This window comes from Hyla sarda, chromosome 5, assembly GCF_029499605.1.
Source record: "Hyla sarda isolate aHylSar1 chromosome 5, aHylSar1.hap1, whole genome shotgun sequence".
NCBI classification, from domain to species: Eukaryota; Metazoa; Chordata; class Amphibia; order Anura; family Hylidae; genus Hyla; species Hyla sarda.
In genome coordinates this window covers 120,232,724-120,376,902 of record NC_079193.1, presented here as the reverse complement: position 1 = coordinate 120,376,902, position 144,179 = coordinate 120,232,724, and the positions used below count along the sequence as shown (strand labels likewise).

General features: G+C 45.0%; 1 long non-coding RNA gene across 1 annotated transcript; it reads left to right on the top strand.

The window, feature by feature from the left end:
- Positions 1-26,811: 26,811 nt before the first annotated feature.
- LOC130273423 (uncharacterized) lies at positions 26,812-110,385 on the top strand. The gene is made up of 3 exons (XR_008843989.1): positions 26,812-26,907; positions 26,989-27,028; positions 109,891-110,385. It is a non-coding gene; the product is annotated as an uncharacterized LOC130273423 (long non-coding RNA).
- Positions 110,386-144,179: the final 33,794 nt, after the last annotated feature.

The following is a 144,179-nucleotide window of genomic DNA, read 5'->3' as shown; positions in this document are numbered from 1 at the left end:
TTTCTTAGGCTGGGTTCACACTACGTTTTTCAACTACGGTTCCCGCATACGTTTTCTATCAAAAACCGTATGGGGGAAAAAACGGATTGAACAGTATGGGAAAAAGTAAACCTTATGGGTTTTTAAACAGTATACTGTTTTTAAAAGTGCATACAGTTCCGTCAGTTTTCGTAGAAAAAAAACCCATACGTTTTTGAAAATTTTGTCCATTTTTAATGGGAGGGGTCTTGGGTGGGGACTTCAGGATTCAAAAGCGCATGTGCAAAGTAAAAACGTATACGTTTTTCCCGTATGGAACCGTATACATGTGCGTTTCCCATTGACGTCCATGTTTAAAAAAAACGTATGCAGTTGCAGTACGGTTTTTAAACCGGAGACAAAATCGTGGTCAACCACGGTTTTGATTCCGGTTTAACAACCGTACTGCAACCGCATACGTTTTTTTTAACATGGACGTCAATGGGAAATGCACATGTATACGGTTCCATACAGGAAAAACGTATACGTTTTTACTTTGCACATGCGCATTTGAATCCTAAAGTCCCCACCCAAGACCCCTCCCATTAAAAATGGACAAAATTTTCAAAAACGTATGGGTTTTTTTTTTCTACAAAAACGGACGGAACAGTATGCACTTTTAAAAACAGTATACTGTTTAAAAACCCATAAGGTTTACTTTTTCCCATACTGTTCAATCCGTTTTTTCCCCCATACGGTTTTTGATAGAAAACGTATGCGGGAACCGTAGTTGAAAAACGTAGTGTGAACCCAGCCTTATTCGAGCATTGTCTTATAGATGACTATGACTAATAAACCTTTTCTCCTCTTCTTTCTCTGCAGTAAATCTGTTTTTTATACATAAATGTTGAATATTACTTGGGAACAATCGAATTCAGAAGAAAAAAAAATCTAGATTGTGTTTTTGTTGAAAAAAAAAACTATAGTAAAAAATGGATGAAAAAATATGTGAAGTAAATGATGAATTTAAGGGGTTAAATGCTGACCAAGGCATAAAAATAAAGAGTAGGGTCCCCTCCATAATACCCAACTGTATCCAGACTGGCCCAAACAGTGGATTAAAGGGAGAGAAAAAATAGGACAGCGCCTCCTGTATTACCCAAGGTAACAAGGTAAACAGGGACAGGGAAGATCGGCTCTTCAAGATGGCCGCTCACCTGGTGGAAGACAATTAGGCGCAAATCACCCCAAAGGGGTACTGTAGATCATCTGGAGACGAACTGCTGAGCCCAAGGTGGATTGGAAAAGGGAAACTTCTCCCATACAGGATCTGGAGAGTGTGGCAGAAAAAAAGGAACTTTTGGGGGCGCTGTTCTTGTTTCCAGTAAATTCAGGAAAATGCTTAAATATACTTCAAGTGCTGCAAAGCACTATGTTTATTAATAAATAATAATAAAACCAATGACATGTTTCGGAGGGACAGACCTCCTTCCTCAGATTGGCATACACAAACATCTATATAAAGTGGCTCTTTATATACAGTGTAAAATGTATAGTGTATAGTGGGCGGAGTTACAATCAGGTTACATAACTGACATGACAATCCTTATAAAATAGTAAAAACAATAAAAAGAGACATTCATTAATACAGTTGGTTAAACTGGACATCGTGTGATACAATGTAGTTATGAAATTAAATGCAGTATAAAAATTCCCATGTACGTGACTATAGGTCACAGCAAGCCCCGTTCACATGTACTGGTAGTAGTGCATGAGAACGAGACCCGCCGCGTGTGTATAGGAAATAAACAACATTCAGGGATCATGCAGTGGCATATCGGTGTTCTGTAAATAGAGAACAGGTTGCCTGGGACGCGTCGTCATGGCCATAGGTTACACGACGTCTCCCAGCTAATCACTGAAGAGGAACGCTTGTAATGTGGAGAGATTCCGGAGGCCCGATGTTTACCAGCTGCACGTTGCTAGGAGTCGAAGTCACGTGACCCATAGAAGGCACTACGACGTTCCTATGAGGAAATTGTGAATGGAGACAAACGTAAGTATATTTATTACGTTTACGTTTGTCTCCATTCACAACTTCCTCATAGGAATGTCATCAGTGGCTGCTACGGGTCACGTGACTCCGCCTCCTATCAACATGCGGCTGGTAAACATCGGGCCGACGGAATCTCTCCACATTACGAGCGTTCCTCTTTTGTGATTAGCTGGGAGACGTCGCGTGACCTACGGTCATGACGATGCGTCCCCAGCAACCTGTTCTCTATTGACAGAACACCGAACAGCATGATCCCTGACTGTTGTTTATTTTCTATACGGGCCTCGTTCTCATGCATTACTACCAGTGCATGTGAACCGGGCTTGCTGTGACCTATAGTCACATACATGGGAATTTTTATACTGCATTTAATTTCATAAATACATTGTATCACATGATGTCCAGTTTAACCAACTGTATTAATGAATGTCTCTTTTTATTGTTTTTACTATTTTATAAGGATTGTCATGAATTTACTGGAAACAAGAACAGTGCCCGCAAAAGGTCCTTTTTTCCGCCACACTCTCCAAACAGTGAATTGACATTAAAACAGGTGCCAACTTTATACATTTTCTGCATTTTGAATAAGTAACTGGTGATTTGAAAGGGTTAAACACCGTTGGGCCACTGACCTAAGGGTTGAAAAATAAAGAGTAAGGACTCTCCATAATTCCCAATTGTATCCAGCCTGGCCCAAACAGTAGATTGGCATTAAAATATGTGCCAACCTTGCCAACTATGTATATTTTCAGTATTTTGAATAAGTGATGAATTTAAGGGGTTAAACCTCATTGGGCCACTGAATTAAGGATGGAAATATAAAGAGTAAGGGCCCCTCCATAATACCCAACTGTAACCAGCCTGGCCCAAACAGTGGATTGGGAAGAAATCAGGTGTTAAACCTGCCAACTATATATATTTTCTGCATTTTGAGTAAGTAACTGATGAATTTAAGGGGTTAAATGCGGTTTGGCCACTGACCTAAGGGTTCAAAAATAATGAGTAAGGCCCTACATAATCCCAGCAGTATCCAGTCACTGAATTAGGGTGGAAATGTAAAGAGTAAGGGCCCCTCCATAATACCCAGCCGTATCCAGCCTGGCCCAAACAGTGGATTGGCATTAAAACAGGTGCCAACCTTGCAAACTATATACATTTTCTACATTTTGAATAAGTAACGGAGGAATTTAAGGGATTAAACGCCGTTGGGCCACTAAATTAAGGATGGAAATATAAAGAGTAAGGGCCCCTCCATAATACCCAATTGTATCCAGCCTGGCCCAAACAGTGGATTTGGGAAGAAATCAGGTGTTAACCTTGCTAACTATATACATTTTCTGCATTTTGAATAAGTAACTGGTGATTTCAAGGAGTGGAACAGTGTTGGGCCACTGACCTAAGTGTTGAAAGATAAAGAGTAAGGGCCCCTCCATAATACCCAACCATATCCAGCCTGGCCCAAACAGTGGATTGGCATTAAAATAGGTGCCAACCTTGCCAACTATGTACATTTTCAGTATTTTGAATATGAGGAATTTAAGGGGATAAACGCCATTGGGCCACTGAATTAATGATGGAAATATAAAGAGTAAGGGCCCCTCCATAATATTCAACTGTATCTAGCCTGGCCCAAACAGTGGATTGGCATTAAATCAGGTGCCAACCTTGCCAACTATATACATTTTCTGCATTTTGAATAAGTGATGAATTTAAGGGGTTAAACGCGGTTGGGCCACTGACCTAAGGGTTGAAAAACAAAGAGTAAGAGCCCCTCCATAAAACCCAACTGTATCCAGCCTGGTCCAAACAGTGGATTGGCAAGAAAACAGGTGTCAATCTTGCCAACTTTATACATTTTATGCATTTTGTGTAAGTAACTGGTGATTTCAAGGGGTTAAACGCCATTGGGCCACTGAATTAATGATGGAAATATAAAGAGTAAGGGCCCCTCCATAATATCCAACTGTATCTATCCTGGCCCAAATAGTGGATTGGCATTAAAACAGGTGCCAACCTTGCCAACTATATACATTTTCTACATTTTGAATAAGTAACTGAGGAATTTAAACGCCATTGGGCCACTAAATTAAGGATGGAAATATAAAGAGTAAGGGCCCCTCCATAATACCCAACTGTAACCAGCCTGGCCCAAACAGTGGATTGGGAATAAATCAGGTGTTAACATTGCCAACTATATATATTTTCTGCATTTTGAGTAAGTGATGAATTTAAAGGGGTATTCCAGGCAAAAAAACTATATATATATATATATATATATATATATATATATATATATATATCAACTGGCTCCGGAAAGTTAAACAGATTTGTAAATTAAAAGAAAAGGAAAAAAGTGCAAGTGCAGCTCACAATTGGTATATAAACACTAACCGAGGTCAACAGGGCATGCAACTATACCACAGTTGCAAAAGAATGCGAAATATGTATAGAAAAAATATTGCCCGTCCTTCCAAGGTAGTGTAATTAATTAAATTAAAAATATGGATGACTGGGTCGTACTCCAATAATAATTCAAAATAATTATTTATTTAAAATGTATTCTAATACAGTGCATTATTCCTCACAGGGCCCATGGGAGAAAAACACATATAGTAAATATACAAGGTTAGACAATCTTAAAATGTGAAAATATGCAAATATTAAAATATAGCACTGGCATATGGAATAGCTCTATATGGACATATTGATCTGATATCTTTACAGTATTAGAAAGATGCAATATAAATGTCCTTTTGTATGACAATTGTATATCAAATTGGATACTTTGTTACCGGTCCTGGATGGTGTGGCTTTGACAGCTCTCGCTGAGGCAATATAGTTGTTCCTGTGCCTAGATATCACAGTCAGCGGTCTAAGATGGTGCTGTGGCTTTAACTCTCAGGGTCCAGATGTTACGCGGTGGTGGTCGTCACAGGCTGGTGGCGCTGGCAGGCGCCGATGGTAAATTCGCCGGAAGACCGTGCGGTGGCAGGCGCCGATGGTATACTTGCCAGGAGACCAAGCGCTGACAGGCACTTATGATATAGATCTCTTCACCACTGGACTTGGAAGAAGCCGGAGACCACACGCTGGGTAGATGGAACTTGCCTCGTGTAGATGGCGTGTGACGTCAGCTGAGCCGGAGCTGGCCAGGTAAGATCAGGACCGGACACTAGTCTGGATCGACTAATGCGTAGGAAATCCACAGTATGATCAGCTTGCTCCATGGACAATAGATAGAGTTCATAAAGAGCATAAGTGCCAGTGAACAAGACTATTGAACAGGACTAGACGCGTTTCAGGGTTCTCAAATACGACCCTTTCCTCAGTAGTCATGATAGTTACTAACAATGTTTGTCTATTTATAGGAGCACAAATCCCATGAATCAACAAAATTCCAAGTGGTATCAAAAACACGAAATGGATAATCAAAAGAATTACCTAGAGAGCAAAAAATAGATGTATGTGTATGTGAATACCGTCTAAGACGGAAAATATGTGTTTTAGATTACCTATCACAATATTATGAATATAGGTGAAGCTGACTGAGCTACTTATGGTATTATAAAACATATATAATTAAATGTCTTTCACACAGTTACAATGTAAAAGTGAACATTATTACAAAAAGATTTTTAAGAGTGTAAGAGAAGTCTAATCGCATAAATAAAATTAAATGATGCAAAGAAATATAAAATAAAATGTATGAAAATGAAAATAAAAATAAAAATAATAAAAATAAAAATAAAGATAAAAAAATAACAAAAAATAAAATAAAAATAAGAATAAAAATTAAAATAAAATGAAAATAAAAATAAAAATGTAAAAAATAAATAATAAAAATAAAAACGAAAACGAAAAATTAAAAATAAAAAATAAAAATAAAATAGAAATTAAAAATGAAATGAATGTATATAAAAAATAATACTGAAAATAATGATAGGTATGCGGAAAAAATAAAATACATATGAAATATGAATAAAACTGAAAATAAAAATGAAATATAAATGTAAAAATGTAAAAATAAGATGTGAATATAGAGGATGGAGTCAGTCCATGGGGCACCCCCCAATCACTACAGGAGTGATCCCATGGGCCAAGTACATCCCCTACAGAAATCCAAATAATTCAAAACTGGAGTTGAGTCCCCCTGGTTCTAAAGTTGCAAATTCAAAGATCTTCTTACTTTCAGCCTTGGACATTTTGAGCAGATAACTGCCACCACGCCAATCTTGTTTAACTAATTGGAAACCAGTGAAGGAGAGAGAAGACATATCGCTGTTGTGAATGGTAGAAAAGTGAGCTGATAACGGATGTTTTAAGTTTTTGTTTTTAATGTTGTTGAGATGTTCTGCTATCCTCATTTTGAGGGCCTTCTTGGTAAGGCCCACATACTGTTTTTTACAGCCACATTCGATTATATATAGCACACCTTTTGAATTACAAGTGATTGGCTCTTCTATTTTACATTTGAACGAATTGGTTTTAGAACAGATCTCTAGAACTTTTTTAGAGCCCTTGATTTTCATGCAGTTGGCACATGTCCCACACCTCACAAATCCCTGTTTTTAACCAGGTGGCATTTTGTTTCCTTAAGGGGGCTTTTATGGATGGTGCAACAGTAAGGCCCAAATTTGGGGCCCGAGTATATACTATCGGGGGACGTGATGGTAAAAGTGCCCCCACCTCCACCTCCAAAGTCGGCTTCTCTTTTTTCTTTAGTGTTTTCAAAAAATGTGGTTCTATCTAATAATTTAATATTTTCAAGAGATTGTTCCAGAAGCTGATCAGGATAGTGTTTCTCCTTAAATTGATTTGTAAGAAGACTGGCCTCGACCAAAAATTGGTCATCTGAAGTGCAGTTTCTTTTTAACCTTCGGTATTGCCCCTTTTGGACATTCATTAGCCACCTAAGTAGGTGGCAGCTCGAGAACCCTATATAGCTATTTTTTGCCGTTGGTTTATAATAGGTTTTGCAAGTGAGACCATCCTGATCAGCACTAATAACAATATCCAAAAAATTCATGGATTGTGGATGTAAAGTGTAAATTATAATCGTGTGTGTTTAAACCTAGAATAAAGTGCTCTAAACTTGACGTGTCTCCCTCCCAAATTAAAATAATATCATCAATGTACCGCTTCCAGAGCACCAGGCCTGCGCCAAGATGGGGTATGATGTTACTTTCCTCCCAAGCCGCCATGAATAGATTGGCATATCTTGGCGCAAACCTGGTGCCCATAGCGATACCAATTAATTGTAAATAATAATCCCCTTCAAAATAAAAATAATTGTGTGTCGAAATAAATCGGATGGCTGAAGTGATGAAATTAATCTGTGATAATTTAATGTGCCCGTGTTTTAAAAAGTGTTCAACTGCTGCTATCCCGAAGTCATGTCGAATAATCGTATATAATGAAGAGATGTCCAAAGTGGTTAGTATGTATTTGTCGGACCACTCAAATTTTTCAATAATATCAACAATTTGAGTGGTGTCCTTTAGGTATGTATGAGTTTTTTGCACAAATGGCTGGAGGAATCTATCTACGTATTGGGACAGGTTCGAAGTGATTGAGCCTATCCCAGACACGATGGGACGCCCGGGGAGATTGATCAGACACTTGTGTGTCTTCGGGAGACAGTAAAATACCAGCAAACGATCTGGGGTCCCTATTATAAATTGATGTTCTTTCTCATTGAGGATTCCATCTTCCACTGCCTCCTTACAAAGTGACTGTAATTGTTGACTGTATTCCTGAGTAGGATCATATTTGAGTTTTTGGTATGTGCTAATGTCATTTAGCTGTTTTTTACATTCTCGTATATAATCTATGGTATTGAGAATGACAACTCCGCCCCCTTTATCAGCGGGGCGGATTGTAATTGTATCTAGTGATTGTAATTCTTTCAAAGCTAATCTTTCTTTTCTTTTGATTTTATATACCTAATTAGTGAACGTGCTCCAATTATAATTCTCAATATGAATGTATGGACACACCTAGAGAGCAAAAAAGAATCTATTGATAGATATAATTTCAGTAATTCACAATTTGATTCACCAAGTGAACAAAAGGATTTAGCATTAATCCAGATGTTCAAAAAATTGGAGTTGATTATGTCCAAATGTTTAAGGAATCAATGGGAGATTAAAAGTTTGTCTCATTTGTTAGAAATAGGCATTGTCCCCAAAGGACTTACTTTATCTAAAACCCCTGCAGGTGACCTTGAAGGAGAGACTTTTAATAATAAGTGTAATAAAACCTTAAAGGAATACTCTAGAGGTCTGGTCCAACTTGTCATAGAACGAAGACATGAACTTTTAAATAACTGTGACTTACAAATAAGCCAGTTAAAAATAAGGATCCTCTGCCATACAGGAGAGGCTGGGAGCGAGAGCTGATGACGGAATTCTCGGACGAGGAATGGAAGAGGGCCCTACACTACTGCCACAAAGTTTACACTTCCTGTAGGGCTCAGGAAACCAACTTCAAAATCCTAACCAGATGGTATCGGGTCCCGGCTCTATTATCCAAGCTCTTCCCGGGGAACCCCGACGTATGCTGGAGGTGTGGGGAATCAGGGGGCACCATGACCCACGTGTGGCTGAAGTGCCCTAAGCTTTACTCCTTTTGGACCCAAGTGTTGGATGTAATCCATAGATTAACATCCATAAGATTGGATATGGACCCGGGACCCTTATTACTATCCGTCCTTCCCCCCCTTCTCCCAAAGTGGCCCGCTCATCTAGCTATATTTATGTTGCTAGCAGCTAGGACGGTCATCCCCAGGCTGTGGAAATCCACTTCCCCACCCTCTTTCTCATCGTGGCTACAGGAACTCTCCCATCTCCATAGGATGGAGGAACTAATAGCGGATTCCAGACGATCAATGGACAAACACCACCTGATCTGGGGCCCCTGGATCTCTTTCATGTCCTCCCCTGAATATAGATCTATCAATCTGGAATCCCCAGATCCCCCATGTCCCATTCCGACTTGAGAGGTGTTCACGCCCTCCTCCCTTACACTATCTAACGACTGCCTGATGTCGACACGTCATGCTGGAGAGTCTTAGCCTGTGCACCCTGTTGAGAGGTAAGCCTTCTCTTTTCTATCCCCTTGTTCCTTGTTCTTTCTTTCTTGTCCTCTCCTCCTTCTCTGTGTCCATCCTTCTCCCCCTCCTTTTTCCTTTCCTTTTGCCCCCTCTTTATAGTGCTCCTTCAAACCTACTCAGTCACGAACCTGCAAGGGTAGCCCCGTACTACCCGTAATAAGGAGCTTCCATTGAGTATACTCAAAATTGTTCTTTCTGTTATTGATACACGTGATTCTTACCCTACCCTGTGTGTATGACACAGACACGTGCCTTCATGTGTGAGCATATTATTTGTACTTTTGTACCTTTTTCATTGGAAAACCTTCAATAAAATTCTACTGTTTAAAAAAAAAAAAAAAAAAAGAGGTTACGTAGAAGATATAGAGCTAGATCACGCCATTCTACCTCCACAAAAAATAGTCAAACCTCATCAGGGAATACACCCATTATAAATCTAAGTAATCATACATTAACTGTGGCACAAGAAACACTTTTGAACAAGGGATTGAAATATGCCCCATCCCATACATTGGATAAGTTCCAGACCTATATTGGTTTGGAAAAATACATTCGCAACATTTGTTTGAAAAAACATTTTTTTTTAAACTCCGCTACAACGATCAACAATTGAGACAGAATACATACACACCGAGTGCAGACCCAAATCATGGTTCTATCCCAAACACCTCATGGGCCCTGATGTTACCACTTTAAAAAAATTTGTAGGAAATGATTTGAGAAAAATACAAAAGACTAAATACCCGAAAGATAACATTTCCCAGAAAGAAAGATTAGCTTTGAAAGAATTACAATCACTGGATACAATTACAATCCCCCCCGCTGATAAAGGGGGCGGAGTTGTCATTCTCAATACCATAGATTATATACGAGAATGTAAAAAACAGCTAAATGACATTAGCACATACCAAAAACTCAAATATGATCCTACTCAGGAATACAGTCAACAATTACAGTCACTTTGTAAAGAGGCAGTGGAAGATGGAATCCTCAATGAGAAAGAACATCAATTTATAATAGGGACCCCAGATCGTTTGCCGGTATTTTACTGTCTCCCGAAGACACACAAGTGTCTGATCAATCTCCCCAGGCGTCCCATCGTGTCTGGGATAGGCTCAATCACTTCGAAGATAACTTGAAAGAAGAGATCGCAGACGGCACTCACGGAAACAGCAAGAAGTTTTATTCGGGATCGCTGGTCCACGCAACAAGAACGCCAGGTAAGTCGACCGGTTTCACACTACGCAGAGCGCTTACACGTGAGAGGTCACGTGTAAGCGCTCTGCGTAGCGCGAAACCGGTCGACTTACCTGGCGTTCTTGTTGCGTGGACCAGCGATCCCGAATAAAACTTCTTTCTGTTTCCGTGAGTGCCGTCTGCGATCTCTTCTTTCAAGTTATCTACGCTTATGCTTATGGCGGACTGAGTACCGGATTTGTGGCATCTGGACCTGACGGTGCAGTGATCCAGTATACTCCGGCAGTATTGTGAGTGCGGCAGTGCCGACATTTTTCCTTCTCCATGTGTTCAATCACTTCGAACCTGTCCCAATACGTAGATAGATTCCTCCAGCCATTTGTGCAAAAAACTCATACATACCTAAAGGACACCACTCAAATTGTTGATATTATTGAAAAATTTGAGTGGTCCGACAAATACATACTAGCCACTTTGGATGTCTCTTCATTATATACGATTATTCGACATGACTTAGGGATAGCAGCAGTTGAACACTTTTTAAAACACGGGCACATTAAATTATCACAGATTAATTTCATCACTTAAGCCATCCGATTTATTTTGACACACAATAATTTTTATTTTGAAGGGGATTATTATTTACAATTAATTGGTATCGCTATGGGCACCAGGTTTGCGCCAAGCTATGCCAATCTATTCATGGCGGCTTGGGAGGAAAGTAACATCATACCCCATCTTGGCGTAGGCCTGGTGCTCTGGAAGCGGTACATTGATGATATTATTTTAATTTGGGAGGGAGACACGTCAAGTTTAGAGCACTTTATTCTAGGTTTAAACACACACGATTATAATTTACACTTTACATCCACAATTAGTAGGGAATCCATAAATTTTTTGGATATTGTTATTAGTGCTGATCAGGATGGTCTCACTTGCAAGACCTATTATAAACCAACGGCAAAAAATAGCTATATAGGGTTCTCGAGCTGCCACCTACTTAGGTGACTAATGAATATCCCAAAGGACCAATTTTTGGTCAAGGCCAGTCTTCTTACAAATCAATTTAAGGAGAAACACTATCCTGATCAGCTTCTGGAACAATCTCTTGAAAATATAAAATTATTAGATAGGACCACATTTTTTGAAAACACTAAAGAAAAAAGAGAAGCCGACTTTGGAGGAAAATTAGTAATTCCCTTTAATAATTCATATAAAAAAGTAGAAAAAATAATACGAAAACACTGGCATTTGTTACAACAAGATCGTGAGGTGGGGGCACTTTTACCATCACGTCCCCCAATAGTATATACTCGGGCCCCAAATTTGGGCCTTACTGTTGCACCATCCATAAAAGCCCCCTTAAGGAAACAAAATGCCACCTGGTTAAATACAAAGGGATTTGTGAGGTGTGGGACATGTGCCAACTTCATTAAAATCAAGGGCCCTAAAAAAGTTCTAGAGATCTGTTCTAAAACCAATTCGTTCAAATGGAAAATAGAAGAGCTAATCACTTGTAATTCAAAAGGTGTGCTATACATAATCGAATGTGGCTGTAAAAAAACAGTATGTGGGCCGTACCAAGAGGGCCCTCAAAATGAGGATAGCAGAACATCTCAACAACATTAAAAACAAAAACTTAAAACATCCGTTATCAGCTCACTTTTCTACCATTCACAACAGCGACATGTCTTCTCCCTCCTTCACTGGTTTCCAATTAGTTAAACAAGATTGGCGTGGTGGCAGTTATCTGCTCAAAATGTCCAAGGCTAAAAGTAAGAAGATCTTTGAATTTGCAACTTTAGAACCAGGGGGACTCAACTCCAGTTTTGAATTATTTGGATTTCTGTAGGGGATGTACTTGGCCCATGGGATCACCCCTGTAGTGATTGGGGGGTGCCCCATGGACTGACTCCATCCTCTATATTCACATCTTATTTTTACATTTTTACATTTATATTTTATTTTTATTTTCGGTTTTATTCATATTTCATATGTATTTTATTTTTTCCGCATACCTATCATTATTTTCAGTATTATTTTTTATATACATTCATTTCATTTTTAATTTCTATTTTATTTTTATTTTTATTTTTTATTTTTCGTTTTTATTTTTATTATTTATTTTTTACATTTTTATTTATTTTTATTATTTTTATTTTCATACATTTTATTTTATATTTCTTTGCATCATTTAATTTTATTTATGCGATTGGACTTCTCTTACACTCTTATAAATCTTTTTGTAATAATGTTCACTTTTACATTGTAACTGTGTGAAAGACATTTAATTATATATGTTTTTAATACCATAAGTAGCTCAGTCAGCTTCACCTATATTCATAATATTGTGATAGGTAATCTAAAACACATATTTTCCGTCTTAGACGGTATTCACATACACATACATCTATTTTTTGCTCTCTAGGTAATTCTTTTGATTATCCATTTCGTGTTTTTGATACCACTTGGAATTTTGTTGATTCATGGGATTTGTGCTCCTATAAATAGACAAACATTGTTAGTAACTATCATGACTACTGAGGAAAGGGTCGTATTTGAGAACCCTGAAACGCGTCTAGTCCTGTTCAATAGTCTTGTTCATTGGCACTTATGCTCTTTATGAACTCTATCTATTGTCCACGGAGCAAGCTAATCATACTGTGGATTTCCTACGCATTAGTCGATCCAGACTAGTGTCCGGTCCTGATCTTACCTGGCCAGCTCCGGCTCAGCTGACGTCACACGCCATCTACACGAGGCAAGTTCCATCTACCCAGCGTGTGGTCTCCGGCTTCTTCCAAGTCCAGTGGTGAAGAGATCGATATCATAAGTGCCTGCCAGCGCTTGGTCTCCTGGCAAGTATACCATCGGCGCCTGCCACCGCACGGTCTCCCGGCGAATTTACCATCGGCGCCTGCCAGCGCCACCAGCCTGTGACGACCACCACCGTGTAACATCTGGACCCTGAGAGTTAAAGCCACAGCACCATCTAAGACCGCTGACTGTGATATCTAGGCACAGGAACAACTATATTGCCTCAGCGAGAGCTGTCAAAGCCACACCATCCAGGACCGGTAACAAAGTATCCAATTTGATATACAATTGTCATACAAAAGGACACTTATATCGCATCTTTCTAATACTGCGAAAATATCAGATCAACATGTCCATATAGAGCTATTCCATATGCCAGTGCTATATTTTAATATTTGCATATTTTCACATTTTAAGATTGTCTAACCTTGTATATTTACTATATGTGTTTTTCTCCCATTGGCCCTGTGAGGAGTAATGCACTGTATTAGAATACATTTTAAATAAATAATTATTTTGAATTATTATTGGAGTACGACCCAGTCATCCATATTTTTTTATTTAATTAATTACACTACCTTGGAAGGTCCGGGCAATATTTTTTCTATACAGATTTGTAAATTACTTCTATTAAAAAATCTTAATCCTTCCAATAGTTATTAGCTTCTGAAGTCTTCTGTCTAACTGCTCAATGATGATGTCACGTCCCGGGAGCTATGCATGATGGAAGAATATCCCCATAGGAACTGCACAGCTCCCGGGACGTGAGTCATCAGAGAGCAGTTAGACAGAAAATAACTCAACTTCAGAAGCTAATAACTATTGGAAGGATTAAGATTTTTTAATAGAAGTAATTTACAAATCTGTTTAACTTTCCAGAGCCAGTTGATATATATAAAAAAAGTTTGGGCCTGGAATACCCCTTTAACCCCTTCATGACCCAGCCCATTTTCACCTTCATGACCTGGGCATTTTTTAAAAATCTGACCACTGTCACTTTAAACATTAATAACTTTGGAATGCTTTTACTTATCATTCTGATTCCGAGATTGTTTTTTCGTGACATATTCTACTTTATGTTATTGGTAAAATTTCACTGATATTTGCATCCTTTCTTGGTAAAAAATCTAAAAATTTCATGAAAATTTAGAAAATTTAGCATTTTTCTAACTTTGAAAGTCTCTGCTTGAAAGGAAAATGGATATTCCAAATAAATTACATATTGATTCACATATACAATATGTCTACTTTGTGTTTGCATAAAAAAATTGACAAGTTTTTACTTTTGAAAAACACCAGAGGGCTTCAAAGTTCCGCAGCAATTTTCCAATTTTTCTCAAGATTTTCAAAATCGTAATTTTTCAGGGCCCAGTTCTGGTTGGAAGTGGATTTTAAGGGTCTTCATATTAGAAATACCCCATAATTGACCCCATTATAAAAACTGCACCCCCCAAAGTATTCAAAATGACATTCAGTAAGTGTTTTAACCCTTTAGGTGTTTCACAGGAATAGCAGCAAAGTGAAGGAGAAAATTCTAAATCTTCATTTTTTACACTCGCATTTTCTTGTAGACCCAATTTTTGAATTTTTACAAGGGGGTAAAAGGAGAGAAATCACCCTAAAATTTGTAACCCAATTTCTCTCGAGTAAGGAAATACCTCATATGCGAATGTAAAGTGTTCGGCGGGCGCAGTAGAGGGCTCAGAAGGGAAGGAGCGACAATGGGATTTTGGAGAGTGAGTTTTTCTGAAAGGGTTTTTGGGAGGCATGTCCCATTTAGGAAGCCCCTATGGTGCCAGAACAGTGGACCCCCCACATGTGACCCCATTTTGGAAACTATATCCCTCATGGAATTTAATAAGGGGTGCAGTGAGCATTCACACCCCACTGGCGTTTGACAGATATTTGAAACAGTGGACTGTGCAAATCAAAAATTTTATTTTTCATTTTCACAGACCACTGTTCCAAAAATCTGTCATACACCAGTGGGGTGTAAATGCTCACTGCACCCCTTATTACATTCCGTGAGGGGTGTAGTTTCCAAAATGGGGTCACATATGGATATTTATTGTTTTGCGTTTGTCAGAACTGCTGTAACAATCAGCCACCCCTGTGCAAATCGCCTCAAATGTACATGGTGCACTCTCCCTTCTGAGCCTTGTTGTGCGCCCCCAGAGCACTTTGCGCCCACATATGGGGTATCTCCGTACTCAGGAGAAATTGCGTTACAAATTTAGAGGGTCTTTTTTCCCTTTTACCTCTTGTGAAAATGAAAAGTATAGGGCAACACCAGCATGTCAGTGTAAAAAAATTATTTTTTTACACTAACATGCTGGTGTAGACCCCAACTTCACCTTTTCATAAGGGGTTAAAGAAGAAAAAGCCCCCCAAAGTTTGTAAGGCAATTTCTCCCGAGTACGGCGATACCCCATATGTGTCCCAAAACTGTTGCCCTGAAATACGACAGGGCTCCAAAGTGAGAGAGCGCCATGCGCATTTGAGGCCTGAATTAGGGACTTGCATAGGGGTGGACATAGGGGTATTCTATGCCAATGATTCCCAAACAGGGTGCCTCCAGCTGTTGCAAAACTCCCAGCATGCCTGGACAGTCAATGGCTGTCCGCAAATACTGGGAGTTATTATTTTGCAACAGCTGGAGGCTCCGTTTTGGAAACAGTAGCGTACCAGACGTTTTTCATTTTTTGGGGGGAGGGGGGCTGTGTAGGGGTATGTGTATATGTAGTGTTTTTTACTTTTTATTTTAGGTTAGTGTTAGTGTAGTGTAGTGTTTTTAGGGTACAGTCACATGGGCAGAGGTTCACAGCAAGTTTGCCGCTGGAAGTTTGAGCTGCAGCGCAAAATTTGCGCCATCTCAAACTTGCAGCACTCACTGTAAACCTCCGCCCATGTGAGTGTACCCTGTACATTCACATTGGGGGGAGGGGGCAAACATCCAGCTGTTACAAACTCCGAGCATGCCCTTTGGCTGTCCGTGCATGCTGGGAGTTGTAGTTTTGCAACAGCTGGAGGAACACTGGTTTGGAAACACTAAGTTAAGTAATAAACTTTCAAGTGTTTTGCAACCAAACTTAGTGTTTCCAAACCAGTGTGCCTCCAGCTGTTGCAAAACTACAACTCCCAGCATGCATGGTCTGTCAGTGCATGCTGGGAGTTATAGTTTTGCAACAATTGCAACAGCTGGAGGCACTGAGGTAGGAAACGGACAATGTTTCCCAACTAGTGTGCCTCCAGTTGTTGCAAAACTACAACTCCCAGCATGCCCAGACTGCCCAGGCATGCTGGAAGTTGTAGTTCGGCAATATCTGAAGGATCAGATGTTGCCGAACTACAACTTCCAGCATGCTTGGGCAGTCTGGGCATGCTGGGAGTTGTAGTTTTGCAACATCTGGAGGTCCACAGTTTGGAGACCACTGTATAATGGTCTCCAATCTGTGCTCTTCCAGATGTTAGAGAACTACAACTCCCAGCATGCCTGGACAGACGGAGCATGCTGAGATTTGTAGTTTTGCAACATCTGGAAGAGCACAGATTGGAGACCATTATACAGTGGTCTCCAAACTGTGGGCCTCCAGATGTTGCAAAACTACAACTCCCAGCATGCCCAGAAAGCCAAATGCTGTCTGGGCATGCTCTCAGAGGCTTTACGGCGATCTCACTGCTGCCAATGAAGATGCCGCACTGCTGCTGCAAACTCACCGCCGGGACGCAGCGCAGCCGGGACCGCATGGAGGACGCCGGGACACCGCTCGGGACACCGCTCGGACGTGTAAGTGACGCCGGGGGACGGATCAGGGACACTTAGCAGAGCGGTGTGTGTCCCGATCCCCGTGATCGGGACTCACACACCGCGCTGCTAAGTATTTTCATAGCGAAACGCTGCTATCAGCTAGTCAGATTTGACCAGCTGATAGCAGCGATCGCTGGGGGGTGGGGTGGGGGATGAAACCCCCCGTGGTCGCATGGTAAGATGGCTGGCTATCAGTGATAGCCACCATCTTTCCGGGCGCTGCGGGATGCCGAGAGTAGCGGCAGTAATGTTCATGACGTACCTGTATGTCATGGGTCGGGAACACCTTGCCACCCATGACGTACAGGTATGTCATAGGTCGGGAAGGGGTTAAGGGGTTAAACCCGGTTTGGCCACTGACCTAAGGGTTGAAAAATAATGAGTAAGGCCCCTACATAATCCCAGCCGTATCCAGTCTGGCCCAAATAGTGGATTGGCATTAAAACAGGTGCCAACCTTGCCAACTATATACATTTTCAGTATTTTGAATAAGTGATGAATTTAAGGGGTTAAACACCATTGGGTCACTGAATTAGGGTAGAAACATAAAGAGTAAGGGCCCCTCCACAATACCCAAGTGTATCCATCCTGGCCCAAACAGTAGATTGGCATTAAAATAGGTGCCAACCTTGCCAACTATATACATTTTCTATATTTTGAATAAATAACTGAGGAACTTAAGGGGTTAAATGCCGTTGGGCCACTGAATTAAAGGAGATATCCAATAGTGAAAAATCTGAAAATAAGTACCTGCCACAGGTTAGACCTTGACTCCATGATGCCACCGACATACTGCACTGCACGGGCTGGGGATGATTTCTATATGTGAGGAGACATACTGCACTGTACGGGCTGGGGATGATTTCTATATGTGAGGAGACATACTGCACTGCAGGGGCTGGGGATGATTTCTAAATGTGAGGAGACATAATACACCGCAAGAGCTGGGGATGATTTCTATATGTGAGGAGACATATTACACTGCAGGGGCTGGGGATGATTTCTATATGTGAGGAGACATATTACACTGCACAGGCTGCGGATGATTCCTATATGTGAGGACACATATTACACTGCACGGGCTGCGGATGATTCCTATATGTGAGGAGACATATTACACTGCAGGGGCTAGGGATGATTTCTATATGTGAGGAGACATATTGCACTGCAGGGGCTAGGGATGATTTCTATATGTGAGGAGACATATTACACTGCACGGGCTGGGGATGATTTCTATATGTGAGGAGACATATTACACTGCAGGGGCTGGGGATGATTTCTACATGTGAGGAGACATATTACACTGCAGGGGCTGGGGATGATTTCTATATGTGAGGAGACATATTACACTGCAGGGGCTGGGGATGATTTCTATATGTGAGGAGACATATTACACTGCAGGGGCTGCGGATGATTCCTATATGTGAGGAGACATATTACACTGCAGGGGCTAGGGATGATTTCTATATGTGAGGAGACATATTGTACTGCAGGGGCTGGGGATGATTTCTATATGTGAGGAGACATATTACACTGCACGGGCTGGGGATGATTTCTATATGTGAGGAGACATATTGCACTGCAGGGGCTGGGGATGATTTCTATATGTGAGGAGACATATTACACTGCACGGGCTGGGGTTGATTTCTATATGTGAGGAGACATATTACACTGCAGGGGCTGGGGATGATTTCTATATGTGAGGAGACATATTACACTGCAGGGGCTGGGGATGATTTCTATATGTGAGGAGACATATTGCACTGCACGGGCTGGGGATGATTTCTATATGGGGGGAGACATAATACACTGCACGGGCTGGGGATGATTTCTATATGTGAGGAGACATATTACACTGCAGGGGCTGGGGATGATTTCTATATGTGAGGAGACATACTACACTGCAAGGGCTGGGGATGATTTCTATATGTGAGGAGACATATTACACTTCAGGGGCTGGGGATGATTTCTATATGTGAGGAGACATACTACACTGCAGGGGCTGGGGATGATTTCTATATGTGAGGAGACATATTACACTGCAGGGGCTGCGGATGATTCCTATATGTGAGGAGACATATTGCACTGCACAGGCTGGGGATGATTTCTATATGTGAGGACACATATTACACTGCACGGGCTGGGGATGATTTCTATATGTGAGGAGACATACTACACTGCAGGGGCTGGGGATGATTTCTATATGTGAGGAGACATATTACACTGCAGGGGCTGGGGATGATTTCTATATGTGAGGAGACATATTACACTGCAGGGGCTGGGGATGATTTCTATATGTGAGGAGACATATTACACTGCAGGGGCTGGGGATGATTTCTATATTTGAGGAGACATATTGCACTGCAGGGGCTGGGGATGATTTCTATATGTGAGGAGACATATTACACTGCAGGGGCTGCGGATGATTCCTATATGTGAGGAGACATATTACACTGCAGGGGCTAGGGATGATTTCTATATGTGAGGAGACATATTGCACTGCACGGGCTGGGGTTGATTTCTATATGTGAGGAGACATATTACACTGCAGGGGCAGCGGATGATTCCTATATGTGAGGAGACATATAGAAATCATCCCTAGCCCCTGGAGTGTAATATGTCTCCTCACATATAGAAATCCTCCCTAGCCCCTGGAGTGTAATATGTGAGGAGACATATTACACTTCAGGGGCTGGGGATGATTTCTATATGTGAGGAGACATACTACACTGCAGGGGCTGGGGATGATTTCTATATGTGAGGAGACATATTACACTGCAGGGGCTGCGGATGATTCCTATATGTGAGGAGACATATTGCACTGCACAGGCTGGGGATGATTTCTATATGTGAGGACACATATTACACTGCACGGGCTGGGGATGATTTCTATATGTGAGGAGACATACTACACTGCAGGGGCTGGGGATGATTTCTATATGCGAGGAGACATATTACACTGCAGGGGCTGGGGATGATTTCTATATGTGAGGAGACATATTACACTGCAGGGGCTGGGGATGATTTCTATATGTGAGGAGACATATTGCACTGCAGGGGCTGGGGATGATTTCTATATGTGAGGAGACATATTACACTGCACGGGCTGGGGATGATTTCTATATGTGAGGAGACATATTACACTGCAGGGGCTGCGGATGATTCCTATATGTGAGGAGACATATTACACTGCAGGGGCTAGGGATGATTTCTATATGTGAGGAGACATATTGCACTGCACGGGCTGGGGTTGATTTCTATATGTGAGGAGACATATTACACTGCAGGGGCTGCGGATGATTCCTATATGTGAGGAGACATATTACACTGCAGGGGCTAGGGATGATTTCTATATGTGAGGAGACATATTGCACTGCAGGGGCTGGGGATGATTTCTATATGTGAGGAGACATATTACACTGCACGGGCTGGGGATGATTTCTATATGTGAGGAGACATATTACACTGCAGGGGCTGCGGATGATTCCTATATGTGAGGAGACATATTACACTGCAGGGGCTAGGGATGATTTCTATATGTGAGGAGACATATTGCACTGCACGGGCTGGGGTTGATTTCTATATGTGAGGAGACATATTACACTCCAGGGGCTAGGGATGATTTCTATATGTGAGGAGACATATTGCACTGCACGGGCTGGGGATGATTTCTATATGGGGGGAGACATAATACACTGCACGGGCTGGGGATGATTTCTATATGTGAGGAGACATATTACACTGCAGGGGCTGGGGATGATTTCTATATGTGAGGAGACATACTACACTGCAGGGGCTGGGGATGATTTCTATATGTGAGGAGACATATTACACTGCAGGGGCTGGGGATGATTTCTATATGTGAGGAGACATATTACACTGCAGGGGCTGGGGATGATTTCTATATGTGAGGAGACATATTACACTTCAGGGGCTGGGGATGATTTCTATATGTGAGGAGACATACTACACTGCAGGGGCTGGGGATGATTTCTATATGTGAGGAGACATATTACACTGCAGGGGCTGTGGATGATTCCTATATGTGAGGAGACATATTACACTGCAGGGGCTAGGGATGATTTCTATATGTGAGGAGACATATTGCACTGCACGGGCTGGGGTTGATTTCTATATGTGAGGAGACATATTACACTGCAGGGGCAGCGGATGATTCCTATATGTGAGGAGACATATTACACTCCAGGGGCTAGGGATGATTTCTATATGTGAGGAGACATATTACACTTCAGGGGCTGGGGATGATTTCTATATGTGAGGAGACATACTACACTGCAGGGGCTGGGGATGATTTCTATATGTGAGGAGACATATTACACTGCAGGGGCTGCGGATGATTCCTATATGTGAGGAGACATATTGCACTGCACAGGCTGGGGATGATTTCTATATGTGAGGACACATATTACACTGCACGGGCTGGGGATGATTTCTATATGTGAGGAGACATACTACACTGCAGGGGCTGGGGATGATTTCTATATGTGAGGAGACATATTACACTGCAGGGGCTGGGGATGATTTCTATATGTGAGGAAACATATTACACTGCAGGGGCTGGGGATGATTTCTATATGTGAGGAGACATATTGCACTGCAGGGGCTGGGGATGATTTCTATATGTGAGGAGACATATTACACTGCACGGGCTGGGGATGATTTCTATATGTGAGGAGACATATTACACTGCAGGGGCTGCGGATGATTCCTATATGTGAGGAGACATATTACACTGCAGGGGCTAGGGATGATTTCTATATGTGAGGAGACATATTGCACTGCACGGGCTGGGGTTGATTTCTATATGTGAGGAGACATATTACACTGCAGGGGCAGCGGATGATTCCTATATGTGAGGAGACATATTACACTCCAGGGGCTAGGGATGATTTCTATATGTGAGGAGACATATTACACTGCAGGGGCTGGGGATGATTTCTAGATGTGAGGAGACATATTACACTGCAGGGGCTGGGGATGATTTCTATATGTGAGGAGACATATTACACTTCAGGGGCTGGGGATGATTTCTATATGTGAGGAGACATACTACACTGCAGGGGCTGGGGATGATTTCTATATGTGAGGAGACATATTACACTGCAGGGGCTGCGGATGATTCCTATATGTGAGGAGACATATTGCACTGCACAGGCTGGGGATGATTTCTATATGTGAGGACACATATTACACTGCACGGGCTGGGGATGATTTCTATATGTGAGGAGACATACTACACTGCAGGGGCTGGGGATGATTTCTATATGTGAGGAGACATATTACACTGCAGGGGCTGGGGATGATTTCTATATGTGAGGAGACATATTACACTGCAGGGGCTGGGGATGATTTCTATATGTGAGGAAACATATTACACTGCAGGGGCTGGGGATGATTTCTATATGTGAGGAGACATATTGCACTGCAGGGGCTGGGGATGATTTCTATATGTGAGGAGACATATTACACTGCACGGGCTGGGGATGATTTCTATATGGGGGGAGACATAATACACTGCACGGGCTGGGGATGATTTCTATATGTGAGGAGACATATTACACTGCAGGGGCTGGGGATGATTTCTATATGTGAGGAGACATACTACACTGCAGGGGCTGGGGATGATTTCTATATGTGAGGAGACATATTACACTGCAGGGGCTGGGGATGATTTCTATATGTGAGGAGACATATTACACTGCAGGGGCTGGGGATGATTTCTATATGTGAGGAGACATATTACACTTCAGGGGCTGGGGATGATTTCTATATGTGAGGAGACATACTACACTGCAGGGGCTGGGGATGATTTCTATATGTGAGGAGACATATTACACTGCAGGGGCTGCGGATGATTCCTATATGTGAGGAGACATATTGCACTGCACAGGCTGGGGATGATTTCTATATGTGAGGACACATATTACACTGCACGGGCTGGGGATGATTTCTATATGTGAGGAGACATACTACACTGCAGGGGCTGGGGATGATTTCTATATGTGAGGAGACATATTACACTGCAGGGGCTGGGGATGATTTCTATATGTGAGGAGACATATTACACTGCAGGGGCTGGGGATGATTTCTATATGTGAGGAGACATATTACACTGCAGGGGCTGGGGATGATTTCTATATGTGAGGAGACATATTGCACTGCAGGGGCTGGGGATGATTTCTATATGTGAGGACACATATTACACTGCACGGGCTGGGGATGATTTCTATATGTGAGGAGACATACTACACTGCAGGGGCTGGGGATGATTTCTATATGTGAGGAGACATATTACACTGCAGGGGCTGGGGATGATTTCTATATGTGAGGAGACATATTACACTGCACGGGCTGGGGATGATTTCTATATGTGAGGAGACATATTACACTGCAGGGGCTGGGGATGATTTCTATATGTGAGGAGACATACTACACTGCAGGGGCTGAGGATGATTTCTATATGTGAGGAGACATATTACACTGCAGGGGCTGGGGATGATTTCTATATGTGAGGAGACATATTACACTGCATGGGCTGGGGATGATTTCTATATGTGAGGAGACATATTACACTGCAGGGGCTGGGGATGATTTCTATATGTGAGGAGACATATTGCACTGCAGGGGCTGGGGATGATTTCTATATGTGAGGAGACATATTACACTGCACGGGCTGGGGATGATTTCTATATGTGAGGAGACATATTACACTGCAGGGGCTGCGGATGATTCCTATATGTGAGGAGACATATTACACTGCAGGGGCTAGGGATGATTTCTATATGTGAGGAGACATATTACACTGCACAAGCTGGGGATGATTTCTATATGTGAGGAGACATATTACACTGCAGGGGCTGGGGATGATTTCTATATGTGAGGAGACATACTACACTGCAGGGGCTGGGGATGATTTCTATATGTGAGGAGACATATTACACTGCAGGGGCTGGGGATGATTTCTATATGTGAGGAGACATATTACACTGCAGGGGCTGGGGATGATTTCTGTATGTGAGGAGACATATTACACTGCAGGGGCTGCGGATGATTCCTATATGTGAGGAGACATATTACACTGCAGGGGCTAGGGATGATTTCTATATGTGAGGAGACATATTACACTGCAGGGGCTGCGGATGATTCCTATATGTGAGGAGACATATTGCACTGCACAGGCTGGGGATGATTTCTATATGTGAGGACACATATTACACTGCACGGGCTGGGGATGATTTCTATATGTGAGGAGACATACTACACTGCAGGGGCTGGGGATGATTTCTATATGTGAGGAGACATATTACACTGCAGGGGCTGGGGATGATTTCTATATGTGAGGAGACATATTACACTGCAGGGGCTGGGGATGATTTCTATATGTGAGGAGACATATTACACTGCAGGGGCTGGGGATGATTTCTATATGTGAGGAGACATATTGCACTGCAGGGGCTGGGGATGATTTCTAGATGTGAGGAGACATATTACACTGCACGGGCTGGGGATGATTTCTATATGTGAGGAGACATATTACACTGCAGGGGCTGCGGATGATTCCTATATGTGAGGAGACATATTACACTGCAGGGGCTAGGGATGATTTCTATATGTGAGGAGATATATTGCACTGCACGGGCTGGGGATGATTTCTATATGTGAGGAGACATATTACACTGCACGGGCTGGGGATGATTTCTATATGTGAGGAGACATATTACACTGCAGGGGCTGGGGATGATTTCTATATGTGAGGAGACATACTACACTGCAGGGGCTGAGGATGATTTCTATATGTGAGGAGACATATTACACTGCAGGGGCTGGGGATGATTTCTATATGTGAGGAGACATATTACACTGCATGGGCTGGGGATGATTTCTATATGTGAGGAGACATATTACACTGCAGGGGCTGGGGATGATTTCTATATGTGAGGAGACATATTGCACTGCAGGGGCTGGGGATGATTTCTATATGTGAGGAGACATATTACACTGCACGGGCTGGGGATGATTTCTATATGTGAGGAGACATATTACACTGCAGGGGCTGCGGATGATTCCTATATGTGAGGAGACATATTACACTGCAGGGGCTAGGGATGATTTCTATATGTGAGGAGACATATTGCACTGCACGGGCTGGGGATGATTTCTATATGTGAGGAGACATATTACACTGCACAAGCTGGGGATGATTTCTATATGTGAGGAGACATATTACACTGCAGGGGCTGGGGATGATTTCTATATGTGAGGAGACATACTACACTGCAGGGGCTGGGGATGATTTCTATATGTGAGGAGACATATTACACTGCAGGGGCTGGGGATGATTTCTATATGTGAGGAGACATATTACACTGCAGGGGCTGGGGATGATTTCTGTATGTGAGGAGACATATTACACTGCAGGGGCTGCGGATGATTCCTATATGTGAGGAGACATATTGCACTGCACGGGCTGGGGATGATTTCTATATGTGAGGAGAAATATTACACTGCACGGGCTGGGGATGATTTCTATATGTGAGGAGACATATTACACTGCAGGGGCTGGGGATGATTTCTATATGTGAGGAGACATATTGCACTGCAGGGGCTGGGGATGATTTCTATATGTGAGGAGACATATTACACTGCAGGGGCTTGGGATGATTTCTATATGTGAGGAGACATATTACACTGCAGGGGCTGGGGATGATTTCCATATGTGAGGAGACATATTACACTGCAGGGGCTGGGGATGATTTCTATATGTGAGGAGACATATTACACTGCACGGGCTGGGGATGATTTCTATATGTGAGGAGACATATTACACTGCAGGGGCTGGGGATGATTTCTATATTTGAGGATACATATTACACTGCAGGGGCTGGGGATGATTTCTATATGTGAGGAGACATATTACACTGCAGGGGATGGTGGTGTATAGACTTCAGGGAATAAATATCATACTGGGGTGATTTCTATGTGTGAGGGGGGACGGGACTCTTGAATGACACATGCTGGGAGTTGTAGTCCCTGTTATGTGTGTGTATGCTAATGTTTCCCCACCAGGGAATGCTGGTAGTAGTAGTTTTGCAACATCTGGAGGCACCCTGGTTGGGAAACACTGGTGTAACATGATGTGTATGCTGAATAGGATAGAACAGTGGGGAGATTTATCAAAACCTGTGCAGAGGAAAACTTGCCCAATTGCCCATAGCAACCAATCAGATTGCTTCTTTCATTTTTCACAGGCCTTCATAAAAATGAAAGAAGCAAGCTGATTGGTTGCTATGGGCAACTGGGCAAGTTTTCCTCTGCACAGGTTTTGATAAATCTCCCCCAGTGTTTCCCAACCAGTGTGCCTCCAGCTGTTGCAAATCTACAACTCCCAGCATGCCCAAAGTCTGTCAGGGCATGCTGGGAGTTGTAGTTTTGCAACAGCTGGAGGCACACTGGTTTGGAAACACTAGCATACACACACACATTAAAGGACTACAACTCCCAGCATGTCATTCAGGAGATCCCCCCCTCAGACATATAAATCATCCCCAGTATGAGATTTATTCCCCTGCAGTCTATACATCCCCAGCCCATTATTATGTCTCCTCACACACGTCCTCCCTCCCCTCCCCCCCATAAAAACTTGAAACCTCCCCATGATAAGTTAGGTCCTGTGTAAACAGAGCTGGGAGGGGAGGGGCTGTGTCAGTCCTCATTCTCCCCCTCACACTTCTCCTGGCTTACAGCACGGCACCCACGTGACCAGGCTCAAGCAGGAGTGCTGTGATTGGTTCAATGTGTGAGTGCTGTGATTGGTGAGCACTCACATATTGAGAACTATGAGGAAAGGAATGACAAGCTGACCACAGGCTGTAGAAGAAGTGTAGGTCGAGATGCTGGATTATGCAGCGCTTCCTGTCTAGAGAGAAATCACTGAAAAAGGTACTTTCCGTTCCAGATGGGTTATGTGAGTATATTACAAAGTCATATAACTTTTTTTTTTTTTTTTCAAATTCAAAAAAGGTTTTATTGAAAGTGGTAAAAGAGGCATCACAAGCAATAGGTGAGTAACAGGATAAACAAACTTGTAAGAGAGAAAGGAGTCCGGTGGTCAAAGTCATATAACTTTTTAAACTGTTGCTAACTGTATAGAATTTTTCACCATTGGACTACTCCTTTAACCCCTTAAGGACCAAGGACGTACCGGTACGTCCTTGGTCCTGCTCTTCTGATATAACGCGGGGTTACACAGTAACCCCGCGTCATATCACGGCGGGCCCGGCGTCATAGTGAAGCCGGGACCCGCTTCTAATAGCGCGCAGCGCAGATCGCGGCGCCGCGCGCTATTAACCCTTTAGCCGCGCGCTCAGAGCTGAGCCGCGCGGCTAAAAGTGAAAGTGAAAGTTCCCGACTAGCTCAGTCGAGCTGTTCGGGATAGCCGCGGCTAATCGCGGCATCCCGAACAGCTGACAGGACAGCGGGAGGGCCCCTTCCTGCCTCCTCGCTGTCCGATCGCCGAATGACTGCTCAGTGCCTGAGATCCAGGCATGAGCAGTCATGTGGCAGAATCGTTGATCACTGGTTTCTTATGAGAAACCAGTGATCAACATAGAAGATCAGTGTGTGCAGTGTTATAGGTCCCTATGGGACCTATAACACTGCAAAAAAAAAAGTGAAAAAAAAAAAGTGAATAAAGATCATTTAACTCCTCCCCTATTAAAAGTTTGAATCACCCCCCTTTTCCAATAAAAAAAAAAACACAGTGTAAATAAAAATAAAAATAAACATATGTGGTATCACCGCGTGCAGAAATGTCCGAATTATAAAAATATATCATTAATTAAACCGCTCGGTCAATGGCGTGCGCGCAAAAAAATTCCAAAGTCCAAAATAGTGCATTTTTGGTCACTTTTTATATCATTTAAAAATGAATAAAAAGTGATCAATAAGTCCTATCAATGCAAAAATGGTACCGTTAAAAACTTCAGATCACGGCGCAAAAAATTAGCCCTCATACCGCCCCATACACGGAAAAATAAAGTTATAGGGGTCAGAAGATGACAATTTTAAACGTATTCATTTTCCTGCATGTAGTTATGATTTTTTCCAGAAGTCCGACAAAATCAAACCTATATAAGTAGGGTATCATTTTAATCGTATGGACCTACAGAATACATATCAGGTGTCATTTTTACCGAAAAATGTACTACGTAGAAACGGAAGCCCCCAAAAGTTACAAAATAGCGTTTTTTTTTTCAATTTTGTCGCACAATGATTTTTTTTCCCGCTTTACCATAGATTTTTGGGCAAAATGAATGAGGTCATTACAAAGTAGAATTGGTGGCGCAAAAAATAAGCCATCATATGGATTTTTAGGTGTAAATTTGAAAGAGTTATGATTTTTTAAAGGCAAGGAGCAAAAAACGAAAATGCAAAAACGGAAAAACCCCCGGTCCTTAAGGGGTTAAGGGTGGAAATGTAAAGAGTAAGGGCCCCTCCATAATACCCAACTGTACCCAGCCTGGCCCAAACAGTGGATTTGGGAAGAAATCAGGTGTTAACCCTGCCAACTATATACATTTTCTGCATTTTTAATAAGTAACTGGTGATTTCAAGGGGTTGAATGCTGTTGGGCCACTGACCTAAGGGATAAAAAATAAAGAGTAAGTGCCCCTCCATAAAATCCAACTGTATCCAGCCTGGTCCAAACAGTAGATTGGCAAGAAAACAGGTGCCAATCTTGCCAACTTTATACATTTTCTGCATTTTGTATAAGTAACTGGTGATTTCAAGGGGTTAAACGCTGTTGGGCCACTTACCTAAGGGTTGAAAAACAAAGAGTAAGGGCCCCTCCATAATACCCAACTGTATCTATCCTAGGGGCGGATCCAGATTCGAGTCTCGGGAGGGGCACTATTAGAGTATTTTGTGTTGGCGGACAGAAAATAAGATTAAATGTATGATACAGTCCTAACCTTGTTTAAGACTTTTTGGCCATGCTCACATATCAGAATAATAATCAAATATACCAATTGCCACAGAATGGGAAAGTGCTAAAGAAGTTTTTACCATTTAAAACTACAGCTCCCAGTATGAGCTAAGCAGTGGTAAGGTTTTGCTGGGAGTTGTTGTTTCACCCATCATTACTGCAGAACTTACAAGTGACTACAGCTCTGATGGGACACACACAGGAGGATACAGAATGATATCAGTGATTACAGGTGACGTCTTCTCTATAGTCTTTCCTTATCTAATTCAGATGTACATACCACCGGGACTTGTTCCAGCTAAATCTTCTCTCTGCAGAACTTGACGCTCAGACGTCTCCTCACTATGTCAGCGGATTCTGATCCTCTATATGAAAACAATAATTATTATTAACCTGCCAGACACTGTATTCTTCGAATATAATACTGGCACATACCTTCTGAATATAATTCTGACACACTGTATCCCCTGAATAAACAACACACTGTACCCTCTGAATATAATACCACGACACACCGTACCCTCTGAATATAATACTATCATACACTGCACCCTCTGAATATAATACTACCACACACTGCACCCTCTGAATATAATACTACCACACTCTGTGCCCTCTGAATATAATACTACCACACTGTGCCCTCTTAATTTAATACTACCACACACTGCACTCTCTGAATATAATACTACCACACACTGCACTCTCTGAATATAATACTACCACACACTGTGCCCTCTAAATTTAACCCCTTCAGGACGGAGCCCATTTTGGCCTTAAGGACCGGAGCGTTTTTTGCACATCTGACCACTGTCACTTTAAACATTAATAACTCTTGAATGCTTTTAGTTATCATTCTGATTCCGAGATTGTTTTTTCGTGACATATTCTACTTTAACATAGTGGTACATTTTTGTCGATACTTGCATCCTTTCTTGGTGAAAAATCCGTAAATTTGATGAAAAATTAGAAAATTTTGCATTTTTCTAACTTTGAAGCTTTCTGCTTGTAAGGAAAATGGATATTACGAATACATTTTTTTTTTTGGTTCACATATACAATATGTCTTCTTTATGTTTGCATCATAAAATTGACGTGTTTTTACTTTTGGAAGACACCAGAGGGCTTCAACGGTCAGCAGCAATTTTCCGATTTTTCACAAAATTTTCAAACTCAGTATTTTTCAGGGACCAGTTCAGGTTTGAAGTGGATTTGAAGGGTCTTCATATTAGAAATACCCCATAAATGACCCCATTATAAAAACTACACCCCCCAAAGTATTCAAAATGACATTCAGTCAGCGTTTTAACCCTTTAGGTGTTTCACACGAATAGCAGCAAAGTGAAGGAGAAAATTCACAATCTTCATTTTTTACACTTACATGTTCTTGTAGACCCAATTTTAGAATTTTTACAAGGGGTAAAAGGACAACATTTTTACTTGTATTTGTAGCCCAATTTCTCTTGAGTAAGCACATACCTCATATGTCTATGTAAAGTGTTCGGCGGGCGCAGTAGAGGGCTCAGAAGGGAAGGAGCGACAAGGGGATTTTGGAGAGTACGTTTTTCTGAAATGGTTTTTGGGGGGGCATGTTACCTTTAGGAAGCCCTTATGGTGCCAGAACAGCAAAAAAAAAAACATGGCATACCATTTTGGAAACTAGACCCCTCGGGGAATGTAACATGGGATAAAGTGAACCTTAATACCCCACAAGTGTTTCACGACTTTTGCAAATGTAAAAAAAAAAAAAAAATTTTTTTTACCTAAAATGCTTGTTTTCCCAAAAAATTTTTATTTTTAAAAAGGGTATTAGCAGAAAATACCCCTAAAAATTTGAAGCCCAATTTCTCCCGATTCAGAAAACACCCCATATGGGGGTGAAAAGTGCTCTGCTGGCGCACTACAGGTCTTGGAAGAGAAGGAGTCACATTTGGCTTTTTGAAAGCAAATTTTGCTCTGGGGGCATGCCGCATTTAGGAAGCCCCTATGGTGCCAGGACAGCAAAAAAAACCCCACATGGCATACCATTTTGGACACTAGACCCCTCGGGGAACGTAACAAGGGGTTAAGTGAACCTTTATACCCCACACGTGTTTCACGACTTTTGCATATGTAAAAAAAATTTTTTTTTTTACCTAAAATGCTTGTTTTCCCAAAAATTTTACATTTTTAAAAAGGGTAAAAGCAGAAAATACCCCCCAAAATTTTTAACACAATTTCTCCCGAGTACGGCGATACCCCATATGTGACCCTAAACTGTTGCCTTGAAATACAACAGGGCTCCAAAGTGAGAGCGCCATGCGCATTTGAGGCCTAAATTAGGGACTTGCATAGGGGTGGACATAGGGGTATTCTACGCCAGTGATTCCCAAACAGGGTGCCTCCAGCTGTTGAAAAACTCCCAGCATGCCTGGACAGTCAACGGCTGTCCGACAATACTGGGAGTTGTTTTGCAACAGCTGGAGGCTCCGTTCTGGAAACAGTGGCGTACCAGACGTTTTTCATTTTTATTGGGGAGGGGGGCTGTATAGGGGTATGTGTATACATAGTGTTTTTTACTTTTTATTTTATTTTTTGTGTTAGTGTAGTGTAGTGTAGTGTAGTGTTTTTAGGGTACAGTCACACGGGCGGGGGTTCACAGTAGTTTCTCGCTGGCAATTTGAGCTGCAGCAGAAAGTTTGCGGCAGCTCAAATTTGCAGCCAGATACTAACTGTAATCCTCCGCCCATGTGAGTGTACCCTGTACGTTTACATTGGGGGGGACATCCAGCTGTTGCATAACTACAACTCCCAGCATGCCCGTTGGCTGTCGGTGACTGCTGAGAGTTGCAGTTTTGCAACAACTGTAGGCACACTGGTTATGTATCACTGAGTTTGTGACCTAACTCAGTGTTTCACAACCAGTGTGCCTCCAGCTGTTGCAAAACTACAACTCCCAGCATGTACGGTGCATGGTGTACGGTGACTGCTGAGAGTTGTAGTTTGCAACAGCTGGAGGCACACCGGTCGTGAAACACTGAGTTAGGTAAAAAAAAACTCTGAGTTTCACAACCAGTGTGCCTTCAGCTGTTGCAAAACTACAACTCTCAGCAGTCACCGACAGCCAACGGGCATGCTGGGAGTTGTAGTTATGCAACCAGCAGATGCACCACTACAACTCCCAGCATGCACTTTAGCTGTTTGTGCAAGCTGGGAGTTGTAGTTATACAACAGCTGAAGGTACACTTTTCCATAGAAAGAATGTGCCTCCAGCTGTTGCAAAACCATAAGTCCCAGCATGCCCATAAGGGAATGCTGGGAGTTGTGGTGGTCTGCCTCCTGCTGTTGCATAACTACAGCTCCCAGCATGCCCTTTTTGCATGCTGGGAGCTGTTGCTAAGCAACAGCAGGAGGCTGTCACTCACCTCCAACGATCCAGACGCTGCAGGTCAGTCCCGCCGCCGCCGCTGCTCCTGGGGCCCCGATCCCAACATTAACGCCGGGGATCGGGGTCCCCAGCACCCGGGGTGCACGTCCCGCACCCGCTCACGTCCTCCAGAAGAGGGGCGGAGCGGGTGCGGGAGTGACACCCGCAGCAGGCGCCCTGATTGGTCGGCCGGTAATCCGGCCTACGAATCAGGGCGATCGTGAGGTGGCACCAGTGCCACCTCACCCCTGCAGGCTCTGGAGGCACCACACACTGCACTCTCTGAATATAATACTACCACACACTGTGCCCTCTAAATTTAATACTACCACACACTGCACTCTCTGAATATAATACTACCACACACTGCACTCTCTGAATATAACTGGCTGTGCAGTGCACTCTCTGAATAAAATACCCAAATGTATTGATGCCCATAAAAAAACGTACCACCCCAGAAATTCCTCATTATCTACAATATACTTCTGAAATGCAGAACACTCTGTGCCTTCACATATAGTAATAATGCCCCATCTTGTGCCCCTACATATAATAATTATGACCCGTCCTGTTCCCCCCCACATAATAATGCCCTGTGCCCCTAACATATATTGCCCCCTGTGCTGTGCCCTTCACATATAATTCCCCCGTTCTTTGCCCCTCACATATAATGCCCCCATCATGCGTCCCTCACATATAATGCCCCCATCATGCGTCCCTCACATATAATGCCCCCTGTGCTGTGCCCCTCACATATAATGTCCCCTGTGCTGTTCCCCTCACATATAATGCCCCCCGTGCTGTGCCCTTCACACATAATGCTCCTGTTATATGCCCCACACATATAATGCCCCCTGTGCTGTGCCCTTGACATATAATGCCCCCGTTCTTTGCCCCTCACATATAATGCCTCGATCATGCGCCCCTCATATATAATGCCCCCATCATGCACCCCTCACATATAATGGCCCCATCATGCACCCGTCACATAAAATGCCCCGTGCTGTGCCCTTCACATATAATGCCCCTGTTCTTTTCCCCTCACATATAATGCCCCCATCATGCGCCCCTCACATATAATGCCCCCTGTCCTGTCCCCTCAGGGGGCATTATATGTGAGGGGCACAGCACAGGAGGCATTATATGTTTGGGGCACATGACAGGAGCATTATATGTGTGGGGCACAGCACAGGGGGCATTATATGTGAGGGGCGCATGATGGTGCATTATATATGAGGGGCACAGGATGGGAGCATTATATATGAGGGGCGCATGATGGGGGCATTATATATGAGGGGCGCATGATGGGGCATTATATGTGAGGGGCACAGCACAGTGGGGAATTATATGTGTGGGGCACAGCACAGGGGGAATTATATGTGAGGGGCGCATGATGGCACATTATATATGTGGGGCACAGGATGGGGGCATTATATATGAGGGGCGCATGATGGGGGCATTATATATGAGGGGCGCATGATGGGGGCATTATATGTGAGGGGCACAGCACAGGGGGCATTATATGTGTGGGGCACAGCACAGGGGGAATTATATGTAAGGGGCGCATGATGGCGCATTATATATGAGGGGCACAGGATGGGAGCACTATATATGAGGGGAACATGATGGGGGCATTATATGTGTGGGGCACAGCACAGGGGGCATTATATGTGTGGGGCACAGAACAGGGGGAATTATATCATATAATGCTCCCTGTGCTGTGCCCCATACATATAATGCCCCCTGTGCTGTGCCCCTCACATATAATGCCCCCTGTGCTGTGCCCCTCACATATAATGCCCCCTTTGCTGTGCCCCTCACATATAATACCCCCTGTGCTGTGCCCCACACATAAAATACCCCCTGTGCTGTGCCCCCCACACATATAATTTATATGTGTGGGCACAGCACAGGGGGCATTATATGTGAGGGGCACAGCACAGGGGGCCCCCCTGTCATTTGCTCTTCACATATAGTGCCCCCAGTGCTTTGCCCTGCAGCCCCTCACATAAAAAATTCCCCTTTCTCCCCCCCCCCCCCAGTTTTTAAATCCCCCTCCCCCTCCTCCTGTACGATATAGTGCCCTTAACAGTGGCACATATTCTGTCCCCCATATCCCCTGGGCCCTGAGCATACTCTTAGTACTTACTGTATGCTGGCAGCGGGGACGGGATTTCCGGCCGCCGGCGCGATGATGTGACGTCATTGCGCCGGCCTGCAGTGGATCGCGACCCCGCAGCTCACACGCTGTGTACTCACAGCGTGTGACAGCCAAGGTTAGTGAATGGTGGAGCAGAAGCTTACAGCTTCGGCTCCACCATTCTAGGGGGGGGGGGGGCAGCAATCTCGGGGGGGGGGGGGGGGGGGCAATTGCCCCGTTGCCCCCCCCCTGGATCCGCCACTGATCTATCCTGCCCCAAATAGTGGATTGGCATTAAAACAGGTGCCAACCTTGCCAACTATATATATTTTCTACATTTTGAATAAGTAACTGAGGAATTTAAGGGGTTAAACGTCATCGGGCCACTGAATTAAGGATGGAAATATAGTTGTGATATCTGTTGATATGTACCACCCATTAATATAAAAATAAGTGGACTATAACAGCAGCGAGTAAACTCAGTACGTCACTCTAAGGTATATAAAAAGAATAACAAAAATAACAGTATATATATATATATATATATATATATATATATATATCTTGGAATTGGCATTCAAGGACACCCACACAATAAAATTAATTAAAGTACCTAGGTCAAATGACTAAAAATGCATGATGTCGTATAAGAATCTGCACCTAATTTGCACCAAATGGAAGGAAAACTATATTTATATTAAATAACTATATTAAAAAATGTATTAAAAAATGTTAACGTGGTAGTGATATGGAATTGGCATCAAATGTAAGTGTGTATAATACTCTAAATAAATTAGAGCTTAGAAAAGTTTTTTTTTTTTAAATCATCTGGTGTCAGAAAGTTAAACAAATTTGTAAATCACTTCTATTAAAAAATCTTAATCCTTCCAGTACTTATTAGCTGCTGAATACTACAGCACAAATTATTTTATTTTTGAAACACAGAGCTGTCTGCTGACATCTCTGTCCATTTTAGGAACTGTTCAGAGCAGCAAATGTTTGCTATGGGGATTTTCTCCTACTCTGGACATTTCCTAAAATGGACAGAGATGTCAGCAGAGAGCACTGTGCTCATGATGTCAGCAGACAGCTCTGTGTTTCAAACGGAAAATAATTTCCACTGTAGTATTCAGCAGCTAATAAGTACTGGAAGGATTAAGATTTTTTAATAGAAGTAATTTACAAATCTGTTTAACCTTCTGGCACCAGTTGATTAAAAAAAAAAGTTTTTCGCTGGAGTACCCCTTTAACCCCTTAAGGACGCAGGACGTAAATGTACGTCCTGGTGCGGTGGTACTTAACGCACCAGGACGTACATTTACGTCCTGTGCATAACCGCTCGGCTGCCCGTGTCATGCGCGGCTGATCCCGGCTGCTGATCGCAGCCAGGGACCCGCCGGCAATGGCCGACGCCCGCGATCTCGCGGGCGTCCACCATTAACCCCTCAGGTGCCGGGATCAATACAGATCCCGGCATCTGCGGCAGTGCGCAATTTGAATGAATGATCGGATCGCCCGCAGCGCTGCTGCGGGGATCCGATCATTCAGGACGCCGCACGGAGGTCCCCTCTCCTTCCTCCTTCCGGCTCCCGGCGTCTCCTGCTCTGGTCTGTGATCGAGCAGACCAGAGCAGAAGATGACCGATAACACTGATCTGTTCTATGTCCTATACATAGAACAGATCAGTATTAGCAATCATGGTATTGCTATGAATAGTCCCCTATGGGGACTATTCAAGTTTAAAAAAAAATGTTAAAAAATGTAAAAGTAAAAAAAAAGTGAAAAATCCCCTCCCCCAATAAAAAGTAAAACGTCCGTTTTTTCCTATTTTACCCCCAAAAAGCGTATTTTTTTTTTTATAGACATATTTGGTATTGTCGCGTGCGTAAATGTCTGAACTATTAAAATAAAATGTTAATGATCCCGTACGGTGAACGGCGTGAACGAAAAAAAAAAAAAAAAGTCCAAAATTCCTACTTTTTTAATACATTTTATAAAAAAAAATTATAACAAATTTATTAAAAGTTTTTTATATAAAATGTGGTATATAAAAAAAGTACAGATCATGGGGCAAAAAATGAGCCCCCATACCGCCGCTTATACGGAAAAATTAAAAAGTTAGAGGTCATCAAAATAAAGGGATTACAAACGTACTAATTTGGTTAAAAAGTTTGTGATTTTTTTTAAGCGCAACAATAATAGAAAAGTAGGTAATAATGGGTATCATTTTAATCGTATTGACCCTCAGAATAAAGAACACACGTCATTTTTACCATAAATTGTACGGCATGAAAACGAAACCTTCCAAAATTAGCAAAATTGCGTTTTTCGTTTTAATTTCCCCACAAAAATAGTGTTTTTTGGTTGCGCCATACATTTTATGATATAATGAGTTATGTCATTACAAAGGACAACTGGTTGCGCAAAAAACAAGCCCTCATACTAGTCTGTGGATGAAAATATAAAAGAGTTATGATTTTTAGAAGGCGAGGAGGAAAAAATGAAAACGTAAAAATTAAATTGTCTGAGTCCTTAAGGCCAAAATGGGTCCTTAAGGGGTTAAAGTAGCGTATAATGCTCTAGATGAATTAGAGCTTAAAGTAATGTGTTAATTACTCTAGATGGATTGGGGCTCTGAAATGCATATATATATATATATATATATATATATATATATATATATATATTTATATATATTATGAAAAAGGGGAAAATTATGTGTCCATAATCAAAGTTAAGCAAGAATGGTCTCCAAAATTTTGTTAAGGCCAGAGGGCTGTAGCGAGCCACACATAACCCCTTAAGGACCGGGGGCTTTTCCGTTTTTGCATTTTCGTTTTTTGCTCCTTGCCTTTAAAAAATCATAACTCTTTCAATTTTGCACCTAAAAATCCATATGATGGCTTATTTTTGGCGCCACCAATTCTACTTTGTAATGATGTCAGTCATTTTGCCCAAAAAATTACGGTGAAACGGAAAAAAAAATCATTGTGCGACAAAATTGAAAAAAAAAAAACTGTAACTTTTGGGTAAAAATGACACCTTATCTTTATTCTGTAGGATTAAAATGATACCCTACTTATATAGGTTTGCTTTTGTCGTACTTCTGGAAAAAATCATAACTACATGCAGGAAAATTAATACGTTTAAAATTGTCATCTTCTGACCCCTATAACTTTTTTATTTTTCCGTGTATGGGTTACTTTTTCATTGTGCAGGCTGGAGGGGGCGTGTCAGTCTGTCTCCCTCACAGGAGCAAGCCTGTGCAGTCAGCCAATCAGTACTCTCTACTCTTTAACACTTTCCTCTCTGGTTTTATGTTGTGTCATGTGTCAGAGGAAGATACTTGGAGCTTGCCTGCAGTAATCAGAAGACATTATGGTGAATTCATAACAGGATAAAATGTATAAATATAAGAATAGATCTTTATAAAATTAGTGCAAGGATTTTTTAGATAAAAGTACAGCATTTTTATGAATTAATGTTCGGTTTTATCTTCTCCTAGTAAAGCTAGATGCTAATCAGCATAGCTCTCACTATGTGTGTCATTCATCTTTCACAGACTCCTGAATGTCTGATCAACTTCTTTGTCATTCAGGAGTCCGAGAAAGCTTTGACTATTTCAGCATGCTGGGAGTTGTAGTTTAGTAACAACTGAAGCTGCAATGTTTGTAAATAACTGTGTTAGAGCAGTGTTGCCTCCAGCTGTTTTAAAACTACAGCTCCCAGCATGTCCACACATCCTTTATCTGTAGTTTTGCATACACAATAGAAATCTCCTATACTGGATACCGGAATGCTTTACAGCCAGTATCCAGTATGCTGTAAAATCTAGACTAGTCTGTCTGGCTAAAAGACAGGCGACCCCTAGTGGTGACTATTTTGAGCTTGAATTTCAGGTGAAAATATCAGAAGATATCACAACTGTCTATAAATGTTTAATATAAACTGGCTGTTTAAGTATACTTTTTTACAGCACATAGGGGCAGCTCATTTTTGGTCTGATCCACATCTTATATGTACCACTCTTTTACATTTCTACATACAGTCTGGTAAATTAGAATATTACCCTCGTTCACCCTGTCCCATTATATAAACCCTGTTCACCCTGTCCTCAACACCTCAGGCATTGTCAATTAGTTGCTTTCTCTATGCCCCCACTCTGATCAGCCCGTACTATTAATATATGGGTGCAGCTAATCTATTGTCCCTAGCTAGCATTGTTTTTGCACTGCAGCATCTCCCCCCCATAAACCATGCGATGCCGCTCTGTCTGGAGCGCTGACTCGCATCAAAATTATATACTCGTACTTTAACATTAACCCAGTGATACCCTAGCCCGCATTGACGTGCTCATTACATACGCTCAGGGCCCGATTAAGAGCATAATGGGCCTGGTGCTGAAGATTTTGATTGGCCTTTTTATCGGAATATATAAAATGAAAATGCAACACAAAGTAATTTTTCTTAACACAAATAAAGCGCATCTGTCACATGTTTTATGCACATTAAATTACCAGGATAGCTGAATATATGTTAGTGTCCAGAGGAAAAATTGCTGAGTTAACCATAGCAACCAATCAGATCGCTTCTTTCATTTTCCAGAGGCTTTTTCAAAAATGAAAGAAGTGATCTGATTGGTTGCTATGGGCAACTCAGCAACTTTTATACTGGAAGAAAGGAGATTTTGTCTAAGGCAAAGGAAAGGGTTTTTTACACTAAGAACAATAAGGATGTGGAATCCTCTGCCTGCAGATATGATCTTATTAGAGTCTGTAAAGACGTTTAAACAGCAACTGGATGAATATTTGCAAAAACATAACATTAAAGGAGAAGTCCCATGTAGAAAAAGTATTGTGTTTTAAATGCAGAAGCAAAAGTTATATCACTTTGTAAATCACTGACTTCACCCATCTTGTAAGTAAAACCTGTTTTTTTAGCTTCTTTGTTCAGAGAGGAAGTTCAGCAGCTCCCTGTTCTGATGACTTGCGACCCCCCATTGAGCTGCATTATGCTGGGGGCCGTGATGTCACAATTTCCCATAGTTCTGCAGCTTAGCCAGCTCTGTGCACGGCAAGGGAACCTCCCATGTGCAGCTTCAGCCAATCATAGAAGCCCCAGTTAGCTGAGCACTTGTCTTCATCTCCTCGGCAGGGAAGCATCTGACAGCCAGCTCAGTGTTTATAACAGCAAGAACGATGTCCCAATGTCCCGAGAAGAAGCAGAGGGGGAGGGGGAGATCCCTGCTTTCCCCTGCACTGATTACAATCTGACAGCAGGTCAGTCTGAAAGAATGATGTCCTAAGAATAGAAGCAGGGGGAGGGGAAACACTGAGCCTGCTGTTAGGAAAGTGATCAGTGTCTAGGTCAGTGTAGCCCAACCAGGGTGCCTCCAGCTGTTGCAAAACTAAAACTCCCAGGCATGCTGGGAGTTGTAGTTTCACAACAGCTGGAGGCACCCTGGTTAGGAAGCACTAGTCTAGGCTGGGCTACTTCTATGATGAACTGAAAGGCATTATGGGAGACAGGAAGTCAGGGACCTCCATGGACCAGGAAGTACCGATCTTTCAGAGGGGATTGCAGGAGAAGGGAGAGGGTGAGATACATGAGGAGCAGATTGTCAGAATGGTGAGCTGATGCACTTTCACATGATAGAAAAAAAAATTTGTGACTTGGTCCATGATACTTCTTCTTTAAGGGATTTAAGCCCTGATTTTTTTTAGCATGTTGTGATGCCCGCGCTGTAGCATGTTGTGATGCCCGCGCTGTAGCATGTTGTGATGCCCGCACTGTAGCATGTTGCAGAAAATTATTTCCAGTATAATAATCAAATATACCAACTGCCACAGAATGGGAAAGTGCTAAAAAAGTTTTTACCATTTAAAATTACAGCTCCCAGTATGACCTTAAGTATGTGGTAAGGCTATGCTAGGAGTTGTTGTTTCACCCCTCATTACTGCAGAACTTACTAGTGACTCCAGCTCTGATAGGACATAGTGGAGAGAATACACAATGATATCAGTGACTACAGGTGACGTCTTCTCTATAGTGAGGAGAATACACAATGATATCAGTGACTACAGGTGACGTCTTCTCTATAGTGAAGAGAATGTACAATGATATCAGTGACTACAGGTGACGTCTTCTCTATAGTGAGGAGAATACACAATGATATCAGTGACTACAGGTGACGTCTTCTCTATAGTGAAGAGAATGTACAATGATATCAGTGACTACAGGTGACGTCTTCTCTATAGTGAGGAGAATACACAATGATATCAGTGACTACAGGTTACGTCTTCTCTATAGTGAAGAGAATACACAATGAAATAAGTGACTACAGGTGACGTCTTCTCTATAGTGAGGAGAATACACAATGATATCAGTGACTACAGGTGACGTCTTCTCTATAGTGAGGAGAATACACAATGATATCAGTGACTACAGGGGACGTCTTCTCTATAGTGAGGAGATATATTACTACTACACACAGAACCCTCTGAATATATTACTACAACACACTGAACCCTTTGAATATAATACTACCACATACTGTGCTCTCTGAATATAACCTTGCCATGCACCCTCTGAATACAATACCGTAATTATGTGGCCCATAAAAACCATACTACCCCAAAATTCCTTATAATATACACTATGGCCAACATGTATAATTGTCTTTAGACTGTTTTTTTGTGTCTAAAAATGGTGCAAAAAAGGCTCAAGCGGGCTTTATTCGTGCCTTTTTTGCGCTTGAGTTGTAATCCACTGATTTTGGCAATACACATGATATGGACGGGTTTTATGAACTGCACCTTTTTGTGAAAAGGCACAAAAAATGCGCAAAACCACTGAAAAGTCTCTAAAATTACACCAGCCCAGACTTAGCTTTTTGGTGTATGTGAAGAGTGAAATTTTAGAAAATGTGACCTGCACAAAATTTATCAAATGGTCTGCTACCTTTTAATAAATTTTGTGCTCCTACACATTACAGCATTAAAAATGCTTCTCTTACACCTACAATAATAAATGCCGGCCCATACCTCTGAAATACAAAACACTCTGTGCCCCTCATATATGGTAATAATGCCCCATCCTGTGCCCCCACATATAATAATGATAACCCGTCCTGTTCCCCCCACATAATAATCATGCCCTCTGTCCTTTGCCCCTCGCATATAATGCACCCTGTCATGTTCCCCTCACATATAATGCCCCCTGTCCTGCCTCCTCAGGGGGCATTATATGTGAGGGGCACAGGACATAGGGCATTATATGTGGGGGGCACAGGACAGCACATGGGGCATTATGTATAAGGGGCACATGTCAGGGGGCATTATATGTGAGGGGCACAGGACATGGGGCATTATATATGAGGGGCACATTTCAGGGGGCATTATATGTGGGGGGCACAGGACAGCCCATCCCCCCCCCCGTCATGTGCCCATATAATGCACATATAATGCCCCCTGACATATGTCCCTGACTTATAATGCCCCCTGTCCTGTGCCCCTAAAATATAATGCCCCCTGAGGGGGCAGGACAGGGGGCATTATATGTGAGGGGCACAGGACATGGGGCATTATGTATAAGGGGCACATGTCAGGGGGCATTATATGTGAGGGGCACAGGACATGGGGAATTATATATGAGGGGCACATTTCAGGGGGCATTATATGTGAGGGGCACAGGACATGGGGCATTATATATGAGGGGCACAGGACAGGGGGTATTATAAGTAAGCAGCAAATGTCAGGGGGGCATTATATGTGCATTATATTGGCACATGACAGGGGGGCCCCTGTCATGTGCCCCCACATATAATGCCCCCCTGTCATTTGCCCCCCACATATAATGCCCCCCTGTCATTTACCCCCCACATATAATGCCCCCTGACATGTGCCCCTCATTTATAATGCCCCCTGGACATGGGGTATTATATATGAGGGGCATTATATATGAGGGGCACAGGACATGGGGCATTATATATGAGGGGCACATGTCAGGGGGCATTATATGTGAGGAGCAAATGACAGGGGGGCATTATATGTGGGGGCACATGACAGGGGGGCATTATATGTGAGGGGCACAGGACAGGGGTATTATAAGTAAGTTGCAAATGTCAGGGGGGCATTATATGTGCATTATATTGGCACATGACAGGGGGGACCCTGTCATGTGCCCCCACATATAATGCCCCCATGTCATTTGCCCCCCACATATAATGCCCCCTGACATGTGTCCCTCACATATAATGCCGCCTGGACATGGGGTACTATATATGAGGGGCATTATATATGAGGGGCACAGGACATGGGGTATTATATATGAGGGGCATTATATATGAGGGGCACAGGACATGAGGTATTATATATGAGGGGCACATGACAGGGGGGCATTATATGGACACATGACAGGGGGGGGGGTCCTGTCATGTGCCCCCACATATAATGTCCCCCTGTCATGTGCCCCTCATATATAATACGCCATGTCCTGTGCCCCTCACATATAATGCCCCCCTGACATGTGCCCCTCACATATAATGCCCCCCTGACATGTGCCCCTCACATATAATGCCCCTGAGGGGGCAGGACAGCCAGGGGCATTATATGTGAGGGGCACATGTCAGGGGGGCATTATATGTGAGGGGCACGTGTCAGGGGGGCATTATATGTGAGGGGCACAGGACATGGGGTATTATATATGAGGGGCACATGACAGGGGGGCATTATTTGGGCACATGACAGGGGGGGTTCTGTCATGTGCCCCCACATATAATGTCCCCCTCATATATAATAAACCATGTCTTGCAACCTATAATGCGGTTGCTGCCCCCCTGACATGTTAAATTGTGCCCCTCACAGTGCATTACATTATAAATGGCCCCAAGGGCTGTCAACTTTCTCTCCGGGACCCGGTGACTCAGACTGACACGCTGCGGCGGCTGCTGCTCAGTCCTTGTGTCAGTGGGAGCCGCGGGGACATGACTTCCGGGCGCCGCCGTGAAGTGGATGACGTCACCGCAGCTCTCACTGACAGCTGCCGCAGCGCGTGTGGCTGGCGGAGGTGACGACGGCCCGGGTGTTGTAAGATAGTGAGGAGCGGGGGGGGTTAGGTGTCGGCGTTAGGTGTTGGCGGCAGAACGGGAGGCGGATCACCAGTCCGGGCGGCCTATGCGGGCCACCTGTGCAGGCCACTGGGCCTATTTTAATGTAAGGGCCTGGAGCGGCAGCTCCATCCGCCCCTACATTAATCCGGCCCTGCATACGCTACTGTATGAGTGCATCTAATAGGGCGCTTACATGTGTTTATGTATAATATACATAATTTTACTGTGCACTAACCCCGCCTATATTGAACTCAGTGACGGCTGCATTACCCCACTAACAGCCTCACCTGCCAATCCCTGTGCTAGCTACATTACTGGCGCAGCCTGCTGCTAGCTACGTTACTATCGCAGTCCACTATAAAAGAGTAAAGCTTTTATTTACAGTGATAGTAATGACACACATTAGCCAATATCACACCAACTTTATCCCCACAACATCCAAATCATCCAGCTTATCAATGTAATCCGGTGCTTTTAAAGTTTTGTAATTTTATATGTGTTATGTAACAAGAATTTGTACGCTTCTTTTTGTGAATTCCCTAATTGACATGCCCTTTGCAAGGACACCATAAGGGTATTTATTGTGTGCTTTGTTATCTTCCTATATGCACCTGTCTCACGAAGGGTCCATTCAGGACCGGAAACGCGTTACGTCTGTGCCAATAAATTATTGTCTTGGACAACAACCATGGGTCCTTATTTATCTACTGCACCTGATCAGCGCCGAGAACTTGAATTTTACTTTTCCATACATTTTGAATAAGTCACTGATGAATGAGGGGTTAAAACGCTGTTGGGTCACTGAAATAAAGGTTTAAATATAAAGAGTAAGGACCCCTCCATAATACCCAACTGTATCCAGCCTGGCCCAAACTGTGGATTGGCCGGAAAACAGGTGCCAACCTTGTCAACTATATAAATTTTCTACATTTTGAATAAGTAACTAGTGATTTTAAGGGGTTAAACGCCATTGGTCACTAAAGTGAGGAAAGAAATTAGAAGAATAATGGTCCCCATGTTATATCCGAAAAGGTAGTAGCCAATAAACAAGTGCTATCATTTTTTGGTGTGGAAGGGCATCTTTGTATTACACAAGGAGAAATTTTCATTGAGTGCTCAAATCTGCTTGCCCTGTACAGCCCCAACACCACCCACTCCACTCAGACATGAGCGCAGCTGTGGTATTGCCCGGCCCCTGAAGCCATTTTGTATCGTTATAAAATATCGCTTGTTGTCACCCTCTAAAAGCGACCTTGGTTACTCCTTTGGAAAGGAGAAAAATCTCTGTGTCAAGATCCATGAGGGACATTTATCAAGGGATTTTAAGGGTTTTTCTTTTTTGCTTACAAAAGTTGCTCGTGAGTCTAAGCAATTTGTTGTGTGACTTTTGTGTGTAAACATAAAGTACCAATCAGCCTTACCTAAGCAATTTTCAGTTATCACTTTGCTGTGGTCGGGAATTTATCAAGTGCGAAAGTCGCACTTAACCCCTTCAGGACGGAGCCCATTTTGGCCTTAAGGACCGGAGCGTTTTTTGCACATCTGACCACTGTCACTTTAAACATTAATAACTCTGGGATGCTTTTAGTTATCATTCTGATTCCGAGAATGTTTTTTCATGACATATTCTACTTTAACATAGTGGTAAATTTTTGTTGATACTTGCATCCTTTCTTGGTGAAAAATCCGTAAATTTGCTGAAAAATTTGAAAATTTTGCATTTTTCTAACTTTGAAGCTCTCTGCTTGTAAGGAAAATGGATATTACGAATACCTTTTTTTTTGGTTCACATATACAATATGTCTACTTTATGTTTGCATCATAAAATTGATGAGTTTTTACTTCTGGAAGACACCAGAGGGCTTCAACGGTCAGCAGCAATTTTCCGATTTTTCACAAAATTTTCAAACTCAGTATTTTTCAGGGACCAGTTCAGGTTTGAAGTGGATTTGAAGGGTCTTCATATTAGAAATACCCCATAAATTACCCCATTATAAAAACTACACCCCCCAAAGTATTCAAAATGACATTCAGTCAGCGTTTTAACCCTTTAGGTGTTTCACACGAATAGCAGCAAAGTGAAGGAGAAAATTCACAATCTTCATTTTTTACACTTACATGTTCTTGTAGACCCAATTTTCGAATTTTTACAAGGGGTAAAAGGAGAAAATTTTTACTTGAATTTGTAGCCCAATTTCTCTTGAGTAAGCACATACCTCATATGTCTATGTAAAGTGTTCGGCGGGCGCAGTAGAGGGCTCAGAAGGGAAGGAGCGACAAGGGGATTTTGGAGAGTACGTTTTTCTGAAATGGTTTTTGGGGGGCATGTCACCTTTAGGAAGCCCTTATGGTGCCAGAACAGCAAAAAAAAACCACATGGCATACCATTTTGGAAACTAGACCCCTCGGAGAATGTAACATGGGATAAAGTGAACCTTAATACCCCACAGGTGTTTCACGACTTTTGCAAATGTAAAAAAAATAAAAAAAATTACCTAAAATGCTTGTTTTCCCAAAAATTTTTAATTTTTAAAAAGGGTAATAGCAGAAAATACCCCTAAAAATTTGAAGCCCAATTTCTCCCGATTCAAAAAACACCCCATATGGGGGTGAAAAGTGCTCTGCTGGCGCACTACAGGTCTCGGAAGAGAAGGAGTCACATTTGGCTTTTTGAAAGCAAATTTTGCTCTGGGGGCATGCCGCATTTAGGAAGCCCCTATGGTGCCAGGACAGCAAAAAAAAACCCACATGGCATATCATTTTGGAAACTAGACCCCTCTGGGAACGTAACAAGGGGTTAAGTGAACCTTTATACCCCACAGGTGTTTCACGACTTTTGCATATGTTAAATTTTTTTTTTTTTACCTAAAATGCTTATTTTCCCAAAAATTTTACATTTTTAAAAAGGGTAAAAGCAGAAAATACCCCCCAAAATTTGTAACACAATTTCTCCCGAGTACGGCGATACCCCATATGTGACCCTAAACTGTTGCCTTGAAATACAACAGGGCTCCAAAGTGAGAGCGCCATGCGCATTTGAGGCCTAAATTAGGGACTTGCATAGGGGTGGACATAGGGGTATTCTACGCCAATGATTCCCAAACAGGGTGCCTCCAGCTGTTGCAAAACTCCCAGCATGCCTGGACAGTCAACGGCTGTCCGACAATACTGGGAGTTGTTTTGCAACAGCGGGAGGCTCCGTTCTGGAAACAGTGGCGTACCAGACGTTTTTCATTTTTATTGGGGAGGGGGGCTGTATAGGGGTATGTGTATATGTAGTGTTTTTTTACTTTTTATTTTATTTTTTGTGTTAGTGTAGTGTTTTTAGGGTACAGTCGCACGGGCGGGGGTTCACAGTAGTTTCTTGCTGGCAGTTTGAGCTGCAGCAGAAAGTTTGCTGCAGCTCAAACTTGCAGCCAGATACTTACTGTAATCCTCCGCCCATGTGAGTGTACCCTGTACGTTCACATTGGGGGGGACATCCAGCTGTTGCATAACTACAACTCCCAGCATGCCCGTTGGCTGTCAGTGACTGCTGAGAGTTGTAGTTTTGCAACAACTGTAGGCACACTGGTTATGTTTGTGACCTAACTCAGTGTTTCACAACCAGTGTGCCTCCAGCTGTTGCAAAACTACAACTCCCAGCATGTACGGTGCATGGTGTACGGTGACTGCTGAGAGTTGTAGTTTGCAACAGCTGGAGGCACACCGGTCGTGAAACACTGAGTTAGGTAACAAAAATCTCTGAGTTTCACAACCAGTGTGCCTTCAGCTGTTGCAAAATTACAACTCTCAGCAGTCACTGACAGCCAACGGGCATGCTGGGAGTTGTAGTTATGCAACCAGCAGATGCACCACTACAACTCCCAGCATGCACTTTAGCTGTTTGTGCAAGCTGGGAGTTGTAGTTATACAACAGCTGAAGGTACACTTTTCCATAGAAATTGTGCCTCCAGCTGTTGCAAAACCATAAGTCCCAGCATGCCCATAAGGGAATGCTGGGAGTTGTGGTGGTCTGCCTCCTGCTGTTGCATAACTACAGCTCCCAGCATGCCCTTTTTGCATGCTGGGAGCTGTTGCTAAGCAACAGCAGGAGGCTGTCACTCACCTCCAACGATCCTGCCGCACAGGTCAGTCCCGCCGCCGCCGCTGCTCCTGGGGCCCCGATCCCAACATTGACGCCGGGGATCGGGCTCCCCAGCACCCGGGGTGCACGTCCCGCACCCGCTCACGTCCTCCGGAAGAGGGGCGGAGCGGGTGCGGGAGTGACACCCGCAGCAGGCGCCCTGATTGGTCGGCCGGTAATCCGGCAGACGAATCAGGGCGATCGTGAGGTGGCACCAGTGCCACCTCACCCCTGCAGGCTCTGGCTGTTCGGGGCCGTCAGAGACGGCCCCGAACAGCCAGTAATTCCGGGTCACCGGGTCACTGGAGATCGCCGACATGGGGGGGCATAATGACCCCCCTGGGCGATATGCCGGGATGCCTGCTGAACGATTTCAGCAGGCATCCGGCTCCGGTCCCCAACCGGCTAGCGGTGGGGGCCGGAATTCCCACAGCGTATGGATACGCCCTCGGTCCTTAAGGACTCGGGATGAAGGGCGTATCCATACGCCCCATGTCCTGAAGAGGTTAAGCAAAAAAAAAAAGTTGCAAAACCCATTTAAAAGTCGCAAGTGTAAGCAAGGTCAGACCTAGCTTAAAAAAAAACTAGCTTTTGACAGGATTTTTAAAAGTCACACAAAAAGTCGCAGGCATGCTGGGAGTTGTAGTTGTGCTCAAACTTGTCACCCGCCTACACATCTTCCGCCCGCGCAGCATGACTACATCTCCGAGCATGCCCTTACTGTAAGGAGTTGTAGTTGTGCTGCACAGGTGGGAGATGTACAGGCAGGTGACAATAAATGTACTAGCCTATTTTCTGTGGGTTTTTTTCTTATTTCAGATCAGTGTATTCTGTGGACTACTTCAGATTTGGTGGACTACATTGATGACCAGCGTTTTGTGGCTCTAGTTCTCTGGCTGAGAATTAAAACACGGGGAACCCTATGCGTTTTTTTTTATTTATTTATTTTTATTAAAAAGAAACACATGAGGTTTCCTGTATATTTATTCTCGGCCAGATACCAACCAAGCAGCAACAGCCTGGCGTTACCAGGGTGGGCGAGGACCCTTGTTACTGGCCCTCCCCAGCCTAAATAATATCAACCTGTTACCGCCTAGGGCCAGGATCTCCGTTTTTGGAGCTAAGGGCCTGTTGGTGCCAGCTGTTCCTGGCACCCCTGGGTTGGTGGGTACCGGGTTAATAAATGGGGGTTCTAATAAATGGGGGCTCTAAGGCCTGGCTTAGTAATGGACTCTGTCTATAAGACAGCTTCCACTACTAAGCCTGTTAAGGAATAAAAAATTTAATAAACACAACATATTGAAAAAAATTTATTCCAAAAACCACTCCCCCACAAGCTCTCATTAACCATTTTATTAACATTAACAAGAAAAAAAAATGCTGGTCATCAATGTAGTCCACCAAATCTGAAGTAGTCCATACAGATTTGAAATGAGAAGAAAAAACCCCCCACAGAAAATAGGTTAGCACATTAATGGTCACCCGCCTGCACATCTCTCGCCTGTGCAGCAGAACTACAACTCCTTACAGTAAGGGCATGCTGGGAGATGTAGTCTTGCTGCGCGGGCAGGAGATGTGCAGGCGGGTGACATGCTTGATGCCCACCTGCACATCATCTACCCAAGGAGCACAACTACAACTCAGAGCATTTCCTGCGACTTTTTGTGTGACTTTAAAAAATCCTGTCAAAATCTATTGTTTTTAAGCTAGGTCTGACCTTGCTTACACTTGCGACTTTTTAATGGGGTTTTGAGACTTTTTTTTTGCTTATGTGCGATTTTCGCACTTGATAAATTCCCGACCACAGCAAAGTAAAAACTGAAAATTGCTTAGGTAAGGCTGATTGGTACTTTATGCTTACACGCAAAAAATTGCTTAGGCTCATGAGCGACTTTTGTAAGCAAAAAAGAAAAACCCTCAAAATCCCTTGATAAATGTCCCTCATGGATTTCTTGAAACAGAGTTTTTTCTCCTTTACAAAGGAGTAACCAAGGTCGCTTTTAGAGGGCGACAACAAGCGATATTTTGTAACGATACAAAATGGCTTCAGGGGCCGGGCAATACCACAGCTGCGCTCATGTCTGAGTGGAGTGGGTGGTGTTGGGGCTGTACAGGGCAAGCAGATCTGAGCACTCAATGAACATTTCTCCTTGTGTAATACAAAGATGCCCTTCCACACCAAAAAATAACAGCACTTAGTTTTTGGCCACTACCTTTTTGGATATAACATGGGGGCCATTATTCTTCTTATTTCTTTCCTCACTATAGTGACCAATGGCGTTTAACCCCTTAAAATCACTAGTTACTTATTAAAAATTTAGAAAATGTTTCACGCTCTGCATTCCGGCTGCAAGCTCCGTCACTTACTTCTCTCTGCTGCCACTGTAACGCAGCTCCGCCGCAATTGTCCCCGTTTTCTAGGGCACGCGCGCGACGGAGCTCTGAAATTTAAAGGGCCAGTGCGCCCATAATTAGTCTTGCACCTGAACACCACATTATAAGTTCCTGCTCCTCCCACACCCCCCTGCCGGATCTTCAGTGCCTATTGCCTGAGAGAAAACGTTCCTTATTGCCTGTTTGCCATATCCGTGTACCCAGACCTTCCTTGCTACGTTTTTGACTACGAACCTTTGCCGCCTGCCTTGACCTTCTGCTACGTTGACTACGCCTCTGTCTCATCCTCCTGTATCTCGCCTTGCCCAGGACCTGTGTGGTCGAGCCATATTGGGGGTAGCGACCTGGGTGCCGCCTGCCGCAGCAAATCCATCCTGCCTTGCGGCGGGCTCTGGTGAAGACCAGCGGCACCTCCTCGATACGGTCCGATTCATCCACCACACAGGTAGAGGATCCACTATCTGCTCCGTGACATCCGCATCAAGGTACGTGACAAAATGCATATAGTTGGCAAGGTTGGCACCTGTTTTAGTGCCAATTCACTGTTTGGGCCAGGCTGGATACACATGGGTATTATGCAGGAGCCCTAACTCTTTACATTTCCACCCTTAATTCAGTGGCCCAATAGTGTTTAACCACTTAAATTCCTCAGTTACTTATTCAAAATGCAGAAAATGTATTAAGTTGTCAAGATTGGCACCTGTTTTCTTGCCAATCCACTATTTGGGCCAGGCTGTATACAGTTGGATATTATGGTGGGGCCCTTACTCTTTATATTTCAACACTTAGGCCAGTGGCACAACCGTGTTTAACCCCTTGAAATCACCAGTTACTTATTCAAGATGCAGAAAATGTATATAGTTGGCTAGGTTGGCACCTGTTTTAATGCCAATCCACTGTTTGGGCCAGGCTGGATACACTTGCATATTATGGAGTGGCACTTACTCTTTATTTTTCAACCCTTAGGTAAGTGGCCCAACAGTGCTTAATCCCTTGAAATCACCAGTTACTTATTCAAGATGCAGAAAATGTATAAAGTTGGCAAGATTGGCACCTGTTTTCTTGCCAATCCACTATTTGGGCCAGGCTGGATACACTTGCATATTATGAAATGGCACTTACTCTTGTTACGCCGAGTGCTCCGGGCCCCCGCTCCTCCCCGAAGCGCTTGCAGCGTTCTCTTATTCGCAGCGCTCCGGTCAGACCTGCTGACCGGGTGCGCTGCGATATTGCTCCCAGCCGGGATGCGATTCGCGATGCGGGACGCGTCTGCTCGCGATGCGCATCTCGGCTCCCGTACCTGACCCGTTCCCCGTCTGTGTTGTCCCTGTGCGTGCGGCCCCGCTCCTTAGGGCGCGCGCGCGCCGGGTCTCTGCAATTTAAAGGGCCAGTGCACCAATGATGGTGCCTGGCCCAATCTTCCTGATTAGTTTCCACCTGTGCACTCCCTACTTATACCTCACTTCCCCTGCACTCCCTTGCCGGATCTTGTTGCCCTTGTGCCAGAGAAAGCCTTTCCTTGAGTGTTCCTAGCCTGTGTTCCAGACCTCCTGCCGTTGCCCCTGACTACGATCCTTGCTGCCTGCCCTGACCTTCTGCTACGTCCGACCTTGCTCTTGCCTTATCCCTTGTACCATGCCTATCTCAGCAGTCAGAGAGGTTGAGCCGTTGCCGGTGGATACGACCTGGTTGCTACCGCCGCTGCAAGACCATCCCGCTTTGCGGCGGGCTCTGGTGAAAACCAGTAGCAACTTAGAACCGGTCCACCGACACGGTCCACGCCAATCCCTCTCTGACACAGAGGATCCACCTCCAGCCTGCCGAATCGTGACAACTCTTTATTTTTCAACCATTAGGTCAGTGGCCCAACAGTGTTTAATCCCTTGAAATCACCAGTTACTTATTCAAATTGCAGAAAAAGTTGGCAAGGTTGGCACCTGTTTTCTTACAAATCTACTATTTGGGCCAGGCTGAATATAGGTGAGTATTATGGAGGGGCCCTTACTCTTAACACTTAAGTCAGTGGCCCAACCCCATTTAACCCCTTAAAGACCCCTTAAAATGTGTGTTTCCCCCCAAATTTCACATTTTTGCAAGGGTTAATAGCAGAAAATACCCCCCAAAATTTGTAACCCCATCTCTTCTGCGTATGAAGGTACCCCATAAGTGGACCTGAAGCGGACTACGGGCGAACTACAATACTCAGAAGAGAAGGAGTCACATTTAGCTTTTGGAGAGCAAATTTTGCTCGGGGGGGCATGTTGCATTTAGGAAGCCCCTATGGTGCCAGGAAAGCAAAATAACCCCCACATGGCATACCATTTTGGAAACTATTATCCAAACCCTAGGGTCGTAGCCAGGGGCGGATCCAGAGTGGAGTCTCGGGAGGGGCACTATTAGAGTATTTTGTGTTGGCGGACAGAAAATAAGATGTTGCTTATGGAACTTACAATATTATTAAATGTATCATACAGTCCTAACCTTGTTTAAGACTCTTAGGCCATGTTCACATGTCAGAATAATAATCAAATATACCAATTGCCACAGAATGGGAAAGTGCTAAAGAAGTTTTTACCATTTAAAACTACAGCTTCCAGTATGACCTAAGTAGTGGTAAGGGGATGCTGGGAGTTGTTGTTTCACCCATCATTACTGCAGAACTTCTTCAGTGACTACAGCTCTGATGGGACACACACAGGAGGATATAGAATGATATCAGTGACTACAGGTGACGTCTTCTCTATAGTCTTTCCTTATCTAATTCAGCTGGTACATACCACCGGGACTTGTTTCAGCTAAATGTTCTCTCTGCAGAACTTGATGCCCAGACGTCTCCTCACTATGTCAGCGGATTCTGATCCTCTATATGAAAACAATAATTATTATAATACTGCCAAACACTGTATTCTTTGAATATAATACTGGCACATACCTTCTGAATATAATTCTGACACACTGTACCTCCTGAATATACAACACACTGTACCCTCTGAATATAATACCGCCACACACCGTACCCTCTGAATATAATACTATCACACACCGTACCCTCTGAATATAATACTACCACACACTGCGCCATCTAAATATAATACTACCACACACTGTGCCCTCTGAATATAACACTACCACACACTGTGCCCTCTAAATTTAATACTAACAAACACTCCGCTCTCTGAATATAATACTACCACACACTGCACTCTCTGAATATAATACTACCACACTGTGCCCTCTAAATTTAATACTACCACACACTGCACTCTCTGAATAGAATACTACCACACACTGCACTCTCTGAATATAATACTACCACACACTGTGCCCTCTAAATTTAATACTACCACACACTGCACTCTCTGAATATAATACTACCAAACACTGCACTCTCTGAATATAATACTACCACACACTGCACTCTCTGAATATACTACTGCACACTGTGCCCTCTAAATTTAATACTACCACACACTGCACTCTCTGAATAGAATACTATCACACACTGTACCCTCTGTATATAATACTACCACACACTGCACTCTCTGAATATAATACTACCACACACTGTACCCTCTAAATTTAATACTACCACACACTGCACTCTGTGAATATAACTTGCTGTGCAGTGCACCCTCTGAATAAAATACCCAAATGTATTGTGGCCCATAAAAAAATGTACCACCCCAGAAATTCCTCATAATCTACAATATACTTCTGAAATGCAGAACACTCTGTGCCTTCACATATAGTAATAATGCCCCATCTTGTGCCCCTACATATAATAATTATGACCCGTCCTGTTCCCCCCACATAATAATGCCCTGTGCCCCTAACATATATTGCCCCCTGTGCTGTGCCCTTCACATATAATTCCCCGTTCTTTGCCCCTCACATATAATGCCCCCCATGCTGTGCCCCTCACATATAATGCTCCTGTCATATGCCCCACACATATAATGCCCCCTGTGCTGTGCCCTTCACATATAATGCCCCCGTTCTTTGCCCCTCACATATAATGCCCCCATCATGCACCCCTCCCATATAATGCCCCGTGCTGTGCCCTTCACATATAATGCCCCCGTTCTTTGCCCCTCACATATAATGCCCTCATCATGCGCCCCTCACATATAATGCCCCCTGTCCTGTCCAGTCAGGGAGCATTATATGTGAGGGGCACAGCACAGGGGGCATTATATGTTTGTGGCACATGACAGAAGCATTATATGTGAGGGGCACAGGACAGGGGGCATTATATGTGAGGGGCGCATGATGGCGCATTATATATATGAGGGGCACAGGATGGGGGTATTATATATGAGGGGCGCATGATGGGGGCATTATTTGTGAGGGGCACAGCACAGGGGGCATTATATGTGTGGGGCACAGCACAGGGGGCATTATATGTGATGGGCACAGAACAAGGGGCATTATATGTGTGGGGCACAGAACAAGGGGCATTATATGTGAGGGGAACAGCACAGGGGACATTATGTGTGGGGCACAGCACAGGTGGCATTATATGTATGGGGCACAGCACAGGGGGCATTATATGTGTGGGGCACAGCACAGGGGGCATTATGTGTGGGGCACAGCACAGGGGGCATTATATGATATAATGCCCCCTGTGCTGTGCCCCACACAATGCCCCCTGTGCTGTGCCCCACACATATAATACCCCCTGTGCTGTGCCCCACACATATAATGCCCCCTGTGCTGTGCCCCCCACACATATAATTTATATGTGTGGGCACAGCACAGGGGGCATTATATGTGAGGGGCACAGCACAGGGGGCCCCCCCTGTCATGTGCTCTTAACATATAGTGCCCCCAGTGCTTTGCCCTGTAGCACCTCACATTAAAAATTCCCCTTTCTCTCCCCCCCCCCCTAAGTTTTTAAATCCCCCTCCCCCTCCAATACAGTGCCCTTAACAGTGGCACATATTCCAAATCCCAAATCCCCTGGGCCCTGAGCATACTCTTCTTACTTACTGTATGCTGGCCGCGGGGACGGGATTTCCGGGCGCCGGCGCGATGATGTGACGTCATCGCGCCGGCCTGCAGAGGATCGCGTCCCCGCAGCTCACAAGCTGTGTACTCACAGCGTGTGAGACTGCCTAGGTTAGTGAATGGTGGAGCGGAAGCTTACAGCTTCGGCTCCACCATTCTAGGGGGCGGGGGACAGCAATCTCGGGGGGGGCAATTGCCCCGTTGCCCCCCCCCTGGATCCGCCACTGGCCGTAGCCCAGGGTGCAAAGCAGCTCTTATTGTTCCCCTTATAAAATATAACTTTTATTGTATTCAATGAATAAAAAGTAATCCCAGAAAAAACATAATTTAAAATAATGTGCTGAGAGGGATAATTTCAGTACAAGTGGGATCTAAAGACCTCCACAATAAAAGGTTCTGCAGCAACCTACAATCCCCTCTCAAACACAACTTTAAAAACACTATATTGCCGCCTCTACATGTCTCGCTGTCTCCACAGCATTTTCAAGAGGCAAGACAGTGGCCCAGCCACCCCTGTGCAAATCACCTCAAATGTACATGGTGCACTCTCCCTTCTGGGCCTTGTTGTGCACCCCCAGAGCACTTTGCGCCCACATATGGGGTATCTCCGTAGTCGGGAGAAATTACATTACAAATTTTGGGGGGCTTTTTTCCCTTTTACCTCTTGTCTAAATGAAAAGTATAGGGCAACACCAGCATGTTAGTGTCAAAAATTAATTTTTTTACACTAACATGCTGGTGAAGACCCCAACTTCACCTTTTCATAAGGGGTAAAAGGAGAAAAAGCCCCCAAAATTTGTTAGGCAATTTCTCCCGAGTACGGCGATACCCCATATGTGACCCTAAACGGTTGCCTTGAAATACGACAGGGCTCCAAAGTGAGAGCGCCATGCGCATTTGAGGACTACCTTAGGGATTGCATGGGGGTGGACATAGGGGTATTGTACGCCAGTGATTCCCAAACAGGGTGTCTCCAGCTGTTGCTAAACTCCCAGCATGCCTGGACAGTCAGTGGCTGTCCAGAAATGCTGGGAGTTGTTGTTTTGCAACAGCTGGAGGCTCCGTTTTGGAAACACTGCCGTACAATATGTTTTTAATTTTTATTGGGGGGGGGGACAGTGTAAGGGGTGTATATGTTGTGTTTTACCCTTTATTATGTGTTAGTGTAGTGTAGTGTTTTTAGGGTACATTCACACTGGCGGAGGTTTACAGTGAGTTCTCTGCTAGGAGTTTGCGCTGCGGCGAAAAATTTGCCGCAGCTCATACTTGAAGCAGGAAACTTACTGTAAGCCTGCCCGTGTGAATGTGCCCTGTACGTTTTATTGGGGGGGGGGGGGGACAGTGTAAGGGGTGTATATGTTGTGTTTTACCCTTTATTATGTGTTAGTGTAGTGTAGTGTTTTTAGGGTACATTCACACTGGCGGAGGTTTACAGTGAGTTCTCTGCTAGGAGTTTGCGCTGCGGCGAAAAATTTGCCGCAGCTCATACTTGAAGCAGGAAACTTACTGTAAGCCTGCCCGTGTGAATGTGCCCTGTACGTTCACATGGGGGGGGGCAAACCTCCAGCTGTTTCAAAACTACAACTCCCAGGATGTACTGACAGACCATGCAGGCTGGGAGTTGTACTTTTGCAACAGCTAGAGGCACACTGGTTGGAAAACCTTCAGTTAGGTTCTGTTATCTAACTCAATATTTTCCAACCAGTGTGCCTCCAGCTGTTGCAAAACTACAACTCCCAGCATGTACTGATCACCGAAGGGCATGCTGGGAGATGTAGTTATGCAACAGCTGGAGGGATCGCAACTACAACTCCCAGCATGCTGGGATTTGCAGGTTTGCAACATCTGGAGAGCTACAGTATAGAGACCACTGCAAACTGTGGCCCTCCAGATGCTGCAAAACTACAAATCCCAGCAGGCCCGGAAAGCAAACAGTTGTGTGGGCATGCTAGGAGTTGTAGTTTTGCATGATCTGGAGGGCTATAGTTCAGAGACTACCATATAGTGGTCTCAAACTGTAGCCCTCCAGCTGTTGCAAAACCACAACTCCCAGCATGCCCAAACAGCTGTCTGGGCATGCTGGGAGTTGTAGTTTTGCAACATCTGGAGGGCTACAGTTAGAGACCACTGTATAATGGTCTCAAACTCTACCCTCCAGATGTTGCTAGGCAACTCACCGGCTTCCGTCGGATCCTGCCACACGTCATCGCCGCCCGCTGCCTCCGTCGCCCGCCCGGATCGGTAAGTGGATCTTCGGCACCGGTCCCCATCGTTTCCCCATCCTTCCCCGCCTATTGTGGGTGGGCAGGACGGGGAAAATGAAAGTTAATCCCCCCGCCCCCGATCTGCTATTGGTGGTCGCGTCTAGACCACCAATAGCAGGGATAGGAGGGGTGGCACCTGCCACCTCACTCCTATCGCTTCAGGAGGATCCTGGGTGTCTTAGACACCCGCGATCCCCCTTTCATTCCAGGTCACTATAGACCCGTAATGACCTGGAATCGCGCAAATCGCAAGTGTGAATTCACTTGCAATTTGCGCCGATCGCCGACATGGGGGAGTCTGATGACCCCCCTGGGCATTTGCGCGGGGTGACTGCTGATCGATATCAGCAGTCACCCCAGTCCAGTCCCCGCCCGGTGCGCGGCAGGGGCCGGAATTCCCACGGACGTATGAGTACATCCCTGGTCCTTAAGACCCAGGGCGCAGGGACGTACTCATATGTCCTTCAAAGACCTTTCCAACCATACCTCATTTGTCAAATTTGGCCCAGCCATTCTCTTGTAATTGCCACCTGTAGCAGTAAGCAGCCATGTCATAAAGACTACATCTCCCATGACTCCCTGTGCCAGCTTCCTGTTAGCTGCTGCTCTCTCCCCCTCCACTCCCCCCCAGGAAATTATAATAAATTATAATAAAGTAACGCCCACAGCTCCTTCCCTCCTTCCTCCTCCTTCCATGTGCCCACTTGCACAGTGTTTCCCAACCAGGGTGCCTCCAGCTGTTGCAAAACTACAACTTCGGCTGTCCGGGCATGCTGGGAGTGGTAGTTTTGCAACAGCTGGAGGGTCCACAGCTGGGAGACCACTGTCTTACACATGTAGCCATGCTACAGCAGGGCTATAGAGTTTGGGGTGACCCCACAAAGCTGCTTCACTACAGACTCCCTAAAGTTAAAGGTGCTCCCCCATTACAACACACACTATATATAATGCATTCCTGCAAACAGTGCCCATGCTGCCCCCAGTTCTGCAAAGTAACTCACTGCTCCTTGCACTGGGCACCCCAACCCTAGAGAGTTGTGCCCCGCAGGGTCCAGGCTGTGCCCCCTCCTCACCTGGCACACCTGCCCCTTCTCCCCTGCAGGGGGCTCCTCTCTCTCCCACTCACACACAACTAGTGAAAGTTTTGCCAGTGGCCGAGCATGCTGCCAGTGCCGCCCTCCCCCGGTCTGTAGTGTCACTTACCCCGGAGACTGAGGTATGATGCCCGCCGCTCTGCCCTGCTGTCGACGCCGCCTCCACTTGTGGCTCCTACGCCGTCCTCCTCCTCCTCCCGGACCCCGGGTTTGCACAGCTGTAATGCCGGAGAACACACAGGCGTGCCCCCGAGACCTGAGGCTTCCGGGCCGGGCGGGGCGGATCATATACTGGGGGAGAGGGCGAGATCAGTGGCTAAAGGGAGGCACAGGGTATAGGGAGAGCAGGGGGTGCTGGAGCGGTGTACAGTGTATATAGTACTCGAGGAACAGTATATAGAAGTACATTCTATGCTGGCGCAGCACTACGCAAATAGCGTAGGGCTAACGTAGGCAGCGATAGGAGCCTAGCATTAGCCCTATGCTATCTGCGTAGTACTGCGCATGCGCAGAATAAATTAACTTTGGGGGAGTAGCCGACTCCGGGCTGGGAGGCCGGCACAGCACGCAGTGACTCATGGGAGCGATGAGTCACCGAGCGAAGATGGCGGCGGATCAAGAAGAAATACAGGTCGAGCGTCATCAGAAGACCCAGCTTCCGGACGGAGAGAAAAGCGAGAATACCGGGAAGAAGACCATATGGAAAACGTGAGTATATTAGAATATTATATAACTTTGCCTCATGCTACAATTCCCCTATAAAAGGTTAGCTTCGGACTACTCTTTTAACCCCTTAAATTCATCAGTTACTTATTCAAAATGCAGAAAATGTATATAGTTCACAAGGATGGCACCTGTTTTCTTCCCAATCCACTGTTTGGGCAGGGCTGGATACAATTGGGTATTATGGAGGGGCCCTTACTCTTTATATTTCCACCCTTAATTCAGTGGCCTAATGGCGTTTAACCCCTTGAAATCACTAGTTACTTATTCAAAATGCAGAAAATGTATATAGTTGGCAAGGTTGGCACCTGTTTTAATGCCAATCCATTGTTTGGGCCAGGCTGGATACACCTCATTATTATGGAGGGGCCCTTACTCTTTTTATTTCAACATTAAGGTCAGTGGCCCAACAGCGTTTAACCCCTTGAAATCACCAGTTACTTATTCAAAATGCAGAAAATGTATAAAGTTGCCAACACCCACATGTGACCCTATTACAGACATTACACCCCCTGGGGAAGGTGTATAAGGGGGAATGGGACATTTGGAATGGATAGGTGTTACCTACATTTTTTCCCAGGAATGGATGAAGTGTACTATGGGGAAAATGAAAATTGCAATTTTAATACTAATATGCCAATTATGTTCCCAGAATGATGACCCAGAGCATAGCCAAAAGTTAAAAAAAATATGCCCGCCCCAAACCCTATGCTCTGAATCGTCATTCTGGGAATGTGATGTGTGTGACCGTCCCTAACGTGTTGCCTCAAATGGGCACACCGCTCAGGTGGAGAGAGTGCTGCTCATTTGAGGCAACATAAAAAAAAAACTGATGATAGGGACTCAGTGACCCATGACCCATTTTTGAAAAAAATACCCCAAGAGGTCTTATCAGGCTTTTTTTTTTATGAAAGGGTTTTTGGGCTATTTTGTGGTTTATGGGGTTAAAATTTGGACTGGTACATTGGGGTCAAATTATGGGAAAATAAAATTAGTACTCCATGGCAGTGTGTGACTCCCTGAAGCAATTTTTAATGCAGAGGCCCGGATGATTGGGGCAAGTGTCACACTGAATGGTGGTGTCCTTCCGTATCCCCCTCTTGTGACACACTCTGCATTTTTTGTTTGCAGTGTAGGGGACCTCACCTGGAAAGTGTTGGCCTGGGACAATCCTGGCACCTATATTTCCAGTTCCTTGGGAACTCCAGCCTGCTCTTTCCCGGTCAACAAAGATCAGGGCCTTTAGGACTTCTTCTTTCAACTGAATGAATGTCCTTGTGTTACCAGTGTGCTGGGACAGTACAAAAGAGTTGTTCATGGCAACCTGGACCATGTAGACCTCAACTTTTTTGTACCATGCCCATGTTTTCCGCATGGCGTTATGGCTTGAGGACTTGATCAGAGAGTTCAACTCCCCCTCATACACAGATTGTAGTCCAGAATACAATCGGGCTTGAGGACCGTTGTTGTGGTACCTCGCACAGGGACAGGGGAGCTGCCTGTATCATGAGTTGTGATCAGCATAAAGACATCCCTCTGGTATAAAAGTTATCCACGTACACGTGGTAACCCTTATCCAGCAATGGGTGCAAAAAGTCCCAAACGAGTCTCCTGCTAACACCCAGAGTGGGGGGACATTCTCGGAGTTCAATACGGGAATCCCGTCCCTCGTATACTCTAAACTTGCAAGTGTACCTTGAGGTACTCTTAACTACTACCAAATGGACGAAGGACATCCCGAAACGTGCGTTGGGGTGGCGTCGCTCCAGCAGACCTCCATACTTACATTGTTTTCCATTTGGTATGTATATGTATTCAAGTATGGAGGTCTGCTGGAGCGACGCTACCCCAACGCACGTTTCTTGATGTCCTTCGTCCTTCCCCAAGGGCGAAGGACATTCCGAAACGTGCGTGGGGGTGGCGTTGCTCCAGCAGACCTCCATACTTACATTGTTTTCCATTTGGTATGTATATGTATTCATGTGTGATTTTGATCATTATTGTAAATGGGATATAGCCATGGTTCCCGTAGCACTCAGAGCACTTTTTCACATATGAACTTTCATTAACATATGTTCATTATTTATTATATGGGTCTGTTTTGGAGTGACGCTCACTTCCTCTCCACTTAGTGGAGTTTCTTGTATTCCCCTTTATGTACACTTTTTTACAAGATTTTAATGTATATCAATAAAATTGTATTTTATTTTTGCAATAAGTGTCTCCAATCTCGTTTCTTATTAAGATAGCTGGAGATGCTCTTGCAAAGTTTGTAGAGTCTCAGGCCATACCTCGCCCGCTTCGAGGGAATGTATTGGCTGAAGATGAGTCTCCCCTTAAAACTGATAAGAGACTCATCAACAGAGAGCTCCCATTGGGGTACGTAGGCCTCCCAAAATTTGGCCCCAAAGTGATCTATGTACTTTATAAAGCCGGTCATAGGCAGGATCCCCTTGGGGAGGACATGCTGCATTATCAGCGTAATGCAGGCATTTCCGAATGGCCTCAAACCGTCCCAAACTGTAGATTGGGGTCTGGTAGAGGACGTACCCACTCCAGTATTGCCTGACACTGTTTTTTTTTGACTAGGCCCATATCCAGCACGAGGCCCCAAAATGTCCTAAATTTCATAGTTCATAAGAAATACTTTAAGATCAGAATTCGAAACTGACTCAGGTATTCCACAGAAGCGAATGTTGTTTCTTCTGGACCTATCTTCAAGGTCCACCAATTGTAGTTGTATGGAGAATATATCATCAGTGGTTTCATTTTGAATGTCGGCAACCAGTGCGTTGTAAGCTACTGTGAATTTTTCCATTTTGTCTTTAAGATGGGCAGTGTGTTCACCTATTTGGGTCACTTTCTTAGGTAGAGTGCTCAGGGAAGACATGAAATCTTGTTGTAGAGATTCTCTAAATTCTTGGAACAAAGAACGAATGGTGGTTTCAATATTTGATGGTAGTCCAGTTTTATCTGTATCATCGGATTTATTAATACTTTGTAGAGACATGGTAGCTAATGAGACATTAGGAATTGGAGTAGATGAAAGTTTGGCAGGATCTTTCAGACACTCAGAATTAGAGATGAGCGAACTTACAGTAAATTCGATTTGTCACGAACTTCTTTGCTCGGCAGTTGATGACTTTTCCTGCATAAATTAGTTCAGCTTTCAGGTGCTCCCGTGGGCTGGAAAAGGTGGATACAGTCCTAGGAGACTCTTCCACCGGAGCACCGGAAAGCTGAACTAATTTATGCAGGAAAAGTCAGCATCTGCCGAGCTGAGAAGTTCGTGACTAATCAAATTTACTGTAAGTTCACTCATCTCTACTTAGAATACGAATGTGAATCCGTAAAGGAGGTCGTTGCGTTAGTATCTTCCGGTAGATCAGTAGTTTTAGCAGGGGTAGAAAACAAATCTTCTGCAGTTAAAGGGTTATTCCAGGCAAAAACTTATATATATATATATATATATATATATATATATATATATATATATATATATAATATCACTGATCGGTTTGCCCGTTATTTTAAGTTTGGAGGTCTCCCAGGTTTTAATATAGACTGACGAACAGGGAACCTTTTAAAGTTGCTTTTATTATTAAAATTATTTTGAACACTTGTCGGGTGTATATATTTCTGTAGATCGCACCTTAGCTGCCTTCTTTTAGCCTTCAACACAAATACTTTAAAGAGACATGTATCTTGCTTCTGTCTTCTATTGTATAATGTCAGGCAGTGTTCAGACTGTGCGTATATCGTGCGTTTTGTTGCTGTGCACAGATTAATTGCAAAGTGGCTATGTGCAAAATGTCTTCTTAATTAGGCAATCAGTGTATCCATCAGTGTAGTGCTTTTTTTTGATGAGTACATTGCATACACTGTCCTTATTTACTCATAGCATTGACATGTTATTGCACTGTCCACAGTCTATTATTGCACTATTAATTATTGCACATGCCACTTAGCTTTTTTTCTTCTTCCTTTAGGAGATAAGGTGCGTCTTTTTTATCCTTGGAGCTTGAGTATGCGTATTAAGCCGATCCTATGCCGATCCTACGCGTTTCCTCTATGCGTTTCTTCAGGGACCTTGTTGCGGCTTTTAAAATCTTGGCTTGCATCCTTTTGTGTGAGCGGCTCCTTTCATATGTGCGGCTCTGATGCCGGCCGTACTCCATTTGATTTTCCCGCCGTGCTTTATATCCAATAACTCCTCCTTCGCTCCGCCTATTACTCTGGTCCGCCAATCTCCAGCTTGCGCACAGAACCTGCGCTCTCTATTGCCGTGGCTGGACTCTCACAGGTATGGCTGGGAGGGGAGTGTCTTCTATGCTCAGGTGAGCTGTTCAGCCCTCGTTCTGAGCTCTGGATAGTCAGTGGACAGGTAGCTTTTCTTGCGTTCCAGCTGTATTTTAACTCTTTTATTGCTGGGTTGCGTGTTCTTATGTTTCCGTTGCTTGTATTATTTATTTTTCATAGATCCTGTTGTATTATTTATGTATAGATGTTATGTTGACAACTGTTATATTTTGTTTTTGTTGTTTCGCTGATATTTTTGTAGACATCTATTAGTTGTATTATTTGATGAAACACGCGTAGGATATAAAGTCATTTAAACCCTCCGGTTTTACCGCTTCCAAGGTGAAGGTCCAGAAGGCTTCTCTTTGAAGAAGCATATTATCCCAATCACCTCCTCTATTTGGTGAGGGTACAACTTCGATGATCTGTGCCTGTAGACCTTGTACATCACTTTGGTGATGGGAGGCAAAGTGGTTTGCTACCGGGGTGTCTCGCATGTGCACTATATCCCCTACATGTTCTTGTAGCCTACGTCTGAAGTTTCTAAAAGTTTTGCCCACATAGTTTAGTGGACATGTGCAGGTTAGGAGGTAAATCACCCCCTTTGTTTCGCAATTGGCAAAGTGTTTGATCTGATATTCCTTCTTAGTTACCGCACTACTAAATTTACTTCCTTTTTTAATATATCGGCACATTGTACATTTACCACATTGGAATGTTCCGTTTGGTTTTGTTGTAAGCCATCCCTCTCTGGGGATTCTCTCAAAATTGCTATGGACCAGTTTGTCCTTTAGATTACATCCTCTTTTGTATGTGATGTGAGGTTCACTAGGGATCAGCTCTTTTAAAGTATCATCTAGCTTTAATATGCCCCAATATTTGCTGAGGATTTGTTTTATCTCTCTAGCTTTGTCATCATATACCCCTATTATTCTGGATATTTCTTTTCCTTCTTTACTATCTTTTTTCTTTGGGGTCAGAAGTGAAGACCTATTTGCTTTCAGAGCTCTATGATAAGCTCTTTTTATTATTTTGTTGGGGTATCCCCTATTCCTGAGTCTTGTGCGAAGCTCACCTGCTTTACTTATAAATTCATCCAGGGTGGAACAATTTCTCCTAATACGGAGGTACTGGCCCGTTGGGATTCCCTGATTCAGTGGGCGCGGATGGCAACTGTCCCACCGAAGCAGGGAATTAGTGGCTGTTTCTTTACGGAACACAGTAGTTTGTACATTTCTGTCTTCTGTAACCCAAATTTTTAGATCTAGGAATACCATACTTTCAGAACTGATGGAACTCGTGAACCTAAGTCCTAACTGATTAGCATTGAGCTCCCTCACAAAGATCTCAAATTTTTCTTTGGTGGACGACCAAATGATCAGGATGTCGTCAATGAATCTAAGCCACAGTGTTATGTGGCTAGTCCATGACGACATCCTGTCACTAAAGACCACTTGGTCCTCCCACCAGCCGAGGTACAGGTTTGCGCAACTGGGGGCGCAGGGGCTCCCCATCGCTGTACCTCGGCTTTGGTGGAAGGACTCTCCTTCAAATTGAAAATAATTCTTTGTTAGAATGAATTTTAATAGTGCCATTACCAATTTGTTGTGAGGGACATATTGATTCCCCCTTGATTTGAGGAAGAACTCCACTGCCTCCAGCCCCTTATCATGGGGGATGGAGGAGTACAGAGCCTCAACATCCAGGGTGGCTAACAACACCCCCTCTTCTAATTTTACATCCTCGAGTCTTTTTAATACTTCGGTTGTGTCGCGGACATATGAATTCAACGCGTACACAAACGGTCGTAGTACGTTATCCACATACTGGCTTGCACCTTCTGTTATATTCCCAATTCCCGATACTATGGGTCTCCCCCGTAACGGGGGGTACCCCTTATGAATTTTAGGGACTGAATAAATGGTGTGATCGGTTTGATGTAATCAAATTCTACTTTGCTCAGGAGGTTTAAACTTCGCCCCTCTTCCAGAATGCACATGAGATCTCCTAAAAATTCTCTAGTTGGATCTATTTTAAGTTTTTTGTAGCAGTCTTTATTATTTATGATTTCAAGACACATCTTCTTATATTCCTCCCTGGTCATCAAAACAATGTTTCCTCCTTTGTCAGAGGGTTTGATGACCAGGGAGGAATCATCTGCCAATGCTTGCCTCTCAGCCCAGGTGAGGTTTTGATCTTTAATTGTTTTCTGCTCTAACATTTTTAATTCTTTTGTAACCAATCCTACAAATATATCAATATTAGAATAGTCTCCTACTGGGGGTGGTTTTTTACTTTTTTTATTTAATTGTGTAAATGGGCCTTCCCCTTCTACTCCCTCAATGTTCTCCCTAGAGAGACTATCCAGGTCCCTGAAGAGTGACATGTCTTCCTGATCAATTCCTAAGTCATGCCCCAATCTCATATCTTTTATATGGAAGTATTTACGCCATTTGAGCTTTCTGGCATAAAGACTCACATCTCTGGCCCATGAAAATGAACTAAACTTGACTGTGGGCACATATGAGAGTCCTCTTGCCAGGAGGTTCATCTCTGCTGGACTCAGTATTTTGGGGGTTAAATTGATAATTTGTAATTCAGCTTCATTAATTTGAGTAGGTTGTGTTTCTTGTATTTTTAGGGTGCACTCCTGAGCAGGTAATTGTTCATGCTCAGGGTTTTCTCTAAAAAACCTCCCCTTCTTCTGGAGCCCCTGGGTCTGCCTCTTCCTGATCCCCTGCCTCTATTATTCCCTCTATAGTTATAATTGTAGTTGTGATATCCTCCCGTCTTCTCAGATTCACTTTCTTCACACTCCGATGAGGATATATCTGTCTCCTGAGATGCTACTTGTGTCTGTTTTAGAATGTCATATTCCTGCTTATTTTTAAAGTCCTGTAAATCTCTTTTAAATTGTAAATGTTTCCTTTCTTTCAAAAAAGCCACAAATTTAGAGATAGTTTCTTCCAATATCTGCTCTTTTTTTGGGAAGGTTTTATCTGTTTTAAATATATTGATCTGTTCTATGGCTTTATTGAGGTTAATCGTTACAGTCTCTAGTTGGATCCTCTCCTCTTCTAGCAGGATCTGCATTAATTTTAATGAGCTCTCTGTTGCTTCCTTTTCCCACCGTTCTTTCACATGTGGAGTCTGAATTCTTGGTGAGGGTACTAGGGGAATCCGGAGGCCCCTTGGGACTATTTTATGTTGTAAATAATTTTCCAAACTGTAAATTTCCCAGTTAGATCTCACATGGTCTTTATACAGCTTAGTTACATTTTTAAAGGCATTTTTAAAGGCAGACCTCTTCTAAACTGGGCGTTTCCCGAGACAGGTGTCATCAGAGAGCACTTGACAGAAAAGAACAACCTTAACTTCAGAAGTTCATAAGTACTGAAAGGATTAAGATTTTTTAATAGAAGTAATTTACAAATCTGTTTAACTTTCTGGAGCCAGTTGATATATATAAAAAAAGTTTTTGCCTAGAATACCCCTTTAAATGCAATGGATTTGACTGGGTTTTAAGTGAATAAAATTCCGTTAATGTAAGGCTCCTTTAACATTATAAAGTTGCTCCGTTAAAAGACCCGTTATAAACTTCCGTTAGAAAAGCCTTAAAAACGGATGTTAAACAGCCGTTACAAAATCCCATTAAAGTCTATGGGATTTTTTGATTATCCATTATGACCAGTTATAGCCTGTCATGAATAACGGACGTTAACGGAAGAAAAAAACGGCACATGCATTAATTTTTCTTCCATCTCAAGAAACGGGTACATTAATGGCTGATATTTTTATATATTTGTGGTCGTTGCTACATGACCGATATGCGTACAACCCTAATACTAACCTAACAACCAACTGTAACCAATAACCTATCAACCTCAACTAAGCAGTCTGAAGTGTGCCATAACTGCGGCGTAAAGAATATGCCAGGAAAAGAGGGCATACCCTGTGGTAAGTGTGATGAAATGAAAAGAAGGGGGGGTGGGTGGGAGCGAAGAACCCACAGCGTCATTGAAGGGGGGAGAGCCGTGGGTTTTATGGTCATCCCGCTCCTCCCACAATTACAGGCCAGCTGCGCAGGCCTTTCCATTTGTGGTCGTTGCTACATGACCGATATGCGTACAACCCTAATACTAACCTAACAACCAACTGTAACCAATAACCTATCAACCTCAACTAAGCAGTCTGAAGTGTGCCATAACTGCGGCGTAAAGAATATGCCAGGAAAAGAGGGCAAAACCCGGATTTAAACAAACATTTGTTTATTGCAGATTACAACACAAGAGACTGGAATGCGCTAGCCATTTCTTTGCGAGGGTTAGGGAAATACTGCATGTAGCATCCGCATTTCCAACATCCTAATTTCATGATTACGTGGGTTGGGACCCCGTGCTTAGAAGTGGCTGTAGCTGCGCCAATACGGAAGGAGTGACCGGATAATGAAGTCGGGACTCCTCCCAGCGACCTGACCGAAATGCGTAAATGTTTGATGAATTGCGAAGTAGTTAGCGGGTTGGATCTGAAATGGAGTAAAGGGTCGTCAGCTGATAGGTTAACACAGGTATTCAACAATTCACGGAGGACTGTGACAGGACACCATTTGTGCACGGTGGGGAAAACCGGACAACCACCGTTTGACCCGGAGACGAGGTCTTGGTCTGACTGAGGGACAGCTGGAAATGATCAGAGACATGTGACAGCTGACTGACCTAAGGAAAGGGCGCATTAATGGTCCGAGTAGTACACTCACCCGGTCTGAGAAACCCATAACAGGCAAGGTACATGGCCGCTTTTAATGTGAGGCTATCACGAATACCCAATGGTGTGGAGTCTAACAAGTCGGACAACTGCCTGAACATGTTGCCTGTGATTGGTTGTCTGACTGGGCTGCGAGGGACTTCTTCTCAAGGATGCCCTTCAGAGCGGACTTCACCAGGCGAGAAGAGAGTATAGAGTAACTACGGGTATTGGTCAAGGATAAATGGTGTTGGATACCGGCTAGATAACTCTTAATAGTATTGTGGGATAAATGCAGTGTGGTATGGCAAAACCCGACATATGCTAATAGGAAGGGAACTGAAATCTTGTCGCCCTCGGCGTGCTTGGATCTGGATTTGGAAAATGAGTTCCACGCCGTACCATAAATTTTTTGCGTATTTGCGGACAAGGCATCTGCTGCAATATTCTGGACTCCTTCAACGTGAGCACATGTGAGAGTAAATGTATGTAGTAGGGACAGCCAAACTAACCGTCTAGCCAAGCTCATTTATCTATAACATAGCTGACCGTCTAACACCAGGACAGAGAGAGAGTATCCGAAGACGTGACGGATGAGAATTGTATACGTGACTGGACCTAGACAAGTATGTGCCCGGTGACAAGTGCGAAACGTTATACAAGTACCTTAACAACCTAGAACACCCTGAAGAGCATCTTTAGGAACGAGACTACACAGAGAAAGGAATGCACCGACAACGCAAGCAATCACAACCTGAAAACGTGTCAGGTTCATGAGGTGATTACTTGGACAACAATAAACAACTCTTTAAACCAGGACAGAGGGAAAGTATCCGAAGACGTGTCGGACGAGAATCGTATGCGTAACCGGGCCTAGACGAGTATGCGCCCGGTGACAAGTGCGAAACGCTATACGAGTACCATATCAACCTAGAACACCATGAAGTACATTTTTGGACATGAATACACAGAGAAAGGAGCGCAACGACAACGCAAGCAATCACAACCTGAAAGCGTGTCAGGTTCATGAGGTGATTACTTGGACAACAATAATCAACTCTTTAAACCAGGACAGAGGGAAAGTATCCGAAGACGTGTCGGACGAGAATCGTATGCGTAACCGGGCCTAGACGAGTATGCGCCCGGTGACAAGTGCGAAACGTTATACGAGTATCATATCAACCTAGAACACCATGAAGTACATTTTTGGGACATGACTACACAGAGAAAGGAGCGCATCGACAACGCAAGCAATCACAACCTGAAAGCATGTCAAGTTCATGAGGTGATTACTTTGAGAACAATGTACGACACTTTAAACCAGAACAGAGGGAAAGTATCCGAAGATGTGTCGGACGAGAATCGTATGCGTAACCGGGTCTAGACGAGTATGCGCCCGGTGACAAGTGCGAAACGTTATACGAGTACCATATCAACCTAGAACACCATGAAGTACATTTTTGGGACATAACTACACAGAGAAAGGAGCGCATCGACAACGCAAGTAATCACAACCTGAAAGCGTGTCAGGTTCATGAGGTGATTACTTGGAGAACAATGTACGACACTTTAAACCAGAACAGAGGGAAAGTATCCGAAGACGTTTCGGACGAGAATCGTATGCGTAACCGGGTCTAGACGAGTATGCGCCCGGTGACAAGTGCAAAACGTTATACGAGTACCATATCAACCTAGAACACCATGGAGTACATTTTTGGGACATGACTACACAGAGAAAGGAGCGCGTCGACAACGCAAGCAATCACAACCTGAAAGCGTGTCAGGTTCATGAGGTGATTACTTGGACAACAATAAATAACTCTTTAAACCAGGAGAGAGGGAAAGTATCCGAAGACGTGTCGGACGAGAATTATATGCGTAACTGAGTCTAGATAAGTGTGTGCCCAGTGGTAAGTGCGAAAGTTTATACGAGTACCATGACAACCCAAAACATCGTGAATTCCGTTTTTTGAGAACGTGACTATATCGTAAAAGAGGTGCACGGACGACACAAGTAAACACAACCTGAAGACGTGTCAGGTTCATGAGGTGATTACTTGGATAATAAAACAAATCTTATCACCTATGTGTGGCGTTATTGCTGTTCTGAAGGCGTGTCAGTAACAACCGTGCAACGTACTCCCTGCAGGCGTGGCAGGCATGACGGGTATACATCACCTATGTGTGGCGTGTCAGTCATAACAATTATGCGACGTACCCTTTCTGTAACATGACAGGCTTAACAGGTAAATACCACCTATGCATAATGTCAGTGTCGTTCAGAAGGCATGTCAGTACCAACGATAATGAGACATACCCCGTCTGCAACGGTTTACTGGGTAAGCCCCGCCTGTGCGTCGTGTAATTGTCGTTCTGAATATGTGTCAGCAGCGACAACGGCTATGTATCACTCTGCCTATATAAAGATGCGTGCAGAACGACTACGTGTGAAACTGTCGTGAACCGCTATGCATGGCTGTACCACCAACTTGATGAACCTATACTCGGGCCAACCATATACGCGTATAGACCACCAGTGAACGCCTGAAGCTAACCACGACCTGATGGCAGAGAATATGCCGGCAAGTAGTAACTATTATGACCACATACCTGCGTACAGGGCCACACCCCATGTGCTGTATGAGCATGTGCGCTGCACAAAACTGCGGGCGTACGAACTTCACAAATAGCGCAAGTGCATGTACGGAACACATGCCACGAGTGCACACGCAGCCTGATTCCCGCGTGCACCCGAGTAATATAACCCTACAAATACGCGTGATACAAGTCCTGCGAGCGGGTATGCAGGACAAACCTTATGAGTGCATATTCAGTAGTAATCCTACGAGCGTGGGCCATGTAATACTATAAACGTGCGTACAGTGTGACTCGTATGAGCGTGTACAAAGTATGAATCCTATGAGTGTGTACAACATGACTCCTACAAGAGTGTGTGTAGTATGAACCCTGCAAGCGAGTACAAGCGTGTATACCACGTAAACCTACGAGCAAGTGTACAGTATGGATGCTACATTGGTATGCACCGCATGAACTTTATGAATTATGCGAGCAAGTGAACCGTATAAATGCTACCGGCGAATGTGCTGCATAATCCTAACGCGTGTAAGTAAGAATCCAACAAGCGTGTGTACAGGATATCCTACCAGTGTGTACTGTGTACGGCATGAATCTTATAAGTGTGTACGCAGCATAATGCTACAAGTATGTACAAGCGTGTGTATAGAGTAAATGCTACAAGCATGCACCCCACAAATATGCTCAAGCGTGAGTGCAGTATGAATGCTACAAGCAAGCGTACAGCATGAATCCTAAGGGTGAATGTACAATATAATCCTACAAGCGAGTGTACAGTATGAAACCTGTAGGCAAGTAAACGGCATAAACTCTACAAGTGTGTACTGTATGAATCTTACAAGCGTGTGTGCAGTATAAACCTTACAAAGGGGGTGTACAGTATGACCCTAAAAGCGTGTGTATGGTATAAAACTACAAGCGCGTAGAGAACGAATGAACCCTATAAGCGTGTGTGGCGTATAAATGTTACCGGCATGAATCCTACCAACGTGCATGGGTACCAGGATGTGTACAGCATGAACCCTACGGCATGATTCCTATAATTGAGAACCGTAGCTCCACAACAGCTGGAGGCACACCGCCCGAAAACACAGAAGTATAAATATAAAATAAATGAAAAGAAAACTGTGAGGAAGTTAGTTAAGAGACAAAGGTTGGAAGTGAGCGCAGCTGTTGGTGTAGCGTGCCTTACACTGACCAGATTGGCAGCTGTGGGGGTGAAGCATAAGCCCACAGGGTGGGGCGGAGTGGTGAGTCCGATTGAGTGTAAAGGTGTGCGAGTCTCAGTATACTGGAGACACATATAGATCCTCCCCGCAGCACCGAACTACAAAATGTGATAATGATATATACGTGCAGGAGACTTCACATAGAGTGGCAATGTTATACATGTGCAGGAGACTGTTACATAGTGCGGAAATGATAAAATATGCAGGAGACTGTTCACATAGTGCGGTAATGATATACATGTGCAAGAAGCCTATCACGTAGTGCGGTAATGATATGCATGTGCAGGAGACTGTTCACACAGTGCGGTAATGATATGCATGTGCAAGAAGCCTATCACATAGTGCGGTAATGATATACATGTGCAGGAGACTGTTCACATAGTGCGGTAATGATATGCATGTGCAAGAAGCCTATCACGTAGTGCGGTAATGATATGCATGTGCAAGAAGCCTATCACATAGTGCGGTAATGATATACATGTGCAAGAAGCCTATCACATAGTGCGGTAATGATATGCATGTGCAAGAAGCCTATCACATAGTGCGGTAATGATATGCATGTGCAGGAGACTGTTCACACAGTGCAGCAATCAAATACATGTGCAAGAGGCCTAACACATAATGCGGTAATGATATGCATGTGCAGGAGACTGTTCACATAGTGCGGTAATGATATGCATGTGCAGGAGACTGTTCACACAATGCAGTAATCATATACATGCGCAGCAAGCCGTTCACATGGCGCGGTAATGATATGCACGTGCAGGAGGCTGTTCACATAACAAAGTAATCGTATACATGCGCAGCAAGCCGTTCACATAGTGCGGTAATGATATGCACGTGCAGGAGGCTGTTCACATAACAAAGTAATCGTATACATGCGCAGCAAGGCGTTCACATAGTGCGGTAATGACATGCACGTGCAGGAGGCTGTTCACATAATAAAGCAAGCCATAAGTAAACATAAACATGCGCAGCAAGCCGTTCACCTAGTGCGGTAATGATATGCTCGTGCAGGAGGCTGTTCGCATAACAAAGTAACCATATACATGCGCAGCAGGCCGTAAGTAATCATATACAGCCGAAAACCGTATAAATGCTACCGGCGAATGCCGAATGCCGATATGTAATACGATAACCTGGGGCCGGGCTGACCAAGGGTTTCCCTGAACTCCGGCTCACCTCCGGAGTCCGGGAACCGCCAGCGTTACCCCCGGTCAGCCGCGGCCACTTACCACCACCATGCCGGCTGAAGCGACCTTCCAGTCAGCTGACCCGTGCAGTCAGCTGACCGGTGGGAACGTGACTCCACCTCCTGCCGACATCACGTGACAAACCCTCAAGCGAAGAACCCACAGCGTCATTGAAGGGGGGAGAGCCGTGGGTTTTATGGTCATCCCGCTCCTCCCACAATTACAGGCCAGCTGCGCAGGCCTTTCCATATATTGAAGTCTATGGCAAATGGATGAGCCTTTATGTCATCCGTTTGCACCTGGTTTATAATATCCGTTATAACTTATGAGCATGCTAAGAAGAGGTGACATCAGCAGACTCCTGTAGTGCTGAGGGACTACTACTACTCCCATCATGGAACAGACTTGTTTCCATGATGGGAGTAGTAATTCCCCGGCTGCGGGAGTCTGTCGGTGGCTGGGGAGGCTACATTAGTATTTGCACTACAACCCCCATCATGGAACAGACTCTGTTCCATGATGGGGGTTGTAGTACAGGGGCTGAGGGATTGATCGCACGGGGTCTGACTTCTGAGATCCGATGCGATTAGAAGTTATTAAACAGGGGAACAGGTGACATGCTCCACTCCCCTGCAATGTACGATGTATTTTACTTTCATTTTTAAATTCCCCGTTTGGAGTTCTGAATGGCCAGTACTGAGGAGCCATTCAGGGCTCCTGGTGGGGTTTTCAAATAGAAGCTCTGTGGTGGGGAAGTATATATAGAATCGCTGTGGGGGGGGGGGGGGGGGGGGGGGTATATGTCTGGCCCCTGCAGCGCTTCTATATATCTTGTCCCCTGCTGCGTCATATAAGTCTTGCCCCCTGCAGCGCATTTATATAGGTATTGTCCCCCGTAGCGCAATCATATGCCCCCGCAGTGCATTTATATAGGTATTTTTCCCTGCAGCACATGTGTATATATATCCCCCCCCCCGCAGCGCTATCATAAGCCCCCAGCAGCGCTATGAATGAAAAGTATTCTATTAGTAGCGCATCAGGGCAGGAAGCCGGCCGGCCCGATGCGCTGCTGAAAGAATACTTGTCTTTCATAGCTCTGCAGCGGCATATGTACATAGAAGCACTGTGGGGGCCAGATAATGCTATATGTCTGGCCCCCACAGCACTTCTATAGTCATATGCCTCCGCAGTGCTATGAATGACAAGTATTCTAACAGCAGCGCATCTGGCCGGGAAGCCAGACGTCCCGATACACTGCTGATAGAATACTGGTCATTCATAGTGCTGCGGAGGCATATGATTATAGAAACGATGTGGGGGTCAGACATATACCCACTGCCCCCCACCCCCAGCGATTTTATATATCTTTCTTCACTGCAGCGCTTCTATTTGAAAACCCCGCCGGGAGAAATGGCTCATCAGTACTTTTTAAAGTATGAGGTAATTTAAAAATGAAAGTAAAATACATCGTACATCGCGGGGGTGGAGCATGCCGCCGGCTCCCCTGTTTAATAACTTCTGATCATTCCCTCAGCCCCTGTACTACAACCCCCGTCATGGAACAGAGTCTGTTCTATGATGGGGGTTGTAGTACAAACACTAATGTAGCCTCCCCAGCCACCGGCAGACTCCTTCAGCCGGGGAACTACTACTCCCATCATGAAAACAAGACTGTTCCATGATGGGAGTAGTAGTAGTCCCGGCTGTGGGAGTCTGTAAGCAGAGGTGTTAAAACGGCTGTACATGACGGATGTTATGAGGCTAAGTTTCCACTCAGTTTTTTTTCTGGCAGTTTTTGGAGAACTGCCACTGCAGTTTTTGAGCAAAAGTCAGAAGTGGATGCATAAGGGAGTTGAAGTGTACAGTGGTCCCTCAACATATGATATTAATTGGTTCCAGAAGAACCATCATATGTTGAAACCATCATATGTCGATTACATATGTCTATGTAAAAATAGTAATTGGTTCTGGGGCCTCGGAACCATTGTATGTTGAATACATATCTCTATGGGAAACTGCCAATTGGTTCTGGGATGACCATTGTATGTGGAGTGTATGGGGAGTGTTTAACAAACCAGGGTGCCTCCAGCTGTTGCACAACTACAACTCCCAGCATGCATGTACAGCCATTGACTGTCTGGGCATGCTGGGAGTTATAGTTTTGCAACAGCTGGAGGCACACTGATAGGGAAACATTGATGTATGGGGTGTATTGTGTGTATATGTATTGTATGTGATGTGTGACATCGCATACAGTACTGTACAGTTCTTTAAATACCTTCAGGGGGGACAGAATGTCCTTCATTATGATCCTGCCGACTACAGCTCTATAGGAAAGGAAGGGGAGCAGCTCATTGGATGCCTGCAGCAAGATGCTGCAGGCTATTGGCTATGGCTGCACTGGGGGGGTGGGGCTTACACGGAGATCACAGTGGAATCCTGTATGAGTTAGCAGGACAGCATGTGAGTAACAGGAGGCAGAACGGGGCACACAGGGCACATTATACAACTATCTGTCAGTTGCTGAAGTTGTCAGCGCTGTCAGATAGCTGTTTGTACGATGGCCCCGACACACAGCAGCATCATATGTCGAGGCTGCCTTCAACATACGATGGGCTCTGAGAGGCCATCATATGTTGAAATGATCATATGTCGGGGCCATCATAAGTCGGGGGATCACTGTACGTTCTTCCTTTATATGTCCTATTTCTTTTGAATACACTTCTGGCTTTGGCTCAAAAACTGCAGTGACAGTTTTCCAAAAACTGCCATTATTTTGACGGACGTTATTCAGCCGTTAGCACCCATTATTTCATCCATTATTATACATCTGTTTTTATACAGAAAACGGATGTTTAATAATGAATGAATACTCATAGTGTGAAAGGAGCCTAAGAGGTTTTTGTCTCTTTGAGCATCTATATGACATAGTTCAACACACAAATCAGTGTAGAGATAAATTTCATGTAGAAATTGCAGCTTGGAAAAGGAGACTAGTTCAAGTTCTCAGGAAGAGTAGAATGTGATTGAGTGTTGCTGCCCTCTAGTGGTGAAGTTAAAGTAAGCAGTGAATAATATAAATTGGTAATTATAAATTGTTTAAATAAATGTGGTTTTATACTTTAGACTTGTGAGGCTCAATTATTATTTTCAAGTATCAATTAGTATGAGGAGGTATTATCCTAATAGCAGTTATTGGACTTATAGCCCTTGGCAAGTTAGTGCTGGTGTATACGAGGATTAATTTGTCCCTCACTTTTAGAGGAGGTTATAGAGATACAATGTTGAAGTGGTATGCGGCTCAGCAATGAAAAATAGACCTCCTCTTTTATTGTAAGGAGCAAAATTTATATAAGGAGGCTTGGTAAAGCATTAATAACAATTTGAGATTGAAGTATGGGTGCACTTCACTTTAAAGTAGCATGGGTCTGCAGTGAGAGGAGTAAAGGTAGAAGCTGCCGTGGGGCTGAGGTAGCCTGAATTGTACAGAAGCCGCTCATCTGCCAGAGCCTCCAGTACCGACTGCAGAGGATCCTGAGGTGGTCCAGGATAAAATACAGCCCAGGTATGTGGTGAGGTTTTTGTCTGTTTAGGGCTTCTTTATTAACCAAGACATGGTTTATCTAGCGCCTCTGTGTGCTTGCCGGGCTTGTATACTGACAGGTGAAGGAGTGGGTTTGTTGTTCTATTAATATATTTTGTCGCAAACTATGGAGGACAGTGATTAGGAATTGAGCAGTTTCCTATTTCGGATGCGCTGTTAGTAGCCGATTTGTTCACAGGCTCTGAAGTGTCAGAGACCCACCGCCATTAGTCTATGGTGCGGACTGTTTGAGCTTGCAGCCTGACTATCAGAAGAGAAGGAGGCAAGATGGCGCCTGTTCCCTCGTGGTGCAGCAGGACTGCGCTGCTGCAGATCTAGCGAACAGGACCTCCGAGGATCTTGTGAGTTGCACCAAAATGATCACAGTTATATGCTGAGTGCAGAGGTGGAGAAAAATCATAGGTTTTATAAGGGCTAGTAGCCGATTTAAGCCGATTTGTTCAGGGTAAGAGAGAGAGCCTTAGCTTTGCATCTGCTCTCTCCAGCAGCAGGCCATACCCCCCTATTTCTTGTATTATTGCTGCATATACAATACAAAAAAAGGATTGTCCAGCGCTGGGCTTGCAGATAGAAGCTTGCTTTTATTTAGAAAATCCAACAGAGGACAATGTCTGACGCGTTTCGTACCTAAGTGCTTAATCGTAGACTGACATGTTGTATGAATCACACAAGTTAAAATACAAAAATGCTGGGTCACATGACATGGGTCAGATACTAGCACATACTGTAAACTTAAAAGTGACCCGACTGGGGCTTTCCAGGAAGGTCATAAAAAATTACTTAGAGAAGGAGTAGCATTGCGGGCTATAGATACGAAATTAGAAGAATATCTGTTTGTATCCAACCCAATTACACCAATGTTTCACTCACTCCCCAAACTCCACAAAGGAATTTTTCCACCCCCGTTTAGACCTATTGTGGCAGGCTTAGGGTCCCTTGTGGAGAAACTTGGGGAGTGGGTGGACCACTATTTACAACCTCTAACTGTTTTAACCCCTACATTCATTCAGGACACCAAACATGTAATTAATACCCTAAGCGATATAAAATGTCAGCCAGACTATTCTTGGGTGACATGTGATGTAGTGGGACTTTATCCCTCAATCCCTTGGGATAAAGGTCTCTAAGCCCTCTCTATACACTTAGACAGGTTACTCCCAAGGTCTGAAGGAATTTCTAATTTTGGCTACTGAATTTTTGCTAAAACACAACTATTTTCTGTTTGATGGTAGTTTCTTCCTTCAGACCAGGTGAGCTTCGATGGGGCAAAGTACTCCCCCTCCTTTGCGAACATTTTATGTTCCACTGGGAGCAACTTTGCTTATTTAATCCTGATAATCCATTTTTCAATTAAATACACTGTCAGGATCCAGGTACTGTGAGGATACTGGTGGTGGATCCTCTGTGTCTGTGGGGTGATGATGTGGGCCGTACCAGGGGAACGGAGTCTAAGGGGTTACTGGTTTTCACCAGAGCCCGCCGCAAAGCGGGATGGACTTGCTGCGGCAGGTAACCCCCAGGTCGTTCCACCCGATAGCGACTCAACCCAAACTGACGGCTGAGATAGGCGCGGTACAAGGGATTAGGCAAGAGCAAGGTCGGACGTAGCAGAAGGTCAGGGCAGGCAGCAAGGATTGTAGTCAGGGGCAACGGCAGAGGGTCTGGAACAATGGCTTGGGACATACACAGGAACGCTTTCACTGGCACAAGGGCAACAAAATCCGGCCATGCTGGGAAGGGGAAGTGAGGTAATATAGGCTAGGACACAGGTGTATGTACTAATTGGGCCAGGCGCCAATCAGAGGCGCACTGGCCCTTTAAATCGCAAAGAGCCGGCACGCGCGTGCGCCCTAGGGAGCAGGGCAGCGCGCCGGTATTGTACAGACTGAGGACAGGTCGGGTAAGGAGACTGGGATGCGCGTCCCGCTTCGCGGGTCGCATCCCCGCCAGGGACAATACTGCAGTGCTCCCGGTCAGTGGGTCTGACCGGGGCGCTGTGACAAGGTGAACGTTGCGAGCGCTTCGGGGAGGAGCGGGGACCCCGAGCGCTCGGCGTAACAGCTCCTTTCTAAAAGACTCACATCTTCCTCAACTTCCATCTCATTGTATCCCCAACTTAAGTGACCCAATAAGCTCTAAAGAGATATCGGAAGCCATAGGGTCCATGAAGTTAAACAAATCCCTGTCTGAATATTATAAAAATTTTGAACATATACTGCTAATTTATCTAGATTTTTTTTTTAAAGAAATTAAACTGAAGGGTAAATTTCCCAAAGAATCTTTGGAAGCTATTATAGTCACATTACCTAAACCAGGGAAAGATCCCACATGGCCTTCTAATTTTAGACCAATATCTCTGTTGAATAACGATATAAAACTGTATGCTAAAACATATGCTAAAACAGAATATCGGCTGTATTAAGTTACTGTTAGGATTCGGCAGGCTGGATGTGGATCCTCTGTGTCAGCGAGGGATTGGCGTGGACCGTGTCGGTGGACCGGTTCTAGGGTTGCTACTGGTTTTCACCAGAGCCCGCCGCAAAGCGGGATGGTCTTGCTGCGGCGGTAGCAACCAGGTCGAGAAGGTGAGAAGGCGTGGGACAGAAGGACTAGGCAGAAGCAAGGTCAGACGTAGCAGAAGGTCGGGGCAGGCGGCAAGGTTCGTAGTCAATAGTAATAGCAGGAGGTCAGGAACACAGTAATGGTAAACACAGTAGAAGCTTTCTCTAGGCACTAAGGCAACAAGATCCGGCAAGGAAGTGCAGGGGAAGAGAGGTTATATGGACAGGGGGCAGGTGGAAGCTAATCAGACTAATTGGACCAGGCACCAATCATTGGTGCACTGGCCCTTTAAATCTTAGAGAGCTGGCGCGCGCGCGCCCTAAGGAGCGGAGCCGCGCGCGCCAGGACGTGACAGCCGGGGACCGGGACAGGTGAGTGACTTGGGATGCGATTCGCGAGCGGGCGCGTCCCGCTATGCGAATCGCATCCCCGCCGGCAGAGTCAGTGCAGCGCTCCCGGTCAGCGGGTCTGACCGGGGCACTGCAGAGAGAGGAACGCCGCGAGCGCTCCAGGGAGGAGCAGGGACCCGGAGCGCTCGGCGTAACAGTTACATCATTCATGGGGACCAAGTGGGTTTTATGTCCAACAGACAAGCAAATGATGGTGTCCGGAAAATATTGAACTTAATTCACTGGTCACATAGATCTAAAATGCCATCTATCTTCGTTTCATTAGATGCCGAAAAAGCGTTCAATAGAATACATTGGACATATGCATCTAAAACAATGAGATCTTTTGGTTTCCTTGAAGAAATAATTAAATCGATTTTCGCTTTATATAGTGAACCGAGCGCCTCAGTATTAGTCAATGGCATTCTATCTATCCCTTTTGATATCACAAATGGTACGAGACAGGGATGTCCCCAATCCCCCCTATTGTTCCTAATCTCCCTTGAACCATTAGCCAAACGGATAAGAGACCATCATTTAATTAACCTCTTAAGGACTCAGGGCGTACCTGTACGCCCTGAGCCCGGTCCCGGTGTGAAAAACGGGGTCACACCGTGACCCCACATCACACCGGGTCGGTCCCGGCTGCTAATCATAGCCGGGACCCCGGGCTAACAGCGTGCGGCATCGATCATTGTGCTGAGCGCTGTTAACCCTTCAGACGTGGCGATCAAAGTTGACCGCCGCATCTGAAAACGAAAGAAAACTCTTCCCGGCAGCTCAGTTGGGCTGATTGGGTCATCACGATAAAATCGCGATGTTCCGATCAGCTGGGATGCAGGCGTACCTCTCTCCGCGGCGTCCGATCGTCGATTGCTCCAAGCCTGAGCTACAGGCTTGAGCAGTCGAGCCCCTATCTGACTGATCCGTGCAAAGCTATGGCTCTGCAGGGATCACCATAGGAGAGCAGTGTGTGCAGTGCTATAGCTCCCTATGAGCACTGCAAAAAAAAAAGTGGAAAAAAAAAAGTTAACAAAGGTCATTTAACCCCTTCCCTAATAAAAGTTTGAATCACCCCCCTTTTCCCATAAAAAAAAACCTGTGTAAATAAAAATAAACATGTGGTATCGCCGCATGGGAAAATGTCCAAACTATAAAAATATATAGTTAATTAAATCACACGCTCAATGGCGTGCACGCAAAAAAATTCCAAAGTCCAAAATAGTCTATTTTTGGTCACTTTTTATATCATAAAAAAATGAATAAAAAGTGATCAAAAAGTCCGATCAATACAAACATGGTACTGATAAACACTTCAGAACACGGCGCAATAAATGAGTCCTCATACAGGCCCGTACACGGAAAAATAAAAAAGTTATAGGGGTTAGAAGATGAGAATTTTTAACATATACATTTTCCTGCATGTAGTTATGATTTTTTTCCGAAGTATGACAATATCAAACCTACATAAGAAGGGTATCATTTTAACCATATGGACCTACACAATAAAGATAAGGTGTTATTTTTCCAGAAAAAGGCACTGCATAGAAATTTATAGAAACAAATTTATAGTTACAAAATGAATTTTTTTCTTCAATTGTGTCGCACAATGATTTTTTTTTTTCCGTTTCGCCGTGGATTTTTTGGTAAAATGACTAATGTCACTGCAAAGTAGAATTGGTGGCGCAAAAATTAAGCCATCATATGGATTTTTAGGTGCAAAATTGAAAGCATTATGATTTTTAGAAAGTGATGAGCTTATATATAGATCAACATATCAAAGAAGAAATAAACAAATACTCTCTGTATAATTGGGACCCTCCCAAGTTAAAATATTTGGGAATAATATTAAAAAGAAACATTCCTAACATAGTTAAATCAAACTTTTCAAACTTAAAAAATGAACTTCAATAACTTCAATGGGTCGGTCAATAACATATAAAATGTTTATTATGCCTAGTGCTTTATATATCCTTCGCTCCCTCCCGGTACATATACCAGCTAAAACGATAAACGTCCTTACTAATCAAATGACCTCATTTGTATGGGGAAAATCTAAACCGAGAGTATCCTTATCATTCCTACAGAAATCATTCAAACATTGGGGTATGGGTCTACCCAACTACCAAGCTTACTATAAAGCTATAATTATCAAACAATCACTAGAATGGCTAGCTCCCCCTGAACAGCAGAAACCTTGGATTAAACTAGAATCTTCCATGTTGGGCACCGCCAATTGGAAAGATATCTTATTAAATAAAACTTGTATACAAAAAATAATCAGACCCAAATTTCCACCAACTATGTTGCCCGCGTGTAGGGTTTGGAACTCGAGATCTATAAATATAGATGAAGTAGAGGGTATAGCCGTCAACCCTATTTCATTACTCTCACTCCTTTCTTTTATGCCAAAACTAGACATAAAGCATTGGAAAGATCTGGACATCACTAAAGTGGCCGACTTATTTAAAAATGGCGATATACTACCATTTGATGCTCTACGAAAGATATATAAATTGAATGATTCCTATAGAAAATCTTACGATATTCTATATAGACATTTGTTGAGATTCTCCGAAACACACTCTGAATTACCAAACAGTTTCAATACATGGATAAATGAACCTATTAAGGAAATCAAAAAAGGCTTAAAACATTTCTGTGTATACTTTAATGAGGACAAATGGTTACAAAAGAATTCACATATGTTAAAATGGGAATCCGATATGGGTATAACATTTTCTGAAAATGGGTGGACTAATTCTCTTAACCCCTTAAGGACCAGGCCATTTTACACCTCAGGACCAGAGCGTTTTTTAAACATCTGACCACTGTCACTTTAAACATTAATAACTCTGGAATGCTTTTAGTTATCATTCTGATTCCGAGATAGTTTTTTTGTTTTTTCATGACATATTCTACTTTAACATAGTGGAAAATTTAATGGTAACTTGCATCCTTTCTTGGTGAAAAATCCCCAAATTTGATGAAAAATTTGAAAAATTTGCATTTTTCTAACTTTGAAGCTCTCTGCTTGTAAGGAAAATGGATATTCCAAATAAAAAAAAATTTGATTCACATATACAATATGTCTACTTTATGTTTGCATCTTAAAATTGACGTGTTTTTACTTTTGGAAGACACCAGAGGGCTTCAAAGTTCAGCAGCAATTTTCCAATTTTTCACAAAATTTTCAAACTCACTATTTTTCATGGACCAGTTCAGGTTTGAAGTGGATTTAAAGGGTCTTCATATTAGAAATACCCCACAAATGACCCCATTATAAAAACTGCACCCCCTAAAGTATTCAAAATGACATTCAGTCAGCGTTTTAACCCTTTAGGTGTTTCACAGGAATAGCAGCAAAATGAAGGAGAAAATTCACAATCTTCATTTTTTACACTCCATTTTTTACATGTTCTTGTAGACCCAATTTTTTAATTTTTACAAGGGGTAAAAGGAGAAAATTTATACCTATATTTGTAGCCCAATTTCTCTCGAGTAAGCACATACCTCATATGTCTATGTAAATTGTTCGAATTGCTCAGAAGCGAAGGAGCGACAAGGGGATTTTGGAGAGTACGTTTTTCTGAAATGGTTTTTGGGGGGCATGTTGCATTTAGGAAGCCCCTATGGTGCCAGAACAGCAAAAAAAAAAAAAAACACATGCCATACCATTTTGGAAACTAGACCCCTTGAGGAACGTAAAAAGGAATTAAGTGAGCCTTAATACCCAACAGGTGTTTCACGACTTTTGCATATGTAAAAAAATGTTTATTTTTTTTTCACAAAAATGTGTGTTTCCCCCCAAATTTCACATTTTTGCAAGGGTTAATAGCAGAAAAGACCCCCCAAAATTTGTAACCCCATCTCTTCTGAGTATGGAGGTACCCCATAAGTTGACCTGAAATGCACTACGGGTGAACTACAATGCTCAGAAGAGAAGGAGTCATATTTGGATTTTTGAGAGCAAATTTTGCTTGGGGGGCATGTCGCATTTAGGAAGCCCCTATGGTGCCAGAACAGCAAAAAAAAAAAAAAAACACATGGCATACCATTTTGGAAACTAGAACCCTTGAGGAACATAACAAGGAATAAAGCGAGCCTTAATACCCCACAGGGGTTTCACAACTTTTGCATATGTAAAAAAAAAAAAAAAAGGTTTTCACTAAAATGTGTGTTTCCCCCCAATTTTCACATTTTTGCAAGGGTTAATAGCAGAAAAGACCCACCAAAATTTGTAACCCCATCTCTTCTGAGTATGGAAATACCCCATGTGTGGATGTCAAGTGCTCTGCTGGCGCACTACAATGCTCAGAAGAGAAGGAGCGCCATTGAGCTTTTGGGATAAAATTGTTTGGAATGGAAGTCAGGGGCCATGTGCGTTTACAAAGCCCCCCGTGGTGCCAGAACAGTGGAACCCCCCACATGTGACCCTATTTTGGAAACCACACCCCTCACAGAATTTAATAAGGGGTGCAGTGAGTATTTACACCCCACTGGCGTTTGACAGATCTTTGGAACAGTGGGCTGTGCAAATGAAAAATACAATTTTTCATTTTCACGGATCACTGTTCCAAAAATCTGTCAGACACCTGTGGGGTGTAAATGCTCACTGTACCCCTTATTACATTATGTGAGGGGTGTAGTTTCCAAAATGGGATCACATGTGGGTATTTATTTTTTTGCGTTTAAGTCAGAACTGCTGTAAAATCAGCCACCCCTGTGCAAATCACCAATTTAGACCTCAAATGTACATAGTACGCTCTCACTCCTGAGCCTTGTGGTGCGCCCACAGAGCATTTTACACCCACATATGGGGTATTTCTGTACTCAGGAGAAATTGCGTTACAAATTTTGGGGGTTCTTTTCCTTTTAACGCTTGTGAAAATAAAAAGTAAAGGGCAACACCAGCATGTTAGAGTAAGTTTTTTTTACACTAACAAGCTGGTGTAGCCCCAAATTTTCCTTTTCATAAGGGGTAAAAGGAGAAAAAGCCACCCAAAATTTGTAGTGCAATTTCTCCCGAGTACGGAAATACCCCATATGTGGCCCTAAACTGTTTCCTTGAAATACGACAGGGCTCCAAAGTGAGAGAGCGCCATGCGCATTTGAGGACTAAATTAGGGATTGCCTAGGGGTGGACATAGGGGTATTCTATGCCAGTGATTCCCAAACAGGGTGCCTCCAGCTGTTGCTTAATTCCCAGCATGCCTGGACAGTCAGTGGCTGTACGGAAATGCTGGGAGTTGTTGTTTTGCAACAGCTGAAGGCTCCGTTTTGGAAACACTGCCATACAATACGTTTTTCATTTTTATTGGGGTGACAGTGTAAGGGGTGTATATGTAATGTTTTACCCTTTATTATGTGTTAGTGTAGTGTAGTGTTTTTAGGGTACATTCACACTGGCGTGTTACAGTGAGTTTCTAGCTAGAAGTTTGAGCTGCGGCGAAAAATTTGCCGCAGCCCAAACTTGAAGCAGGAAACTTACTGTAAGCCTGCCCGTGGGAATGTACCCTGTACGTTCACATGGGGGGGGCAAACCTCCAGCTGTTTCAAAACTACAACTCCCAGCATGTACTGACAGACCGTGCATGCTGGGAGTTGTACTTTTGCAACAGCTGGAGGAACACTGGTTGGAAAACCTTCAGTTAGGTTCTGTTACCTAACTCAGTATTTTCTAACCAGTGTGCCTCCAGCTGTTGCAAAACTACAACTCCCAGCATGTACTGATCGCCGAAGGGCATGCTGGGAGATGTAGTTATGCAATAGATGGAGGTACGCAACTACAACTCCCAGCATGCCGAGACAGCTGATTGCTGTTTGGACATGCTGGGATTTGCAGTTTTGCAACATCTGGAGGCCTAAAATTTTAGAGAACACTGCAAAGTAATCTACAAACTGTGGTCCTCCAGCTGTTGCAAAACTACAATTCCCAGCATGCCCTGACAGCAAACAGTTGTTTGAGCATGCTAGGAGTTGTAGTTTTGCAAGATCTGGAGGGCTACAGTTTAGGGACCACTATATAGTGGTCTCAAACTGTAGCCCTCCATTGGTTGCAAAACTACATATTCCAGCATGCCCAAACAGCTGTCTGGGCATGCTGGGAGTTGTAGTTTTGCAACATCTGGAGGGCTACAGTTAGAGACCACTGTATAATGGTCTCAAACTGTACCCTCCAGATGTTGCTAGGCAACTCACCAGCTTCCGTCGGATCCAGCCGCACGTCATCGCCGCCCGCCGGTCTCCGTCACCCGCAGCCTCCGTCGCCCGCCCGGATTGGTAAGTGGATCTTCGGCGCCGGTCCCCGTCGTTTCCCCATCCTGCCCCGCCCATTGTAGGAGGGCAGGACGAGGAAAACGAAAGTTAACCCCCCCGCCCCCGATCTGCTATTGGTGGTCGCGTCTAGACCACCAATAGCAGGGATAAGCAACCCTGCCACCTCACTCCTATCGCTTCAGGGGGATCCTGGGTGTCTTAGACACCCGCGATCCCCCTTACATTCCTCACATTCCGGGTCACCGGGTCACTATAGACCCGTAATGACCCGGAATTGCGCAAATCGCAAGTGTGAATTCACTTGCGATTTGCCGCGATCGCCGACATGGGGGGATCTGATGACCCCCCCCTGGGCATTTGCACGGGATGCCTGCTGAATGATTTCAGCAGGCATCCCGCTCCGATCCCCACCCGGCAGGGACTAGAACTGCCCATGACGTAAATGTACGTCCCTGGTCCTTAAGACCCAGGGTGTCGGTACGTACCGTTACGTCATGGGTCCTGTAGGGGTTAAAATAATTTAAAAAAGCGACTACTTGTGCAAATATGTGGGAACATCATTGTAAAATAGTGAATAGGTGGTATCATACCCCCAAAAAACTGTCGTTACTATTTCCACATATATCTCCCTTTTGCTGGAGAGGATGTGGAGACCAAGGATCTTTAACCCCTTAAGGACACATGACGTTCTCATACGTCTCCATTTCCGAGTCCTTAAGGACACATCACGTATGAGAACGTCATGTGTTTTACCGGCCCCCCGCAACCAACTGGAGCAGAGCCGGTGCCCGATGCCTGCTGAAATCGTTCAGCAGGCATCGGGGCATATCGCCCAGGGGGGTCATTATGACCCCCATGTCGGCGATGGCCGCAGATCGCTGGACAATTCAGTCCAGCGATCTGCGGCGGATTCCGGGTCAATCGGGTCTCCAGTGACCCGGTGACCCGGAATTGTTGGCTGATCAGGGCCGTCAGAGACGGCCCCGAACAGCCAGAGCCAGCAGGGGTGAGGTGGCACTGGTGCCACCTCACGATCGCCCTGATTCGTCGGCCGGATAACCGGCCGACCAATCAGGGCGCCTGCTGCGGGTGTCACTCCCGCAACCCGCTCCGCCCCTCTTCCGGAGGACGTGAGCGGGTGCGGGACGTGCACCCCGGGTGCTGGGGACCCCGATCCCCGGCGTCCCTGTTGGGATCGGGGCCCCAGGAGCAGCGGCGACGACGAGGGACTGATCTGTGCGGCGAGGATCGTTGGAGGTGAGTGACAGCCTCCTGCTGTTGCTTAGCAACAGCTCCCAGCATGCAAAAAGGGCATGCTGGGAGCTGTAGTTATACAACAGCAGGAGGCAGACCACCACAACTCCCAGCATTCCCTTATGGGCATGCTGGGACTTGTAGTTTTGCAACAGCTGGAGGCACATTCTTTCTATGGAAAGGTGTACCTTCAGCTGTTGTATAACTACAACTCCCAGCTTGCACAATCAGCTAAAGTGCATGCTGGGAGTTGTAGTGGTGCATCTGGTGGTTGCATAACTACAACTCCCAGCATGCCCGTTGGCTGTCGGTGACTGCTGAGAGTTGTAGTTTTGCAACAGCTGAAGGCACACTGAGTTAAGTAGCAAACCAGTGTGTCTCCAGCTGTTGCATAACTACAATCCCCAGCATCCCCAGCCAAAGTAGTATGCCTCCAGCTGTTGCATAACTACAAGACCCAGCATGCCCTTCCGCTGTCCGTACATGCTGGGGGTTGTAGCTTTTGCAACAGCTGAAGGCACACTGGTTGCAAAACACTGAGTTTGTTACCAAACTCGGTGTTTCACAACCAGTGTGCCTCCAGCTGTTGCAAAACTACAACTCCCAGCATGCACTGATAGACCGTACATGCTGGGAGTTGTAGTTTTACAACAGCTGGATGTTCCCCCCCCCAATGTGAATGTACAGGGTACACTCACATGGGCGGAGGATTACAGTAAGTATCCGGCTGCAAGTTTGAGGTGCGGCAAAATTTCTGCCGCAGCTCAAACTGCCAGCGAGAAACTACTGTGAACCCCCGTCCGTGCGACTGTACCCTAAAAACACTACACTACACTAACACACAATAAAATAAAAAGTAAAAAACACTACGTATACACATACCCCTACACAGCCCCCCTCCCCAATAAAAATGAAAAACGTATGGTACGCCACTGTTTCCAAAACGGAGCATCCAGCGGTTGCAAAACTACAACTCCCAGCATGCACTGATAGACCGTACATGCTGGGAGTTGTAGTTTTGCAACAGCTGGATGTCCCCCCAATGTGCACGTACAGGGTACACTCACATGGGCGGAGGATTACAGTAAGTATCCAGCTGCAAGTTTGAGCTGCGTCAAATTTTCTGCCGCAGCTCAAACTGCCAGCGAGAAACTACTGTGAACCCCCGCCCGTGCGACTGTACCCTAAAAACACTACACTAACACAAAATAAAATAAAAAGTAAAAAACACTACATATACACATACCCCTATACAACCCCCCTCCCCTCCCCAATAAAAATGAAAAACGTCTGGTACGCCACTGTTTCCAAAACGGAGCCTCCAGCTGTTGCAAAACAACTACTCCCAGTATTGCCAGATAGCCGTTGACTGTCTAGGCATGCTGGGAGTTTTACAACAGCTGGAGGCACCCTGTTTGGGAATCACTGGCGTAGAATACCCCTATGTCCACCCCTATGCAAGTCCCTAATTTAGGCCTCAAATGCGCATGGCGCTCTCACTTTGGAGCCCTGTCATATTTCAAGGCAACAGTTTAGGGCCACATATGGGGTATCGCCGTACTCGGGAGAAATTGCCTAACAAATTTTGGCGGGGTATTTTCTGCTATTACCCTTTTTAAAAATGTTACATTTTTGGGAAAACAAGCATTTTAGGTAAAAAAATATATATATTTTTTTACATATGCAAAAGTCGTGAAACACCTGTAGGGTATTAAGGTTCACATTACCCCTTGTTACGTTCCCCGAGGGGTCTAGTTTCCAAAATGGTATGCCATGTGTTTTTTTTTTTTTGCTGTTCTGGCACCATAAGGGCTTTCTAAATGCGGCATGCCCCCAGAGCAAAATTTGCTTTCAAAAAGCCAAATGTGACTCCTTCTCTTCTGAGACGTGTAGTGCGCCAGCAGAGCACTTTTCACCCCCATAATGGGGTGTTTTCTGAATCGGGAGAAATTGGGCTTCAAATTTTGGGGGGTATTTTCCGCTATTACCCTTTTTAAAAATGTAAACATTTTGGGAAAACAAACATTTTAGGTAAAAAAAAAATTTTTTTTTTACATATGCAAAAGTCATGAAACACCTGTAGGGCATTAAGGTTCACGTTACCCCTTGTTACGTTCCCCGAGGGGTCTAGTTTCCAAAATGGTATGCCATGTTTTTTTTTTTTGCTGTTCTGGCACCATAGGGGCTTCCTAAATGCGGCATACCCCCAGAGCAAAATTTGCTTTCAAAAAGCCAAATGTGACTCCTTCTCTTCTGAGACCTGTAGTGCGCCAGCAGAGCACTTTTCACCCCCATGCGAGGTGTTTTCTGTTTCGGGAGAAATTGGGCTTCAAATTTTGGGGGGTATTTTCTGCTATTACCCTTTTTAAAAATGTTAAATTTTTGGGAAACCAAGCATTTTAGGTAAAAAATATATATATTTTTTTTACATATGCAAAAGTCGTGAATCACCTGTGGGGTATTAAGGTTCACATTACCCCTTGTTACATTCCCCGAGGGGTCTAGTTTCCAAAATGGTATGCCATGTGTTTTTTTTTTGCTGTCCTGGCACCATAGGGGCTTCCTAAATGCGGCATGCCCCCCAAAAACCATTTGTCGCTCCTTCCCTTCTGAGCCCTCTACTGCGCCCGCCGAACAATTAACATAGACATATGAGGTATGTGCTTACTCGAGAGAAATTGGGTTTCAAATACAAGTAAAAATTTTCTCCTTTTTAGCCCTTGCAAAAATTCAAAAATTGGGTCTACAAGAACATGCGAGTGTAAAAAATGAAGATTTTGAATTTTCTCCTTCACTTTGCTGCTATTCCTGTAAAACACCTAAAGGGTTAATACACTTACTGAATGTCATTTTGAATACTTTGGGGGTGTAGTTTTTATAATGGGGTCTTTTATGGGGTATTTCTAATATGAAGACCCTTCAAATCCACTTCAAAACTGAACTGGTCCCTGAAAAATAGTGAGTTTGAAAATTTTGTGAAAAATTTCAAACTTGCTGCTGAACTTTGAAGCCCTCTGGTGTCTTCCAAAAGTAAAAACTTATAAATTTTATGATGCAAACATAAAGTAGACATATTGTATATGTGAACCAAAAAAAAATTTTTGGGGAATATCCATTTTCCTTACAAGCAGAGAGCTTCAAAGTTAGAAAAAATGCAAAATTTTCATTTTTTTCATCAAATTTTGGGATTTTTCACCAAGAAAGGATGCAAGTTACCATAAAATTTTACCACTAAGTTAAAGTAGAATATGTCACGAAAAAACAATCTCGGAATCAGAATGATAACTAAAAGCATTCCAGAGTTATTAATGTTTAAAGTGACAGTGGTCAGAATTGCAAAAAACGCTCCGGTCCTTAAGGTGTAAAATGGCCTTGTCCTTAAGGGGTTAAAACATATCTTCCTTACATGCCCTCTCCTATCTCACTTTATATCAGATATCAAAGAGATGATATCAAGGTTACTTTCTCAAACCTCTCAGATTAAAGATGAACTACTCTTGTTACTCATGGGTATAGACAATTTTCATAAAAACGTTCAGGTTCCGATTGTTCATATATGTCTTACCTTTAGAACCTTAATAGCTTCCAGGTGGAAAAAGAAGGAAGTCCCTCATGTTAGGAAACTGATTAATACTCTACTCAATAATTACACTTATGAACTGATCTTGGCTGGACAAAAGGGCAAGAAAGAAGAATGTGCCCTCTTGTGGGACTCATGGATGAAAATTTATAAACCTCCATAATTATCCTCACTAAATCAAAGTAGATATGTAGGGTTACAAGTTTAATTACCTGATATGATATAAGCATTACACTAACCAATAAACATTATTCATAGTCAGGTTTGATCTATGGACAACAAATATACGGATTTTCAAACTCGGAGAACGAATAATTTATCTTATAATTTCTGTTATACTTTGTTTATTTGTACTTATTAATGTGCTTTCTTTATTCTGTTAGTTTAATTGTTCCATGTTGTAACACATTTGATTACAATCTTTATAATGAAGACCGTGCATGTACCCCATATTCCTTGTATAAGATGTACTTTAAACGATTGTTATTATACAATGCCGCTTCATAAAGAAGCTCCATCTAGTAATAGGTTACAAGTTAATGACCTTGTTATATTTAAAATTCAATAAAAAGAATGTTAAACAAAGCCACCATGCAGCCAGAACAGTGGAACCCCCCCCCCACATGTGACCCCCCCCCCCCCCCCCGATTTTGGAAACGACACCCCTCACGGAACGTAATAAGGGGTGCAGTGAACATTTGCACCCCACTGGCGTTTGACAGATCTTTGGAACAGTAGGCTACGCAAATAAAAAATTTCATTTTCATGGACCACTGTTCAATAAATCTGTCAGACACCTAAAAGGCGTAAATGCTCACTGTACCCAGTGGCGTTGCGACTGGGGTGCGGGGGTGCACCAGGTGACACCATCCTGATGGGGTTACACCAGGTACTACGCCCCCGGTCCTCAGTTGCGCTGTCTCCGAACTTGCAGCACCAATCCCCCCCCCCCCCGGTCCTGACTTGCGCTGTCTCCGTACTAGTAGGACGCCCCCCCCCCATCACCTGCACAGTGAACCAGCCTGTGCCCCCACGTCTTCTGTTGCGTCGGCCCAACGTGCCTCCGCAGGGCCGCGCAGGAGGATGTGACGTCACTCTTAGAGCGCCCGGAGAGAAGCAGCGCTGCGCTGGATGGGTGAGTGAGTGTGTGTCTGTCTCACTCTATCTCTGTTTGTGTGTCTCTGTGTGTGTGATTCTGTGTGTTTGTGTGACTCTCTGTGTGTGTGTGTGACTGTGTGTATGTGACTTTCTGTGTGTGTGTGTGTCTCTGTCTGTGAGTGTGTGTGTCTGTCTGTGAGTGTGTGTCTCTGTGTTTGTGTCTGTCGCTATCTCTGTCTGTGTGGCTCTCTGTCTGTGTGTGACTCTGTGTGTGTGTGACTGCGTGTGACTGTGTGTGTGTGACTGTCTGTGTGTGTGTGTCTCTCTATCTGCGAGTGTGTGTCTCTGACTGTGTGTGTGTGCGTCTCTCTCTATCTATCTGTGTGTGTCTCTGTGTTGTGTGTGTATGTTTTTTTTTTTGTGTGGGGGGAGGGGGGGGGTTTGTTTGAACCAGCGATCTAATGTGGGGAGACTTTGACCTATTGTGGGGAACATGCAAGGGAACCTGCGGCCTAATGGTGGCAAACTACTACCAAATGTGGGGAATCTATGCTACCTAATGTGGGGAAACTGCTACCTTATGTGGGGAAACTGCTACCTAATGTTGGAAAACTGCTACCTAATGTGCGAAAGCTTCTACATAATGTGGGAAAACTGCTACCTAATGTGGGGAATCTGTGCTACCTAATGTGGGGAAACTGCTACCTAATGTGTGGAATTTGTGCTACCTAATGTGGGAAATCTGTGCTACCTAATGTGGGGAAATTACTACCTAATGTGGGGTAACTGGTACCAAATGTGGGGAATCTATCCTACCTAATGTGGGGAAACTGCTACCTACCTAATGTGGGGGAACTGCTACCTACCTTAAGTGGGGGAACTGCTACCTACCTTAAGTGGGGGAACTGCTGCCTACCTAATGCCCCCCGGCAGTAGCACCATCATCATCCACCAGCAACCCCCCCTCCCAGCAGCAGCACCTCCATCAGCAGATCCTGATGGTGGATGATGGGGGTGCTCCTGACAGGAGGATGATCCTGCCGATGGATGATGGGGGTGATACTGCCAGGGGGAATGGCCAGTAGCTCCCTCATCATCCTCCAGCAACACCCCCCCAGTACTAGCACCCCCATCATCCACTAGCAACACCACCAGATTTATATTCAGAGGGTACAGTATGTGGCAGATTTATATTCAGAGGGTACAGTATGTGGCAGATTTATATTCAGAGGGTACAGTATGTGGCAGATTTATATACAGAGGGTACAGTATGTGGTAGTATTATATTCAGAGGGTACAGTGTGTGGCGGTATTATATTCAGAGGGTACAGTATGTGGCAGATTTATATTCAGAGTGTACAGTATGTGATGGTATTATATTCAGAGGGTACAGTGTGTGGCGGTATTATATTCAGGGGTACAGTATGTGGCAGATTTATATTCAGAGTGTACAGTATGTGTTGGTATTATATTCAGAATGTACAGAAGTGTGGAAGTATTATATTCAGTGGGTACGGTGTATGGAAGGCTTATAATCAAAGAGTGTAGTGTATAGTAGTATTATATTTAGAGGATACAATGTCTGTCAGGTTTATAATAATACTTGTTTTCATATAGAGGATGAGAATGCGATGACATTGTGAGGAGACGTCTGGGCGTCACGTTCTGCAGACAGAAGTTTTAGTTGGACCAGGCGGTATGTACCATCTGAATTAGATAAGGGAAGACTATAGAGAAGAAGTCACCTGTAGTCACTGATATCATTGTGTATTCTCCTCATTATGTCCTATCAGAGCTGTAGTCACTTGTCAGTTCTACAGTTATGGTGAGTGAAACTACAACTCCCAGTATAACCTTACCACTGCATAAAGGGGTACTCTACTGGAAAACATTTTTTTTAATCAACTGGTGCTACAAAGTTAAACAGATTTATAAATTACTTCTACTTAAAAATCTTAATCCTTCCAGTACTTATTAGCTGCTGTATAAGTGACTCACAGGAAGTTCTTTTCTTTTTTAATTTATTTTCTGTCTGACCACAGTGCTCTGTGCTGACACCTCTGTCCATGTCAAGAACTGTCCATAGTAGGAGCAAATCCCCATTGCAAACCTATCCTGCTCTGGACAGTTCCTAACATGGACAGACAGAGCACTGTGGACAGACTGGAAAGAATTACACAACTTCCTGTGGAGAATACAACAGCTTATAAGTACTGTAAGGATTAAGATTTTAAATAGAAGTCATTTAGAAATCTGTTTAACTTTCTGGCACCAGTTGATATAAAAGTAAATGTTTTCCGGTGGAGTACCCCTTTAAGTAATTCTGGGAGCTGTATATTTAAATGGTGAAAACTTCTTTAACACTTTTCCATTCTGTGGCAACTGGTATATCTGATTATTACACTGGAATTTCTCACAATGCGCTACAACAGTGGTGTCTGTCACAACAGGCTAAAAACTTACCGGTGGGAAGGTATGGGGTAACACCAACCCTAGCAACGCCACTGACTGTACCCCTTATTAAATTCTGTGAGGGGTGTAGTTTCCAAAATGGGGTCACATGGGGGGGGGGGGGGGGTCACTGTTCTGGCTCCATGGTGGCTTTGTAAACGCACATGGCCTTCAATTCCAGACAAATTCTCTCTTCAAAAGCTCAACGACGCTCCTTCTCTTCTGAGCCCTGTAGTGTGCCCGCAGAGTACTTTACATCCACATATGGGATATTTATATACTCTGAAAAAATGGGGTTACAAATTTTGGGTGGGATTTTTCTCCTATTACACCTTGTGAAAATAAAAAATTTTGGGTAACACCAGCATTTTTTTCATTTTCACGTCCAACTTTAATGAAAATTTGTCAAACACCTGTGGGGTGTTTGTTACGTTCCGTGAGGGGTGTAGTTTCCAAAATGGGGTCACATATTTTTATTTTTGTGTTTATGTCAGAACCCTTGTAACTATCAGCCACCTCTGTGCAAATTTTTTTTTTTACACTAACATACTGGTGTAGACCCCAACTTTTCCATTTCATAAGGGGCAAAAGGAGAAAAAGTCCCCCGAACAAACCTGTCCAACTGTTGTAAAACTACAACTCTCTGCATGGACTGACAGACCTTGCAAGCTGGGAGTTGTAGTTTTGCCACAGCTGGAGGCACACTGGTGAGGAAACACCAAGTTAGGTAACAGACAAACTCAGTGCTTCCCCATCAGTGTTCCTCCAGCTGTTACAAAACTACAACTCCCAGCATACACGATCTGTCGGTGCATGCTGGGAGTTGTAGTTTTGCATCAGCTGGAGGCACACTGGTGGGAAAACTCCTATACACTGATAGCCAAAGGGCATGCTGTGAGTTGTAGTAATGCAACACCTTGAGGCACACAACTACAACTCCCAGCATGCAGAGACAGCAGTTTGCTGTTTGTGCATGCTGGGAGTTGTAGTTTTGCAACATCTGGAGGGCCACAGTATAGAGACCACTGCACAGCGAGCACCCTCCAGATGTTGCAAAACTACAAATCCCAGCATGCCCAGACAGCAAATGGCTGTGTGGGCATGCTGGGAGTTGTAGTTTTTCAAGATCTGAAGGGCTATAGTTTAGAGATTCTAAACTGTGGTCCTCCATATATCCAGGCCACTTACCCAGATCGCCGCCACTGAAGTTCTGCACCACCCTCGCCGCCAGATGACATCATCACCACTGTCGCCATCACTGCTGGATCTTGTGAGCTGCAATGTTCCCCCGCTCTGCCCGGACACCCATGGGTGGGCAGAGCGGGGGAACTCAACTTTGACCCCGCCCGCTTTCTGCGATTGGTCGGTCGTTCCTGACCGATCAATCGCAGGGATAGAAGCGGTGGCACCCCTGCCACCTCACTCCTATCTCTTCAAGGGGACCGGGGCTATGTTGGACAGCCCCGATCCCCCTTATTTTCCACCGGAGACCCGTATGACCCAGAATTGCCGGTTTGAATTGACCAGTGATTTGCGGCGATCGCCGATGTGGGGGGGGGGGGGGGGTACCCCCCTCAGTGATTTGATTTCAGCAGGCATCCTGGTCCGGTCCCCGACCGGCAAATGGAGGGGACTGAAAGTCCCACGTGCGTACCTGTATGCCCTGCATCCTTAAGGACTCAGGATCAGGGGCGGACATATCGCCTGTGCAGCCGTTTAGCTGCACAGGGGCCCAGCGTGTGAGGGGGCCAGCAGCCCTTTCCAAGGGTGGTGGGCCCCCTCACACACTCGGCCGGCCCTACCAGGGCCGGACTGGCCATCGGGCACATCAGGCATTTGCCGGTGGGCTGGGCTAGTTGCCTAACTGCCCTGTACATTCATGAGCTACCGACTCACTGCACCAGGATGTTAGTGTAGGAACCGGGCTGCTGAAGATACCTGTAGCCGTCGGGCAGAGGCCCCCTCCCCCAGGTGACTTTTGATGCAGCTGCCGTACAGATATGCCGGCCTCATAATAACATTTCAGGAGTCCCAGGGCCAGCATCAGGACATAGTGATGCCGACCCTTTGAACGTCGATCTCGGCCAGCATATCTGTACATCTAAGGAAGGGGCTTATGCCCAGCAGTTACAGCTACACCCCTCCTCTACAATCCCCTTCCCCACCACCCGCTGGACAAGAGAAACCGGGCAACTTTCCTGCAGTGGAGGGGGTGTTGGCAGGCCTGGCGTAACCACCAGGCGGACCAAGCGGCCGCTTAGGGGCAGGCAGGTCCGCAGCCAGGGGTGGGGCGGAAAAATGAACCTCTTTTTTTTTTTTTGGACATCCCTGCAGGCTGCTCAGTAGCGGATCGGGGCCCCCGATAGCCCGGCTGCGGCCACTTTAAAACAGTGACCAGCGGCGGCTCCTGTGGGCCCGGACTCCTCCTGCTTTTTCTATATTTCATATTTCCTTACCTGGCCGCGCTCGGCAGGCTCAGGTGATGCGTCGGGTCATGTGGGCTGTGACGAGTGACGTCTTCTGCGGCTCCTCAGCACAGCGCCAGGGGCGTCACTCATCATTTCCTGCAGGGCACAGTTTTCTTCATTACACCCCAGCGCTGCAGGAAATGACTAGTGACGTCCCTGACGCTGTGCAGAGGAGCAGCAGGAGACGTCACTCGTCACAGCCCACATGACCCGACGCATCACCTGAGCCTGCCGAGCTCGGCTAGGTAAGGAAATATGAAAAATAGAAAACAGCAGGAGGAAGGGGGAGCAATGAGCAGGGGAGGAGTATGAGTGGGGGAGGATGATGAGGCAGAGGGGGGGGGTAATGATGAGCAGGGGGGGTTAATGATGAGCAGGGGGGGGGGTGAATGATGAGCGGGTGGGGGTGAATGATGAGCGGGTGGGGGTAACGATGAGCGGGTGGGGGTAATGATGAGCAAGGGGGAGAATGATGAGCAAGGGGGAGAATGATGAGCAAGGGGGAGAATGATGAGCAAGGGGGAGAATGATGAGCAAGGGGGAGAATGATGAGCAGGGGGGAGAATGATGAGCAGGGGGGAGAATGATGAGCAGGGGGGAGAATGATGAGCAGGGGGGAGAATGATGAGCAGGGGGGAGAATGATGAGGAGGGGGGAGAATGATGAGGAGGGGGGAAAATGATGAGCAGGGGGGGTGGAATGATGAGCAGGGGGGTGGAATGATGAGCAGGGGGGGTGAAATGATGAGCAGGGGGGGTGGAATGATGAGCAGGGGGGGTGGAATGATGAGCAGGGGGGGTGGAATGATGAGGAGGGGGGAGAATGATGAGGAGGGGGGAGAATGATGAGGAGGGGGAGAATGATGAGGAGGGGGGAGAATGATGAGGAGGGGGGAGAATGATGAGGAGGGGGAGAATGATGAGGAGGGGGAGAATGATGAGGAGGGGGGAGAATGATGAGGAGGGGGGAGAATGATGAGCAGGGGGGTGGAATGATGAGCAGGGGGGAGAATGATGATCAGGGGGGAGAATGATGAGCGGGGGGGGGAGGTAATGATGAGCAGGGGGGAGAATGATGAGCAGGGGGGAGAATGATGAGCAGGGGGGAGAATGATGAGCAGGGGGGGAATGATGAGCAGGGGGGGGGAATGATGAGCAGGGGGGGGAATGATGAGCAGGGGGGGAATGATGAGCAGGGGGGGGAATGATGAGCAGGGGGGAATGATGAGCAGGGGGGAATGATGAGCAGGGGGGGAATGATGAGCAGGGGGGAGAATGATGAGCAGGCGGGGAATGATGAGCAGGGGAAAACACGGGAAAGGAGGCGGGGGGGGGGGGGTTAAATATGACACAGGGGCTGATAAAAGGGGGAGGAAGGAGGGGGGCAAACTGAGAATCAAGGGGAATCAAAGTTGGGGGGGGGGATGATGAGGCATATTGTTCAGAGCTATAGTCATTTATTTTACATAAATTTTCCCCCCTCAAATTTTACTGTGAAAATGAGGGTGCGTGTTATATGCCAGTGTGTGTTATACACAGATAAATTCTGTAATTCTGTATTTTTGGGTAAAATGACTGATGTCATTACAAAGTAGAATTGGTGGCGCAAAAAATAAGCCACAATATAGATTTTTAGGTGCAAAATTTAAAGAGTTATGATTTTTAAAGAGGAAAAATTGAAGATGCTAAAACGGAAAAACCCTGAATCCTTAAATAAAGATTTATGCCATTGACCGTGGGAATTCTTATATTTTCATTTATTGGACATTTATGCATGCGGTGATGCCAAATATGTTGGTTTATATGTATTTATTTATTTTTTTTAAATGGAGAGTAAGGGGAGTGATTTAAGCTTTTATTAGGGGAGTTTTTTGGGTTTTTTTTACAATTATTGCCTTTGTTGTTTCAAATTTTTTTTGTCCTATAGGGAAGTTTTTCCACATACTGTGTCTCCAATTGCTTCAAAACTACAAATCCCAGCATGCCCTTTAGCTGTCTGTGTCTGCTGAGGGTTGTAGTTATGCAATAGCTGGCATCAAATTTTTTCTATGAAAAAGTGTGCCTCCAGCTGTTGCATAACTACAAGTCCCAACATTCACAGGTAGGCAGAAATCCTTGCACCGGCCCTGGGTGTTGGTGCAGTGAGGTGCCGCAATGCTCTTCTCTCACCTCTGAACTCCTGTGCAATGTGATCACTGATTGGCCCCTGCTGCAGCATTAACCAGCATAGTAAAGAATGACACAGCCTTACCGCAGAGGAAGCAGCAGAGCTGTGTAAGTACTCTGTTTCTGTTTCCTCATTATTTTAGGTGGGAGTTTTTTGCTGCTATTGCAATCCTGGATGGGAGGGGGGGATTTGTGAGAAGGTAACAGTGCTCAGTCAGAGGCCGGAATAGTCTCTCTCTCTGCATCCTGTCACCTCTTTATCAGTAAGTTTTATTTATTACTGCTACAGGTTGGGGTGGGGGATTTAACCTTCGAACTGCCTTCTTGCAGACATTAATGTTACATTAGCTGCAAAATCAGTGAGAGGGTTAGCCTCCAAACCCCAACCCAGACCCCCACTGCCTCCCCTATTCCACTAGGAAAGCTGGGTATTTTCATAGAAAAGATGGGTGACCCTTGCAGGCACTGACTGTTTAGGATTCACAGTTACAAATTTCAGTGATGTTTATTGAGGATACAGCAGTGCCAGACATCCATCTTTTAAACTGGAACCTATAACTTGTGAATCCTAAACAGTCAGTGCAAGCTTAGGTAACCCATCTTTTCTAATAAAATACCAAGGTTTCCCAGTTGTCTTTCATACCAGCCAACCTAAAAGATTGACACTTGTTTAAAGAGTCTTTACCCAGTTCGCTAATTATCCTAGTCCCCTTACTGCCACCAAAATCACAGGACTTTGTGACAAAGTTCTGTGATTCCGGTAAAATAGGGTTATTCTTTACATTTTTTTTAAGCTAGAGTACCCATTTAAATAGGTTGTCCAGTTATTAAAGGGAATCTGTTATCATCATCAACCGCGCTAACCTTTTCCATTTGGATGCAGTGGATTCTTTCCTCCATTATTCTTTTCTCCAAAGTAAACCTCCTCCCCTTTGAAATGTCTCTTGTGAGAGGAGACATGAAAAAGTGAAATTTCTCTGCTCACGAGAGAGATTTCACAGGGGAGGAGGATCAGCACAGGGAAGAAGGTTTACTTTGAAGATCCAGGCGGGACGTCTCGCCCCGCCTGCACAAAGCCACTTGATTTCTATCATTAGGAAACCAAAACAATGGAGGAAGGAATCCACTGATCAGCAAAAGGAAAATACCATTGTCCTCAGCGTCACCTGCACTACCAAAAGTTTAGTGCGGGTGATGCTGATAAAGGTATCCTTTATCCACATGATAGGACATAAGTTCTGATAAAGGGGGTCTGACCATTGGGACCCCTGATGATTTCCAGAATGGGGTCTGGCTCTATATGCGGAGTCATACTCATCTCTGGAGTGATGACCCGCTCAGCCAGTCGTCAGCAGAGGCAGGGCAGTCACTGCCGAGACAAGTACAGGACCCATTCTGTTGATTATGGGGGTAGGGATATGTTTTCATTAACTAGATAACACCTTCAAAGTCATAAGTCTGTGATACTATAATAATACATTTATTGAAATTTCCCACCTCTGTGCCACCATATAGTACAGCCCCCCTCTGTGCTCCCAGAATAGAGTAGGCCCCCTTGGTGTTGCCAGATATTACAGGCTTCCCACTGTGCCCCCACATACTACTGTATGGTGGCAGAGAGGCCTTACTACTGTATGATGGCTTAGAGAGGCCTACATGTTATATGGTGGCACATAGGAGCCTAAACTACTTTATACTAGTATTATTGGTCTCAGTATAATGGGGGGGGGGGGGCAGGCCCTGAATCCTGAGGAGGTTAAGGACGCAGCCTGTTTTTACCTGAATGACTGGGCACAATTTTTCCATTCTTGCATGTGTCTTTTTAAGTGGTAATACCTCTGACATGCTTTTACTTGGCGACGCAATTATGAGGTAGTTTTTTCAGGACGTCATATACTTTGTATTAGTTGTAAATCTTTTTTTTTGGCATTCACTGTATGGTAAAAAATCATGTTCTTTTTATTCTGTGGGTTGGTATGATTATGGCAATACCCAATTTATATAATCCTTTTTTAATCCCTTTTATTGTGTTGATATTTTCTGAGGCCAATGTCATCCAACGCCATTTCGTGAGGACTTTTTTTTGCGGGGATGAGCTGTACTTTTTATTGATATCATTTTTGTGATTCATGCTACCTTGTGATATTTTTACTTCACATTTTGGACCAAAATTAGCGATTTTTGCACCTTTTTGTTGTTGTTTTTTTATGCTGTTTACCATGCAGGATAAATAACATTATCGTTTTATTATTTAAGTCATTACAAACGTGGCAATACCTTATGTATAGGTATGTATAGGTTTGGGCTTTTTATTTATTTTTTTATTTTTATTTTTTTCAAATATATAACATTTTATTGAAACCAATAGCAAATACAGGCAGTACAAAGCAATATAGTGTCTCCATCCGGACATTGCCAACTATAAATAAGGCAGTATTTTTTTTTTTTTTTATAATATAGTTTTTTTTTATTGATATAAGGGCATTTCATCTTTACTGCAGCACAGCCTGTGCGATCCAGCCTAAAAGTAAAAGTAAATTTTGTTTTAGAAACATAGCAATAAAACAAACCTAAAGCAAACACATTGTAGATCTGAAACAGATAGTGTCTAGGATACACTTTGATTGCTTAGTGAAATGTGGAAAAGCAAACATGCAGTAAAGGTTTATAAAAGGAAGCAGCCCTCTTACGTATAATTTCTGACATTGAATTGTTTTTTTGTGAACTGCATATTTACTTAAAGGGGTACTCCGCCCCTAGACATTTTATCCCCTATCCAAAGGATAGGGAATAAGTTGTCTGACCGTGGGGGTCCTGCCGCTGGGGACCCCGCGATCTCCGCTGCGGAACCCCAGACATCTGGTGCACGGAGGAAACTTCGCTCTGTGCCGGATGAGTGGCAATGCCGGGCAAAGGCTCATGATGTCACTGTCACGCCCCACTTGTGACATCATGGCCAAGTTCCCCCAATGCAAGTCTATGGGAGTTGGCTGTCAAGCCCCCTCCCATAGACTTGCATTGAGGGAGCGTGGCCATGACGTCACGAGTGGGATATGACCATGACGTCACGAGCCTCTGGAGCTGCACTCGACGCTCTAAACGAACGCTGGGTGCAGCAGGGAGATCGCGGGGGTCCCCAGCGCTGTGAACCCCGCAATGAAACATCTTTTCCCCTATCCTTTGAATAGGGGATAAGATGTCTAGGGGTGGAGTACCCATTTAAAGGTGTCCGCCACCTTTTCCCCCCTCCTTTCTCTAATTTTTCTCTTTTTTATATTTAGGAAAAAGTAAGATATAAGAATATTAGTTTGGAATGTAAGTGGGTTGTCAGATAGGGTGAAGCATACGGCAATATTCCAAGTAATGTCTAAACATCTTTCTGGAATAGTGTGCCTTCTAGAAACACATTTAACAATAGATAAATTAAATTAGGTGGATTATGTGGACAATCTAGGTGGATTGCAAAATAATATAACTCAACATATTCAAAACATTTTAGTGGAGTAAGTGTGTTGATCCACAAAGTAGAATCTGCAATGTTACTAGAGTGAGTAGATAGAGAAGGCAGATCAGGGCCGACTCTGCCTATAGGCAAAATAAGCAGCCGCCTAGAGCGCCCTCATGAAAGCCATCAAAAAGTTAGACAGCCAGAATCCGAATCACTCGCTTAACAAGCACAGCCAGCAGCACCACCATAACCCCCCTCCCTACTCTGATGTGTGTTACCCCAGAAGAAAGGAGATTACATGGGGAGGATGTTTGTTACAATGTGTCTCCTCCGTAGTAAGGTCGGGCGTGTCAATAGGCAAAGTCAAGGGGGCGTCAAAACTAGCTTTTGCCTAGGTTGGCAAAAATCCTTGCACCAGCCCTGAGGCAGATACATGTTTTTGATGTTTGTTACTTTATAAAGGAAGAAAGATGGTGATGGCTTTTATTCATGTCTCCCCCATACCTGTCTGTTGTTCTCCAAGTGTTATGTAATTTTAGACAAGACAAAGGCGTCATCTTTACGGCGATTAGCTAGGACTTCAGTTAGGATGGGTAGATTATTGGAGACTTACGAACTCATAGGCATCTGTCTACTCTTGTTTCAATAAAGCAAAACAAACCCTAATAAGGATAGCAATTATGTCATGAATACAAAGTACTGAATGGGGCTCTGCAGCATAAGATAACTTTTCCCTATCTTCCATGCACATAGCTGTGTTGACCCTCACAAGTCACAAGCGGAGGCCAACATGCCCCCTCCATGCATCTCTATGGGAGATATAGAGATACAGGGTTTGTGTTTCTCAGGCTCTCCCATAAAGATACATGGAGGGTGTATGTCAACCACCACTTTGTGTGGGGAGTCAACAGTCTCCTTGCATGGAGCGTAAATCAATCCATGCATGATGAGAGCTGGTCAGGAAAGTGGATAAATTGTCTTACACTGCAGTACTCCTTTAACCCCTTATGGACTGAGCCCTCTTTCTTTATGGACTGAGCCCTTTTTTGCAATTCTGACCACTGTCACTTTAAGCATTAATAACTCTGGGATGCTTTTACCGATTGTTTTGATTCCAAGATTGTTTTTTCGTGACATATTCTACTTTAACACAGTGGTACATTTTCGTTGTTACTTGCATCCATTCTTTGTGGAAAATCCCCAAATTTCATGAAAATTTTTACAATTTAGCATTTTTCTAACTTTGAAACTCTCTGCTTATAAAGAAAATGAATATTCCAAATAAATGATATATTGATTCACAAATACAATATGTCTTCTTTATGTTGGCATCATAAAGTTGACATGTTTTTACATTTGGAAGACATCAGAGGGCTTCAAAGTTCAGCAGCAATTTTCCAATTTTTCTCAAAATTTTGAAAATCGGAATTTTTCAGGGACCAGTTCAGTTTCAAAGTGGATTTGAGGGGTCTTCATATTAGAAATACCCCACAAATGACCCCATTATAAAAACTGCACCCCTCCAAGTATTCAAAAAGACATTCAGAAAGTGTGTTAACCCTTTAGGTGTTTCACAGGAATAGCAGTAAGATAAAGGAGAAAATTCAAAATCATCATTTTTTAAACTCGCATGTTCTTGTAGACCCAGTTTTTCAAATTTTACAAGGGGTAAAAGGAGAAAAAGCCCCCCAAAATTTGTAACCCAATTTCTCTCGAGTAAGGAAATACCTCATATGTGTATGTCAAGTGTTCGGCGGGCGCAGTAGAGGGCTCAGAATGGAAGGAGCAACAATGGGATTTTGGAGAGTGAATTTTGCTGAAATGGTGTTTTGGGGGCATGTCACATTTAGGAAGCCCCTATGGTGCCAGAACAGCAGAAAACCCCACATGGCATGCCATTTTGGAAACTACACCCCTCAAGGCACGTAACAAGGGGTCCAGTGAGCCTTAACACCCCACAGGTGTTTGATGACTTTTCGTTAAATTTGGATGTGCAAATTACATTTTTTTTTTTCACTAAAATGCTGGTTTTCCCCCAACTTTTACATTTTTACAAGGGGTTATAGGAGAAAATGCCCCCCAAAATTTGTAAACCCATTTCTTCTGAGTATGGAAATACCCGATGTGTTGACGTCAAGTGCTCTGCTGGCAAACTACAATGCTCAGAAGAGAAGGAGCACCATTGAGCTTATGGCAAGAGAATTTGTTTGGAATGGAAGTCAGGGGCCATGTGTGTTTACAAAGCCCCTTGTGGTGTCAGTGGACATGTGACCATGACCCCCCACATGTGACCATATTTTGGAAACTACACCCCACTGGCGTTAGACAGATCTTTGGAACAGTGGGCTGTGCAAATGAAAAATTATATTTTTCATTATCACAGACCACTGTTCCAAAAATCTATCAGACACCTGTGAGGCGTAAATGCTCACTGTACCCCTTATTACTTTACGTTAGGGGTGTAGTTTCCAAAATGGGGTCACATGTGGGGGGTCCACTGTTTTGGCACTATGGGGGCTTTGTAAACACACATGGCCTTCAATTTCGGACACATTCTCTCTCCAGAAGCCCAATGGCGCTCCTTCTCTTCTGAGCATTGTAGTTTGACCGCAGAGCACTTTACATCCACATATGGGGTATGTTCTTACTCAGAAGAAATGGGGCTACACATTTTGGGGGGCTTTTTTCCTATTCTTCCTTGTGAAAATGAAAAATGTAGGGTAACACCAGCATTTTAGTGAAAATTTTATTTTTCTCATTTTCACATCCAACTTTAACGGAAATTTGTCAAACACCTGTGGGGTGTTAGGGCTCACTATACCCCTTGTTACAATCCGTGAGGCGTGTAGTTTCCAAAATGTGGTCACATCTGGGTATTTATTGTTTTGCATTTATGTCAGAACCACTGTAAAATCAGCCACCCCTGTGCAAATCACCAATTTAGACCTCAAATGTACATGGCACGCTCTCACTTCTGAGCCATGTTGTGCGCTCACAGAGCACTTAACGCCCACATATGGGGTATTTCCGTACTCAGGAGAAATTGCGTTACAATTTTTTGGGGTCTTTTTTTCCTTTTACCGCTTGTGAAAATTAAAAGTATGGGGCATCACCAGCATGTTAGTGTAAAAAAAATTTTTTTTTTACACTAACATGCTGGTGTAGACCCCAACTTTTCCTTTTCATAAGGGGTAAAAGGAGAAAAAGGCCCCCAAAATTTGTAACGCAATTTCTCCGGAGTACGGAGATACCCCATATGTGGCCCTAAACTCTTTCCTTGAAATACGACAGGACTCCGAAGTGAGAGAGCGCCATGCGCATTTGAGGACTAAATAGGGTATTTGAATCCGCCACAAATATACCCTAAGGCAGCGTTTCCCAAACAGGGTGTCTCCAGCTGTTGCAAAACTCTCAGCATACCTTGACAGTCAGTGGCTGTCGGCAATACTGTGAGTTGCTGTTTTTCAACAGCTGGATGCTCTGTTTTGGAAACACTGCCGTACAATATTTATATATTTTTTCTATTGGAGTGGAGGGGGGGCACTAAGGGTATGTGTATATGTAGTGTTTTACCCTTTATTATGTGTTAGTGTAGTGTTTTTAGTAGGGATCGACTGATATCGATTTTTTTTATGGCTGATACCGATAATCTGTGGAGGTTAAGGCAGATAGCCGATAATTTATACCGATATTCCGGTTTAAATTATTGGCTATTTCTCTCCCCCCACCCCCCCCTGAAGCCTCTGCAGATCATTGATTTAAAGCGGGCGCTTCAAAATCAATGAACTGTAACGGCTTTTGCAGTGCCAGAGACCGCCGCCGCCACTTGCTTCTCTCCCTCTGCCTGTATAAAGCCCCCCTGACTTATAATACCACCTGTCCTGTGCACCTCACATATAATGCCCCCTGAGGGTGCAGAACAGGGGGCATTATATGTGAGGGGCACATGTCAGGGGGCATTATATGTGAGGGGCACATGATGGGGGCATTGTATGTGAGGAAAACAGGACATGGGGCATTATGTGTGGGGGTCACAGGACAGGGGGTGTTATGTATGAGGGGCACATGACGGGGGGATTATATGTCGGGGCACATGACAGCCCACCCCTGTCATGTGCCCATATAATGCCCCCCTGACTTATAATACCCCCAGTCCTGTGCCGCTCACATATATTGCCCCCTGTCCAGTGCCCCTCACATATAATGCCCCATGTCCTACCCTCTCAGGGGGCATTATATGTGAGGGTACAGGACAGAGGGTATTATAAGTCAGGGGGCATTATATGGGCACATGACAGGGGGGGGGGGGGGCTGTCATGTGCCCCCACATATAATCCCCCCTGTCCTGTGTTCCTCACATATAATACCCTGATATGTGCCCCTCACTTATATTTGCCCCCCTCACTTATAATTTGCCCGTCCATCCATACAGCGCCCGAGCAGTGCTCACCTCACACGCTGCTACGTTCTTGTACTGTGAGTGAGAGCTGCAGGGACGTGATCTCCGGGCGCCGGCGCGATGATGTCATGTCACTCCTACTGCAAGAATGAAGCAGCGTGAGAAAGGTGAGCGAGTGGAGGAGCGGGACAGCTGACAGCTCCCGCTCCACCATGCTGTCAGGCAATTGCTCCGCACGGCAAAACAAGGCGTGCGCACAAATCGCGGGACTTAAGTCCCGGCCTGAAGTTCAGGGCCGGGACTCAAGTCCGCCATTCATGCGCACGCCTTGTTTCGCGCATTATCGGCAGGTTAGAAGCCGATACCGATAACGAAGGAAAACGGGAATATCGGCCGATAATATCGGCCGTGCCGATAATCGGTCGATCCCTAGTTTTTAGGATACATTCACACGGGCGCAGGTGTACAATGAGTTTCTCGCTGGGAGTTTGAGCTGCGGCGGAATATTTGCCGCATCTCAAACTTGTAGCAGAACCTCCAGCTGTTGCAAAACTACAACTCCCAGCTTGCACTGACAGACCATACATGCTGGGAGTTGTAGTTATGCAACAGATGGAGGCACATTGGTTGCAAAACACAGAGTTTGTTACTTAACTCAGTGTTTTGCAACCAGTGTGCCTCCAGCTGTTATAAAACTAGAACTCCCAGCATGTACAGTCTCTCAGTGCATGCTTGGAGTTGTATTTTTGCAACAGCTGGAGGCACACTGGTTGCAAAACACTGAGTTAGCTAACAAACTCAGTTTCACAACCAATGTGTGTGCAGCTGTTGCAAAACTGCAACAATCAGCATGCATTGACAGCCGAAGGGCATGTTGGAGGCACACTGCTACAACTCTGCATGCTGGCAGTTGTAGTTTTGCAACAGCTGCCTGCACACACTTTTTCATAGAAAAAAAGTGCCTCCAGCTGTTGCAAAACTACAACCCCCAGCATGCACAGACAACCAAAGGGCATGCTGGGAGTTGTATTTGGAACTCCAGCTGTTGCAAAACTACAACTCCCAGCATGTTGCAAAACTTAAACTCCCAGCCTGTGCATGCTGCGATTTGTTGCTAAGCAACAGCAGGAAGTAACCATGCCTCACCTTCTGGTGGATCCTTCCGCTGGGGCCGCTACCGCAGCTGCCGCCGATCCTGCTGCTCCTGTCGCCGCCACCGATCCCGAGGGGACCCCGACGGACCAGGGCAAGGTAGGAGACCTCCGCCGATCTCCGCCATCTTCGCCGACCCGATCGCCACCCGGCAGGGTAGTGATTGATCGGTCGCTCCGACCGATCAATCACGTGATCGTGAGGTGGCACCTGTGCCACCTCATTACTGCTGGGTAAGGATGAATGGGGCTGTCTCGGACAGCCCCAATCACCCTTTTTTCCGGTTCACCAGAGACCCGATTGACCCGGAAAAGCCGCAAATCGTTGGTCTGAATTGACATGGGGGTCTCGGGGACCCTCCCCAGGCGTTTGCACGGGGTGCCTGCAGATAGATATCAGCAGTCACCCCAGTCCGGTCCCCGTCCGGCGAGTGGCGGGGACCGGAATTACCACGGGCGTATCCATACGCCCTCAGTCCTTAATCCCTTATGGACTTAGCACTTTTTCACCTTAAATGGGCACTGTAATGAAATTTTTTTTTTGATATGATAAAGTACTACGACATATCTCTAATCTACTTTTATAAAAAAAAAAATGCTTTTAAAACATTTTAAAAGCAATTTGAAATTCGGCCACTAGGGGTCGCCCTCCTAGTGGACGAATGCAGTGCGGAGTGACGTCACTGCAAAATTCCGACTGATTCCGGCAGGGCATCAGTCGTAATTTTGCGCAGGCGCAGGAACATCCAGGGCTGCGCATCGGCTCCCCACACTCGCCGACGGCCCTGCTGCAAGGTACGGAGGGGGGGGGGGAGGGAGGGAAGAGGCTCCCCCGCACCCGTCCCTCCCGCATCGGCTCCTGGCTCACTCCTTCCCCCATGAAGCTCCCGTCCTGGGCGGCGGCAGCCAGCAGAGCCCTGGGCCCCCCGCAGGGAGAAGCCCAGATGGAAGGGGCTTCTTCAGCAGCCGCCTGAGGGGAGTCCGGGGCTCCAGGGACCACAGGGGCCCCTCCGGCTCTACTCCGGTGTAGCTGCTGCCTTCCTTGGCCGGGCTCCGGCTCAGCTCCAGCTCCCCACCGCTGTCCGCCCGGTACAGAGCCACGGAGGTTGCCTTCCAATACAGGGTGCCTCCAAATGTTTTACCACTACAACTCCTAGCATGCCCTGACAGCCAATAGATGTCAGGGCATGCTGGGAGTTGTAGTGGTGAAACAGCTGGAGGCACCCTGTTAGGAGAACTAAGGGCGGAAGTTGCCCCCCAGCAGGCATCAGTGACGAGGTGCCTTTTAGGGAAGTCTGCCTGGTAGTGAGCACACTAAATGCCATTTTTAAATAGTAAAAAAAAAAAAAATAATAAAGGCAAAGGGAGGGTGTTAGGGATAGAAGGGCAATAGGCAGGGACAGAAAAAAAACAAAACATGATGGTGGGAGCTACCCTTTTGCAATTCTCACCACTGTCACTTTAAACATTAATAACTATGGAATGCTTTTACTTATTCTGATTCCGAGATTGTTTTTTCGTAACATATTCCACTTTAAAATTTTGTGGTAACTTGCATCCTTTCTTGGTGAAAAATCCCCAAATTTGATGAAAAAAGTGAAAATTTAGCATTTTCTAACTTTGAAGCTCTCTGCTTGTAAGGAAAATGGATATTCAAAATAAAAAAAATTTGGTTCACATATACAGTATGTCTACTTTATGTTTGCATCATAAAATTTTCCAATTTTCCAATTTTTCACAAAATTTTCAAACTTGATATTTTTCAGGGACCAGTTCAGTTTTGAAGTGGATTTGAAGGATCTTCATATTAGAAATACCTCATAAATGACTCCATTATAAAAACTATACCCCCCAAAGTATTCAAAATGACATTTAGTCAGTGTTTTAACCCTTTCACAGGAATAGCAGCAAAGTGAAGTAGAAAATTCAAAATCTATATTTTTTACACTCTCATGTTCTTGTAGACCCAATTTTTGAATTTTTGCAAGGGGTAAAAGGAGAAAATTTGTACTTGTATTTGTAGCCCAATTTCTCTCGAGTAAGCACATACCTCATATGTCTATGTAAATTGTTCAACGGGCGCAGTAGATGGCTCAGAAGGGTAGGAGCGACAAGGGGATTTTGGAGAGAACATTTTTCTGAAATGTTTTTTGGGGGGCATGTCACCTTTAGGAAGCCCCTAGGGTGTCAAAATAGCAAAAAAAATAAATAAACACATGGCATACCATTTTGGAAACTTCACCCCTCGGGGAATGTAACATGGGATAAAGTGAGCCTTAATACTCCACAGGTGTTTCATGAGTTTTGCAAATGTAAAAAAATAAAAATAACATTTTACCTAAAATGCTTGTTTTCCCAAAAATTTTACATTTTTAAAAAGGGTAATAGCAGAAAAAAAAAAAAAAAATTTTAAGCCCAATTTCTCCCGATTCAGAAAACACCCTATATGGGGGTAAAAAGTGCTCTGTTGGAGAAGGAGTCACATTTGGCTTTTTGGAAGCAAATTTTGCTCTGGGGGCATGCCGCATTTAAGAAGCCCCTATGGTGCCAGGACAGCAAAAAAAAAAAAAAACCCCACATGGCATTACATTTTGGAAACTAGACCCGTTGGGGAACGTAACAAGGGGTAAACTGAACCTTAATACCCCACAGGGGTTTCACGACTTTTGCATATGTAAAAAAAATAAATTTTTACCTAAAATACTTGGTTTCCCAAAATTTTTTACATTTTTACAAAGGGTTAAAGCAGAAAATCCCCCACAAAATTTGAAGCCCAATTCCTCCTGATTCAGAAAACACCCCATATGGGGGTGAAAAGTGCTCTGCTGACGCACTCCAGGTCTCAGAAGAGAAGGAGTCACATTTGGCGTTTTGGAAGCAAATTTTGCTCTGGGGGCATCCCGCATTTAGGAAGCCCCTATGGTGCCAGGACAGCAAAAAAAAAAACCACATGGCATCACATTTTGGAAACTAGACCCCTTGGGGAAAGTAACAAGGGGTAAAGTGAACCTTAATAACCCACAGGGGTTTCACGACTTTTGCATATGTAAAAAAAATAACGGGGAACGTAACAGTGTCATAGTGAGTACTTACACCTCCATAAATTTTGAACAGTGGGTCGTAAAAGTGAAAAATTCGATTTTTTTGCACTATAATGATAGTGGTAATGTTTCATTTTCACATTGGGTAATAGGGCAAAAGGCCCCCAAAATTTGTAGAACAATTTTGTCTGAGAAAAAAAATACCCATATGTGGATGTAAATTGCTCTGTGGACGCACTGCAATGCTCAGAATAGAAGGAGTCAAAATTTTGTTGAAATTGAAGTCGGGGGTAATGTGCATTTATAAAGCCCCCATTGTCCAATAACAGCAAAGGAAAAAAAACACTATGTGACGCTATTTTAGAAATTACACCCCTCAATGAACGTAACAAGGGGTACAGTGGGAAATAACACCGCACAGGTTTTTTGAAAAGTGGGCCATAAATTGAAAAATAAGACTTTTTTTTACAGAAAAATGCTGGGGTTACCCAATTTTTTACATTTTCACAAGGGGTAATATGAGGAATTGGGTTACAAATTTTGGAGGGCTTTTTCCCCTGACTATGAAAATACATCCACATATGTGGTAACGTGCTGGGCGGGCGCACAACAAGGCTCAGAAGTCATAGAGGTCAGTTTGTATTTGTGGCCTATGGCATATCAGTAGCTGACGGTTACAAACATTCCGAGGAAAATACAAAAATGAAACACCCACATGTGACACCATTACAGAAAGTACCCACCCTGAGGAATGGGTATAGGGGTAAAGAGGACATTTTGAACGCACAGGTGTTTCCAAAATTTATTTTCCAGGAATGGATGAAGGGTAGCTTTTGAAAATTGCAATTTTCAACCTATGCTCTGCTTCATTTTTCTGTGAACAACTAACATGTGACTCCGAATTGTCGCCTGGAAATACGACAGAGCTCAGCGAGAACTCTTCGCATTTGAGGCGGATGTTTGTAACGGACCTAACAGTTTCATACATTCAGAGGAAAATACAAGAAAGGAACACCCACATGTGAACCTATTACAAACTACACCCTCTAGGGAAGGTGTATAGGGTGAAGTGGAGATTTGGAACAGACGGGTGTTCCCTTCATTTATTTTTCAGGAAGGGATGACGTGTACTATGGGGGGAAAGAAAATTGCAATTTTAGTACTGATATGCCAATTATTTTCCCAGAATGATGACCCAGAGTACAGCCAAAAGTAAAAATGATGGCCGCCCCAAACCCTATACTCTGAATCATCATTCTGGGAAGGGGATGTGTGGGGCCGTCCCTATTCTGTTACCTCAAATGCGCAACCCGCTCAGGTGGGGAGAGAGCGTTGCGCATTTGAGGCAACTGCAAACCTCCAATGCTGTTGACTCTGTGTCCCGTGACCCATTTTTTAGGGGGAAAAAAAAAAAGATATTGGGGGTATTGGGTAAAAGGTTTTGGTTTTGTTTTATTTAGTTTTTTTTTTTTTGGGGGGGGGGGGGGGTTGGTATAAAATTTGGAAGAGAATGTACCCTGTACTGGTACATTGGAGTCGAATTTTGGGGAATGAAAATTAGGGCAAAGGATGGAAAGTTTAGAACTGCATGGAAGTGTGATACTCCCTGAAGCAGCCTATGAAGAGGCCCGGATTATCTGGGCAAGTGTCACACTGATAGGTGGTGTCCTTCCGAATCCCCCTCTTGTGACACACTCTGCATTTCTTCTGAGATCGTCCCTTCTTTCCTGTGTGGGGGATCACACCTGGAAAGTGTTGGCCAGGGATGATCCGGGGGCCCACAATTCCAGAGGTGCTCTGACCCGCTCTTTGGCGGTCACCAAAGATGAGAGCCTTTAGAACTACCTCTTGGAACTGCAGGTATGTCCCTGTGTTGCCAGCGTACTTGTACATTTACAAAAGAGTTGTACATGGACACCTGTACCACGTAGACCTCAACTTTGTTGTACCATACGCATGTTTTCCGCATAGCATTATATGGCTTGAGGACTTGATCAGAAAGATCAACTCCCCCCATATACCGATTGTAGTCCAGAATACAATCGGGCTTGAGGACCGGTCCCATGGTACCTCGCACAGGGACAGGGGTGCTGCCGTTCCCATGAATAGTGGTGAGCATAAGGACATCCCTCTTGTCCTTATACCGGACCAACAACAGGTTCGCATGGGAAAAGGCATGGGACTCACCCTGGGGATAGGAGTCTGCAGAGTCCCACAAGAGACCGTGGATCTGGCGGAGAGGGATGAAAAGAGAGGGATACTGGTATAAAAGTTATCCACGTAAAGATGGTAACCTTTATCTAGCAATGGGTGCAAAAGGCCCCAAACGATTTTCCCGCTAACACCCAGAGTGGGGGGACATTCTGGGGATTCAAAACGGGAATCTCGTCCCTCATACACTATAAACTTGCAAGTGTACCCGGAGGTACTCTTGCAAAGTTTATACATCTTCACGCCATACTGCGCCCGCTTGGTAGGGATGTATTTCCGGAAGCTGAGTCTCCTCTTAAAGCTGATGAGAGACTCATCAATATCGACCTCCCTTCCAGGGACATAGGCCTCCCAAAATCTGGCCCCGAAGTGATTGATGACCGGCCTGATTTTATACAGGCGGTCATACGCGGGATCAGTTTGGGGGGGGGGGGGGGACATGCAGCATTATCAGCATAATGCAAACATCTCCGAATATGCAGCGCAAGGCCCCAAAAGGTCCTCATTTCGGCTGCATCGACTGGAGTCCAGCCGCCGGGTCTAGCTAAAAGTGAGCCCGGGTTAGCGGCGACGAACTGTTGGGCATACAGATTGGTCTGTGTAACCATTAGTTTAACAAAGTCGTAACTGAAAAAATGACCGAAAAAGTCCTTTTCAGTGAACCCGGCGATGTTAATCTTGATTCCTGAGTCGCCAACAAACTCAGGAATCACAGGCTCGTGGTCCGCTGGCTCAGCCCAGACAAGTTCTCTGGTACGATGTACCAGTGACCTTGGCAGGGGGGCTTCACTAGTATGAGCGCCAGGGGGACTCATACTAGCATGGGGCACAGGGTCAAGGACAGAGGAGGATGATGAAATAAGGAAGGTGGGGCCTTCATCATCCTCTGAGCCGCTCTCGGTGTCTGAGGCAATTATGGCATATGCCTCCTCCGCCGAAAAACACTCTGCGGGCCATTTCCCTACTCTAATGGGGATGGGTTTGTGTGTGTGTATGGGGGAAAACTTTATTGGTATGTGTGCTGTGTGTGGTGTGGTGCGAGACTACTTCCCTAACCCTCCCTAACCTAACCTAACTAAACTAACCCGCCCTAACAGAAAAAAAATGAAAAATAAAAAGGGGACTTTAAAAAAAATAAAAAGGGACTTCTAGCACAAAAAAGCCCTGCGCCAAAAAAAGCGTTTATCTAATCAGTGGTGTGCGCACTTATTAGCACTTGTGGCGGCAGGGGGTGCAGAAGTCAGTGGGTGGTCTGGCCACTCAGCCCAGAACAGTGGCTGGTGGCTTGTACATAGACCCCCACACAAAAAACCCGAAAAATAAAATAAAAAAACGCTTAACCCCGAAAAAATGCACCCACCTGAACCCCAAAAAAACGCTGATCAGTACGGTCCGTTCTCACAGTACACACCTGCTACTGGTGGCACGGACCGCCTATGGGTGCAAAAAAAAAAGGGCCGATGTCACAGGGCCGATGTCACACAGCTAAAAGGTGCTACGGACCCCCGGACACCCACTGATGTACGCCGAAAAAAAACAACTTTTTTTTAACCCTAACCTGTCCCTACCTAAATCTTAAGCTATCCCTGGGGGATTTCTGTGCCAAGGGACCACAAAAAGGGGGCAAGGGGCACTTTTTTTTACAGTGAGGGGATGGTGGCAGCACGGGGCTCCGTCCTGCTCGCCAGATCTCTGTGGAATGGCGGGCAGAACGGAGCAACATGCTCCTAGCCCCCACCATCCCCTCCCATCCCACTTTGGCCACCCAATCACAACTGTACTGAGGGGGGTGGCAACAATGTCAGCACCCAGTACAGTACGGATGATGATTGGTGGTGTATATTACACCACCATTCATCATCTTTATCCGGGTCACCGGGTCACACATGACCCTGATGACCCGGAACCGCTGCAGAACGCCGGTTAATACTTAACGGTGTCCTGCAGCGATTGCCGGGTTTATATTGCTGTGCAAGATGTGTGCTTGGGAAGAGTGTCAGGGAGACTAGTCCTCATTTGGCACACCAGAGAGGCAGAGGGAGATTAGGCAGGTAAAGTGGCTAAGGAACTTGTGTAGGAAGGAGGGGGGTGGCTTCATGGAACACTGGGATGACTTTTCTGTTGGCTACAGGCTCTAGGTACAGGCTGCACCTAAATGTGGAGGGAAGGGGGAGTGTGCAGCTGTATGTGGTGGTTCAATGCAAAAGTAGCAGCTACACTGAAGCTAGTTTGGGTGGCTGTAGTCTTAGAAGGTTTGCTGGTAACTCAGTAATCTTTCTCTAAAATGCTGAGGTCTATTTATCTGTGTTTACATGCATTTCTGTGGTTTTTTTTTTGTATTGCATGCATGCTCTGTGTAACACTCACGTTTCTGAAGATAGGAACAACGGTGGATGTGGATCCGCTGGACCTGTTTGGCAGATGACTCCGACCGTACCAGGGAGCAGAGTCTAAAGGTGCCACTGGCTTTGGATGGACTTGCTGCGGCAGGTGGCACCCAGGTCGCTACCCCTGGCACGGCTCGACCACACACGCGGCTGAGGAGATGCGAGGCACAGGAGGGATAAGGCAACTCGTAGTCTGGATAGCAGGAGGTCAGGGCAGGCAGTACAGTAGCGTAGTCAAAGCGAAGCAGGAGTTCAGTAAGTAGGCGGCAGAGGAGCAAGGTCAAGTCACAAGAGCAAGAGATCTGATACATGGCAAGGCAATACAGAGGAATACTTTCTCAAAGGCACAAGGCAACAAAGATCCGGCAGGGAACTGAGGAGGATGGAGGAATTTATAAATGAGCCAGAGGTGGATTTCACTAATGAGCGTACTGGCCCTTTAAATCTTAAAGCTCCGGCATGCGCGTGCCCTAGGGGACGGGGACACGCGCGCTGGTGCAGAGGCAGGAGAAACACCCGGAGAGTGACGGACTGGGGCTCGCATGCGGGCGCGTCCCGCGATGCGAGTCCCAGCCCCGTTGGCAGCACAAGGTAAGGGGACCATGCGCTCACGGCCAGTGTGTGTGGCCGGAGCGCATAACGTACCACACTGAGTCTTAAACAGAGTGTAAGGCGTTAACTACCCATACGTTTTCTGCAATATGTAAGAGCAGTGGTACTTTGTCACATGTCCCACCCCTTAGCCAATTAATGCTAAGGACTATCCTACCCTACCCTCTATCCTAGGATAAGGGGAGGACCAAAAAGCCTCATATCAGAGTAGTCCAGACCTGACCAGTAAAGAGTGAGCACATGCTCTGCAGCCCTCTAACAGGGCTGATGATGCATTTTTACCACCCTAGGCATACCTTAATTTTGTCGCCCCTTTGTCACCACCCCTTATTCATACCATTTTTAATGCATTACACTGTTATTAATTAAATCCACATTACATAGATCAAACATATCAGCTCTGCTCAGGCTCTACAGACCCTATAAAATGATTACAGCTACATGTAGGGACTCACCGATGACATCTTCTCTGATTGGAGTCAGTTATTTTTCTTTTTCTTCTTCATTCAGCCCGGGCCATCATAAAGACTTCTCCAGCCACAACTCATCTTCAATAAATCTGTTGGACAAACATTTTAGACTCCTAATTTCAGCACAATTTTCTCCTCTATATAAACTATCCATGTGTTTTCTCCTCACAGTAATAGTGCCCATTTTGTGCCCTCATATAGCAGGCCCCCAAACATTGGATTCATATTCCCTGACCTTGCCCCAGACAGCTATGTCCCCTCACATGTATCCTCACATTGCCCTCAGCAAGCCACGACCCCTGACATTTTCCTCATCTAGCCATGTCCCCTGACATTGCCCCAGCCAGCTATGTCCCCTCACAGTGCCCCCAGCCTGCCATGTTACCTCACAGTGCTCCGAGCCATGTCCCCTTATATTGCTCCCATACTGCAGACCCAATAAAAAATTAAAAACCACCATTAACTTCTCCATTGTTCCCCCAAAGCTCCAGGCGCTCCTTCAAACAGATCCTATTCTTTCTGTGCTTGCAGCATCATACAGACTGTGAGCACAGGAAACCCAGTGTGCATTGTCAGGACAGAGCCGCATAATTCTGTTAGTGTAGCAGCATGCTTTGAACTCTTTGTTTAAAGGAGTGCTCACTCTGGGTCCTGAATCCTCATTCTCTGGGCGCTCTAGGTTAGCACCTATCAACCTAAAGGTGACGCTGGCCGTGCTCTCTTACGACAGGAGAGAGTAAATGGGTGAAATAACCTGTTGGCCTACATTGTGAATACTGTTGCATCTAAGTATTCCTGCCTAGCGGGTCCACCTACAAAAGGTATGTGGTGTCCCGGTACCGTATTTCATACGTTACCTTTGTAGAGGTCCCCATAGCAAGAGTCCCTAGGAACGTCGGGGGTCCCTCTCCTATAGTTATCCCCTTGTCACCCCTCAGTATATGACTGTATAGAAGTTCTTATAAATATGAGTATAATTGTGTATATATTTAATTGCCTACCTGTTCAGCGTAGCAGGACCTGCGGGTCACATGATTAGGTTAGAACTCTATGGTTTTGCTACAGGACCTTTGGAGGTTCCCATGACGTGTTCACCCACACTGCAATGTAACGGTGAGTGACAGTTGTTATGGACCAATCCAAAACGGCCAGCCCCTGCCCATATAAGGGAGCTGCGCCATCTTGATCGCTCTCTTGGGTTGCTGATTCTGGAAGAGGTAGGACCTCCGCAGCTTACAAGACAATTTACTAGGCCAAAGCCTTGCGGCCTCGGCCTCTAACATAGCGGATATACTAAGCAATTCCCTGCAAGATCACTGGACCTAAACGCACCCTTAAATCCAGCGGATCTATGCTACAAAATCCCTAAGAAGCTAAATTGAGCTTATCTGTTCCCAACCAACTGTCAATCGCTGCTCAGCTATATCTATAGAGACTCTGTTATCTGGACTGTTACTATTGCTGCTTGTACAGAAATTCTTCAGTAAAAGTTCCTGCAAGTTTTCAGTTAACAGTGGTTGTGGACAATCCTTTATTTCTGCATCACCTATTGCTCTTGAGAAGGGTGGCATTAGGCCTATGAAGATTACAGAATTAACCCTCACCCTGGCGTCAAGAGTGACAAGGGTTAACAGCGCCCTTTACTATTCTGAACAGCAACACCCTAACTACCCTACAAGGCTTTATCCCCTAACGCTACCACAAAGCCTTTTTGGCGTCGCACGAACAGGATTCGGGTGTGTGCCTTCTACTGTTGCCACTAGTGGAAGTGTACTCCCCCCCACAGAAAGTAGCGGACTTTATTCACGTGTCGCAGACCGCATTACAGTGTACAAGAGCGGTGCAAGTTGCAAGGGGGCCACATGAAAAGTAAGGGGGAGGCGAAGATTTATTTGCTGCAATGTGTAAACTGCGAAATGAATTCATTCTACAATCCTCTGGTCTGGTCGGCACAGAAAGAGTGAACCTGCTACCAGAGAAGCGCGCGAAAAAGGCCCGCACTGCGCCACGTCCCACCCCTGGGCATGGCTATCAAGTTGCTGTGTCGCAGCCGAACTTGGAAACAGAGGAGTCGTTTCTGGGAGGACAGGAAGTCGGGGCTGCACCGATGACGTCCTTCCTGCCGGCCACCATTTTGGGGAAGCCCACTATAAAAGACATCACGCACAGCGACCTCTTCAGTCTGCACAGAGAGCCGGAGAGTACAGACATGGCGGAGAGCAGCATCCCACGTGGTGAAGAAAGCAAAATGGCGCTGGAACAGCGGAAAGTTGTGGCAGTCGCAGCCCGCCTTTTCCAAGAACTTGCTGACCGTCTGCAGCGGTTGTCATTAGATGAAGAGGGGGCCTGCAATCTTCCCCCACTGTCTGATGAGGAGATCGATTGGCCAGACACACCTCCACCGGAGAGCGCAGGGACACCTGGAGGCGAGATTGTCCCCTCACCACAGAACTTGGGGCTTGTAGGCCGAAATCCCATCAGAGGAGTCTGCAGTGAGTACACCGCCAGAGGCGGCCTTTTCTTCCTCCTCCAGCCCTGAAGCTAAAATACCCCTATCTACTTCGCCAAGTGCACGACCGTGCTCACCAGATTTGCCCCAGTGGATCTTTGGGGACGAGCCGGGACTCATCGAGAATATGCACGCGGTTCTACAACCTATACCTGGGAAGCCACTCCCACCAATTCCAGCCGCACAAAGGGAAAGGGCCAGTCAAGAAGCCAAGCTGGCTGAACTGATGGATAAATTAAAGGCCCGGCACAGAGAACTGTACCCCCCTAAGCATGTGCATTTGCCTCCTGAGGAAAGAATTTGTTACCAGGAGAATACTAAAGAAATGGAAGCATTATTCATCCGCAAATGGGACATCCCAGAGAAGGGGAGGAGCCTCTAGAATGACGAAGAGCAACTGTGGCCAAGTTCGACAAGGTCAGAGGTTATGGGACACTCCTAGATTGCCATACAGGGCAAACCATCCTCGTAAACCGGCGAGCAGTACAGAGGCCATATCTTCACAAAAGTTCTACTCCCTGGAGGTGGGTGAAATTGTGGAGTACACCCCCGTCCAGAGCCTGCGTGGAGAATTGGCTGCAGCGGTCACAAGATCAACAGCCCCAACACAGCTTCCCTTCAAATACTTTTCATCCACAGATTGGGAATCGGATCCTTTCAACCTGAGGCCGAAATGGTCTGCTCCTAATGCCGCCTCCACCATCGTACTCAAGGAGGAGGAGCCTCTAGAGCATCAATCATCTTCTGTGTACAGTAAAGTGCCAAGTCCTGCTCAAGATCATGAAAGTAAGCCTAAATTGCGGGCACCAAAGACCGTACCTAGACCCTCTTGGAGCATTGAGAGTTTGTCTGTTCCAGAGGTACCAACGCATGTACCTAGACCCTTTTGGAGCAATGAGAGTTTGCCTCCTGCACAGGTACCAACGTATGTACCAAGGCCCTCTTCTGACTTGGAGAGTTTGCCTGCTTCCAGGGTACCGACAAAAGTTCTTTGGCCCACTCCTGGCATGGAGATGGTGCTAAAACCTTATGCACCCACTTTGATCCCGACCAGTAAGCCTCTGGTCACTTTGAGTCCTACTGTTGCCCATTCTACTCTCACCAATGTGGTGTGGGAGAGTTACATTAACTCCTCGCCTGCTCCAGATGTTGGGAGGTATAGAGGATCTACAAGAGGCACAAGAAGATTCTGGAGAAATGTCTTTTGAAAGACTGTAAAGTAATGTTTATTGTTTTTCTGTGCTAACCACTTTTGTTTTTCAGTAACAAAGTTCAAGACATGTGCCTAGCAGGACTGTGCTAACATTGTTCCAGTTTCAAGTTCAGCAACGTCACCATCAAGCTTTGTGCCTGACCATCAGGTCAAGAGACTCCTAGCCCATAGGAGATTCATAAGTTTTGTGCCCGGTTGATTTGGGGCAACCGTGAAATATAGGCCCCTAGTGTAGGTGGACTGCAGATCCTTACACGTCTGTTCTATGTACATAACCCTATATTCATAGGACTCTCTTGCTAAAATTTGCCCTTATCAGGTGTATGCGCCTGAACCTTGTTGAAGTGTTAATAAGTGTGTAAGCTTGTATAATAAAAATGTATATGGTTCCTGTACACAGAAAAATAGCTTCGTGTCTGTGTACATAAAAAGTAAGGATTGTACACGGAAAATTGTCCGCTAGATGCACGTGTACACCAAAAACAAAAAACGTAAATAATTCTTGTATACATGTACATACAAATGTATAAAAATACTAAAGAGGTGTTTTAGTAGTTGCTTAATAGGTGACTCTCCCGACTCCTCCGATAGTAGCATTCCAGTCGCCAATCACTAGCACCTGTCTCAACAAAAATAATAGGGTAACTTACCCTTAAGATAGCAAGACAAACTAGTAAGCAGTACTTGCACAAATAGTACTTAAATTACTCACTTAAATATACTACCTCAGTCTTCTCAGTACATCAAACAAAAATATATCTCAAGAGACACTTAGGAATTGTAGCCTATTGATATCCAATTCCTGCCACTGTTAGGTACACTCATATTTCTCTTCTTCTTATTACGTGTGTGAGATGCTCTACCTGGCCAGTAGGTGCTCTTGCAAGCTTGACATTAAACACGTATTTCTAAAGGTAACCTAGGTAGGTTATACTGTTGTGTTCTAGGGGTAAGTAGCCGATAGACCCTAGTAGCTAACCTTATTGGTAGAGAGCCTCAGGCAAGCCAATATACCCTTCTGTGTACTAACAGGTGACTCATCATAGCAAAAAGAAAAAATGTGGTGAGATTTCAGAAATGTTGAAACTTGAAACTAAATGTATAGAGAGCTGTACTAATGTATAGTTAGCCTCATAAAGGTTATAGAGAGCTATGGAAAAAATGTCTAAGGAGCTAGAAACTAAAGGTTAGATAGCTTCATCACTGTCTAGATCGCTTCAAAATGTCTAGATCACTTCAGAATGTCTAGATAGCTTCAATATTGTCTAGTCAAGATGCTTGTCAGAGTAACAAGCAAGTACAAATGTATCCAATGTTTATTCAGGTTTTGTCAGGATGTATAGAAAGTATTAATAATCCTGTCCTAGTTCCTCTGCCTTAGGGGACAGGCGTTGAAGTCGATTAGTTTTAAGAAAGGGGGTTTTGGTGTCCCGGTACCGTATTTCATACGTTACCTTTGTAGAGGTCCCCATAGGCAGAGTCCCTAGGAACGTCGGGGTCCCTCTCCTATAGTTATCCCCTTGTCATCCCTCAGTAAGTCTATGACTGTATAGAAGTTCTTATAAATATAAGTATAAATGTGTTTATATTTAATTGCCTACCTGTTCAGCGGAGCAGGAACTGCGGCTCACGTGATTAGGTTAGAACTCTATGGTTTTGCTACAGGACCTTTTGGAGGTTCCCATGACGTGTTCACCCACAACGGTGAGTGACAGTTGTTATGGACCAATCCAAAACGGCCAGCCCCTGCCCATATAAGGGAGCTGCGCCATCTTGATCGCTTTCTTGGGTTGCTGATTCTGGAACAGGTAGGACCTCTGCAGCTTACAAGATGATTTACTAGGCCAAAGCCTTGCGGCCTCGGCCTCTAACACAGCGGATATACTAAGCAATTCCCCGCTACTCACCGCAAGATCACTGGACCTAAACGCACCCTTAAATCCAGCGGATCTATGCTACAAAATCCATAAGAAGCTAAATTGAGCTTATCTGATCCCAACCAACTGTCAATTGCTGCTCAGCTATATCTATAGAGACTGTTATCTGGACTGTTACTATTGCTACATGTACAGAAATTCTTCATTAAAAAGTTCCTGCAAGTTTTCAGTTAACAGTGGTTGTGGACAATCCTTTATTTCTGCATCACCTATTGCTCTTGGGAAGGGTGATCAAGGCCTATGAAGATTACAGAATTAACCCTCACCCTGGCGTCACGAGTGACAAGGGTTAACAGCGCCCTTTACTATTCTGAACAGCAACACCCTAACTACCCTACACCCCACAAGGCTTTATCCCCTAACGCTACCACAAGTACAAGAAAGGTTAGGGTTCAAGGGGAAGTGTTTTGGGGCTAGATTGAAGAACTAGGTGCTCTATTCCTAAGGACCTGAGCTAGTTAGTGACAGGCAAACATTCTGGAAATTACCCTTTGGATATGCCCAGGAACTCGTTGCACCATCGCCCATTAAGTACGCTGGAAGGCATAACCATAAGGCTATGTTCACACAGCAGAAATTCTGTGATTCAGCTCATTCTGGAAACATTGCTGCAGATTTTTAGCAGTTTTGCAGAATTTAAGCAGAATTTCGGTAGAATTTCTGTGTGCACAAAACACTGAATGCTGCTGAAATTCAATGCCCAATTCACTTCAATGGGAAAATATAAAGAAGTGTTTAATGTTTTTGCAGAATCCTAAAAGCATAATTTCTGCACCGGATACTCCGCTGTGTGAATGAGGAGTTTCCATTCAAATTTTGCAGATTTTCCTTTTGCAGTGGAATTTTTCCAGCAGTCTTGGAATATGGTAAAATAAATCCCTAGATCAATGTTCTATAAAGACTTCCATAGTCTCACTGCTCTAACAGTAAAAAAAAAATCCCTTTCTGTGATGATAATTAAAAATTTTTTCCTCTAAATATACGGGATGCCCTCTTGTCATGGTTATTGGCTTAAGTATGAAAAGATCACTAGAAAAATCTCTGTACTGTCCATTCATATACGTGTACATTGTGATCATATCTCCCCTAAGATGACTTTTTTCACAGTATCTCTTGTTCCGCAAGTCCAATCTGCCCGGATCCCATCTTCACTAGCACAGTCACATGAAATCCAATAAATATTGGATAACATTGATCAATGATTCTGCCGCTTGACTGTTCATGCCTGGATCTCAGGCACGAAGCAGTCATTCAGCGATCGGACATGCAGGAGGAAGGTAGCAACCCTCCATGTGTCCTCTCCAGCTTTTCGGGATGCTGCGATTTTGCTGCCCACTAATTAACCGGCACTGATTAGCTTCCACTTTAGATGCTGGATCAACTTTGAATGGCGCGTCTAAAGGGTTAATAGCATTCGACACTGATCGCTAATAGCCATGGGTCCCGGCCAGGCCCAGCCCGCTATGACGCGGGGCCACACCGTGACCCCGCATTATAGAAAGGGAGAGGACTCAGAACTTACCGGTACATCCTGGTTCATTAAGGGGTTAAGGGCTTGTGGCAGAGTGAATAGGTGACCCTGTTACCCAATGGGAGTCCCCTTAGGGTACGTTCACACGAGCGGATCCCCAGCACGTATTACGTGCTGAAGGTCTGCTGTATGCTGCCTTTACAGGTGCCTGCTCGGAGCGGCAATCCACAGCTACAAGTAGACACACTGAAGCGATGTGCGTGTCGCTCCGCATGCACGATGTACTCGCACACATGGCGGCCGCTCCCCCTGCTCTATAAGCTAGGCCGAGAGCTGCTGCGATGTGCGAGTATGCTGCGCATGCGCACGGCAACTCGCACATCGCAGTGCCGCTCGTAGCGTTGTATTGCTGGCACCTGTAAAGGCAGCATTTAGCGTCCCTTCAGCGGCGGATCCGCAGCGTAATACGCGCTGGGGATCCGTGCATGTGAGCGTACCCTAAATCACCCCTTATATAGTGTAGGAGGGGAGGAGTTGTGGAGAGTTCAGCTAGTTGAGTCAGAGGAGAGTGTGTTCCAGCTTGTAATCTGAGGTACCGAGAAAAGAAGCCAAGGGAACAGAGAAGTCTACTAAACTCCACAGCCACACAAAATCTCAGGAAGCCCCAGCGCGCAGGCGAATTGTCAAAGCCTGGTTTTAAGCAAAGTACTTAGAACTTTACAGTCAGTCAGTCAAGTTCAGTCTTCCAATTCATGTGTGCTGCTTCTAATCTTAAAGTGGAGGACAATATACAGGGAGGGCCATTTATATGGATACACCTTAAAAAATTGGGAATGGTTGGTGATATTAACTTCCTGTTTGTGGCACATTAGTATATGTGAGGGGGAAACTTTTCAAGATCGGTGGTGACGGGTGGAGGGTGATGAGTGGTGCGGGGGGGGGGGGTGATGAGTGGTGCGGGGGGGGTGATGAGTGGTGCGGGGGGGTGATGAGTGGTGCAGGGGGGGTGATGAGTGGTGCAGGGTGGGTGATGAGTGGTGCAGGGGGGGGTGATGAGTGGTGCAGGGGGGGTGATGAGTGGTGCAGGGGGGGTGATGAGTGGTGCAGGGGCGGTGATGAGTGGTGCAGGGGGGGTGATGAGTGGTGCAGGGGGCGGTGATGAGTGGTGCAGGGGGGGGTGATGAGTGGTGCAGGGGGGGTGATGAGTGGTGATGAGTGGTGCAGGGGGGGTGATGAGTGGTGCAGGGGGGGGTGATGAGTGGTGCAGGGGGGGTGATGAGTGGTGCAGGGGGGGTGATGAGTGGTGCAGGGGGGGTGATGAGTGGTTGCAGGGGGGTGATAAGAGGTGTGGTGGGGTTATGGGGGTGATAAGAGGTGCGGGGGGGTTATGGGGGTGATAAGAGGTGCAGGTGGGGTGATGAGAGGTGCAGGGGGGTTATGGGGGTGATAAGAGGTCTAGGGGGGTTATGGGGGGGATGAGAGGTGCATCAGGAGTGATGAGAGGTGCAGGGGGGTTATGGGGGTGATAAGAGGTGTAGGGGGGTTATGGGGGGGATGAGAGGTGCATCAGGAGTGATGAGAGGTGCCGGGGGGTTATGGGGGTGATAAGAGGTGCAGGGGGGTTATGGGGGGGATGAGAGGTGCAGGGGGGTTATGGGAAATGAGAGGTGCAGGGGGGTTATGGGGGAATGAGAGGTGCAGAGGGGGTTATGGGGGGATGAGGAGAGGTTTGGCAGGGAGTTTATGGGGGTGATGAGGAGAGGTTTGGCGGGGGTTATGGGGGTGATGAGGACACAGAGGATAAGAGGGGGTGTATATGTATATATGATGTGTATGCATGTGTGGCAGTGTTATATTCAGGGTACAGTGTGTGGCAGTATTATATTTAGAGGGTACAGTGTATGGCAGCATTGTATACAGGGGTACAGTGTGTGGCAGTATGATATTCAGGGTACAGTGTGTGGCAGTATTATATTCAGGGTACAGTGTATAGCAGGATTATATCCAGGTTACAGTGTGTGGCAGGATTATATTTAGTGGTTACAGTGTGTGGCAGTATTATATTCAGGGTACAGTGTGTGGTAGTATTTTATTTAGGGTACAGTGAGGGGCAGTATTATACTCAGGGTACAGTGTGTGCCAGTATTATATTCAGGGTACAGTGTGGGGCAGTATTATATTCAGGGTACAGTGTGTGGTAGTATTATATTCAGTGGATACAGTGTGTGGCAGTATTATATTCATGGTACAGTGTGTGGCAGTATTATATTCAGGGTACAGTGTGTGGCAGTATTATATTCAGGGTACAGTGTATAGCAGTATTATATTCAGGGTACAGTGTGGGGCAGTATTTTATTTAGGGTACAGTGTGGGGCAGTATTTTATTTAGGGTACAGTGTGGGGCAGTATTTTATGTAGGGTACAGTGTGGGGCAGTATTTTATTTAGGGTACATTGTATAGCAGTATTATATTCAGGGTACTGTGTATAGCAGTATTATATTCAGGGTACAGCGTGGGGCAGTATTTTATTTAGGGAACACTTTCTGGCAAGGTTATAGTGATTACTGTCTTCATGCAGAGGATGAGGATCTGCTGACTGCGAGGAGCCAATGATGTCTGCATGTCAGACTCTGCAGAGAAGATAGAGCTGGAGGAAGACCTGGTCTCTGGACCAGATGAAGAAGAAAAGATAACAGAGAAGATATCCCTCAAGTCAGAAGTAGTCACTCAGGTCACTGATATCATTGTGTATTCTCCTGACTGTCCCATCAGAGTTGTAGTCACTTCTGCAGTGATGATGGGTAAAACTGTGTCCAATCTGTGTCTCTCCACCACTTCAACTGAGGTGATCGGTGGGGGTCTCAGCAGTCAGACCCCCACCCAAAAAAATGGGCTACTTATTATAAAATGGGGGGGGGGGGGGGGGGGTCAGCGGGAAGGGGTAGGGAGCCCTGAGGTAATTTTTCTAGCTACACCCCTGCGCATGGCCGCTGCGCATTGATAAAACATTGGGGGCAACAGAAAGTGGCGACAACTATATAGTGGCAAATTGTGCCCCGGCCCATATAGTTGTTGTAGGCCCCTCTTTGCTAATAGTTTTCCCCCCATATAATTGTAAGCCTCTCTGAGAGGGGCCAAGGCCTACCACAACTATGGGGGCAACTATTAACCCCTTAAGGACCCTTGACATACGCGTACGTCATGACAACCTGGTACTTAAGGACCCATGACGTACGCGTATATCATGGACAATTCCGGCCCCTGCCGCGCGCCGGGCGGGGATCGGAAGCGGATGCCTGCTGAAATGCTTCAGCAGGCATCCAGGGCAAACGCCGAGGGGGGCCATGTATTCCCCCCATGTCGGCGATCGTCGCAAATCGCAAGAGAAATCGCCCCTGCGATCTGCGGCGATACCGGGCTGATCGGGTCTCTGGGACCCGACCGCCCGGTAATTTTGCATGATCCCGGTTGTCACAGACAGCCAGGACCATACTGAAGGCTAGGAGCGAGGTGGCAAGCCTGCCACCTCCTCCTATCCCCTGCGATCCGTCGGTTAGCTAACCCGGCAAGGACGGGAGGAAGGCCGGATGACGGGGGAGTGCTGGGGACGGCCCCAGTACTTACCTCATCCCTGAAGACCCGGATCCCGGCGATGAAGACGGCGGCGGCGGCGACAGGTGAGTTCCTCTTCAGCCACGGTTGGGCCCTTTACAGCAATGCACGTCGCCGTAAAGCGACATACATTGCTGTAATGGGACCCTGTATACTACAACTCCCAGCATGCCCAGACAGCCCTTGGCATCCGGGCATGCTGGGAGTTGCAGTTTTGCAACATCTGGAGGTCCACAGTTTGGAGACCACTGTGCCCTTCCAGGTGTTGCAAAACTACACATCCTCAGCATGCCCTTACTGTCCAGGCATGCTGGGAGTTGTAGTTCTGTAACATCTGGCCCTTCAGATGTTGCAGAACTACAACTCTCAGCATGCCTGGACAGTTTTGGCATACTGGGAGTTGTAGTTTTGCAACATCTGAAAGGGCACAGATTGGGAACCACTGTATTAGTGGTCTGCAAACTGTAGTCCTCCAGATGTTGCAAAACTACAACTCCAAGCATGCTGGGAGTTGTAGTTCGGCAACATCTGGCTCTAAAGATGTTGCCGAACTACTACTTCCAGCATGCCTGAGAATGTTTGGGAGTAGTGGTTTTGCAACAACTGGAGGCACACTGGTTGGGAAACATTGTCTGTTTCCTAACTCAGTGTTTCCCAACCCGTGTGCCTCCAGCTGTTGCAAAACTATAACTACCAGCATGCACTGATAGACTGTGCATGCTGGGAGTTGTAGTTTTGTAACAGCTGGAGCCCCCCCCCCCTGTGAATGTACAGGGTACATTCACTTGGGCAGGGGGCTTACAGTGAGTATCAGGCTGCAAGTTTGCGATGCAGCAAACTTTGCGCGGCAGCTCAAACTCGCAGCGGGAAACTCTCTGTAACCCCCCGCCCGTGTGACTGTACCCTAAAAACACTACACTACACTAACACAAAATAAAATAAAAAGTAAAAAACACTACATATACACATACCCCTACACAGCCCCCCTCCCCAATAAAAATGAAAAACATCTGGTACGCCACTGTTTCCAAAATGGAGTCTCCAGCTGTTTCAAAACAACAACTCCCAGTATTGCCGGACAGCTGTTGACTGTCCAAGCATGCTGGGAGTTTTGCAACAGCTGGAGGCACCCTGTTTGGGAATCACTGGCATAGAATACCCCTATGCCCACCCCTATGCAAATCCCTAATTCAGGCCTCAAATGCGCATGGCGCTCTCACTTTGGAGCCCTGACGTATTTCAAGGCAACAGTTTAGGGTCACATATGGGGTATCGCCGTACGCGGGAGAAATTGCCTTACAAAATTTGGGGCTTTTTCTCTTTTAACCCATTATGAAAAGGTGAAGTTGGGGGTCTACACCAGCATGTTAGTGTAAAAAAATAAATTTGCTGGTGTTGCCCTATACTGTTCATTTTGACAAGAGGTAAAAGGGAAAAAAGCCCCCCAAAATTTGTAATGCAATTTCTCCCGACTACGGAGATACCCCATATGTGGGCGCAAAGTGCTCTGGGGGCGCACAACAAGGCCCAGAAGGGAGAGTGTGCCATGTACATTTGAGGTGATTTGCACAGGGGTGGCTGATTGTTACAGCGGTTTTGACAAACGCAAAAAAAACAAAACCCCACATGTGACCCCATTTCGGAAACTACACCCCTCACGGAATGTAATGAGGGGTGCAGTACGAATTTACCCCTCACTAGTGTCTGACAGATCTTTGGAACAGTGGGCTGTGCAAATTAAAAATTTCGTACAGCCCACTGTTCCAAAGATCTGACAGACACCAGTGGGGGGTAAATGCTCACTGTACCCCTTGTTATGTTCCTCAAGGGGTCTCGTTTCCAAAATTGTATGCCATGTTGGGGTTATTTTGCTGTCCTGGCACCATAGGGGCTTCCTAAATGCGACATGCCCCACGAGCAAAATTTGCTCTCAAAAAGCCAAATATGACTCCTCCTTTTCTGAGCATTGTAGTTCGCCTGTAGTGCACTTCAGGTCAACTTATGGGGTACCTCTATACTCAGAAGAGATGGGGTTACAAATTTTGGGGGGGTATTTTCTGCTATTAACCCTTGCAAAAATGTGAAATTTGGGGGGGGGGGAAACACATTTTAGTGATTTATTTTTTTTTTACGTATGCAAAAGTCGTAAAACCCCTGTGGGGTATTAAGGCCCACTTTATTCCTTGTTACGTTCCTCAAGGGGTCTAGTTTATAAAATGGTATGCCATGTGGGTATTTTTTGCTGTCCTGGCACCATAGGGTCTTCCTAAATGCGACATGCCCCCGAGCAAAATTTGCTCTCAAAAAGCCAAATATGACTCCTTCTCTTCTGAGCATTGTAGTTTGCCCGTAGTGCTCTTCAGGTCAACTTATTTTGCTGTTCTGGCACCATAGGGGCTTCCTAAATGCAACATGCCCCCCAAAAACCATTTCAGAAAAACTTACTCTCCAAAATCCCCTTGTCGCTCCTTCGCTTCTGAGCCCTCTACTGCGGCCGCCGAACACTTTACATAGACATATGAGGTATGTGCTTACTCAAAAGAAATTGGGCTACAAATATAAGTATACATTTTCTCCTTTTACCCCTTGTAAAAATTCAAAAAATGGATCTACAAGAACATGCGAGTGTAAAAAATTAAGATTGTGAATTTTCTCCTTCACTTTGCTGCTATTCCTGTGAAACACCTAAAGGGTTAAAACACTTACTGAATGTCATTTTGAATACTTTGGGGGAGGGGGGGTGCAGTTTTTATAATGGAGTCATTTGTGGGGTATTTCTAAGATGAAGACCCTTCAAATCCACTTCAAACCTGAACTGGTCCCTGAAAAATTGTGAGTTTGGAAATTTTGAGAAAAATTGGAAAATTGCTGCTGAACTTTGAAGCCCTCTGGTGTCTTCCAAAAGTAAAAACACGTCAATTTTATGATTCAAACATAAAGTAGACTTATTGGAAATGTGAATAAAAAAAATTATTTTGAATATCCATTTTCCTTACAAGCAGAGAGCTTCAAAGTTAGAAAAATGCAAAATTTCAATTTTTTTTCATAAAATTTTGGGATTTTTCACCAAGAAAGGATGCATGTTACCACAAAATTTTACCAATAACCTAAAGTAGAATATTTACAGCAACCTCCAAATACTCCCAAGGGACTTCAATAGGCGCAGAAAGGATGAGGAGTTATAGATGTATACCCGATAGCATTTATTTGCAGAACAACGCGTTTCGACGCCAGGACGGGCGTCGTTCTCAACTTGAGAAAGACGCCCGTCCTGGCGTCGAAACGCGTTGTTCTGCAAATAAATGCTATCGTGTATACATCTATAACTCCTCATCCTTTCTGCGCCTATTGAAGTCCCTTGGGAGTATTTGGAGGTTGCTGTAACCATTACACCTATGTGGTGGTGGGACTGGCTGCATTTTGGAAACTCTTAACAGTGTTGTGCCTGGTATACTAGCACAACCTACCGGGTAAGCGCTTCCAGTAAACTACTGTGAATATCAACTTGCCCGGTTAATGCACTATGGAGCGCTTCTGGTGTCTTCCAAAAGTAAAAACACATCAATTTTATGATGCACACATAAAGTGGACATATTGTATATGTGAATAAAAATCTAAATTATTTGGAATATCCATTTTCCTTACAAGCAGAGAGCTTCAAAGTTAGAAAAATGCAAAATTTTCACATTTTTCATCAAATTTTGGGATTTTTCACCAAGAAAGGATGCAAGTATCGACAAAATTTTACCACTATGTTAAAGTAGAATATGTCACGAAAAAACAATCTCGGAATCAAAATGATAAGTAAAAGCATTCCAGAGTTATTAATGTTTAAATTGACGGTGGTCAGATGTGCAAAAAATGGCCGTGTCCTAAGGTGTAAAATGGCTGGTCCTTAAGGGGTTAACAGAGGGGCCTACCACAACTATAGGGGCAACTATTAACAGAGGGTCCTACCCAAATTATATGGAGCCCCCTATATAGTTTGGGTAGGCCCCTCTGTTAATAGTTGCTTCCATATAGTTTGGGTAGGCCCCTCTGTTAAAGGAGTAGTCTGGTGAAAAATAACTTATAGATCGCAGGGGGGTCCAAGCGCGATCTCCCCTAGTAATCTCCTGCACAGGCCCCGGCGGTTTGCTGGAAGCTGACGTCTATACCCCGCAGGAAGCTGCGGCCGGCACACCCCCTCCATGTATCTCTACAAGGAACCCCCCGTTCGCAGGTGCAGGCCTTGAACTGTGTGAGGGGCCCCGAAATTTCTGATGGTAGCCTTGGCCCCACAGATGCACGCAAACACGCCCAAACCAAAACTACAACTTCCAGCATGTTGCACCGTAACCTAAACTGTAGAGCTATAAAGTGTAACATGCTGGGAGTTGTAGTTTTGGTTCGGGTCAGCTGCAGAGCCATAGGCTGCATCAGGGCATGCTGGGTGTTGTAGTTACTAACTGTAATTCCCAGTATTCCTTGACACAGCCTATGGCTCTGCAGCTGACACAAACTAAAACTACAACTCCCAGCATGTTACACAATGACCTTAAAGGAGTACTCCGGAGCGCTGGTACCTCAAGTTTACCTAATCTGATAGCTCTTTCAAAGACCTTTCCCATGATACCTCATTTGTCAAATTTGGCCCAGCCATTCTCTTGTAATTGCCACCTGTAGCAGTAAGCAGCCATGTCATAAAGACTACATTTCCCATGACTCCCTGCGCCAGCTTCCTGTTAGCTGCTGCTCTCTCCCCCTCCCCCCCCAGGAAATTATAATAAATTATAATTAAGTGACGCCCACAGCTCCTTCCCTTGTGTTTATCTCCTCCCATCCTCCCCCTCCCAGCTCATCAGCCCTCTCCACCCTCACCACATGTCCTGATAGGCTGCGGCCACAAGAATGCCTCCCATGTCACAAGAATGCCTCCCATCGCTACCATCACCGCTAGCGGGATCCATGTGCCCACTAGCGCAGTATTTCCCAACCAGGGTGCCTCAAGCTGTTGCAAAACTACAACTCCCAGCATGCCCGGACAGCCAAAGGCTGTCCGGTCATGCTAGGAGTTGTAGTTTCACAACAGCTGGAGGCACCCTGGTTGGCAAACACTGCACTAGCGGTGTCACAAGAATGCCTCCCATCGCTACCATCACCGCTAGTGGGGTTCCTGTGCCCACTAGTGGTGTCACAAAAATGCCTCCCGTGAGTGCTACCATCACCGCTAGCGGGGTCCCTGTGCCCACTAGCGGTGTCACAAGAATGCCGAGCGCGGCTCTGTTCCCCGTCCCTGTCAGCTCTCAGGGTACAAGCCTCGCGCGCAGCTAACGTAGTACTGCGCAGGCGCAGCACTACGCAAATAGCGTAGGGCTAACTTAGGCAGCGATAGGAGCCTAGCGTTAGCCCTACGCTATCTGCGTAGTACTGCGCATGCGCAGAATAAATTAACTTTGGGGGAGAAGCCGACTCCGGGCTGGGAGGCCGGCACAGCCCGCAGTGACTCATGGGAGCGATGAGTCCCTGGGCGAAGATGGCGCCGGATCGTGAGGAAGACGCGGTCGAGCGTCATCAGAGGACCCAGCTTCCGGTCAGATGGAAAAGCGAGGAGAAGTCCGGGAAGAAGCCGACATGGACAACGTGAGTACATTACAATGTTATATAACTTTGATTCATGCTTCATTTCCCCCCTAATAGGTTACCATCGGAGTACTCCTTTAACTGGACTACTATACAGTGCAACCTGCTGCAACACCTACACAACCATAGGCTGTATTAGGGCATGCTGGGTGTTGTAGTTATCTACTAACTAAATGCAACTTCCAGCATTTTCTGACACATAATTAGAGTAAATAAAATGCACCATATAAACTGGAGAAGCAGAACACCCCCCAAGGAACACAACGCTGTTCAGTGGTTTCCAATCAAAAGACTCCATATATAAGTCCCGATGAAGACTGAAAAATAGTGATTAAAATATTTTAAGAAGTGCGTATATATGTGAATAAGCCCCTTTCCTAATAAAAGTTCTGATAAAAACTACAGATCATTTCACACAAGATTACCCTCAGCCCTGTATATGGAAAAATTAGAGTTATAGGGGTCAGATGGGGGGGGGGGGGGAGCAATTTTCTGGGCTTGCCTCCGGTGTAAAAGGAGCTAGCTATAGCTCTCCCACCGCTAATAGTCTGGCATGCTGTGATCGCCGTGGCCGCTATTAAACCATTAGATCACCGCTGTCTAAGTTGACAGCAGTGTCTAAAGGGATCTTATATCCATCCCTGGTGGTCTAGTGGGGTGGATCGTTCTATTTTGGTTGAAATTATTTTATCTACCAGGACAAGTGGATTTTCTTGAGGGACAAGTAGATTGTGTTCCGCTTCAGTCTCTTGGACAAGTAGTTTTTTTTAAATTTCCACACCCCTGTATCTATAGGGCTCTCCTGTAGGGCTCACCCCTGTTGCCCCATGTCCTTATGTGAAAATTATTGTGGAAGGAGTACAGTTAGAGGCCCTTGTTGATACGGGTTCCCAGGTATCCACTATTCCTAAAGATGTGTTTTATAGATATTGGGGGCCTGAAATGCTGTGTGAACCAGATGATGTGGGTTTTAAAGTGATGGCAGGGAACAGGAAACCAGTACCCAGGCATGGGTACTGGGAGCCCACCATACCAGTGGGAGAGTATGTCCTGCGAGGACAAGGTGTTATTATAACCAATGTTGTAGATAAAGGGGCAGCAGAGTTTATCCTAGGGATTAACATTATGAGACACTGTTTTGAGGAGATTGTAGGATCACTGCATGCATCCCTCCCTCACATGTCACCCTCAGGCCAGCGAGCTGCGTAACACCATCTGAAGACCCTGCAAGCCAAACAAAAGTTCGTCAACCGCCAAGGAGAGATCTGCCGTGTGAGGATTCAGGATATGCGGTCTGTGATCCTCCAACCACAGACAGAAACAATCATCTGGTGCCGCGCCCGACCAGGGGTGAAGAATCAATCTTATCAGGCCTTACTGGAGACAATTCAACTAGAAGACTACCCTTTGGTCCGTGCAGCGAGGAGTCTGGTTACCGTATCTCATGGAAGACTCCCAGTCTCAATAGTTACCGTATTTATCGGGGTATACCACGCACCGGCCTATAACACGCACCCTCATTTTACCAAGGATATTTGGGTAATAAAAGTTTTTTACCCAAATATCCTTGGTAAAATGAGAGTGCGTGTGTGTGCAAGTGTATACCCCGATACACTGTTTCTGACCCCGCAGAAGCCCCTAGGAAAGGCAGGGGGAAAGAGGCCGTTGCTGCCCGCTTCTCTCCCCCTGCCTTTCCTGGGGTCTAGAGCTCGGCTGCCGCAGCCCCTTCTCTCCCCCTGGCTATCAACGCCGCTGCCCATTCTCTCCCCCTGGCTATCGGCGCAGCTGCCCCTTCTCTCCCCCTGGCTATCGGCGCCGCTGCCCAATTGCCGGCGCCGCTGCCCTATTGTCTCCCCCATCCCCGATTTTATAATTACCTGTTGCCGGGGTCGGGTGCGCGCTGCTTCTGGCTCCGGTGTGGCGTCCCCTGCGTCGTTGCTATGTGCTGCGAGGCACAATAACTAGTGACGTCTTCAACGTGACGTCACTCGTCATTGTGCCGCGCAGTGCATAGAAATGACGCAGGGGACACCACACCGGAGCCAGAAGCAGCGCAGACCTGACCCCGGCAACAGGTAATTATAAAACCGGGGATGGGGGAGGCAATGGGGCAGCGGCGCCGATAGCCAGGGGGAGAGAAGGGGCAGTGGCGCCGATAACCAGGGGGAGAGAAGCGGTGGCAACAGGGCTCTAGACCCCAGGAAAGGCAGGAGGAGAGAAGCGGGCAGTGACGGCCTCTCTCCCCCTGCCTTTCCTGGGGGCTTCTGCGGAGTCAGAAAAACCAGGGATAGGGGAGGCAATGGGGCAGTGGCGCCGACAGTCTCTGGACCCCAGGATAGGCAGGGGCAGAGAATCGGACAGCGATGGCAGGTCTCTGGACCTACAAAAGCCGCTGCAGTTTAATGATTTAAAGAACCCGCTTTAAATCATTGAACTGCAGCGGCTTATCGGCGTATAACACGCAGATAGACTTGTTATACGCCGATAAATACGGTAACTTATGGGATGTCGCCACCAGGCTGCGGAAATATACTCCTGTCGCTCAGCTATACCATCTTGGGCCCAAGGATGTACTGATGAAGCCGCAGGTAGCCCAACAGTGGACAGCTCAGACTGCTCATGGAGCCGATAGCAGCTCTCCAGAACCATGGTAGACCCAGCTGCAGATAGGGGACAAGAATACCCCAAGAGATCAAATTGGAGTTATCCAAGTGGTCAAGCAACATCAAAAGGCCTTCAGCAAGCACCCCACCAATTTTGGCTGGACCACGGTGATCCAGCATCGGATCCTAACAGGGGATGGTCCCCCAATCAAGGAAAGACATTTCCTGGTGGCCCCTGGTATGTACCAGGTGAAGAAAATGCTGTCCGAGATGAAGGATGCTGACGTCCTCCGGGAGAGCCAAAGCCACTGGGCTGCTCTCTTAGTCCTTGTCAAGAAAAAAGATGGGACCACCCGCTTCTGTGTGGATTACCGGAAGCTGAATCCACTCACAAAGATGCCTACCCTCTACCTCGGATTAAGGAATCCCTGACTGACCTGGGATCAGCTGCCTACTTCTCTACCCTAGACTTGATCAGTGGATACTGGCAAGTGCCAATGGCAGAAGAAGATCGCGAGAAGACCGCGTTTGTGACCCCGATGGGGCTCTTCGAGTTGAAGCGTATGCCCTTTGGGCTATGCAACGTCCCTGCCACTTTTCAACGCCTAATGGAACGATGACTTGGACACCTCAACTTCCAGAGCGTGTTGCTATATCTGGACAATGTCATTGTCTACTCCAAGACTTATCAAGAGCATCTGGACAATTTGAAGGAGGTGTTTCAAGTTCTGATTCAACACGGGCTGAAGATTAAACCTTCCAAGTGTCATCTATTGAAGCCACGGGTCAACTATCTCGGACATGTGGTCAGTGCAGAAGGCGTTCAGCTTGATCCAGAGAAAGTGAGTGTTGTCAATGACAGGCCTATCCCACGCACAGTGAAGGACAACAAAAGCTTCCTGGGATTCGCTGGCTACTACCGGCACTTCATCCCTCACTTCGCACAAATTGCTAGACCCCTTACAGCTCTTCTCCGGGGTACTGTGAAGGAGTATTATAACGGAAGACTCCCGATCCAGTGTGGTGAAGAACAGGAAACGGCGTTCCGGGCCTGGAAGTACCTGCTCACTGAGCCGCCTATCCTGGCGTATCCTGATTATGGCCAGCCCTTCTGGTTGTACACAAATGCCAGCTTCGAAGGCCTGGGAGCTGTTCTATCCAAGGTGCAGGAAGGTAAAGAAAGGGTGATAGCCTACGCCAGCAGACATCTGCGAGGTGCAGAGAAGAATGACGCCAACTACAGTTCCTTCAAGTTGGAGCTCCTCGCCTTGGTCTGGGCAGTGACCGAAAAGTTCAAGGACTATCTGGCAGCCACACCTTTCACCGTGTACACTGACAACAACCCGTTGGCCCATCTGAATACAGCAAAGTTGGAAGCCATTGAGCAGCGTTGGGCCTCCAGACTGGCCAATTACTACTTTAACATTAAATACAGAAGTGGCAAGACCAATGTGAACGCTGATGTACTATCCTGTATGGCTCCTGGCGAAGCACCACCTGTTGAGGACGAGTGGGAAGACGTGGAGATGCCCCCATTCTATCAAAGGTTCGTGAGTCAAAACGTATTGACAACACAAGAAGACGGTGAACCTAGATCTACCAAGGTTCCTGAGGACTTCTATACGGGAAAGACAGGGGGGTCTGTTGGACTACCTACTTCTAAAAAAGGTACCAACCCATCTACACCGGTCACGGTGTGACTTTGAATTGAAGAGGTTGTGGCAAAAGAGAAACTGACTGTTAAACCACAAAGGACCATTGTACAGGAACTTGTGGGCGGTGGTAGTGCCTGTCAAGGACCACACGGCGAAGACTTCTGCGCAGATGTTCTATTCCGACTGGGTCCAGACCCTGGGATGTCTGGAGTCGGTCTTCACGGACCGAGGAACAGCCTTTGAAGCCCAACTATTTCAAGAGCTGTGCCAGTTTCCCGACTGCAAGAAGCTCCGGACTACAGCCTACCATTTCCAGGGCAATGGATTGTGTGAACGCATTAACCAGGTTTTCATACACATGCTGCGAGCACCGTCCGTATCCAAGCACGAAGAGTGGCCCCGGCTATTGTCTAAACTGTTGGAGATCTACAATAATACCATCCACTGTTCCACAGTGGTACACTCCCTTCTTCCTTATGATGGAATGACATGGGCAACTTCCCAAGGACCGAGCATTTGGGCTGCAAGCAACATTCAACAATTCTCCACAAGCCTCGCAAGACTGGGTCTCCGGCCATCAAAGGAGAATTCAGGAAGCGAAGGAGATTGTTGGGAAGAAAATGGGCGAGGCCCAAGAACGGCAGCAGAAAGACTACAACCGCCATGCATCTGCTAGACCGTTACAACTGGTTGATAGAGTCTGGCTGAGGAAGTTCCCCAGAATGCACAAGTTGGACTCCATATGGGAGACGGCACAGTATACAATAACAGCTATGCCCTACCCAGACTCAGACATCTATGAAGTCCAAAAGACTGGATTTGAACCGCAGGTGGTTCATTGGAACCGGATAAAATTGTGCCTCAGAGAGGACTTACCAGAAGGGCTCCATCCGTCAATGGATATCCTGATGTTCTCACCCCATCAACCTGCAATGTTCTGTGGCGTGCCCTATCCAGCTCCAGCACAGCCGTCTCCTCCGTTTCCTCGCCTGCTGTAAATTTGTCTCCTGTAAACACTCCAGCAAGATCAGAACATATCTCACCTATCCGCATGGGTTCTCTCAGTCCAGAATAAGGTGCAACCCCTACGTCCAGTCCTCAAGCTGGTCCCTCTGGGACTACAGTCACTAGAGTTCAGACAGAAGAAGAAGACACTCCTGAAACTCAAGAGGTGGTGTTGCGTCGTTCTCAAAGGTCGACCCAAGAAAATATCCCCCTCATATACCAAGACTGACTCTATTCACTTAATACCATGTACACATAGTACATTATACAAAATTCATTAGTGTACATTCAGACTCTAGTACACATAACTTAGAAATATATATCTCACACACAACATATTTCTTAGGAACTGTAACATGCTATATACCACTGTTTATGCACTAATGTGTTCTTTTGTCTCTTACGGGTTCAGGATGCTCTTCCTGGCCAGAAGATGCTCTTGTAGCTCAATAAAAAAATGCACGTATCCAGAAAGGTAACAGTATGTCATTGTTATCTAGTTCAGAGAGTTCTAGGGGTAAGTGTGTAAGTGTAGACCCTAGTAACCAAGGCATTGGGCAGAAAGCCTCAGGCAACCCAATCTGCAACCAGTGTATAACTCTAGAAAATTATGGTATATGTCAACAAAAAGAAAAAAATAATAATAGTGAGCTCTGTTAACCCCTACAGGACCCATGACGTAACGGTACGTCCCGACACCCTGGGTCTTAAGGACCAGGGACGTACATTTACGTCATGGGCAGTTCTAGTCCCCGCCGTGCGCCGGGCGGGGATCGGAGCGGGATGCCTGCTGAAATCATTCAGCAGGCATCCCGTGCAAATGCCCAGGGGGACATCAGACCACCCCATGTCGGCGATCGCGGCAAATCGCAAGTGAATTCACACTTGCGATTTGCGCGATTCCGGGTCATTACGGGTCTATATTGACCCGGTGACCCGGAATGTAAGGGGGATCGCGGGTGTCTAAGACACCCAGGATCCCCCTGAAGCGATAGGAGTGAGATGGCAGGGTTGCCACCCCTCCTATCCCTGCTATTGGTGGTCTAGACGCGACCACCAATAGCAGATTGGGGGCGGGGGGGGGGTTTACTTTCGTTTTCCTCGTCCTGCCCTCCTACAATGGGCGGGGCAGGATGGGGAAATGACGGGGACCGGCGCCGAAGATCCACTTACCGATCCGGGCGGGCGACGGAGATCGGCGGGCGGCGATGACGTGCGGCTGGATCCGACGGAAGCCGGTGAGTTGCCTAGCAACATCTGGAGGGTACAGTTTGAGACCATTATACAGTGGTCTCTAACTGTAGCCCTCCAGATGTTGCAAAACTACAACTCCCAGCATGCCCAGACAACTGTTTGGTCATGCTGGAATATGCAGTTTTGCAACAGCTGAAGGGCTACAGTTCGAGACCACTATATAGTGGTCCCTAAACTGTAGCCCTCCAGATCTTGCAAAACTACAACTCCTAGCATGCCCAAACAACTGTTTGCTGTCAGGGCATGCATGGAATTGTAGTTTTGCAACAGCTGGAGGACCACAGTTTGGAGATCACTTTGCAGTGTTCTCTGAAACTGTAGCTGTCTCGGCATGCTGGGAGTTGTAGTTGCGTACCTCCAGCTATTGCATAACTTCATCTCCCAGCATGCCCTTCGGCGATCAGTACATGCTGGGAGTTGTAGCTTTGCAACAGCTGGAGGCACACTGGTTAGAAAATACTGAGTTAGGTAACAGAACCTAACTGAAGGTTTTCCAACCAGTGTGTCTCCAGCTGTTGCAAAAGTACAACTCCCAGCATGCACGGTCTGTCAGTACATGCTGGGAGTTGTAGTTTTGAAACAGCTGGAGGTTTGCCCCCCATGTGAACGTACAGGGTACATTCACACGGGCAGGCTTACAGTAAGTTTCCTGCTTCAAGTTTGGGCTGCAGCAAATTTTTCGCCGCTGCTCAAACTTCTAGCGAGAAAATCACCGTAACACGTCAGTGTGAATGTACCCTAAAAACACTACACTACACTAACACATAATAAAGGGTAAAACATAACATATACACCCCCGTACACTGTCCCCCCCCAATAAAAATGAAAAAAACATATTGTATGGAAGTGTTTCCAAAATTGAGCCTCCAGCTGTTGCAAAACAACAACTCCCAGCATTTACGGACAGCCACTGACTGTCCAGACAGGCTGGGAATTTAGCAACAGCTGGAGGCACCCTGTTTGGGAATCATTGGCATAGAATACCCCTATGTCCACCCCTATGCAATCCCTAATTTAGTCCTCAAATGCGCATGGCACTCTCTCACTTTGGAGCCCTGTCGTATTTCAAGGAAACAGTTTAGGGCCACATATGGGGTATCTCCGTACTCGGGAGAAATTGCACTACAAATTTTTGGGGGCTTTTTCTCCTTTTACCCCTTATGAAAAGGAAAAGTTGGGGCTACACCAGCTTGTTAGTGTAAAAAAATAAAAAAATTTACACTAACATGCTGGTGTTGCCCTTTACTTTTTATTTTCACAAGCGTTAAAAGGAAAAAAAGACCCCCAAAATTTGTAACGCAATTTCTCCTGAGTACAGAAATACTCCATATGTGGGCGTCAAATGCTCTGCGGGCGCACAACAAGGCTCAGGAGTGAGAGCGCACCATGTACATTTGAGGCCTAAATTGGTGATTTGCACAGGGGTGACTGATTTTACAGAGGTTCTGACATAAACGCAAAAAAATAAATACCCACATGTGATCCCATTTTGGAAACTACACCCCTCATGTAATGTAATAAGGGATACAGTGAGCATTTACGCCCCACAGGTGTCTGACAGATTTTTGGAACAGTGGTTTGTGAAAATGAAAAATTTAATTTTTCATTTGCACAGCCCACTGTTCCAAAGATCTGTCAAACGCCAGTGGGGTGTAAATACTCACTGCACCCCTTATTAAATTCTGTGAGGGGTGTAGTTTCCAAAATAGGGTCACATGTGGGGGGTTCCACTGTTCTGGCACCACGGGTGGCTTTTTAAACGCACATGGCCCCTGACTTCCATTCCAAATTTTTTTTCCCAAAAGCTCAATGGTGCTGAGCATTGTAGTGCGCCAGCAGAGCACTTGATGTCCACACATGGGGTATTTCCATACTCAGAAGAGATGGGGTTACAAATTTTGGGGGGTCTTTTCTGCTATTAACCCTTGCAAAAATGTGAAATTTTTTTTTTTACATATGCAAAAGTCGTGAAACCCCTGTGGGGTATTAAGGCTCGCTTTATTCCTTGTTACGTTCCTCAAGGGGTCTAGTTTCCAAAATGGTGTGCCATTGAGTTTTTTTTTTGCTGTTCTGGCACCATAGGGGCTTCCTAAATGCGACATGCCCCCAAATATGACTCCTTCTCTTCTGAGCTTTGTAGTTCACCCGTAGTGCACTTCAGGTCAACTTATGGGGTACCTCCATACTCAGAAGAGACGGGGTTACAAATTTTGGGGGGGTCTTTTCTGCTATTAACCCTTGCAAAAATGTGAAATTTGGGGGGAAACACATTTTTATGAAAAAACATTTTTTTTTTTACATATGCAAAAGTCGGGAAACACCTGTGGGGATTAAGGCTCACCTAATTCCTTGTTACGTTCCTCAAGGGGTCTAGTTTCCAAATTGGTATGGCATGTGTTTTTTTTTGCTGTTCTGGCACCATAGGGGCTTCCTAAATGCAACATGCCCCCCAAAAACCATTTCAGAAAAACGTACTCTCCAAAATCCCCTTGTCGCTCCTTCGCTTCTGAGCCCTCTACTGCACCCGCCGAACAATTTACATAGACATATGTGGGGTATTTGTGGGGTATTTCTAATATGAAGACCCTTCAAATCCACTTCAAACCTGAACTGGTCCCTGAAAAATAGTGAGTTTGCAAATTTTGTGAAAAATTGGAAAACTGCTGCTGAACTTTGACGCTCTCTGGTGTCTTCCAAAAGTAAAAACTCATCAATTTTATGATGCAAACATAAAGTAGACATATTGTATATGTGAATCAAATTTTTTTTTATTTGGAATATCCATTTTCCTTACAAGCAGAGAGCTTCAAAGTTAGAAAAATGCAACATTTTCAAATTTTTCATAAAATTTTGGGATTTTTCACCAAGAAAGGATGCAAGTTACCATAAAATGTTACCACTATGTTAAAGTAGAATATGTCATGAAAAAACAAACTCGGAATCAGATTGATAACTAAAAGCATTCCAGAGTTATTAATGTTTAAAGTGACAGTGGTCAGATGTGCAAAAAAACGCTCTGGTCCTAAGGTGTAAAATGGCCTGGTCTTTAACCCCTTAAGGACCAGGCCATTTTACACCTTAGGACCAGAGCGTTTTTTGCACATCTGACCACTGTCACATTAAACATTAATAACTCTGGGATGCTTTTAGTTATGATTCCTAGATTGATTTTTAGTGACATATTCTACTTTAACATAGTGGTAAAATTTTGTGGTAACTTGCATCCTTTCTTGGTGAAAAATCCCAAAATTTGATGAAAAATTTGAAAATTTTGCATTTTTCTAACTTTGAAGCTTTCTGCTTGTAAGGAAAATGGATATTCAAAATATTTTTTTATTTTATTCACATTTCCAATATGTCTACTTTATGTTTGCATCATAAAATTGACGTGTTTTTACTTTTGGAAGACACCAGAGGGCTTCAAAGTTCAGCAGCAATTTTCCAATTTTTCACAAAATTTTGAACCTCGCTTTTTTTCAGAGACCAGTTCAGGTTTGAAGTGGATTTGAAGGGTCTTCCCATTAGAAATACCCCACAAATGACCCCATTATAAAAACTACACCCCCCAAAGTATTCAAAATGACAATCAGTAAGTGTTTTAACCCTTTAGGTGTTTCACAGGAATAGCAGCTAAGTGAAGGAGAAAATTCACAATCTTTATTTTTTACACTCACATGTTCTTGTAAACCCAATTTTTGAATTTTTACAAGGGGTAAAAGGAGAAAATGTATACTTATATTTGTAGCCCAATTTCTCTCGAGTAAGCATATACCTCATATGTCTATGTAAAGTGTTCGTCGGGCGCAGTAGAGGGCTCAGAAGCGAAGGAGCGACAAGGGGATTTTGGAGAGTACGTTTTTCAGAAATGGTTTTTGGGGGGCATGTTGCATTTAGGAAGCCCCTATGGTGCCAGAACAGCAAAAATAACCCACATGGCATACCATTTTGGAAACTAGACCCCTTGAGGAACGTAACAAGGAATAAAGTGAGCCTTAATACCCCACACGGGTTTCACGACTTTTGCATATGTAAAAAAATATATATATTTTTTTTCACTAAAATGTGTGTTTCCCCCCAAATTTCACATTTTTGCAAGGGTTAATAGCAGAAAATACCCCCCAAAATTTGTAACCCCATCTCTTCTGAGTATGGAGGTACCCCATAAGTGGACCTGAAGTGCACTACGTGCGAACTACAATGCTCAGAGGAGGAGGCGCACCATTGAGCTTTTGGAAAGAGAATTCGTTTGGAATGGTAGTCAGGGGCCATGTGCATTTACAAAGCCCCCCTGTGGTGCCAGAACAGTGGACCCCCCCCCACATGTGACCCCATTTTGGAAACTACACCCCTCACAGAATTTAATAAGTGGTGCAGTGAGCATTTACACCCCACTGGCGTTTGACAGATCTTTGGGACAGTGGGCTGTGCAAATGGAAAATTACATTTTTCATT